General features: G+C 38.7%; 4 protein-coding genes and 1 long non-coding RNA gene across 6 annotated transcripts in view; 1 reads left to right on the forward strand and 4 right to left on the reverse strand.

Annotated features, from left to right (window-relative positions):
- Positions 1–661, forward strand: part of cbx7a (chromobox homolog 7a) — a 17,907-nt gene extending 17,246 nt beyond the window's left edge. Inside the window, exon 6 of the mRNA XM_061885078.1 lies at positions 1–661. This exon is cut by the window's left edge and continues 483 nt beyond it. The gene's annotated coding sequence lies outside the window, so the exon portion shown is untranslated.
- Positions 662–2,738: 2,077 nt separating this feature from the next.
- zgc:55558 (GTPase KRas) lies at positions 2,739–14,789 on the reverse strand. The gene is made up of 5 exons (XM_061885079.1): positions 14,479–14,789; positions 14,131–14,250; positions 7,712–7,890; positions 4,624–4,783; positions 2,739–3,149 (listed from the first exon to the last, which is right to left on the reverse strand). The coding sequence occupies exons 2-5, from the start codon at positions 14,239–14,241 to the stop codon at positions 3,036–3,038; spliced, it is 564 nt and encodes a 187-aa protein (XP_061741063.1). The 5' UTR covers positions 14,242–14,250; positions 14,479–14,789; the 3' UTR covers positions 2,739–3,035.
- Positions 14,790–15,470: 681 nt separating this feature from the next.
- slc17a7a (solute carrier family 17 member 7a) lies at positions 15,471–63,635 on the reverse strand. Its single transcript, XM_061885077.1, has 13 exons — positions 63,488–63,635; positions 39,278–39,530; positions 36,962–37,080; positions 34,447–34,561; positions 34,288–34,375; positions 26,204–26,290; positions 25,958–26,100; positions 25,711–25,860; positions 25,495–25,627; positions 18,764–18,874; positions 18,572–18,699; positions 18,441–18,510; positions 15,471–18,372 (listed from the first exon to the last, which is right to left on the reverse strand). The coding sequence occupies exons 1-13, from the start codon at positions 63,547–63,549 to the stop codon at positions 18,086–18,088; spliced, it is 1,746 nt and encodes a 581-aa protein (XP_061741061.1). The 5' UTR covers positions 63,550–63,635; the 3' UTR covers positions 15,471–18,085.
- LOC133541596 (uncharacterized) lies at positions 26,300–34,247 on the reverse strand. The gene is made up of 5 exons (XR_009803927.1): positions 32,126–34,247; positions 31,030–31,104; positions 30,765–30,829; positions 30,525–30,619; positions 26,300–30,429 (listed from the first exon to the last, which is right to left on the reverse strand). It is a non-coding gene; the product is annotated as an uncharacterized LOC133541596 (long non-coding RNA).
- Positions 63,636–68,593: 4,958 nt separating the features above from the next.
- Positions 68,594–104,953, reverse strand: slc6a16a (solute carrier family 6 member 16a). 2 transcript variants are annotated; one of them, XM_061884143.1, is made up of 12 exons: positions 104,553–104,952; positions 89,139–89,355; positions 85,503–85,660; positions 80,288–80,414; positions 80,007–80,182; positions 78,735–78,845; positions 78,384–78,625; positions 77,538–77,718; positions 76,234–76,435; positions 76,002–76,161; positions 75,759–75,921; positions 68,594–69,804 (listed from the first exon to the last, which is right to left on the reverse strand). In XM_061884143.1, exons 1-12 carry the CDS (start codon positions 104,553–104,555, stop codon positions 69,466–69,468), a joined length of 2,079 nt encoding a protein of 692 aa, XP_061740127.1. In that variant the 5' UTR covers positions 104,556–104,952; the 3' UTR covers positions 68,594–69,465. The 2 variants fall into 2 exon arrangements, with proteins under 2 accessions (XP_061740127.1, XP_061740128.1); XM_061884144.1 differs by lacking the exon at positions 89,139–89,355 and having other exon boundaries at positions 104,553–104,953.
- Between the last annotated feature and the right edge of the window lie 8,385 nt (positions 104,954–113,338).

A 113,338-nucleotide genomic window follows, 5' to 3' on the forward strand; every position in this document is an offset into this window, starting at 1 on the left:
ACATTGCCTTTGACTCCAAAAAAGGTCATTTTATTGTTTGTAAAGCAACTGGAGGGCAAAGGAAAAAGTGTAAAAAGGTAAAAGTTTGTGAGGCAGCAATCAAACAAACACACTACTTCTTCCACGCAGCTACTTTTTACTCACTCGTCCTCAGTGCTTTCCAGCAAGTCACCATCACTCCAATACGGTTATCTTCTCGCGGGCCTCTTTCCAGCGGTCCGCTTTTTACTACAAATACCTTTTTTGTGAAGACAAGTTTATTTCTGTCTCACCAGAAATAAAACAAAGAAGTAATGACTGCTGCTGCTCAGATGACGTGCTTGCATTTAAAGGAAGGAGGATGAGCACAAAAAAGGAGCAATGTTGTGTTTGCTGTCTGTTTTAAGTACTATAAATGCTACTTGGTTCTATTTTTGTACTACCAGTTGATAGTCCACTCTTTACACTGCTAAAAAGAGGAGATCTCATTTTGCACTGCTGCTGTTTATGCTTTGTAGATTAATGTACACCAAGCCAGAGTACATTAGATCATACATAGTGAGCCTTTATTTATTGCATGTTAAATGTATAAGCTGAAATAACTTGTGTGTCTGAATCATGTCTTCTCTTGGAAATGAACCTTTATTTTGACAGCATTTCCAATAAATATGTACTCAAGTAACTGTTTGATAAGTTGTTTTATGTTCAACCTTAAACCTTTGTTAGTGCATTTTTTACTTAAATGAATAACTAAATAAAATGTCTAGTTGAATAAAATGACCTAATTCACATAATTGTAACTTAAAAATGTACAATAGTACAAATATAACTAGTTAATTACTAAAATGCATTTTCATTATGTTAAACTAATGACATTAAATTATCTAAAATTTACCATTTATATACCTTTTGAATAATTTGAATTTAATGAAAAAAAAAGGTAAATCCAAGTAGCTTTATGTAAAAAAACAACACTTTTTTAAAAATATATAAAATTCTAGTTAATTCAAATAATTATGAACTTTATAATAAACGTAAATACTTTTGACAATGATTTTTTCAGTAATATTCATGTATATCTAATCCTCAGGGAAAATTTGATTTTAATTGCCTTCAAAACCAAACTGGACAATTTTTTAACAAGTGAAAAAACGTTCAGGATTTTTTTTGTATTACTTTTTTTGCTCAAATTTCTCAAACTTCAACCCTAAACTATCATCAAACATGTATTTTTTTTTGTAATCAGATATCAAAGGTTTAATCAGTAAAATAGCATGAATTTGCATAACACAAGTTTATTGCTGACTTTAGCATCATTTGATCAAAAGGCCTTCAAAGGGTTAAAATTAATCAATCAATCAATGTTCACTTATATAGCCCTAAATCACTAGTGTCTCAAAGGGCTGCACAAACCACAACACAAACCACTACGACATCCTCGGTAGGCTCACATAAGGGCAAGGAAAACTCACACCCAGTGGGACGTCGGTGACAATAAAGACTATGAGAACCTTGGTATTTTTGTTTAGGGCTGAAGTTGACTGAGAAACTTGAGCCAAAAAAGTAAGACAAATATTATGAAATCTAAAATGTTTTGTCTTTTTTGAAAAGTATAGAGTATTTCTTGTTTGGCTTTGTGGGGCACTGCCTAATAACTGCAAGTGTATTGTACATCTACTGAATTGGACAATAAATTATAAAAATGCAACATGAAAAAAACCCTCCTGGGAAAAATCATGTCTATTGGCAACAACTAAAATTATAGCTAAGATTTCTTTGGGGAGAAAGGACATAAAAGTTAAATTCCAGGAGCATATAAACAATTTTATGTAAAGAGTAGCTATCACATAAACAGTATTCATTTAAAAATTCTATATATTTTGTATGTCAATAATCCAAAATACAGACTATCATAGGGACAAGCAGTAGAAAATGGATGGATGGAATGAAAATGGTTATATAATAAATACAGTAGATGGTTTAATTTATTAATGTCTTTGCATGTCCACAAGAGGGAACTTTGTGTTTAGAAAATATTAGTGCAAATGATTACTACAGTAAATGACATTTGACTTCATGTCCTCTAAAGAGTCAATGATATTAATTTATCAATAAGTGGCAGACAGCAGGAAACAGTGGATTTAGAAGACAGGATTAAGGGATTAACACTTAAAACATGTCAAGTACAAGATTAGTGTTGTATGTTTGCTTTTGGATCGCTTCGGTATTTACAGTCAAAGGTCTTTCTTAACCGCCTTGATTTGCTGTACATATTTTTTTGATGAAAATGAATAGTTTGAGTATGTTTGTGTTAATTCCCACTAAACAGGATGTGAGACATTGTTGACCTAATAATGTACTTTCACTTTCAAGCTGCTCCACTTCAGGAGGAGCTGCAGACTGGATGTATGTCAAGTTTCATAAATTGCCACGCTAAATTTCTGTTACAACGAAACATTTCTATTACTACTATACAAGTTTTAGACTTTATTGTGGTTGGCTGTTGAAAGTGCAGGATAACTTATTTGTAATTAATTAGAACTTTTTTTTTTAAGTTTATGTTCTTTGTTCTCAACTACAAGCAGAAACAAATAAAAACTGTAAAAAAGAAATTATTCCATCAGGCCAAAATCCTTAAGTAATTTTGCAACAGCGCCTCCGTGTGGCTACATTTGGTCCACTTGATGTCACCCGTTCAGTGCAGGGAATTTGGTTAATGTGGAAAGTTAGTTTTAGAGGGAAAAAATGACACCAGCGAATAAAATCAAAATGTTTCTTTTATGGAGTTGTGCCAAAAATCAAGAGCAAAAAACAAAACAATACCCATGAATGTCACCGGCCTGTTGCCTTTTGTCCTGAATGAGTCATCAGTCAAAGTGCAACAACACTATTTACTGGAGCAACAATGTTTTTTACCTAAAATTAAAAAAATGCTGCAAACTGAACGTTTAGTTTGGGCTTCAAAAATTAAAAGTTCACAGCATTAAATGGAAAACTACATTTCAGATGATGGTACCTACCTGGCATAAGGGAGGGGTGTGTGTGTGTGTGTGTTGCTATAGTATCATGCAACGTCTCTGAGTGTTCTTCTTGCTCTTCTTGTTGCTGCGATTGGTCTCCTTGTATTTTCTGATCTCTCGTACTAGCGAGTAGAAGGCTTCCTCCACGCCCTACCAAAAACACAAAAATCCGTGTCACACTGGTGTAAGAGGACATTAGTAGCGCCCTCTATGGGTTGCTTTAAAATTGATTAGGAAGCCATGCTAGCACTCATGTAATACTGCTATATTCAGAGTTTTATAATCAGAGAAATGATCACTGACGAATGGACAATTAGCTGCTAAAAACCTTTTGCTTAATGGCGGCCATGTTTTTTAAACCATCCATCCATTTTCTACCGCTTGTCCCTTTTGGGGTCGCTGGAGCCTCTCAGCTGCATTCGGGCGGTAGGCGGGGTACACCCTGGACAAGTTGCCATCTCATCCCAGATGGACAACATTCACACTCACATTCACACACTAGGGCCATTTAGTGTTACCAATCAACTTATCCCTTGGTGCATGTCTTTGGAGGTGAGAGGAAGCCGGAGTAGCTGGAGGGAACCCACGCAGTCACGGGGAGAACATGCATACTCCACACAGAAAGATCCTGAGCCCGGGACTAAACCCAGGACTGCTCAGGACCTTCGTAGTGTGAGGCAGATGCACTAACCCCTCTTCTACCGTGCTGCCCGTTTTTTAACTAATCTTGCTCAAATTTGGAGGTGATTTGGTTCAACACCCTAAAAGGTACAGCAAGACATTTCGAGTCAATCAGATTCATGGGGTCAAATCTTGGGGATTAATAACAGCTTCACCATGTGGTGTGTTTCAGACACAACACGACCTTTTTGAACTGTAGCGGTTCAGATGTAGAAAAGTTGACTTACACTGTACATACAGTGTTGTAAATGTGTGTCAACATTAGGGCTGGTATATTGCCCAAGTTCCCAAATTGATCTGATTTCCATTCATAAGGTTCTGAACCAATTAATCACAATACAATTTGGTCTACACTTAATATTAAAAATGTCTCAAATCTGTTACAAAACACAAATTTGTCTTCACAATAAACAACCTTAGACAGTTTAGAATTTCTTAGAAGTCTCAAAAAGTGCAATTTAGAAATTAAGGAAGAGTAATTGTATTGCCACATTCCATCACTGCAAAATGCATTAAAATATTATTTCAAGTGCAAATTAACAGTAATTCTGAGACTCTTATTTTGTTAGCGCAGTAGGATAGGATGAAATGCTTTATGTATAGATTTTAGTTTGTTCGGTTTTACTAGTGCACTTCACAGTGCCGCGTGTAGGAAAATGAAGACGCTCACAAAAGTACCTCCCAAATGCCTCCTTTATGTTTTTTAACTTACAAGACTCTAAGCTACAAATATAATCAATACCAATTTCAGTCAGATATTTATGATCATTAGCATAGTTTGTGAGTAACACTGCTGCAGCTACAGGGGTGTGCAGGGTAATCGATATTACACGCCCTGTGAATCAATATTGCAACATGTAAAAGATCATTGATGTATAGTCCATCGAATGGAGTATTTTACCCAGATACATACAACATCTACTCAGCCATCTTTGCCACCTACCTGTCTGGTTTTGGCGGAGGTCTCCACAAAGGGTACGCCGTAGCTTCTGGCCAGCTCCTGTGCCTGTCGTGTCTCCACGGAGCGTGAGCTCAGGTCACTCTTGTTGCCTACCAGCACCATAGGAACACTGTCGCTGTCCTTCACCCTGTTGATCTGCTCTCTGAGAACAGGAAGACCAAGCAACAGGAGATCAAGACAACCTACATACGACTGCTGTATTGTGAGGATGTAGCTGCAATCTTGTTTCTCTTTTGGAGCTCTTTCCAGTTTGCACATAAGACACAACTTTTTACAATACTTGACTCTAAACAACACCGGCAGGAATATTCAGAGTCCTAAAGTAGTACCATAGGCATGACAGTGGCTGTGTGAAAGGAAAAACAGAGGCCTGGACAATAGTGTGACTCTGGACATTCACTTATAGGACTGCAGCTATCGATTATTTTAGTCATCGAGTAATCTATTGAGTCATTTGTCAGAAAAATCGAAAAAAACACTGTCAAACCTCAATGCATCTTTTAGGAAAATAGTTGAAAAAATAATTTTTCTAACGACTTTCATTATTTATTCTTATTAATGCACATTACATTGAAATTGCACTTTTACCACAGGAGCCTCACAATGTTATGTTGGAGAAACAAGTACAATACAAACTGTGTAGCTTAAAACCAGGTAAGAAATAAAAGAATCAAACTAAACAAAAAGACTGATTTATGTAGTGAAAATGTGTTTAACTATTTAACACATACAAATTTAAAAAATGTATTAATTGGAGGAGCGGTGTTTGGTTTCGGACTAAGAACTTGTTAGAATTAGCATGGAAACTGAAGATGTCCTCAAATGTGTTTGAATAAAACCTCTGTTATGCAAGTCAAACATAAAATGACGTTAGCTGCCAAAATTGACTTTTTCTTCTATTTGCTGCTCTTAAATATGCAGGTTGATTTTTGGTAATGTTGTATCGCTGGTGTAGTAATATTGTGAAATGTTAGCTCTGTTCGACAGTGAAAACATTTCAACACAATTTTGGTCTTTTTTGGACCTTTTGCTCTCTTTCCACCTTGTCGCTTTTCTTTGAGCCATTTTGCTCCGCTGGTGCCGCCACACACTCACAAAAGCCACATTACCCGCAGTGTGAGCTGCATCACCAATAGGTGCATCACTCAGTCATAGAACAGTCTTGTGAAAACATATGTCCGCGTATTTTACTCATTAAAAATCATCAAATGAACAAAATACAAAATCAATGCTTTTTTTCCTAATCGAATTGCTACAGCCCTACTCACTGATTCTTTGTAGAAAGATACTGTGTTGCTGTATGAACAGTCTTTGATGGGTTCTGTGTGAAATGCACAGATAAATACCTTTGTCACCTTCTGTAACCACTGACTAGCAGTGTGGGAGAGGCTCCTCAGAGTCGTGTATCGTGAGAGTTGGCCATGTGACTACAGGGTGCCATTACTGCTACTAACTTTGAGCTGATGCTGTGTTTGCGGCGCTTTCTCATTAGTTTTTCGACATGTAAAAATCCCACAAATACAAATAGACGGAGATTAAAGGAGTAAAATAAACCACATTTTGAGTGTAATAATAGATGACAAAATGACCTGGGAATTTCATATACAAAATATAAAACAAGTGGCAAAAAATACATCAATAAAGGATAAAGCACAATATGTTCTGGACCAAAAATTACTCCATATTCAATACTGCTTGCTACTATATCTGAGTTATTGAGCTGAAATATGGTAAAATAAATACAAAAGTACTCTTAATCACATAGCATATTACAAAAAAGAAAGATGAGTTAGAATGATGAATAATGAGTGATACGTACAGTGATTACAAATACATTGGCGGCAGACACCACAGTTAACATACCCATCCATCATTCCCTTTTTTACCGCTTGTCCCGATCGGGGTAGCGGGGGCTGCTTGAGCCTATCTCGGCTGGATTCGGGCGGAAGGCGGCGTACACTCTGGGCAAGTCGCCACCTCATCACAGGGCCAACACAGATAGACAACATTCACACTCACATTCACACACTAGGGCCAATTTAGTGTTGCCAATCAACCTATCCCCAGGTGCATGTTTTTGGCGGGGGGAGGAAGCCCGAAAAGTCATAATTTCTAAGTGATTGTTGGTCCAAAACTAATAAAAGATTTTGGCAAAATGAGGGTAATAAGTTGTTTTTTAGGCTGTTTTGTGTATTTTTTTTACGTTTATTGCACCATCGGGTGCGTATCAGATGGCCTGCTAGTCACAAAACACTGCATTAATGTATAAAGCGCAAAATTATATTTTTACAAAATAAAAGCATGTTTTATTGTAAATTTATGAGCTGGAGTCCGTTTAGAACTATTTTAGACATATTAATATGGTTTAGTTAGGAAAACTAATGTCAGAACTAGTGCAATGCATGCATCCATGCACTGCCCCACACGTCATCGGTAGCAATCATGGCGGCTGTTGTTTAGTTGGCCATACTCTCTTTCTACATGGCGCTGAGGCTCCTGAATCGATAGCACCTCTGCAGGTTGCAGCCGAATAGTGCACTTCATGTTGCCACAATTGATTCCGAATAATTCCTTTCAATCGATTATTGTACCCATTACTATCCTATTTGGTGTCGCCATAGTGAACCACTACTAGTGTGCATAAATCAGTGACTGTAGGTAACATTTAATGGATGTGGTCACATTACATCCACTATTGTATGTACACTTAAAACCCTAAGCTTCTTTTACCCAATTTCCATTTAGTACAAATATAACCCAAAGGAAATCAAATCTAAACCCACGCATGTCAGTTCAGACACATTGTATTATTATCATTTCAGAATCACAGGAATAAAGACAAAATAGGGTTTTGTTCTATTTTTGTATCTTTGGTTTAGACCTACAGTATGTTTCCAAAAACAACACCATCAAACATGTTCAAATAGAGTTCTGAGCAAGAGGAACTTTCAAACAATCATTGTTCTTTTAGTACTTTAGCGTTCATGTCACTGACGTCAAGTGTGCACATGCTGCAAGGCTTTTATTTTGACACTTTCAACTCTCCCTCCTATATAGCCATAGCACGTACCTGTAGAGGTGAACATCCTCAAAAGACTTGGTGTTGTTGATGGCGTACACGCAGAGGAAGCCCTCCCCTGTCCTCATGTATTGGTCCCTCATGGCGCTGTACTCCTCCTGTCCCGCAGTGTCCAGGATGTCCAACAGACAGGTCTCTCCGTCTATCACCACCTGCTTCCTGTAGGAGTCCTGCGAGCGGCACAGGACAGCATGGGAGCAGTTAGCAGTTTAGCAAACAAGCATACTGCAATTCTGTACCTTAGTGAACGATTTGTGGCGCAACCTGTTGAAATGTTTGTCAATGAACTAGTTGGACATCTTAAAGCCATGACAGAGATAACTGTCAGAGAATAAAGCCAATAAAATACAAATTGTTGACACAATACACTGCTAAAAAAGATGACTTGACACTCTTTGTCACCAGTGAGCCTTGCTGGCTGTCATTCAGGAACCATCACATTAATTTGGGTTGGTTTAGGTTTATTTCTAACATGTAAAGTGGTACACCATAAAATTTACGTATCGCTTCGCAACATGCTTGAAAAGGAGTAGGAAGCATTTTCTTCCTTTTATTTTACAGGGCTTGATTGTGTGCATAAAAGTGCTTGATTGATATTTCTCAGTCCTATTATTCTTTTGCATCACCTCCAGAGTCCTTATTATGTTTTTGACATATTATATGTTTAAAATGTATATTCAGTTGCAACTTTAAAAAGGGGAAAAGTGCAGTTTCCCTTTAAAAGCCAACACCCTACAAACTTGATACTATATGTTTTTTAACAAATAGAATGCAGCATAGAACCACCACAAAATCGCAAGAAAGATTTTTTATCTGAGTAGTGAGGATTATTTTGAATTTAGCATCTCCAGAAAGATACAACCATCCCGTCCGTCGGTCGTCATCCCAGTAGGAGACATTGCAAGTCACCGTTTTATGTTCTTGTTGAGAAAGTTTAGTACATACATAGCAATCGACACTTCCTTTGCTACGGGCACTATGAAATCAATGGTGCCAAAAGGAGACGTTTTGGAAATGTCTCAAATTAGCAAAACATAATAAATATTACATGTAATTGTGAAATGCCGGTTACTACAATACATACTTACAGTACAGAACAAAGGTTTGGACAAACCTTCTCATTCAATGTGTTTTCTTTGTTTTCATGACTATTTACATTGTAGATTGTCACTAGAACACATGTGGAGTTATGTACTTAACAAAAATAGGTGAAATAACTGAAAACATAATGTAAGTGTGAATATTGTCTGACCATCTGTGTTGGCCCTGCAATTAGGCGGCGACTTGTCCAGGGTCTACGCCGCCTTCCGCCCCGATGCAGCTTAGATAGGCTCCAGCACCCCCCACGGCCCCAAAAGGGACAAGCGGTAGGAACATGGATGGATGGATGTTTTATGCTCTAGGTTTTTCAAAACAGCCACCCTTTGCTCTGATTACGGCTTTGCACACTCTTGGGCATTCTCTCAACAAGCTTCAAGAGATAGTCACCTGAAATGGTTTTCTCTTCACAGGTGTCAAATCAGTGCACCCAGGAAAGAAATTATAGCAATGCTTAAAATTAGACAAATAGTGTAAACACTACATGTTAGGATGAATGTGCGTATTACTATCTTACATACAGTACAGGCCAAAAATTTGGAGACACCTTCTCATTCACAACACAACTGATGGTTCCAACCCCATTGATAAAGCAAGAAATTCCACTAATCAACCCTGAATGTTGTCTGTGTTGGCCCTGTGATTAGGTGGCAACTTGTCCAGGGTGTACACCACCTTCCGCCCGAATGCAGTTGAGATAGGCTCCAGCACCCCCCGCAACCCCAAAAGGGACAAGCGGTAGAAATGGATGGATGGATGGATGGATGGATGGATTGATGGATGGATGAACCCTGATAAGACACAGCTGTGAAGTGAAAACCATTTCAGGTGACTACCTCTTGAAGCTCATCGAGAGAATGCAAAGAGTGTGCGAAGCAGTAACCAGCGCAAAGGGTGGCTACTTTGAAGAAAATAGAATATAAAATATGTTCAACATTTTTTGTTAGGTACATAACTCCACATGTGTTCATTCAAAGTTTTGATGCCTTCAGTGACAATCCACAATGTAAATAGTCAAGAACATAAAGAAAATGCATTGATTGAGAAGGTGTGTCTAAACTTTTGGCCTGTACTGTACATACAGCATGTGTTTGAAGCTTTTTTTAAATGGTTTTTACAGGGCTTTATAGGTGAAATAAATTGTATTCCCTTTACCTGCATCTATCCATCCAGCCATCCATCTTCTTCCGCTTATCTGAGGTCGGGTCGCGGGGGCAGCAGCCTAAGCAGGGAAGTCCAGACTTCCCTCTCCCCAGCCACTTCGTCTAGCTCTTCCCGGGGGATCCCGAGGCGTTCCCAGGCCAGCCGGGAGACATAGTCTTCCCAACGTGTCCTGGGTATTCCCCGTGGCCTCCTACCGGTTGGACGTGCCCTAAACACCTCCCTAGGGAGGCGTTCGGGTGGCATCCTGACCAGATGCCCGAACCACCTCATCCGGCTCCTCTCGATGTGGAGGAGCAGCGGCTTTACTTTGAGTTCCTCCCGGATGGCAGAGCTTCTCACCCTATCTCTAAGGGAGAGCCCCGCCACACGGCGGAGGAAACTCATTTCGGCCGCTTGTACCCGTGATCTTATCCTTTCGGTCATGACCCAAAGCTCATGACCATAGGTGAGGATGGGAACGTAGATCGACCGGTAAATTGAGAGCTTTGCCTTCCGGCTCAGCTCCTTCTTCACCACAACGGATCGGTACCTGCATCTTTTAACGCTTATTTCTCTTTATAATTTACAAGGCACAGAAAAAGGGAAAGACGTTTGAACATTAAGGATTGAAGCAGATGGGCAAAATTCCATAAAAAGTGGAGTTTACATTACACCAAAAGTAAAACAGACACCATTCAACCCACAAAAAAGAGAAAAGTGTAAGACATGGCATGATAACATTAAAGCATTATTAAGAATTATTCTGAATTTAGCATACCAGAAAGATACAACCATCCCATCAGTCAGTCGGCATCACAATAGGAGACGACATTGCAAGTCACTGTTTTATGTTCCTTGTTGAACACGTTTAGTACATACATAGCAACAAACACTTCCTTTGCTATGGGCACTATGAAATCAATGGTGCCAAAAAGAGAAGTTCTAGTATTGCCTCAAATGAGCAAAATATTGTAAATACTACATTTAATTGTGAATTTCTGGTTACTACAATACAGGCCAAAGGTTTGGACACACCTTCTCATTCAATGTGGGTAACACTTTGGTATGGAGAACATATTCTAAGTAAACTCCACTTTTTATGGAATTTTGCCCATCAGCTTCAATCTTTAATGTTCAAACGTCTTCCCCTTTTCTATGCCTTGTAAATTTTAAAGAGAAGTAAGAGTTAAAGGATACAGGTAATAGTAATATAATCTATTCAAACTATAAAGCCCTCTAAAAACCATTCAACAAAGCTTTAAACACATGCTGTATGTACAATACAGGCCAAAAGTTCGGACACACCTCCTCATTCAATGTTTTCTTTATGTTCATGACTATTTACATTGGAGATTGTCACTGAAAGCATCAAAACTAGGAATGAACACACGTGGAGTTATGTACTTAGCAAGGTGAAATACCTGAAAACATGACTCATATTCTAGATTCTTCAAAATAGCCACCCATTGCTCTGATTACTGCTTTGCACACTCTTGGCATTATTTCGGTGAACTTCAAGAGATAGTTTTCACTTCACAGGTGTGCCTTGTATTGTATTCCCATTACCTGCATCTACATTCCTACTCTCACCTATGGTCATGAAGTGTGGGTCATGACCGAAAGAATGAGATCGCGGCTACAAGCGGCCGAAATGAGTTTCCTCAGAAGGGTGGCTGGCATCTCCCTTAGAGATGGGGTGAGAAGTTCAGTCCCCCGAGAGAGACTCGGAGTAGAGCCGCTGCTCATTCGCTTGGAAAGGAACTAGCTTAGGTGGTTCGGGGATCTCGTGCGAATGCCTCACGAGCGTCTCCCTAGGGAGGTCCTCGTTGCACGTCCCACTGGGAGGAGACACCGCGGCAGGCCAAGGCCCAGATGGGGGGATTGCATTTCCTCTCTGGCCTGGGAAGGCTTCGGGATTCCCCAGGAGGAAGTTGGGGTTCTCTGCTAGAGCTGTTGTCCCCACGACCCGATTCCAGATAAGCGGTTGAAGATGGATGGATGGAAGTGTGCCTTATCAGGGTTCCATCCATCCATTTTCTACCGCTTATTCCCTTTTGGGGTAGCGGGGGGCGCTGGCGCCTAATCTCAGCTACAATCAGGCGGAAGGCGGGGTACACCCTGGACAAGTCACTACCTCATCGCAGGGCCAACACATATAGATCAGGGTTGATTAGTGGAATTTCTTGCTCTATCAATGGGGTGTGTTGTGAATGTGTGTCCAAACTTTTGTCCTTTACTGTACATACAGCATTTGTTCAAAGCTTTGTTGAATAGTTTTTAGAGGGTTTTAGAATAGAATGGAAAGTACTTTGTTGATCTCTGGGGGAAATTCAGCACCACTGTTCGCTCACATTAGACAAAAATAATAAATATATAACATATTATATATATAATATATGAACAGTATAAATATATTCTAAATGTATTCTACATTTAAGTGCAGTCAAGGATCATATGCATTATACAGTCTGATGGCTGTCGGTATGAAGGACCTCCTGTGTCGTTCCGTGTTGCATTTAGGAAATCTGAGCCTTCCACTGAACGTGCTCATTCTCTCCGCAAGGTGTGAGAGTAGTGGGTGGGAAGTGTTGTCCATAATGGCTAGGAGTTTTGCTAGACTTCTCCTCCCTGACACCACCGCCAGAGTCCAGCTCCACTCCCACCACGTTACTGACCTTCTCTACCAACTTGTCCAGTCTGTTTGTGTCCCTCACTCTTAGCCCGCTGTCCCAGCAGGCCACGGCGTACAAGAAGGCGCCCGCCACCACCGACTCGTAGAACATCTTTGTACGGACGTTGAAGGATGCTAGCCTCCTGAGGAAGTATAGGCGGCTCTGTCCCTTCTTGTAAAGGACCTCAGCGTGTTTTGACCCATTCAGCTTGTTGTCCATGTGTACACCGAGGTATTTAGAATCCTCTACCATGTCCACATCCACCCCCCTGATGGAAACAGGGGTCGCTGAAGTACACCTCCTCCTTCCCAGGTCCACAACCAGCTCCTTGGTCTTCGTCACATTAAGCTGGAGCTGGTTCTTTCCACACCATGTGACAAAGATTTTATAGTTAAGGTTTTACTACTTACGTATAAAATACTACACGGTCTAGCTCCAGCCTATATTGCCGATTGTATTGTACCATTTGTCCCAGCAAGAAATCTGCGTTCAAAGGACTCCGGCTTATTAGTGATTCTCAGAGCCCAAAAAAAGTCTGCGGCCTATTGAGCGTTTCCCGTTCGGGCTCCAATACTCTGGAATGCCCTCCCAGTAACAGTTCAAGATGCTACCTCAGTAGAAGCATTTAAGTCTCACCTTAAAACTCATTTGTATACCCTAGCCTTTAAATAGACTCCCTTTTTAGACCAGTTGATCTGCCGTTTCTTTTCTTTTTCTCCTCTGTCCCACTGGAGGGGTCCGGTCTGGTGGCCATGGATGAGGTGCTGGCTGTCCTGAGTCGGGACCCAGGATTGACCACTCGTACAGAGCTGGGGCCCAGGATGGACCGCTCGCCTGTGTATCGGTTGGGGACATCCCTGCGCTGCTGATCCACCTCCGCTTGTAGTAGTTTCCTGCTGGCTCCACTGTGGACGGGACTATCTGCTGTGTTGGAGCCACTTTGGACTGGACTGTCACGGTTGTGTTGGATCCACTATGGATTGAACTTTCACAGTATCATGTTAGACCCGCTTGACATCCATTGCTTCCGGTTCCGCTAGAGATCCTCTCCAAGGTTTCTCATAGTCATCATTGTCACCGACGTCCCACTGGGTGTGAGTTTTCCTTGCCCTTATGTGGGCTCTACTGAGGATGTCGTTGTGGTTTGTGTTGTGGTTTGTACAGCCCTTTGAGACACTAGTGATTTAGGGCTATATAAATAATCATTGATTGATTGATTGATAGGTGGAATAGATTGTATTACCATTACCTGCATCATTAAACTCTTCCATCCATCCATTTTCTACCAATTGTCCCTTTTGAGGTCGCGGTGGATGCTGGAGCCTATCTCAGCTCTTATTTTTCTTTATAATTTACAAGGCGCAGGAAAAGGGGAAGACGTTTGAAGCTGATGGGCAAAAGTCCATAAAAAGTGGAGTTTACACCAAAAGTAAAACAGACAACGTGGAGAGAGAAAAGTGAAAGACATGGCAAGATAACATTAAAGTTCCTTCGCACCTCAATGGTGGGATCATATTCATCCACAAAGTGGTTCTGGATGAGCTGGATGGTGAGCGCACTCTTGCCAACGCCTCCTGCACCGACCACCACAAGCTTGTACTCGGTCATGCCTGCAAACTGCCAGCAAAACAACAAACATGTCAGCAACAAACAAAACAAAAGACGACGTTGACTTGTTGACACGCAGGTGAAGCTGATAGCATCTGATTTTATCCACCGTCGACATGGCATGGCGAACCAGATTTAACTTTTAACAGTTCCATCACTGCTGTAGTTAATGACTTGCACTAAAGTCCATATTATGTCAAAAAACAAAACAAAATAAAAAAACAAAAAAATACCTACCTTATTAAATGACTGATAAGAGGGTGCAAGTTGACAGGTCACTATAGCCAATGTATGAGTTTTGCTAGCTACATAGCTTTAGCTTCAGATTATTTCATTCCTCAAACACATACGAAGAAACACTTTAAAAGAAGCCCCCAAGCCTTTTTTCGGGTTACAGCTGAACGTCAAAACGTCGACGAATATTAAGAGCTCAAGTAGTCGACTACGTAAAAGTTGTGAACAAATAAACACCAGAATTCATAGAGCTCCTCATTAAACCTCCATTGCGGTTCAAGCAGTCCAAATCATTGCGTTAATCCTCCCTAGGCAAACCACCAATCAAACGACGGCTTTGAAACTGACGTCAGAGTGAACTAATCGCTGTTGAGATTGGATTTTTAATCCCGCCTACTTTTGAATAAACTGTCCAATCATACATTTGAATGCCGATAGTTAGGCGTGGTCTAGGGTAACTTCTCGACACTTGAAATACTGAGCGTTTAAAGCACTGGCATACACTGTAGGAGACAAATGACTACGAATTAGAGGTTTTAACAAGAAAATGTATTCCAAATTGAAGTTGTCATTAAAATGTTGGTAGAACGAGTGTCGTCGAACAAAACAGCATTTAAACGTGTACTGTTTTACACATTTTTGTTGGTCGTTTACTACCCTCTAGTGGTCACAGTGCAGAACATGCAGCATCAATACAGATGAATAACGGAAGTTACGGAACACACACACACGCACGCACACACGCACACACACTCACACACGCTCTGACATTGTGACGTTCATGCTGCTGCCACACTCTCCCACTGAGTGCATCTGTTCTCCTATCTAATCTTTGCCTAAAATCACAGAGATAATCCTGGGTCCATCTGTCCTGAGAAAAAGAGACAGAATGACAGGAAACCGATGACAAAAAAATAAAAATAAAGAAAGTGAAAGAAAATAAAGATAAAGTGAAAGAAAATTCACGACTGAAATCAACAGTGACACACTTTAAATCGCTGCCTAAATTTTATTATACACCAGGATATTTCACAATGACATCCTTTGTACACATATTTTTTTTTTGCAATCTTAAAATAGTTTCACTAATTTCCCATTAAGTTTTAACACATCTCATTAGGAGCAAGGAAGACGATAATGGAATAAACTGAGTCGAAAAAGAAAGTTCATTAAAAATACACAAATACAACATTGACAACTGAAAAGTTTTCACAGAATTATCATTCATATTGTTATAACATTTAACTTTCAAAAATAAATAAATCATTAATAAAAAAAAACATTCCTGCAGTGTATTGTGCTCCCCAGAGAATGAGATCAAATCACCTTTAACTTTGACGAGAGGCCTGTGCATTATTGCGACTTGTGAGTGCATGCAGTGTTTTTATATCCTTCCTGTCTTGAGTCTCTTGGCTCTGTGTATGTGCTGGTGCACAGAGCTCCCCTCGACTCCATTACCCAGCTGCCACTGCATCACTGCTTTAAAGGGGGTATACAAAAAAAAAAAAACACCCTTTAAAAAAAAGAGAGAAAAAAGATATGTTTCCTTAAGTGTGCCAAATACAGTGTGCCGCCACTCTCCCTGCACGCATGGTGCATTTGAGTGAGACCACCTTGTGTTAAAGGAGTACAGGGATGGAGGTGGGGGTGCACTGCTGTGCTCATCACAACATGCTCACTGCACAAGGTTTCAGCACCTGTACCCAACCGACAACAGCTCAGTCACTATCACACACACATAGACAACCTCACACACTGAATTCGAATGTCCCCACTCCCTTTGTTTGGGTACTAGAAAGAACTGCTTTGATGGAGGAAAACAAAGCAGTGAGGACAAAAAAAGGAAAACACACACCGTGTTTTGACCATCCTCTACCTGACATCCCGGCCCGAGTGTCGGATGATTTAGTCGGGATACGTGCCTTGTGACCCATGAGCCTAGATGGGTATGACCCAGTTAGGTCAGACTCGGGTGAGCGTCATGTAGACATGTTTGTGCACAAGCTCCAGCATGTGTCAAATATGCACATGAAAGGAGGCCTGTCATAGTGCAACAAATAAGCACCTTTTTTACCCCTTGATGATTGTTTATCGTAACATTTTTGCATTAAAGTCAGGGGTGTCCAAAGTGCAGCAAAAAAATTTAGCAGGCCACCACACATTCTAAAAAGAGTATACAAAAACACATTAAAAGTGGGAGAAAAAAGCAAATAGGTGTAAGTTAGTAAGAAAAAGCTGAAATGTTGACGCTAAAAACTTGCTTCTCAAGACCAACACTGAACTTTTTTTTTTATTTTTTTTTATAGATTTGACTGCACTTTGTTCACACGTCTTTGGGACAGCTTCTTTTTAGCAGCAGGCGTCTTCTTACACAAGCGAACATTTTTCATTGATCGACATTACGTTTGTTTACTATGAGCTCAGGGGAAGTTTACAATAGAAGCTCACCCTAACCCACCTGCACCACAGTATGGGTAATCTGCCCTCATTTTAACATTTACAAATATATTTTTTTAACGTTATTAACGATATTGAATTATCAAACACCCCTAATAAAAACAAAACCCAAATGCAGTTTTTTGTTTTCCTCTTTAATGGAGGTGTTCTTAACCTCGGGGTCCAACTTTTCCACTGCACAGTGGAAAACTCAAAAAATAACATTGAATTAGTAATCTTACTCTTGATTGTAATGGTATTCAATAATTATGTTTAACCTACTTACAGTTTGCAACTTTGTCAAATGATATGAAACCATGTACTAATCACAAAGAGTATTACTTATATAACACATAAAACTTAGGCCGAGGTCAGGCTGATTAGAAAATTAAGTACTAACCCAATATACTGCATAAAAAGGGACTCATAAATAACTGCCGAAAAATACATTTACTTTCAATTATGTTGTGCTAAAATTAACAAACTAAATTATTATGTTTCTTCACTGAACCATCAATAAAATGTAAGCGCAAATGAAAATACATCTTCACCACTTTAGTCATAAATATTGCTTGAGAAGCTTCTCTCACTTTAGCTCCAGACTTCTTCTGTTTGTTTGAGATTATCATTACTACCACAAGCGGTGGAAAAGTGTACAACTGAGCAAAGCTGTGGCCCATACAGACCACACCTGAGAACATTTATTTGTAGCCAATTAAAGGTGGTTATGGTTAAAAAATACTGCTTGAAAAAAATCCCGATATCCTTTTTTGTTTTGCAAATGAAAAATAACAAAATGGCCCTTTGCAGAAAATGTTTGGACACCCGTGATTTAAGTAGATTCCCTAACAATAAAAATATTTTACAATTGGAAATACAACACAATGGGAACGATGTAAGAGAAAGGTGATGTCATGGAAATGGACCGATCACAGCGAGCCAAGCTCCAAAAAGGAGGCGTGGGGGATGAGATGAGCAAATAAATAGTGTACATGTTGATGTATTTTGTTTAGCACTGACGTACACAAATGTAGCCACACACATACACACACACACGCACACCGAAAAATGATACTTTTGTCATTGTGCAAACGCACACAGCAAGTTCTTCCTGTTTTGCAGTGACTTACAACCTCCCTCCTTGATTAATATTAGTTGCATCAGTTTTTTTTCCCTACGTCAGCTTCTTCTCCTCGACGCCCCTGCTCATATATGAGTTGTGCCCAGGCGGCTGCACGTACTCCTCCGACTTATCCCAGTCCGAAACCCATCCAGGGCCGCCTCCTCCGCCTCCGTTTGTACCGACCGCCTGTTGGTTCATGGCGCCGTACTGGCCACCGCCGCCACGGTAGAGGTCCTCCGTCTCGTTGGCCAGCTCGTCTTCGTCGATGATGCCGCACTTCTCCTCGCTGGTGTCCTCGATGTCGGCCCACACCTGCTTTTCCCCTGATGCAAAGAGTCCTAACAAGAAAGAGAGAGAATGTCTTCAAAGACATCTTCCAACAGACGATTTAAATTTCAAGTCTTACCGTAGAAAATGACTCCTCCATAATGAACCAAGGACGCTATAAGGAAGACATACTGCCACTCATCGCGTGTCTGCAGGAATCGCGGAAATTAGAATCTTAACATTTTGACTGACACATGCCTTTTTTCTTACCTTATGTTTAGTCATGGCGCCCACGATGAGAGGACACACCATTCCTGACAATGTCCCCACCCCGTTTGAGATGCCCATCAGTATGCTGGCGTAACGAGGGGCGATGTCCAGGTGGTTGACATTAAAACCTGCGTGAGCACCAAGCAAAGTGTAAAAAACACTCCCGTTGAGGATTTGATGTCCATCTTGTACCTGAGATAGCGAAGCCGCTGAAGCCGACGGCAAGGACCAGGAAGGATATGGCGACGCCTTTAGTGTGCGAATATCCCACCACCAGCAGGAGGGTGGCCTCCATCCCAAACCCTGAAAACACCCCGGATAACAAACATTAAAATTAGGGCTGTCAAAAATAACAAAGTTAACACATGAGATTAATCACCAAAAACATTGCATTAATCATGAACAGTAGGAAAAGGATTCATATTGCCCCATTCCTGGGTGGATCTCGCGTCAGAGGAGGAGGGAGGGTCAATCATTTTGTCGGATTTGGAGTTGCCACAAAACACATTTTAAACTTTACTGCTATCTGGCAGCTAGACTGGATTGCACGACCTAAATTTTTCACGCTTCATGTGTCAGGTACACCGTGAATCCCCTTTCTACTGTATGTAAAGATTATTCTAGCAATTTATTTTAACCGCACAAACTCTTTTATTTTAACTGCGGTAGGATATCTGAAAGGCGGCACTGGTTGTTGTACAGTAGGTGATTAGGTCAATGCATACGTTAGAAGGGTTGCAATGATTAATCGATTATTTGTTTGATGATAAATTATAAAAAAAAATTGGTCCGCATGGAGTGCCCGGAACTTTAAATACACGGACGTAGTTTCCGCACAGCCTTTGCAATAGAGTGCACAAGAGAGCGTTGGTGTGTTGGATCACTCTATGTGGCAAATTAATTTATTCTTAAATTGTTATGAGACAAAAAAAAAAACATAAAATAACAAAATAATTCAGACAAAATCCAGGATAGAAATGCAAAGAATATATATATATATATATATATATATATATATATATATATATATATATATATATATATATATATATATATATAAAAATCCACTAAATTAAATATTTAAATTAATTTATGATGCCAACTGTTTTTATAAAGATTAATCACTGTATTTAAACAAGGGAACTATGGCAAGAAATCCAAATATGAGTAGCGAAACATTTCTTAAAATGTTTTATTTTTTCCACATTCAATAATTATATGTAAACATTACTAATGCACACAAGAGCATTTTCAATATTGATGAAAAAAGAATGAAAGTTATGCCTGCAGAAAAGTCATATTTTTTTTCAGCTATTTTCCCTAAAATACGCCTTGAGGTTATAAATTGTGTTTTGGTAGATTCCTTGATTAGTCTATAGGTGACTCCATCCATCCATCCATTTCCTACCGCTTCTCCCTTTTGGGGTCGCGGGGGTTTGCTGAAGCCTATCTCAGCTGCATTTGGGCGGTAGGTGGGGTACACCCTGGACAAGTCGCCACCTCATCGCAGGGTCAACACATATAGACAGACAACATTCACACTCACATTCACACACTAGGGCCATTTAGTGTTGCCAATCAACCTATCCCCAGGTGTATGTCTTTGTGGGAAGAAGCCAAAGTACCTGGAGGGAACCCATGCAGTCACGGGGAGAACATGCAAACTCCACACAGAAAGATCCCGAGCCCGGGATTGAACCGAGGACTGCTCAGGACCTTCGTATTGTGAGACGGATGCACTAACCCCTCTAACACCGTGCTGCCCTATAGGTGACTCGATTAAAAAAATAATACATATTAGGGTTGTCCCAATCTGATATTTGGATCGAATCGGCTGCCGATATTTGCCAAAAAATTCGTATCGGCAAGGCATGGGAAAAGGCCGATCCAGATCCAGTTTTTTTTTTTAAATTCGGTCCGTATTTTTCAACACACCATTTAAATAATACATCCCACTCTTCTGCTGCTCCCTACACTCCGTTCCGCATTTTCCAGCACACCTTCAACACGTCCAAAGGTCTGTGTTCTAACTGTTAAGACGGCCGTGTGAATTAAAAGCTACGGTAAAAATGTCAGCTGTGTGAGATTATTTTACCCTTCAAAACGAAAAACATGAAGAGGTGGAGTGCAAAACATGCCACAATAAAGTTAAGCGTGGGGGTAAAGTTGTAAGACATTTTAATGACTCTTGCGAGTGAGAGGCTTTTTAGCACTCATAGATGAACACAGGAGCAGGCTGACACCTGAGCATCTTGAAGTGCTCGTCTTTGTTTGAAAGAATTTTCCTAACTATTTTCCTAGGATTTCAAATGTTTGCCCCCCCTGACTGGGGCAAACATTTGAAAGGAGTGTGTTGATAGTTTTTTTTAAGTTTACACTTGTTCAAGAGCAAGTATTGATGCTGAGTTATGGACATTTTATCCCACTCAGGTTGTTTGTGTGTTTTGCTTTTTTAAATAATGTTTACAGCATTATTTGCACTTTATACTGTTCACTTTTTTACTGTTTAATGATGCCATTTCTGTTTGTCATGTAAAATTTTTCCTATTTTATGTTTATCCTTGAATACCAACCATTGTGTATTATTCAAACTCACCTAATTCAGCTGGCTAGTTATCAAGAGTACTAAAACCCTTATCAACATGAATCCGACAACTAATTAGGCTAAATAACTTTAAACTTTAATACATGCTCGGATAGGCCAGTATCGGTATCGGATCGGAAGTGCAAAAACAATATCGGTATCGGATCGGAAGTGCAAAAACCTGGATCGGGACATCCCTAATACATACAGTAGGGGAGGCATTCATATGGCCTCATTCCTGGGTGTATTCGCGTGAATAGAAGAGGGGAGTTAATTATTTACAACCCAGTCTACTGAAAATGATGGAAAGCGCCACTCTACATAGCAACTGACTCTGCGGTCAAAGTTGGAATCATCACAAAACACAAATCTTCAACACTCAACTACCATCTGGCAGCTAAAGTGGAGAGTGCACACCCTAAATTCATCACAGGTACACCGCTACAAATGGGTCCCAATGAATCCCCTTCATTATGTAGCTTAAGCCTAGTATGTCAGTGCAAAGATGAGTGAGGAGACTCAGACTGGTATACTTGCCGGTAAATTTCATTTTAAAATAAAACCAGATGGGACTTTAAATAAAATTGTTAGCAAGTTTTGAGCAAATAAATGACATGCATTCAAGTAAAGCATTTAAAAAAATGTTCCTATATGACATTCTGACAATAAAGTTGCATTTTCGTCAAAAATTTAGGGTCTTTTTTAAAGTTTATTGAAATTATGCAATCATTTTTCATCATAATTTATCCAAATGGAACGGCGTGATTAATGTGATTTTTTTTAAATTAATCATTTGACAGCACAAATTAAAACATGAGCGGGGGGAGAAACTACAAACTATCTCTGATCTATTCTGTCATGATGTGCTGTTGGAAATACTTTAGGCACATTATCAGGGAGTTTTGTAGTCTCAGACATCGCAGCTTGAGAAAATAAAAAAAACTGTGATTTTAATATTGAATTTAAGTAAAATCTAATGTAATCACCGAGAAATTACACAGTCTGGGGTAAGAAGAAACACAATATATTTTTCTGAAAATATACTTTTTCAGATACAGTGGTACTGTACCTCAACTTAACAATGTTTTGAGATAAGAGCTGTCTCTTGGCTGTTATGCTTTTAGTTGCAAGAAAAAATTTGAGTTACAAGCACCCTCGTCATTAGTTGGTGTAGCAAATGTCACAGTGAACCTCGTAATATTTGCCCAAAAACAATTCGTCTTACACACTAGCATTGGCCTATGGCTAGAAATTCACACTTTGTTTATCAAACCATGGCAAGGAAGAAAGTGAGTGTGATTGACAATGCTGAGAATAAGTGGACGATACTTATTGAACTGAAGAAAGAAATAATTAAAAACACGATTGAGTGTATCCTTAACTTAGCCAAGCATTTGGAGCGTATTACTGCTAGTCTTCGCCATTCTGAAGCAGAATGATTATTAACCCCAGTCAAGAATCTTGAAAATATCTAGATATCCTTGTCCCCTCCCAATATGGTTTTCGTAAAAAAAAGCACGACCTGTATGGCTATACTCGACCTCTTGGAAAAGGTCAATAACTGTATTGAAGAAGGAAAATGAGTTATTGGCATTTTTTTGGGTCTGTCCAAGGCCTTTGACACAATAGACTTTGAGATCTTATTGTACAAGCTATATCACTATGGTGTCAGATGGGTACCTCTCTATTGGTTCCGTTCTTACCTATTCGGAAAGCAACAATGTGTATGCGTCAATGATCACAATTCACCCTGTATAACCATAAATTATGGGGTTCCCCAGGAATCCATCTTGGGGCCTCTCCTTTTTATCCTTTACATAAATGATTTTGTAAACTCTGAAACTTTTCATAAAATAATTTTTGCTGACGATACAAATTTGTTTACCTCACGTAGGAGCCTACACAATCTACAAGTAACTGTCAATTCAGAGCTTGTGAAAGTGGATTCCTGGTTCAAATGCAATAAGCTCTCACTTAATGTAAATAAAACACATTTTATTCTATTTCGTTCTAATAAAAAACAGACAAATACTGAGCACTGCCATATCAACATTAATGGGCAGGAAATACAGAGAGTATACTCCACAAAATCTCTGGGGGTCATCATTGACGAATACCTCAATTTCAAATGTCACATTAGCCATCTGTTAAACAAATTATCCAAATATGTTTGCCTGTTCTTTCACCTTCATCATTATCTTCCTCTTAATGCTTTACTTACCCTATATAAAACTCTCTTTGAACCACATCTAAACTACTGTAATATCATCTGGTGTAACACCTTCCCTACCTACCTTCTCAAATTAGAATCCATGCAAAAGAAAATCATACGGGCCCTGTCATGGTCTAAGTTTAATGCCCCCACTCGACATCTATTCCATAATTATCATCTCTTAAGACTGACAGAGTTCAATATTTATCAAAATGTTTGTTTAACCTATCAAGTCATTTACAGGCTGAATCTTAGGCTCTGTAGCTTGGCTCCTATCTACCATCCCCAGCATGCCCACAACACTCGTAACTTAGATCTGATATCAGGTAAACATCGTTTACTGGCTTGTACCGCTCAAAGTGTCGTATGCAGGGCACCAAAGATTTGGAACCAGCTTAATGAGAGCCTCAAGATGCTGTATCCATTCTTCAACTTCAAAAAGAAACTGAAAACTTACCTATTAACCACCTATCTTTAATGCCACATGTGGGGTAGACTACTGTTGGGATTTGCATGGTTGAATAAATGTATGTATGTATGTATGTGTATGCTTGCTTTAGTACTATTATCTTGTGTTTATCCTATAGCGTTGTTGTTGCTTTGTTTTTGTTTTTGTGCTTGCTACCATGTTTCATCTTTCCATGTATATACTGTCCTCTGGACCCTCTGTCAAAGGTTTCTTCTAGCTGATTTGAGGGACCCTTTCATGTACCAACATCTTTAAATGATGACATTCACCATTATTGAAACTGTTATATGGTATTGTGAATAAACTTGAACTAAATCATGCACATTCATCCATGAAAATAAAGAAAAGCTGCTGAAGGTGTGTTTGACGGCGATGGAGCTGGAGGGAGATACTGTATAAGTCCACTCGCCAAAGTAAATACTGTACATTATTATTACATTACTTCATAAAAGGACTGTAGTTGTTAGTTCTACATTTATTGTATTGTTTTTATACAATATGTTTTAATGTAAAAGATAGTTTTCTTCTTAAAAAGTATTTTAAAATGAGCCGATTAAATCGATTTAAATTAGTTTAAATGGAAGACGTTGAATTGAAATGCAATTGTTTTGAGTTAAGAGCTACGTCACAAAACCAATTAAGCTTTTAAGTCGAGGTAATACTGTAGTGGGGGTTGCCCAGTGTGTATTATATTCTCTAGCGGGAGGCTCACTGTGGATTTGTTTGGTAGAGCAGCCATGCCAGCAACTTGAGGGTTCCAGGTTTGATCCCCGATTCGGCCATTCTCGTCACTGTTGTTCTGTCCTTGGGCAAGACACTTTACCGACACTGGTTTAAACATATCTTAAAGTTGCAGGTAACGGTTTTACTATGTAAAGCATTTTGATTCTCTCGAGAAATGTGCAACATATAGAACATTTAATTCACATACAAGGTGCTGAATTTCCCCCAGGGATCAATAAAGTACTTTCTATTCTATTCTATTCTGATAATTACATCAAATATAATAATTACCGTAATGTAGTGATTAGATTCAATATAAGAGCTCTCAAAAAAGCCACCTAAATTTTTCTAGTATGCTAATGCCAAGAAAACTTGTAAGTTTATGTTACAAGCTTCAACTTATGTGTGTGTGTGTATGCTAGAGACTTTGCCTGAACCCACAGTGAATGACTGACAAGAGGGTTCACTCCGTTTCATTCTGCTATTGAAAGCTCCAAAAGTTATGGGCGGATTTTTATCCAACTTTCAAGAAATGTCTGGAATAGGATAACAAATACGTGATTACGTTTTGGAGCCGATCTGGATCACCGTCTGGGTTCAGGACTTTTTTTTTAACTTTTAGAATGAGCGATATCTAATTGCTTTTTAAGTTATAGTTATTTGCACATTGCTTCTACTCCTTTTTCCACTTGTAGTTAAAATGAATTAGGTACTAATGTCACCTGAAACAATGCAGTTCTAAACCCGCAACAATTCCATTGTGTTGGAAACCGTTCTATTCAGATTGCCTAAAAGGTTAAATTAACTACAGAAATGTACATTATTTCAAATCAATACTGACAGCTTGAATAAAGCTTTTTATATTTGCAAAAGTGTAGATTTTCCCAAAGACTGTGCATTTTGTGCAAAGAAACTGCAAAACTCTGCACCCTCACCTCCACAATTCATGAGCTTCCTGACGTTGGTGGTGGTCATTAGGTTGTGTGTCCTGAGGTAGTCGGCCAATTGTCCTCCTAAAGGAACGATGATGGTCATCACTAAATGCGGCAAAGCTGACACCATGCCCACCTGAAAGAGGGGAAGTGAGAGTGAAACATTTTTACTTTGTACAGGACAAAAACAAAAAAAGGTTTGTGTGTGTGTGATTACACCTTGCTGATCTCAAAGCCGAACACTTCTTCAAAGTAAGCCGGCTGGCTGATGAGCAGAAGGTAGAAGGTCCAACTCCTGCAGAAGTTGGCCACAATGATGGCATAGACTGGCATGGAGGTAAAGAAGTGCCTCCATGGGGTCTTGAATTTCTGACAGCAAAAAAGAAATCAAAGGGAGTGACAAAAACGTACGTAGATGCCTTCACATCAGATATCTCTTGTCAATCATGAATATTTAGTGAGGTACCCGCAGAGGGTTGAGAAATGACCCAGACTCCCCGATTGCATCTTCAATGTACTTCCTCTCCTCTGGGGTGATGGTGGGATGGGCAGCTGGACTCTCGTAGGACACCAGGACCCAGAACATGTACCAGAATATCCCAAAGGTGCCTGGGAGAGTTCAAATGGGTAAAGAATTGAGAAGGAAGAAATGACAAGTTTAATGGACATGTGCGCAGAGCTGTTGGAAAATAAGGAGAACACACGTGCTCACCATAGACGTAGAAGACAGAAGGCCACCCAGTGTATTGCACCAGTATCCCAGCTAAAGGCATGGCCACCACTGCCCCTGCGTATGACCCTACAAGTGCAACAAGAAATTTGACATCTGCTTTTAAACGTGTACACGCACCCACCTGGCGCCCTTTGTAAGTGATAATGTTGTGTGGACAGAATGATGCAAAATTCTGCTCTTTAAAAAACATTTTAATGGAGAATATCAGTGATGTAAAATTATTTTACACACCAAACAGGAATAAAAAATGTTTTATTTCTAAACATCAGCTTAGTCGGTGAATTGATCGGGGACCTAAGATGATTTTCTGACTTATATATGTTGTTATAAACAATGTTAAATACTCAGGATAAACTGTTAACGCGTCAAATCATGATTGAAGTACTATTTTCATCTAATCTTGGCGTGGGCATGATAACACAAATGTGTGACATGCAGTGACATAAATGCTGTTAACAGCTGCTTTTTTATGCAGACTTTGAATCGATTGGAGAATGTGCATCCCGACACTAGATTTTTTGTGGACCTTACACGATACTTTTTGTGGACCTTAACAAGATTTTGTTTGTGTCCCCATTTTGGTCTTTATTATAACATATTTATTATCCTTATTAGGTGCCTGACGACACCCCAACCCTACCCTAAACCTAACATCAATACCCCACGTAGACAGTCAGTATGTTTACGTGCACTGAAGTATGAATTATTGAGTTAATTTGGGTAAAACTATGTTTTTTAAGTTATGTGCTATGCGATGGAAAATTGAAACTTAAACATAACTTTTTCTGATGCTACCACAATTAGATTTATTATGTTTTTGACCTTTTAATCACCTCATCCTGGTTCCTAAATGTTGGCGCTGTGTGTGAATGAATAAATGTGAGCTTGAATGTCGTTATTATGATGTCTGTGAGTGAACAGTGAAGTGTTAGGTTTTCTGCTACCAGGAGAAATGAACAAGTTTGCAATTTTGAAAGGGGGTGTAGGCAGTGTTACGCCTCCTAATTGGATTCAAACACCCTTAACATCTTAACTTTTATGACGCCGTATTTTTTAATTGACAAATTTAAAATGAAAGAAAAACAATCAAATAAGTACTGGTTGTGGCCCTAACCAACTGTATGGAGTATTAATGCCACGGCCTGGCCCTGTGTGCAGGTGTACCTAATATTCTGACCGTGTTAATCTATATAATGTTTATGGAGTTTATTCTCAACCATATCTGGGAAAAAATAGCGGTGATGTTCTTTTCCAAGTTAATATTCAAACAGCGTACATTATCGAAAGATTAATTATGATACTTTTGAAGAGGTTGGGGGTTGGTTTCATTTGCAATCTGGGAACTCCTCCACAAACGAACATCTTGCAGACAGATTCAGAAAAAATGGGTTATAGGGAACAAAATTTACACCAAAGTATATGCAATAAATATTATCTACATTGCAAGGAACTGTTTTAAATCTGTATTATAATGATCATATATCCCGTTCATTACTACTACCTTGCACTGTGCATCACCTATAAAATGGCATTTATCGTATTCAACGGTTGTGAAATGGAATGAAATGGATTGTATTTCCATCAAATCAGTTACAAAAATATAAAACATTTATTTGATTAGTGATTGTTTTCTTGTCATTTGATCACATTTAGTCAAAATTTGAAAACTAAATATTAGGTAATTTATTGTATCTAATCAAAAATAATGGTTAACTGCTTGACAAAAAAAAATGAAGTCAACATTCCATTAGCTAAAATATGCATGCATGCATTCTGATGATGAATCATTCTATTTTGTGTGTAAAACATTTGGCCAATAAAGCTGAATCTGATTAAAAATAAATATTTATTAGGTACAACAAGGAGGAGAAAACGTAAAATATCTTAAGGGTATAATTTAATTAATTAAAGTACATTTGATAAAATGATGAGTGGGTTTATCTATTGTGAGTTATTATGGATGTAATTAGGTATACTATTTATATACTAAATATTATTGTACAAGGTCATTATCTATTGTATTGTATTGTTGATATATAATAAAATCATTAGTAATGGGGCAGAACTGTATTAGTTTTTTCTTCTTCCTGTTCTTTTGGTACTTTTTGTATTAGAAATGCTATTTTAGTATTCAAAGTAAATTAATGAACAAAAAAGTGTTTATATTTTAATTACTGCTGTCAAATGATAATTTTTTAAATTTTAATTATTTATGATTAATCATAAGTTATTACTCGCTTGCATTTTTTAAATATAATTATACATTCATGAATTTCTTTTTTTCTCTGTTTGAAGCGCTTATGAATAAATTTTAACATTATATTTGGACACAAAAGCAATTTTATTGTCAGAATGTCATTCAGGAATTTAAAAAAAAGTTTTACATTACATTACATTTATTTGCATTAAACTTGCTAACAGTTTTACCTAAAGTAACATCAGGGTTTATTTTGAAGTAAAATTTCCCACCGAACGCACCAGTTGAAGTCTCCTCACTCATCCTAACAAACTGCTCTGCCTTTCAGGTAACCAGCTGTGGTTCAGGTCAAGTAGCATGTACAGCCAACTAGAGCTGGGCAATATATTGATATACACGATATATCGCGGGTTTGTCTTTGTGCGATATAGAAAATGACTATATCGTGATATTTGAGCATACGTTCTCACGCAGTTGCTTATAGCGGCTGGCATTACATTTCAGGCTCTTCTCGCTCTTTCTTGTCTCTCCTTCTCACAGACAAGCACACTTTCTTACACACGTCACATACTGTCACATCATACGTCACATACGTATACGCCCTCGCGGAGCAGAGAGGTAGTAGCATGGGTAACGTTAGCTGTAATACTAGCGCAGCCGTGCAAGGGGTTATACGAGACAGAGAAGGTGCGAATGAAGGAAGAATTAAAGGGGAACATCATCACAATTTCAAAAGGGTTAAAAACAATAAAAATCAGTTCCCAGTGGCTTGTTGTATTTTTTGAATTTTTTTTTAAATTTTACCGGTCTCGGAATATCCCTAAATAAAGCTTTAAAGTGCCTTATTTTCGGCTCTCTGCGAAGACACTGGCCATTTCCCTGTGACGTCACACAGTGCTGCCAATGTAAACAAACAATGGGAATACCACAGCAAGATATAGTGACATTAGCTCGGATTCAAACTCGGATTTCAGCTACTTGAGCGATTCAACAGATTACGCATGTATTGAAACAGATGGTTGGAGTATGAAAATATTGAAGAAGAAACTGAAGCTATTGAGCGAATAGCTATTGACGCTATTCATAGCCAAAGCATGACCGAATAGCTGCGTTAGCATCGCCGGTAAAATGTGCGGACCAAACGATCAGGACTTTCGCATCTTTTGACACTGGAGCAACTTAAATCCGTCGATTGGTAAGTGTTTTTTTCGCATTAAATGTGGGTGGAAGGAAACGTAATAAGAGTTGCAAATGCATCTACAGGTTATCCATACATCTCTGTTCCATGTCTGCTTTAGCACCGCCGGTAAATAGCATGTTAGCATCGATTAGCGTAGCATGTTAGCATCAATTAGCTGGCAGTCAAAATCAACAAAACTCACCTTTGTGATTTCGTTGACTATCGTTGCAAACCCAGTGGGCAGAGAGACGTTTAATTAACGTTGAAACAACGTTACTTTCCCGTGTTGAAACAACGTTCGATTTGGGTTGAAAATGAAAGTTGGATCAACGTTTAAATACAGACGTGGAATCAACGTCAATGTTTCAACGTTGATTCAACTTTAAGTTTCTACCTAACAGAGACGTTTAATCAACGTTGAAACAATGTTACTTTCCCGTGTTGAAATAACGTTGGATTTGGGTTGAAAATGAAAGTTGGATCAACGTTTGAATACCGACGTAGAATCTACGTCAATGTTTCAACGTTGATTCAACTTTCAGTTTCAACCTAAGATCAACCAACCAATTATCAACGTAATATCAACCAATATATAAATATAATTAAAGACAACAAAACATAGTGCAGATATAGCTCCAGGCTGAATCCTGTTAATGCAAAATTAAAATTAAGTACAAAGAAAATGGAGAATGTCAATCGATATAATTATTTATTTAGCCTGTGATGCACATTCTATTCCTCCCTTCCGTCCAGGGGCATATTTCAGTTTATTTTTTATGGCATCATGGACCATCGTTTCGGTCCCCTTCTGGGTATCCAAGACACTGGCTGTAAACAGGCAAAAAGAATACAAATTAATTAAGGGTGCATGTGATTTACCCCAATCAAGTTAGTGTAATTATTAAACACACACACAAACTCACCTGTGACTAAATCGAGCAGCTTCGTCTCGGCAAAGCTATTTTTCCCCCCTCTCCCCTTCATGTTCAGATTGGACATTAATTCATTTGTCATGAGCCTGAAATTGAACACGCGAGTCATACATGCAGGCCAAAAAGTACGGAATTTTGCATTATTATAATTCCCGATCTAGCACTCATAGATTTGAATTTGGGTCTTACATCGCCTATTTTTAATATATATAAAGAGAAAGAGGAAAATACCTGTCCATGATGGTGCTTAAACAGCTCTTTAAGTCATATCCACCAATCTTTGAGAGCCTGGCTGTCTGCAAATATACAAGAGAATGTGTTTAGCATACACTGGGGGAAGGGGCTGGCAAACACATACATATACATTCAAGTATAGGGCCTGTTTTATTTACACGTGTTTTATCTACACGATTTCATAACCTGAAATTTCTATCTAAATACAATAATATTTCCGATGTAAAAACAGCTACACAATTATAATGTTATAATTACTTACCAGCAAATCTTTCTTGCTTGGTTGAGTTTTTATCAACTCGTCAAGGTCGAGTAGTTCCTCCACTGTCTCCAATTTCTGCACATGGAAGGACAGTTTTATCAAAAAATTATCCTTTTTGGAATCATATGTATCATAGCAAGTGTACTGTGTCGTTCCATATGCATAAACTGAAATCATTGGTACATTGCCTTGCATTAACGTTCTGCTTTTCAATTACCGGTAGTGGTACATGTACATAGACTTAAGGGCGGACCAGATGAAACGTGGGGGAGGATATGTTTTTTTTTGGAAAAAAATAGATTGTTTAGCAAAAACTGAAAAATAGTTTGTTCTCCTGACGTATATATATATATAAAAAAAAGTTTGCTCCGGTAAGCTCTGCAAAAAAAAAAAGTTGGTTGCCTTCTTGTGCCAAGAGAAAAAACTTTGTACCCCCCAAAAATTTCTGCATAAGTGCAGTCTTTTATTGTCAATCATAAAACATCTTTCAACAAAATCTGTCTGGATATTTTAGTATACATGTTGGCCAACAGGTCAACAGTGAAACCATTTGGAAGTTTCAATACTTGACAAAAGCTCTTGTAATAGCAGTACTGGCCTTATCAGTAAAATAAAAAAATAAGTAAAGATCATAGCATTTAATATTACATGGATCCTTTTATGGGCGACCCGTGGACTTGCCTTTTGAGACAAAGCATTGCTAACAAGTCAAACTAATTAAAAAGTACCTGTACTCAAAATAAACTGGCAATTTTTTAAATAAACATTAAAATGAGCCAGAAAAACCTAACTGCCATCCAGACGGGTGTTTTGAAGATCAAAATCAAGAGGAAGTAAATTAATACAGTGACTGGCACGGCTGTAAAAGACAATGGGTACAGAACCCAAAAAAATTGTTTGTTTTGTTTTAGCCTGGATAAACAATTGTTTGCTTTTGGGCAGGTGGGGAAAAAAATTGTTGTCTGCTTGGGGAGAAAAAAAAAAGTTTGCTCAGGTCTAGTTTATACAGTCAAAATAAACGTTTTCCTGCAACCCTCTTGTGAAAGGGCCAAAATTATATCGATATAAATAACCAGTATTATCTCAAGGTACAAACCTGAATCTTTATGGACGTCGATGGTTTTCTTTGCAGTGAAATAGTTCGATTTCCAATTCAAATCTTCGCTCTTAGTCTTGCTTGCTGGACTGAAAAGGAAGTACTTCAGCACGCATGCGCACAAGCTTGGCTTTTAGTTCACGCTGCCATCAAGCAGCGGTTTCGTTGAAAACTGTCGCAAATGGCCGATGCGCGCAGAATGTTTGGCAAGTTGAATTGTACACGTTGAAACGACGTTGAAAAGACGATGTCCCCCAATGATGAAAACAAACCAGATTTGCAACATATGGTGTGGTGGGGTCAGTTGGTTGTGATTTGGTCGGGATATGGTTGAGTGACGTCGCGACGTAATTTCAACCTCACCTCGACGTTGAACTAAGGATGGGTGCCCACTGGGAATGCATCTGCAGGTTATCCATACATCTCTGTGCCATGTCTGCTTTAGCATCGCCGGTAAAATGACACTTTGGCACATTCAATGGGGGTCTGGCGGCAGACACTTTCGCATCTTCGGGCCAATGGTGCAACTTGAATCCCTCCCTGTTAGTGTTGTTACACCCTCCGACAACACACCGTCGAGGCATGATGTCTCCAAGGTTCCAAAAAATAGTCAAAAAAACGGAAAATAACAGAGCTGAGACCCGGTGTTTGTAATGTGTTGAAAATGAAAATGGTGGGTGTGTTACCTCGGCGACGTCACATTCTGATGTCATCGCTTCCAGCGCGATAAACAGAAAGGCGTTTAATTCGCCAAAATTCACCCATTTAGAGTTTGGAAATCGGTTAAAAAAATAGATGGTCTTTTTTCTGCACCATCAAGGTATATATTGACACTTACATAGGTCTGGTGATAATGTTCCCCTTTAATTCCCAAGAAAAACAGCAGGGGGTCCATCGTCTGGCGTTGGTTTGGCTTGAAGTGGGAATATGTCGAACAGACAACCGTATTTTGTCAAGTGTGGGCCAAAATCGTTGCTATAAAAAGTAGCATTACTGCTAATATGTAGCATCATTTGAAAAGTCGCCTGCTGGAGAATGAAGAGTGCTTACTCCGCATGTCAATAAATCAATCAATCAATATTTATTTATATAGCCCTGAATCACAAGTGGCTCAAAGGGCAGCACAAACCAGAATGACGTCCTTGGTAGGGCCCACATAAGGGCAAGGAAAAATTCACCCCAGTGGGACGTCGACCATGATGACTATGAGAAACCTTGGAGAGGACCACATATGTGGGCAACCACCCCCCCTAAGGGACCGAAAGCAATGGATGTCGAGCGGATCTAACATGATATTGTGAAAGTCCAATCCATAGTGGATCTAACGTAACCGTCAGAATCAAGTCCAAAGTGGATCCAATATAGTAACGAGAGTCCCATCCAAAGTGGAGCCAGCAGGGAACCAACATCTCCGTTAGGTGCCACACGCCCACACCATCAAAATGCCGAGGCAAACATTTCCAGATCAACACCGTATGAAAAAAGTCAACAACAGAATTTAATAACGTTTAATAGCGAAGGACGAACACTATTTGATTTCCTATTATGCAGCTCGTTGTTATTCGACACTTAAAATCTCTCTGACAATCTTGCTTTTTCTGTTTTGGAAATGACATGAACATTTATGCCATTGCTTAATAACTGCTAAATAAATACAGTTTTGGTCATTTGACTTAGTTGTGATTTCCTTCTCTGCAATGAAAGTTTAAAATGAGCATATATTGATGCAGTATGAACAAGAATGTTTTACTGTAGACACATAGAATCAGCATACTGCTGTGATTAATGTTTCAAGTGTTAATTCAAAGCCAAGGCAAAATATCGAGATATATATCGTATATCGCTATATGGCCAAAAAATATTGAGATATTTAAAAAAGGCCATATCGCCCAGCCCTACAGCCAACAATAAATTGCGCAATTGATCTGCGTATACATGATTAATGTGATAATTATTTGTGATTATTCAGATGAGTTCATTTGTTATTTGACAGCAATAAATGTAATATTTTTCACTCATTACCATACATTTCTTTTAGGTAAATGTAACCGACTGCAACATCACAGATATATGAAACAGGGGAGGTTTGGAAAAAGTCATTAAACAAAAATGTGCATCAATTAAAATAAGATGCAAGATTGATTTTTGTGTCATCAAATTACCACAAAAGGCCGTTGTGGCTAATCGACTTCTCTCCAGTGGAGGAGCCCATTTGGCCCAAATCCCATGGCAGGCAGGGTATGACACACCCTGCAGGACACAAGCCAGTCATTGGATAGGACTTGTTGTTTCATGCAATATTACCCACACACACACTTTACCTCAACAAGGCCTTGACATATTCTGACCAGTATGACGCAGCTGTAATGGCAGCGGGCAGCAGATGGGATCAACATGTTCAGGGTGGACGTGGCTACGATGGCAAAGCCAAACACTCTTGGACACACAAAAGACCAAACAAGCTGTCTCACAAAATACTGTTGACTCGATAATATTTACATATGTATAATGTATTTACACAGGGGAATATAAATAAATTGGAATTGTTTTTAAGTTAATTTAGTAGTTAATATTATTCAACGTTTTGACAATTTCTAAAATGTTTGTGATATTGAGTCTAGGGATTTTATTAACTGTAAGCCATAATCATGTAGATCATTAATAAATGAGTTAATCTATAGCAGGGGTTGGGAAAATTTTTAGCTGAGAGAGCCATACAAGCCAAATATTTTAAAAAGTATTTCTGTGAGAGCCATATAATATATTTTTTTAATACTGAATACAACTAAATGCGTGCATTTTTAAATAAGACCAACATTTTTAGAGTATAATAAGTCTCTTATTGTTCTTAATAACATTGTTATTCTGAAGCTAACCAACAATAAATAAAATACTTCTTACCATTAATACGACTTCTTGAACAGGTGCGGTAGAAAAACAGATTGATGGATTAAAATGCATGAGAATGTTTTATATTTTGAACGTTATTTTTGACACTGTGATTACCAGCGGAATTATTCATTACTTATCCTGTTAAGCAATGTCAGCTAAGATTTATCTGAGACCCAGGTGTAGTCATCAAAAGAGCCACAGGTTCCCTACCCCTGATCTATAGACTAATGGATTTTAAATTGAAGTACTGTAATACTGTAAATATATTTTTGAAACATTTTAATTATTTGAGCTGGGTCTGTACGTATATTTCATACTGTATATGTTATTCAAAGTTATATTAACATTTGAATATGAATTAACTTGGACTATTTTTTAAATAGTTTTAGATAGATTTTAAAACAGATTACATTTAGATTACACACTATAATTGTACATATATAGTGAATATATGTAAACTATAGAAATATTTTAAATTCTAAAATTGTTACAGAACATAAACATTAAATTAGATTAAAAACAATTTTAGAAAGAAACAGCATAAACATGTAAAGAATATAATGCAAAACATTTAATTAAGTCTACATTCATTTGGCTATTTGAATTATTTTAGTGAATTTATGATACAAACTGTGTTAATGACAATAATTGGTGTATTTTTACGAGGAAAATATGGCAAGAAATCCAAATTACAGTAGTTGGCACATAACATTTTGTATTTTTTTTCACAGTCAATAATACATAAAAATGTTGTTTATTATAATTAATGTAGTTTATTTTGTGGGATGTTTTTTTTAAACATTAAGTTAGATGATTATTTACATAACAGTGGGTTACACCATTGGGATCACATTTTCTTAATCAGCGCAGTTTAGGGGTGAAACGGTACACATAAATTTCGGTTCGGTACGTACCTCGGTTTAGAGGTCACGGCTCGGTTCATTTTCGGTACAGTAAGGAAACAACAAAATATCCATTTTTTGGTTATTTATTTACCAAATTTGTAAACAATGGCTTTATCCTTTTAACATTGGGAACACTATAATAATTCTGCCCACGTTAATAAACATTAAAATGCCTCAAATTGTTGCTCAGATTAAATAAAATGACAAAACTTTTGTTTTACATATAAAAAGTGCAACATTAAAACAGTTTCAAGTCAACTCATCATGTAAAATTTATCACAGAATTTGGGAAGCCTGTAGTTGATTTTTATTATGTAAATTTTATATTTTTATCAACATGTGATAGCAGGGACCCTGCCATTCAAAGCTTTTCGTCCGTAAAACACGCACGCACGCACGCGCACACACACACACACACACACACACACACACACACACACACACACACACACACACACACACACACACACACACACACCGGAAAATGAGCTAATGTTACGCTAAAAGCTAATTAGCCTTCACCTCAAGCCAGAACTGCGAGCGAGCTGAGCTGCAGTTTAAGCTTCTAGAAGGTCAAGGGGCTCATAGTGATGTTAATAGTAATTGACTGGGAGGTGTTTATCATTATTTTGGGAGAGTACGCTGCCTTATGCTCACCTGCTAAACACCTTTGTGCTCGACGCTGAAGCATTTACTACATGCGCTCCGAATACGCACTGCTGATTGGCTGTTACCGCTCTGAATACGTACTGCTGATTGGCTGTTACCGCTATATATGTAAGCAATCAGATGGTTGTGTGGGTGGGACAATGCTGGGTGCTGAGACAGAGGCAGAAGAAGCAAAGCAGCTTGTTAAGACTTTAGCTTAGAAACTCGTTTCGGTACACCCCCGTACCAAACCGAAACCCCCGTACCGAAACGGTTCAATACAAATAAACGTACCGTTAAACCCCTAGCGCAGTTACATAAACAAACTAAGTTACATTACCAAGTTAAAAAAAAAAGTAGTAGTCTGGATGTCTAACAAGAGACTTTATACCTGTTGGCTGCAAATTTTTGACATATAAAACCTCCTGGGATCTGTGTGACAATGTAGCCCCAGAAGAAGGAGCCGTGGATCATGCCCACTGTCTCCGGGTCCCAGGCGAACTGTGCAGCCTAAGAGAGAAAGATTTTGGCATTTGACACTGACACAAACAAGGACACACAACTTGGACGTGTTTTTTTTCTTACTAGTTTTCATACAGTGGTTTATAGACACATTTTTAGATGTTAAACAGAAAATTCTGTGCTAACAAAGCCTCCAAGCGTTTGTGACGGGGCCTAAGAAAGTTGTGAGTTGTATCATTCTGCTGTGAGGATGTGTTGCGCCGTAAAACGTTGTCTAGTGCATAAGTTGACTTAAATAAAGTTGTGTGAGCACACAGTTATTATTTGTATGTTCTTGAATATAAGACACTGTGGTGGGCGTGGCCTGCGCGCCTGCGAGGAAGCGGGGTGTGGCAGGGCCGGCTTCGAGGTTGGCGACAGGTGAGTGGATGACACAGCTGAAAGTGTTCATCTAATCACCTGTCGTTCTGTTAAAGGGCCGCAGTCGGGAGGCGGCGGGAGTTGAGTTTTGACAGACGACAATGCCGAAAGGCAGAGAGTGACATTGCAGAAGGGAGACAACTGCTGTAAAGCAGAAAAAGATTATTGAAAAATAAATCGTGTTGAACTTTGAAAGCTTGTCATGTCAGTCCTTGGTGGTCCCGAGACCCCGGAAGCAGCAGACTTCCACAGACACTTTAATAAACATGGTGAGAAACTATTGAATTCAAGAAAAAAATCACAGCAAAGTATGCAGGTGATGTACGTATAGCTCCCACGTCCTTCCTCTTGCACTGTGCATTTTATCAACAAAATTAAAGTGACAGTAATGTAAACTGTTATTTAGAGCTGTATTAGGGCAGCTATTGATTATTTTTGTAATCAAAACATATATCACTAAATTTGTCTGATTAATTAAATTACAGGATAAACATACTTTCTAGCCTTAATGTATATTTCAGGGTAAATAGTAATATATTAAATATAAAACTATTCTTCTTGCTATTCTTTTTTTCCTGATAAAGGCACAACATAAAAATTTAAATGGCATTTTTGACACATGTGCATTGATATAAGTAAAATAATAAAATAATGCAGGCTCGATTCCAGTGGCCGTGTGGAAACTATGTCAAAGTATTTAAAGTTACGGGCACGTCAAGATCTTATACATTTTTAATAGTTTTACTCAAATGATTAATTGAACCAACCAGATATTAATCAAAGTTTTCTTCTAATCGAATTAATCGATGTAATCAATTAACCAATGGCGCCTTAATGTTCGTTTATAAATTTCATTCATAATTGATATGTATTTCACATTGAATTATGCCTGTAAAACTATAACTATCTTTTATAAAATGTGCTGTTTTTGAGTGTTTGGAACGGTATAATTGGATTTACATTTTTTATGGGAAACATTACTTTGGTTTTTGAACAATTCTGTGTTTTGAGCTTTTGAAACAGATTATTTAAGAATGCAAAATTTTTGTTAATTCCATAGCTTTCACTGTCAGTTTCAATTAATATTGAATATTATTATCAATATTTCGTCTAAAACTTTTAATCATGTGTACCTAATGACGTGTCTGACTCTGAATGTATGCTTATGTTTACAGCTGTGAATCTTTGGGCACCGCACGATTCTCAATTCAAAACAATTCCTAATTCAAAATCCATACTTTTTAATAACATTACGTGACAGTTCTAAGATTAACTACATTCCTCCTTAAAAAAACATAAACAGCTGTTATGCATTTCTATATTACTTAAAAGAAAACTGTTTTTGCTTAATAAAATTCTACCCAAACCTTTTAAAAAAGTAAACTACAAAAAAGGTAAAGAAAGAGGTATCCAAAACTTTGAAAATAAATCTTTACAGCAGATATCGGCATTTTAATATTTCTGAGGGAACTCTCTCAATCAATAAAGTACTATCTATCCATCTATCTATACGAACAATATGATTTCCCTCAGTGGCTGGACAGGACAGATTTAAAAAAATAAATAAATAAAATAAACTAAAATATTTAAAATAAAATAAAAAATAAAAAATAAAAAAATAAATATATACTGTATATATATATATATATATATATATATATATATATATATATATATATATATGTACACACTGTATGTATATATTTTTTTTTTTAATCGAGTAATAATCGTTCTAAAAAAAAAAAATCACGATTCATTCGAAAAAAACATTTTTTGACACCCTTACTTATGTTATAACTAGTTGCATGCATGCATGCTCACTTACCACCAGTACTTCCTTATTTCCTTTGTAGACAGTGTGGTCGTTGACCATGCTCACAATGGCCACGCCCAGATTGCAGCGGATGCCAAAGGAGATGCAGAAGCCTAGGCCAGACAGGATGGCGATGATGTAACGCCTGGGCAAGCCAAAGCATGTACAATCCACCACGGGCAGCTCCTTCTCCTGCACCAGCTCTGGGCGGCCCTCTGCTGACAGCTCGATGGTTTCTCCATTAGGCTGCTGCTTGTCAATCAACCTGGCGGACGGCAAGGGAAAGGTGCAGGGGATTAGCTTGACCTTTGACACATTATTTGTTTTCACACGCATGTGACAGTTGTACCTCAGAGGGTCCACTGTTTCTTCTAAGACCTCTTCCAAAAAATGTTTCCATGTTTTTTTGCTTACTAGTTGCAAGATTACATGGTAAATACTACTGTACTTTATCTGAATAAAAAAAACTAAATCCTGGAAAAAGCAAGTACATTTTAATGTTTTTTTTGTTTCGTTCAGATGTCATTTTGTGTTAAAGTGCTTTGGGTTGCAAAACCCAACAGCATGTGAAAATGTATGTGAGCGTTTAGCGTAAATCCTTGGTCATTGATTAGAAATTATATGATTAAGTTGAATTTGTTCCTAAGAAGACAGCAAAAAGTGTCCCTAGGTTTGAAGCTGACTGCATGTTTTTGCGTATGTGTGCATCCACTTGTGAGCTGATCCACTTAGTCAGTGAGCTGGACGATGATGTATAGAAACAGGGATATGCTCATCTTTCACATACCTGCGTTTTGTTTTTTCTGAATAAAATGGTCAAAATAAAGTGTTTACTTTTGCGAACATTTGGGATAATTCATTGCTGTCAGTACTTTATCACACACTCACTCACACAACATGAAGCAAGCTACATTCTGACATTGGTTCATTATTGATGTGTTTTGTGATGGGATAAATAATTCACTATATCTTTTTTTCCCCCACCGTAATGTGTCACTATGCATCTATACCTCTTATTTCTTGGTTACACATCTGCAGCCCACCCTTATTGCAGGCTAAACATTGTCTCTTTTTATACACACACTAGCAGTTGATCAATTAGCAAATAAAGATATGCTTGTCAAGTAAAATTGAATGAACATAAAACGATACTTAGTCGAAGCAGCATTTTGGAATTTGTCGGAGATTATCTACAATTGCATCCTCCCTCTCTTTCTCCCTCTCTCTCGCTCTCTTAATCCGTCACAACATTCAGATTAGGATTATAAAAATGATTTACTTCCGGAAATGAATATAGAGGGACAAAGCAGCAATAGGCGTGGCTTCCCTATGAAGACATTATGTTTTTAACTTTATATGTTAGTTTTTTAGCGTACCATATTTCTTAAAATGACAGCATATGTCTAGAATTAAACAATTAAAATGTGCATAATTCCGTAAGTATACATATTATTTTTTGGGATAAACACTACCAGTACCAGCGGTTTAATATAACAAAAGGGGTAAAATGTTAGACTATGTAATAACAAAAACAAAAAATAATATAAATTAGTGGTTAGTGGTTAAACCACTGGACTTTAAACCAAGGATTGTGAGTTTGATTCATTATTGCATTGCCAATTTTCCTTTTAATAGTCTATTGATGATGGATGTTTAAATTTAAACAGTATAATATATTGAAAGGAGACCTGAACCAAGAACGAAAATAATCCATTTGGACAAACAATATGCACACATACACCATATAACTAAAATATTCAGTAAATGTGTTATACTTGTATAGCGCTTTTCCAACTTCAATGCACTCAAAGTGCTTCAACACTATTTCCACATTCCCCCATTCACACACTGATGGCAGGAGCTGCCATGCAAGGCCCTAACCACGACCCATCAGGAGCAAGGATGATGTCCTTGCTCAAGGACACAACGAACATGAATAGGATGGCAGAAGCCGGGGCTCGAACCAGGTACCCTCAGGTTGCTGGCACGGGCGCTCTACCAACCGAGCCAACATCAACAATATTTAACAAATATATTTAATACTTTAAGAATAAAATAATTTGAATTATTTATATATATTTTTTGATTTTCGCTTAAATTTATTACATTTTATCATTGTTAGTTTATGCAGTATTTTCAATTTATTTAAAATATTTTTTTTGGAATCTTTGAAAAAGTTTAGTTTCACACTGTATTGTGTTTCATGCATTCCAAATCTTTTTTTTTTTTTTATTTAAAAAAAATAATTTAATCAGTTTTAAAATGTTCAGCTCTTTCTATCCACAATTTTTTTTAAATTGCCAAAATTTTAGGACACATTTCCAAGACTTTTTCAAGTTCCAAATAAAAAACAAAATATATGGATATAATGCATTTGAAACTTGAATGCTAAACATTTAAATGTACAACTAGAAACATGTTCAATATACTACATAAGGTATCCATTATTACAATGCCAAAACATACAAATAAGCACATATTTGACTTATGCAGGAGTTTTATAAGATTCTGATACCATACTCCCTCATGCGCAATCTGACATTAGCACTGCACAGTCAGCGGAAGCGTCCTTATTAGACGCGGAGACAGATTGCAGGCTGACACTGACACATATGCTACCAGCTAACGAGGCTAGCCCACAGCCAATATAACTCTTAATTAAAGCTGCTTCACACCAAAGGATAAACATGCAAAACAGTGCAGATGATGGTAAAGCAGCACTAAATCACAACTGTTTAAGTAGAGGAAATGACAATTCTCAATGTGTGCACATTGTCAAGACACTAGGACTCAATCATTCTAACCCTAAATGTGCAATGAAGGACTCTACTGTACCTTCCAATGTTATTATAAACAAAACCTGATTCTTGCTCTAAATTAATGAGGGTGAGAAGACAGTACGCACCCCCCTTTCTGACCTCAGGCATTTTGGAATATCATAATTACAACACAATGTGCCTGGAGGGACTAACACCTCAAACTCTCCTGACACGCTTGCTTATTAACATGGATTTAACTGCTTCAGATATCTGAAAAGGTACAACATTTATTTTTTAATGATGTTTTAGCAGTGATATGCATCACTATATATATTATAAGTTATTATGACAACATTGGCACTTATGTCATTTTTTTGGACCAAATAATTATGTCTCAGGGTAAAATCCTTTCAAAATAGACACAGTGGTGATTGTAGGCTTGTTTTTCAATTTGCTACGCCCATTTTTAGCCCTAAAATCTGGGCGGGCTTGGGTCACCCTGCTGATGTCACCTATATAGAAAATGGAAGAATTTGTGAATTATATTTGCGAAGTATATATATAGATATATAGTGCTTTTTTCTCATGACTCAAAGCGCTTTACATAGTGAAACCCAATATCTAAGTTTCATTTAAAACCAGTGTGGGGGGCACTGGGAGCAAGTGGGTTAAGTGTCTTGCCCAAGGACACAACAGCAGGGACTAGGATGGCGGAAGCGGGAATTGAACCTGGAACCCTCAAGTTGCTGGCTCTGCCTCTCTACAAACCGAGCTATGCCGCCTCACAAAATGTATGTGTTTTGGTAGCATCTTCATCCCGAATCACAATATTTTCACACGGAACTTGAAGGAATTATCAAAAATGTCTGCATTGTTGCAGGTTTTAACAATACAACGAAAGAAGCGATAGGCCGCCAAATATTTTCAAATGATGGTGAAAGAATAGACCTCTACAGTCAAAATTACTCCCGCAAAATGGGAGAGACTAAGCAAGAGGAGTGTAATTTGCAGCAATCATTTTAATAATTCTGATTTCAAACGAGAAATTGGAGTTTAGATGGGAAAAAAATAAAAGACGCAAGCCAAATGTGATCCCAAAAATCAGGAACACCCTCGAGGTGACAAAAACTGAGTCAGAACCTGCGGAAAAACGAGAAAGAAGAGTAGACCCAGCCCACAAAAGCAAGACAAAAAAAATTAAGCCTCTAGTAAGTCCTCTTCTACTGATGTTTTCCGCAAGATGCTTGAGGAAATGCTGAAAGCGCATTAGGAGAAACAGGTTATGGTGTCTATGCAAGAGGAGATACGAAGCGCAGGGAACTCAGAAAATGGCAATTTATTTCGTTAGCCATATCAGTTTTGAAGTAATCATGGACCAGGGCAGCAAAACCATGCAATTAAGTAATCAAAATAACAGTTTTACATGCCTTTATCTACACTTTTTATGCGGGGAAATGGGCTCCATTTCTGCAGATCAGTGGACCCCAACCACCGGTCCGGGGACAGGTACCAGTCTGTGACACATTTACTACCGGGGCCGCAGAGAAGCATTAAATAAGTCGTAAACGACTGAATTTTTTCCCACTTAACTTTTGCCTGTCCCACTAGACACACCAATAAGCTTGTTTATAGATGTGCAATAAAATTCCTCTGAGGAAGTTGCCATTTGTTACATTTGTTATAACTTTGTGACATAATACAATGTACTTTATTGAACATCCATCCATTTTCTACCGCTTATTCCCTTTGGGGTCACAGGGGGCGCTGGTGCCTATCTCAGCTAAAATCAAATAAAATATAAATCTGACAGATTGTAGGTTTATGGTAACTCACTAATTCAGCGTTATTGTGAGTTTTCATGCACTTATTTTTGCTGTATTTATTTGGCACAAGTGGAAAGCCGGTCCCTGCAAATAATGCCTACATTAAACCGGTCTGTAGTGCAAAAAGGTTTGGAACCACTGCTGGAGATGACATCACACTAGGATCGGGCAACATAACGAGTCAGGCAATAGAAAGCGGGCGTTCCACGAACAGTTTGTTATCTACCCATTCCTTAAAACGAATTGATATTAAATATGGGAAATGTTGATATAAGTATTTTCAGAAGCAAAAAATGGGACCCATCAGATTCCTACTGATAACAATCCGTCCCCCCACTTTTTCTACATATAATGACAAAGATCACAGGAAAACAGAGAAATAATGTCCAGTAAATTAGATTAAATTACATTGCAGTGCACATAGAGTCTGGCGGACTCTATGTCGGACTCGGAACTTTAATCGATGTCCTACAGAGGACTGTCACAATGTACAAACCCTGTTTCCATATGAGTTGGGAAATTGTGTTAGATGTAAATATAAACAGAATACAATGATTTGCAAATCTTATTCAAAGCATATTCAGTTGAATATGATACAAAGACAACATATTTGATGTTCAAACTGATAAACATTTTCTTTTTGCAAATAATCCTTAATTTTAGAATTTGATGTCAGCAACACGTGACAAAGAAGTTGGGAAAGGGGTCAATAAATACTGATAAAGTTGAGGAATGCTCATCAAACACTTATTTGGAACATCCCACAGGTGTGCAAGCTGATTGGGAACAGGTGGGTGCCATGATTGGGTATAAAAATAGCTTCCCAAAAAATACTCAGTCTTTCACAAGAAAGGTTGGGGCGAGATACACTCCTTTGTCCACAACTGCGTGAGCAAAGAGTCAAACAGTTTAAGAACAACGTTTCTCAAAGTGCAATTGCAAGAAATTTATGGATTTTAACATCTATGGTCCATAATATCATCAAAATGTTCAGAGAATCTGGAGAAATCACTCCACGTAAGCGTCATGGCCGGAAACTAACATGGAATGACCGTGACCTTCAATCCTTCAGACGGCACTGTATCAAAAACCGACATCAATCTCTAAAGGATATCACCACATGGGCTCAGGAACACTTCAGAAAACCACTGTCACTAAATACAGTTTGTCGCTACATTTGTCGTGCAAGTTAAAGCTCTACTATGCAAAGCAAAAGCTATTTATCAACAACATCCGGAAACGCCCCCGGCATCTCTGGGCCCAGTGGAAAAGTGTTCTGTGGTCTGACGAGTCCACATATCAAATTGTTTTTGGAAATATTCGACATCGTGCCATCCGGACCAAAGGGGAAGCGAACCATCCAGACTGTTATCGACACAAAGTTCAAAAGCCAACATCTGTGATGGTATGGGGGCGCATTAGTGCCCAAGGCATGAGTAACTTACACATCTGTGAAGGCCCAATTAATGCTGAAAGGTACATACAGGTTTTGGAACAACATATGATGCCATCTAAGTGCCGTCTTTTTCATGGACGCCCCTGCTTATTTCAGCAAGACAATGCCAAGCCACGTCCAGCACGTATTACAACAGCGTGGCGTCATAAAAAAAGAGTGTGGGTACTTTCCTGGCCCGCCTGCAGTCCACACCTGTCTCCCTTCGAAAATGTGTGGTGCATTATGAACCGTAAAATACGACAGCGGAGACCCCGGAGTGTTGAACGATGGAAGCTCTACATAAAACAAGAATGGGAAAAAAAATTCCACTTTCAAAGCTTCAACAATTAGTTTCCTCATTTCCCAAACGTTTATTGAGTGTTGTTAAAAGAAAAGGTGATGTAACACAGTGGTGAACATGCCCTTTCCCAATTACTTTGGCACGTGTTGCAGCCATGAAATTCAAAGTAAATTATTTGTAAATATAAAAAAATAAAAAAGTTTATGAATTTGAACATCAAATATCTTGTCTTTGTAGTGCATTCAATTGAATATGGGTTGAAAAGGATTTGCAAATCATTGTGTTTTGTTTATATTTACGTCTAACACACTTTCCCAACTCATATGGAAACAGGGTTTGTACAACTACTACTGTACTACAGAAGAACAAAAAGCAGCATTTCAATTTCTGAACAAGGAAAGGTATAGCCACCGAAGCACGTTGAATTGCTATATTAGCTAGCGCTAACAACATACATTCAAAGGACCAGCCATCAGCAACAGGTGCCGCTCCCTAAAGGCATACACACACACGCTCTGATTTCATTAAAACACACGCTCTGATTTCATTAAAACACACGCTCTGATTTCATTAAAACATCTCTCAACAGTATACACAGCTCAAACTTATTAGTTCTGTATTATAATTCATATGAATTATTCCTGCTTGCTTGGCCATTTGTTGTACATAAGCTATAAAAGTTTAAATAAATCACATCTGGAATTGAGTTGAAAATAAATCAGATCATATGGTTTTTATTTGTGGTACTAATCAGTTTGGAGCCTAAAATGTGTGACTAGGGATGCAACAATTAACCGTTTTTATTATTAACATTGATTAAAAAAGTCACAGTTTTTTAATTGCAAAAGCTCCACTACTCTGTGTATTTCAGTCCTCCTCACGCGCTATAAATAGATTCTATACTGGTAGGTTATTTTCGGCGCAACCTGCACAGAATGAAAACAAACTTGTGCATATGCTTTACGCACCTATGGAATGACACCTTAGTATGCTACATGAGTCTAAAAATGGCAATGGTATTGTGATTTTTCTTTTCAAAATTGCAATTCAATCTGCGATTTTTATATTTTATACATAAAAATGCATAAACTGCGAAAACAAAGAGTGAACGAAGACATGTTATTTTTATGCTGTCAATCAACATATTTTTGTCTCAAGGTGCCACACAATATATAATTTAAAATGTAATAAAATATTAGGCTTTATGCAGACAGACTCAAGAGTTTTTGTCTAAATCATTCTCTTAAACTGAAGAAATAACTGATAAAAACTATACAGTCATTATAATGTAATGTAATCCATCCATCCATTTTCTACTGCTTGTCCTTAATCATAATATAAAATAATAAAGTAACCATTTAACAGGATATCAACTTTTATTGTCATTACTATAAAATTGTGTACCGTATTGCACTGTAATTGGAAGGTAAATAACCTAGTTATTCTAAATAAAAAAACAAACATCCCAAAAAATGTACCCTAATTTCTGCAAGCAAAAATTTAACTGAGATAAAAATTACACATATTAAAGTGCATTTTTTCCCAGTTGGAAAAACTAGTTAGGACATTGTATTTTTGTTTATTGCCATCACTACTTATTTATTTATTTATTCCCATGATTATGGCATTCTTCCTCGTCTGTGTTGATGGGTTTATTTTGCCCATCCAATTTGAAGCTGAAATATTAACACAACGGGACTAGCTTTATAATCATAGTTTTTTTTTTCCAAATTTTTGTTAATTTTTTAATTTGCAGCACTTCTCACTGGAGTCACGTGTAGGCAGGCTGTCTGTCTGTGCTTCCTGTGTGTGTGTAAAGTTGAGCTGCGCGCTCCGCCCGCAGAGACAAATATTGTCAATGCCTGAAAATAGGACTCACTATGTTCAATTAATTCAACTGTTAAATAAACATGCTCAGGTGCTGAGAGGCATTCTATAAAGAGAGTATGGCCAACTAAACAACAGGCGCCATGATTGCTACCAACGAAGTGTACGGCTGTGCCCGGATACATGCAATTTGACGTTACTTTTTCTGACTAAAGAACCCCAAAAAATAGGTCTATATATAGTTCTAAACGTACTACAGCTCATAAACTTACAATAAAACATGCTTTCATTTTGTGAAAGTATAATTTTGCGGTCATAGTTGATGCACTCTGCAGCTACGTTCCTGCAGTGTTTCGTGACCAGCAGGCTAAGCTACATAGCTTTTGACTACAGCCATATTTAAACAAAATTTATATGTTTAGAGAAAACAATGCCCAAAACCTTAGTTTTTAGTTGTTTACTCTATAAACCAAAATCATAACATATCAACCGACAAGTCATGTTTTTTTTTGTCGAGCTATAGATATATATATGTAGATATAGACAAGCAAATTAGGAATAAAGTCTTTTGAAATAGTTCTGTTACCATTGATATACCAAATAATATATCGCAGTGATGGACAGTAACCAGCTACATGTTGTTAAGATAAGTAATTTAACAAGCTACCTTCTCACTGAGTAGCTTTTCCTGTAGCTAAGCTACTTTTAGACCCATCTAGGTATCTTACATTAAAGCTACAAGCTACAAAGAGAAGAAATGGACAACAAATCCAGGGGAACATTCATACATACAGAGAAAATCCATGATGATTGGTTAGTATTCATATAATGAGTCACAATTGGCTACGGCCATGTCTACACTAAGTCGTTTAACCTCTTAAACCAGGGGTCGGCAACCCGCGGCTCCGGAGCCGCATACGGCCCTTTGATCACGCTGATGTGGCTCAGCTGCATACTTTCAGCCCACCCTGTTTTTTCCGAAAGGTTTCAAGATTTTAGTGCCTCTTTCATAAATTTCCCGGGGTAAATATCCTCCGATTATCACCCGGAGCCCAATATTGAAAGCATGCCGTGCTGGCAATGCCTTTAATGTATTCTGAAACATGACGTTAAATCCGTTTTTTCACCATTCTATTTGCGTAACGGCCGGTCACATGTAGTGTGCAGCTTTTGTTATCACACGTAAATGACTGCAAGGCATACTTGTTCAACAGCCATACAGGTTACACTGAGTATTGTGATATAAACAACTTTAACACGCTTAGTAATATGCGCCACACTGTGAACCCACACCAAACAAGAATGACAAACACATTTCGGGAGAACATCCGCACTGTAACACAACATAAACACAACAGAAGAAATACCCAGAATCCCATGCATCCCTAACTCTTCCGGGCTACATTATACACCCCCCCCCCCAACTGCGCCCATCTCAACCGACGTACTGAGGGGGTGCTGGGGTGTATAATGTAGTCCTGAAGAGTTAGGGATGCATGGGATTCTGGGTATGTGTTCTGTTGTGTTTAAGTTGTGTTACAGTGCAGATGTTCTGTCGAAATGTTTTTGTCATTCTTATTTGGTGTGGGTTCACAGTGTGGCGCATATTAGTAAGAGTGTTAAAGTTGTTTGTACGGGCACCCCTAGTGTGACCTGTATGGCTGTTGAACAAGTATGCCTTGCAGTCCCTTACGTGTGTCTGCAGAAGCCACATACAACACGTGATTGGTTCGGTAAGCTGTTTGCCGAAGATGTAGAGGGTACTAAATGCATTGCCATCATAGCAAGCCCTTATTATGAGGTTTGGGTAAAATTGATCAGACATTCGAGAAAATAGTTCGTCTGAAATTCTGGAGTCCCTAGGAAATCAAAATCAGAATTAAAGGGGTTCATGTAAATGTCGCGGCCCGCACTTACATTAAATCTGTATATTAAGGTGCGGGCCGCGTGTCTGAGACCCCTGATTTATACAAAGCACAAAGCAAAAAAAACCAAAAAACTATTTTGGCAGTGTCATTTCATTTTAAATTTAAAAAGAGTTTTGTGGCTCCCATTGTTTTCTTAATTTTGTGAAAAGGGTTAAAATGGCTCTTTGAGCGGTAAAAGTTGCCGACCCCTGCCTTAAACGAATAATTATTTAGCCTAAGCCCCATTTCAGCCACAATAAACCAGTGTTCAAGGTCCCCCTACTCGGACAAATTTTTACACGGGTAAGTCAGTCGTGTAATTCTTGGAATTTCCAGCACTTAGCTTTGTATGGACTCATTGATCGTTTACAAAGTGAGTTTGGAAAGGAAGTGACGCCAGAAAGGCCTCGCCCACACAGGAAGTGACGTCAGAAAGAACACGCTACAGCCAGCTTCATAATAAAGTGTTTTTTGTAGCTCGGCACTAACCACCGGAGATATGGAGGCGCGTCATCCATACATGCCCGTGGTTCTCCTTCATCTGCATGTACAGTCGCTTGTGGAAATCACACATGAATACCTTAAGGTTGCAGCTTTTTGGGATACAACACTTCTCAGACAGCAAGAGAACTTTCCAATGTTCGGCCGGGTCAGCTGTGATGCTACCTAGTGAAAAACTTTGTCCATTTGTCGAAGGAGCGACAACAAGAATGCGAGCTCCCATGGATGTGATACAAAAGATAGCGTGTGCTTTGTGTTACCTGGCCGTTGAGGAAAACGGCAAATGCATTTGGACTGGCAAAGCAGACTATCAGTTATTGTCCACCATGTATGTCAGAGACTCAATGTCATGGTCCAGTGTATATGAAGTCACCAAAAACGAATGAACAATGAAGGTGAAGGCAAAAGAGTGAGGAGTATACTGACCAGATATCTAGATCCCTAGATTGATTAATGTTAAATGTTCTTTATCACATTGTATACGTGTCTAATAAAGATTTGATTAGTTTATCATGTCTCAGATGTGATTAACGACAATAGGGCCCCACAGCACAATGGATTCCAGTTATATGAAATACCACAACACTGGATATTGTTCAGATAAGTTAAATTTAAGAACTTGCACACAAAGCAACACTGGAGATGACTATGACGTGCGCATTTTCCGCGCATGCGTACTAGGTTGTGTTGTGCCGGCGGACAGAGGGGGTGGGCGTCTTAAACGGTGGCATTGTTGTGTGTGGACACGGATAAAGTTAGGTGTGATTTAACCTGGATAGTGTAAACGGAGCCTAAAGTTTTGGGTGAAACATTACGGACTGGCCTATCAGAGGCAAGATAAGGCAAGTCATCGAAACTAGTAAGCGACGAGAGACTCAGAAAAAAAAAAAACATACTTGAAAATGGCAGAGGAATTCTCTCCCGCAGATTAGATTTTTCCTTTAGTGAAGATGGTGTCCTGGAAACCCACAATAATGCAAGTCCTTGGCCATATTTGTACAAATGTATGTGTTTAGAGAAAACAATGCCCAAAACCTTAGCTTTCAGTCGTTTACTCTGTAAACTTAAATCATAACTGCTCTCTTCATCAAATACATAGAACACAAATTTAGGAACACACATTAAGGTGAGTTGAGTTCATGAATAGTTTTACTGCACATAATCATTACCAAATGTTCCCAAGCAACACACAAGTCATTGATTATTTGTCAATATATAGATAGATGCTGTTTCTTTTACTATATGTACAGAAAATGTATAATATTATAGGGGTGGGCCAAAGAAAAGGCAAACTAAATAAATATATACAGTGGGGTAAGGGGACCCCTAGAGGTAGTTGTAGGGTCAATTTGTACACTCTCAGTTACAATAACAGTGATATTATACTGTACATGTGGGCCCATAGATATACATGTTGGCAAATGTTGCTTTGATGTAGCAAGCTACTGTTGTTGTGTAGTTTGTAGTGTAGCTTGCTACACTTATCCGGGGATAGTTTCCACTGTAGCTTAGCTACATTTAATTGAGGGTAACTTATAGCTTAGCTAACTACAGTTTCTAAACAGCTTGTATATCGGTATCTCCAAAACCAGTGAAGTTGGCACGTTGTGTAAATGGTAAATAAAAACGGAATACAATGATTTGCAAATTATTTTCAACCTATATTCAATTGAATATACTACAAAGACAAGATATTTAACATTAGAACCGGTAAAAAAAATATTTTTTGCAAATAATAGCTCATTTGCCATTTGATGCCTGCAACGTGATTAAAAAAAGATGGCACAAGTGGCAAACAAACTGAGAAAGTAGAGGAATGCTCATCAAACACTTATTTGGCACATCCCACTTATTTGGGTATAAAAGTAGCTTCCATGAAATGCTCAGTCATTCACAAACAAGAATGGGGCGAGTGTCACCACTTTGTGAACAAGGGCATGAGCAATTTGTTGAACAGTTTAAGAACATTTCTCAACGAGCTATTGCAAGGAATTTGGGATTTCACCATCTAAGGTCTGTAATATTATTAAAAGATTCAGAGAATCTGGAGAAATCACTTCAAAGGCCTGAAACCAACATTGAATGCCCGTGACGTTAGATCCTTCAGGCGGTACTGCATCAAAAACCGACATCAGTGTGTAAAGGATATCACCACATGGGCTCAGGAACATTTCAAAAAAACACTGTCAGTAACTACTGTTTGTTGCTACATCTGGAAGTGCAAGTTAAAACTCTACTATGCAAAGCGAAAGCCATTTATAAACAACACCCAGAAACGCTGCCGGCTTCGTTGGGTCTGAGCTCATCTAAGATGGACTGATGCAAAGTGGAAAAGTGTTCTGTGGTCTGACGAGTCCACATTTCAAATTGTTTTTGAAAACTGTGGATGTCGTGTCCTCCGGACCAAAGAGAAAAAGGAACCATACGGACTGTTATAGGCGCAAAGATCAAAAGCTAGAATCTGTGATGGTATGGGGGTGTATTAGTGCCCAAGGCATTAGTAACTTACACGCGCTTTGGGCTCCCTAAAAAGGGGTAGAAAAGAGCTATACAAGTACAACCATTTACCATTTTTTACATATCTGTGAAGGAACCATTAATGCTGAAAGGTACATACGGGTTTTGGAGCAACATATGTTGCCATCCTAGCAACGTCTTTTTAATGGACACCCCTGCTTATTTCAGCAAGACAATGCCAAGCCACATTCTGCACGTGTTACAACAGCGTGACTCCGTAGTAAAAGAGTGTGGGTACTAGACTGGCCTGCCTGTAGTCCAGACCTGTCTCCCATTTAAAATGTGTGGCACATTATGAAGCGTACATCAAGCAAGAATGGGAAAGAATTCCACTTGAAAAGCTTCAAAAACTGGTCTCCTCAGTTCCCAAACGTTTACTGAGTGTTGTTCAAAGGAAAAGCCATGTAACACAGTGGTAAAAATGTCCCACTGCCAACTTTTTTGCAATGTGCTACTGCCATTAAATTCTCAGTAAATGATTATTTGCAAAAAAAATTAAGTTTCTCATTTCGAACATTAAATAGAGTATCTTGTCTTTGCAGTCTATTCAATTGAATATAGGTTGAAAAGGATTTACAAATCATTGTATTCTGTTTTTATTTACGATTTACACAATCTGCTAACTTCCCTGGTTTTGTATAGCGTTATGTCAAAAGGCTACAACAGATAATGCAATATAGATTTTAGTAACCATCCTTAGTTGCAACATCTGCAGGCTTTATTTTAATATGTGATGTACCAGTAAGTGATGGAACTGGAAAGTGATGGAAAAGATATAGTTTTTTTTTTTTTTAGGTACTTCCGCCCGATTGTAGCTGAGATAGGCGCCAGCGCCCCCCGCAACGCCAAAGGGAATAAGCGGTACAAAATGGATGGATGGATAGGTACACATATTACTGTGATAACATATAACTGTTATATAAAATCCTTAATTAACATCACATTATCAACTGTATCCACTCGGCACCCATTGTACCAGTCACCCAGCGGGGATCCCCACATCTGCGGTCCTTTCCAAGGTTTCTCGTTGTTCCCATTGGGTTGAATTTTTTCTTGACATGATGTGGGATCTGAGCGAAGGATGTCGTAGTGGCTTATGCAGCAGCCCCTTGATATATTTGTGATTAAGGGCTATATCAGTAAAGTCTGGTTAATTGATTGATTAATAAAGTATATTTTGCAAAATAGCACAGTTTTCAGGTGTCTTGCATGTTGGAAGCTGACCTGCGACCTTTGTTACTCTGTATATGAAATGATGAATTGACTGAGTGTTCTCTGTAATCCTCTCATAAGAGGATGACGGATGCAGAGGGACAGACAGGCAGGGAGGCTAACCGCAAATATTATATAAGAGCAGCCGCCTGATGTGTTCAATTGATCCTGTATAGTATTCAATTTGGACGTTCCAGTGAAATTACTGTCTTTACAGTATTTTTCGGTTTCTCTTCTTCCGTGCGCCAGTTTCTTTCCCTGAAGTGAACAGATTGGGTCTCGATGGGATGGTGTCACCCAGGGAGGCACCCTCCCATCCTTCTCATCCGGTCACACCACTTTCCCCTCTCTCTCTATGCCATCACCACACTTACACAATGCAACACACAGTGACCTATCACACTCAATCTAATAAAAAACATGCTAAATATTACATTCAATTAGGAAAATATTCATATACCACAAATCTATTAAAAACACCACTCCATTAAATTGTGCAGGTGTACCTAATGTTATGGCCTGGCTTGATAATTCTTTTGTGTGCGTTTGCACCCTGGTTCAATGGCGTGTCACTGTGTTTTTAATCTCCACATACATGACCGCCATCACGGATAGTAACCTCTCAACCTCCAACAACGGCTTATGGCAGAACGAATGCACAGTATGTAGTAGCTAAATATGATACAAAAATATATATATTGCACGGCAATGCACTTCCACAACAGTGCAAACTACAAGCACCAATTACACTCCAAACATATTGTTTTGTTAACCCTAATAAACACTTTGTTTAAAAAAAAAATGTAAGCCATTTTGGCTGTATTGAATGAATATAGGATGTTAATTTTTTTTTATTGTTCATTAAAAGACTTGGCCAGGAAACAATCAGTCAAGCAGCACTCAGAGCGGACTCAGCCGGACTGTCTTTAGGTAATGTTGCAATTTTCCATGCCAAAAAAGCAAGAAGAAATCACTAAAAATACAATAAGGTTCCACTGTTTAAAATGCGATAGCTCAATACTAATTTACACTGGAATTGCTACAGATATGCAAAAGATTACCATAAGTAATTTTACATTTTAACACCTCTAAGTTCGGCAACGAAAACTACAACTAAGATGCACGTTACAATCAAACAGCTGATGTGTAACAAATACAATACTTACAGTATAAACACTTTGTATGGGTCAAAATAAGAAAAGATTGGAACATTCAACTTAATACCTTAATAACCTTGCTCTAATGTGGATCTGAGCCGAGGATGTCGTTGTGGCTTGTGCAGCCCTTTGAGACACTCGTGATTTAGGGCTATATAAGTAAACATTGATCAATTGTTTGATAATAGCGAAAACTACCTCCTGGCTAAAGCCACACAACGTAGTCGATACGCTACTGTCAACTAACGGCTTGGAATTGCAACTGCATGCAAAGTCTACGATAGAATACTTGCAAATGAGACTCAGAAGTATAAGCAAAACAGGACATCAACTACTCGACACCACAGCTCAATGTTAAATAAACTTTTTTTTTTCAAACAAACATTTCTTAACCCCTTTGAACATACAAAATTATTGAAAATTGGTACCTGTATCGATTCCTATGTACCGGGAATAGGTACCGCAACAATTCTAATGTGAAAAATACCCCGTCCTTAGGTGTGTATTCAATAAAAGTGTATTTTTTTTTTATTTCATAAAAAAAAGAAAAATTAAACACACTCGTCATTAAAGGCCTACTGAAACCCACTACTACCGACCACACAGTCTGATAGTTTATATATCAATGATGAAATATCAACATTGCAACACATGCCAATACGGCCTTTTTAGTTTACTAAATTGCAATTTTAAATTTCCCGCGAAGTGTCGTGTTGAAAACGTCGCGGTATGATGACGCGTGCGTTTGACGTCTCGGGTTGTAGCAGACATTATTTTCCAGCCTGATCCAAGCTATAAGTAGTCTGCTTTAATCGCATAATTACATGGTATTCTGGACATCTGTGTTGCTGAATCTTTTGCAATTTGTTCAATTAATGATGGAAAAGTCAAAGTAGAAAGATGGAGGTGGGAAGCTTTTAGCCTTTAGCCACACAAACAGCCGGTGTTTCCTTGTTTAAAATTACCGAAGTTGAAGCTTTACTATGGAACAGAGCGGTCAAGCGAACATGTATCCCGACCACTCAACCGGCAGTTTTTGGTGAGAAAATTGTGGTAATAAGTCTGCTCTTACCGGAGACATCAGCAGAGCCAGCGTCTTCCTACAGCTACGTGACTTCCCTCAGAGACTCTGGCGTCAACACACCCGTGGCCACACCCCTCCGACTTTCAGGTACTTTTTAATCTCACTAAAACACTAGCAACACAATAGAAAGATAAGGGATTTTCCAGAATTATCCCTAGTAAATGTGTCTAATAACATCTGAATCGCTCCCACTGCAATCGCCTTTTTTTTTTTTTTTACTTTTTTTTCTTTCTACTCCTTCACTCTAAATTTCCTCATCCATAAATCTTTCATCCTCGCTAAAATTAAAGGGGAAATTGTCTCTTTCTCTTGCTGCTGGAGGCTCTGATTGTAAACAATGTGAAGATGTGAGGAGCCCTACAACCCGTGACGTCACGCGCACATCGTCTGCTACTTCCGGTAAAGGCAAAGCATTTTATTAGCGACCAAAAGTTGCGAACTTTATCGTCGATGTTCTCTACTAAATCCTGTCAGCAAAAATATGGCTATAATCGCAAAATGATCAAGTATGACACATAAAATGGACCTGCTATCCCCGTTTAAATAAGAAAATCTAATTTCAGTAGGCCTTTAAAGTATGTGTATTTGATAGGATGAAGTAGTTTCCTGATATTTTTATAGGATTCAGTTTTCACCGAATATTTTTGCCAGAAGTTAGCCTTTTTTTTTTTTTTTAAATTGTCTCGGTTATCAAATACTACACCTAAAAAAACAATCCGTTTGCCTGCATGTGCCCTAACAATGAGTCACCAACGCTAGTTTGTTGTGCTAATAATACACTTAGTGAGTCCAGCTGTTTCATAACGTGTTTTTTTTACAAAACACACCTGGGTTAGCCTGCTCTTAACTTACCACCAGAAGTAATTCTACCCTCAGCTCCGTCACACCTCTATGACATCATTAATAGTTGACTGTTACTTGCTGACTAACACAGTTATTTAACCAAGTCACTGTGCTTTTTTTAATATGACTAAAAACAAGCTACCATAGGGCCAAAGAAAGCACAAGCACAAGCACTTTGACAAAGAAGGTGAGAAACACTATTGAAGTGAAGAAATTACTCGTAGCAAAGTATGAAGGTGACTTTCTTTCCTCATCATCGTCTTTGCCGACAACAATCTTTAAAAAATGTAAGAATAATTCAATCACATTTTCATTTCTAAATTTATTTTGTCATTTATATGTACTTTGTATTGTTTACAGCATGTAAAAAATGGGTTTTGTGTCAATATTTTTGGGCGTCTGGAACACTGGATTCAATGGATAACCATTGCTAAAGTTTACATACAATTTGGTCTTTGTGTGACCCTTTTGGGAATGGATTACTAACAGAAACCGAGATACCACAGTGTATTTTACACCAGTTTTTAGGAAGGGTGAATTATTAGGTTAACAAGAATCAGAACTGAGCGTTAAAGGCCTACTGAAATGAGATTTTCTTATTCAAACGAGGATAGCAGGTCCATTGTATGTGTCATTCTTGATCATTTTGCGATATTGGCATATTTTTGCTGAAAGGATTTAGTAGAGAACATCGACGATAAAGTTCGCAACTTTTGGTCGCTAATAAAAAAGCCTTGCCTGTACCGGAAGTAGCAGACAATGTGCGCGTGACATCACGGGTTGTGGAGCTCCTCACATCCTCACATTGTTTACAATCATGGCCACCAGCAGCTAGAGCGATTCGGATCGAGAAAGCAACGATTTCTCCATTAATTTGAGCGAGGATGAAAGATTTGTGGATGAGGACAGTGAGAGTGAAGGACTGGGGAAAAAAAAAAAGGCGAGGGCAGTGGGAGCGATTCAGATGTTATTAGACACATTTACTAGGATCATTCTGGAAAATCCCTTATCTGCTTATTGTGTTACTAATGTTTTAGTGAGAATATATGGTACCTGAAAGTCGGAGGGGTGTGGCCACGGGTGGGGTGACCGCCAGTTTCTCTGGTGGGAAGAGACAAGAAAGTCCGCAGCTGAAGGAGGACGCAAGCTCTGCTAATGTTGTTACCACAATTTTCTCACCGAAACCTGCCGGTTCACATGTGGTCGGGAACCCTGTTCGCTTGACCGCTCTGTTCCATAGTAAAGCTTCACCTTCAGGAATGTAAACAAGGAACACCGGCTGTGTTTGTGTTGCTATTGACTGGCTCATTCACATGAACGAGCAGATTGGGATGTTGCAGTGAATTATTTTATCTTGACATGACAGTGAAGAAACATTTACTTCTTGCAAAAACTGTGGCAGTTTTACACGTGCGCATTTCATTCTCCGTCCTGACTTTTTTCGCACTGCTCGAGCAGAACACTGACTACCTGTGAGTGCTTTGGCACAGTGGGAGGAGCTTACAGAAGCACCCACCACTGCTCGTGAGGACAGTAACTGCTGTGTACGCAAGCACTTGCTGGCACCTCAGTGTCTCCAAGACAAAAAAAAAAAGTCTCCAAGAAACAGAAAAAGTCACTACATTTGTCACGAGTAGCTTTTTACAAAAAAAAAGTCGCCAAGAGGCTTTGGAAAGTCACGAGATTTAGCAACAAAGTCGCCAAGTTGGCAGCACTGTATGCTTGGCTTTTTTTTATGCATTTAAAATCGTAAACAAATAGCAACCAACTGAGTCAAGAGATGGAGGGTCCTCTATTGAGCCCAAAAAACCTTCAAAAAACATTCAGAAACCGCCAACAATTATCCGTGTCATAACCTAAAAATTAACCAAATATGAGCAATAATGTTATTATAAGCCCTAACGCAGACGGCTTAATTCAGCAGCGCATTGATAGCAGTGAGCTAATATTAGCTTTTGCTGCTATTGTTGACACATTGAGCCAGCATCTGGGTCTGCTTCGTCTCAAACTTGCTAAAATTAAATATCTAGATTATAATTCATGCAATTCTAACCTCTCAATGGATCGAGAGGCTGTTCGACTTGGACAACCCCCAACACGGGGAAAAAGACACAAAAAGATGGTAGTTGCGGAAAATTTTCTTAACCCTTCGTGAGTATTGTGATTGATTCTTCATCTAAACGGGAGTATGAGAATGTCCCGTCAGTCGGCATCCCAGTGAAAATGGAAATAGTACAGAGTTTGTTTTATTATAGTTTGTTATATTTAGTTTGTATGTTTAGCACCTAGCAATGCTGCTGATGCTACAGTGTTTCAATAAAGCACCACCTGTTTTGCTTGGCTTCTAACACTTATTGCTCATTCTCTTTGTGTCAGAGGTCATACATTTAAGGTTTTGGTTCATAATTTTTCCCAAAGTAGTTGTTGGCTTACACAACGTCTGCTTGATTAACATTGTTTTTGATAGGGAAGGGATATGCGATTCCCAACGCTATTTCTTCATTAACGCTCAAAATAGCTCGGGAATCTCTGTGAGATTGTTACTATTTTGATCATATCTTTTTACTTGCAAACTTTGGAAGTCCTTTGGTGTCATAAATCAGATATGTATGGCGTGGCGCAGTGGGAGAGTGGCCGTGCGCAACCCGAGGATCCCTGGTTCAAATCCCACCTAGTACCAACCTCGTCACGTCCGTTGTGTCCTGAGCAAGACACTTCACCTTTGCTCCTGATGGGTGCTGGTTAGCGCCTTGCATGGCAGCTCCTTCCATCAGTGTGTGAATGTGTGTGTGAATGGGTAAATGTGGAAGTAGTGTCAAAAGCGCTTTGAGTACCTTGAAGGTAGAAAAGCGCTATACAAATACAACCCATTTATCATTTATCATTTAATAGCTGCAATAAAGACACAACTTGTTTTTCCATTATATTAGTAGTTTAAAATATGCACAAAAGTATTTTTTTTTACGATTAATGGTGATTTATTAAAATGCAAAAGTGTGCATTCAATTGTGCATTCAAGTACAAAATTATCCTGTATGATATTCTGACAATACAATTGCACACGTGTCAAAATGTTGTGTTTTTTTAAGTTAATTCAAACAATGCAGGGAAGTAACTTACTGCGATTAATCGTAATTTATCAAAATGCAAAAGTGTGATTAATCTGATTAAAACGTTGTGCATTCAAGGAAAAACATTTTTACGGTATGACATTCTGACAATAAAATTGTATCCATCCATTTCCTACGGCTTGTCCCTTTTAGGGTCGCGAGCGGTGTTGGAGCCAATGTCAGCTGCATTCGGGCGTAAGGCGGGGTACACCCTGGACAAGTGTATTTATGTCCAAATATTGGGGTCTTTTCAAAGGCCTACTGAAACCCACTACTACCCACCACGCAGTCTGATAGTTTATATATCAATGATGAAATATTAACACTGCAACACATGCCAATACGGCCTTTTTAGTTTACTAAATTGCAATTTTAAATTTCCCGGGACTTTTTTCTTGAAAACATCGCGTAATGATGACGTGTACGCGTGTCGTCACGGGCTGTTATGAATATGAGCGCTGCGCACACACGCAGCTAAAAGTCGTCTGCTTTAACGGCATAATTACACAGTATTTGGGACATCTGTGTTGCTGAATCTTTTGCAATTTGTTCAATTAATATTGGAGAAGTGAAAGTAGAAAGACGGCGTTGGGAAGCTTTAGCCTTTAGCCACACAAACACACGGTGATTCCTTGTTTAAAATTCACGGAGATGAAACTTTAGTATGGATCACAGTGGACATGGATCCCGACCGAATGTCAACCAGCAGGTTTCGGTGAGAAAATTGTGGTTAAAAAGTCGCCTCTTACCGGATATCAGCTGAGCGTGTGCCTCCCGTACAGCTGCCGTCGACTTCCCCGAGACACTGCGCGTCAACACCCGGCCGCGGACGTGCACTTCCGACTATCAGGTACTGTTAAACTCACTAAAACACTAGCAACACAATAGAAAGATAAGGGATTTCCCAGAATGTCTCTAAAAACATCAGAATCCGTCTCAATGCAACGCGATTGCAATCGTGTTATTTATATATTTATTTTTACTTCTTTTTTTGTAGTCCGTCAATATCAATATCCTCAAACACGAATCTTTCCTCCTCGCTCAAATTAATGGGGAAATTGTCGTTTTCTTGGTCTGAATAGCTGTTTTTGTTGCAGGCTCCCATTAAAATCAATGTGAATATATGAGGAGCCATCAACATGTGACGTCATCGTCTGCGACTTCCGGTAGAGACAGGGCTTTTCTCCAGATTCGAACTTTATCGTGGATGTTCTCTCCTAAATCCTTTCAGCAAAAATATGGCAATATCGCAAAATGATCAAGTATGACACATAGAATGGACCTGCTATCCGTGTTTAAATAAAGAAATCTCAATTCAGTAGGCTTTTAAAGTTAATTTAAACCATGCAACTTACTACGAATAATCACAATTATTAAAAATGCAATAGTGTGATTAATCTGATTTAAAAAATTAACAGTCGCCCCTCGCCACATTGCACTCCTAATGTTGGGGCTTCAACATATGCAGATTAAACAATTTTTTTTCAAGATAATATTCTACAACATATCTGGTCTAAAATACAAAGCTTACTAAAAATATTAACATTACAGTCGTATAGGCCAGTAGAGGAGACCAAACTAATCAGATCAGTATTGTGGCCACTGATTGGCTCGGCCTCAGGCAGCGTTACCATATTGGATTAAAAGAGTGTAAAGGTGACAAAATTGTCATTGCATGTCTAGAGGGCTCTCATATTGTTGAAAAATTTATTTAGACAGTTTTTTTATGCTTAAGTTATGAAAATATTAATTCATGATTAATGATTCGTACTTTGTGGCAATTAATTTATTGTGGTCATGTCCGTAACCAATTCACAACAATAAACGGGGAACTACTGTAATTGTTTGACAGGCCAAGTTTAGATTTGTATTTCTCTTTAGAAAGCGCAGTTGTATATATCACCATGCTGCATGTCCTCTCATTTAATATTTCACGTTTCAATGCGTCATTTTTCCAGATATGAGTATATTGTGAAAGAGAAGCTATCAAAACGTTATCAACTAGTCGAAGCCTTAAGGAGCGGCAAACATGATCAAAAAGTAATTAGCACATCCCACCATAATTTTTAATATTTTATCAAAGCCACTGTTCATCATAAATGAAAACGTAGCACTCTAGCGGATGCGAAATGGATTAAAAATGGATTACCTGCGACATTCTGCATCGCCTAACCTCTGCTCGGGGTGCCGCTTTTGTCATAGTACATCTATTTTCCCGGCGCCTATGAATGTGATAAGATCTGTTTATATTTTGTGTAAAAGGATTCCTATACCAGGCGATGATGTCATCTATGTAGAATGCATTTAACCTTACAGTGCTGCAGCTTGTGCTTACCTAGTGGAGTTTTAATATAGAAACAGGAGATGCATTCTGATGGAGAAAATCTTTAAATAATAAATGAACTTCTGCCTGCTTTCATCAGGAGGGATCACGCTTTTTGTCTGCGAGCTGGTGGAGATTGCTCTGACTAGTCGTGCAGCACCGGGGAGGCCCTCTTCCCAAGACACACCCAGATGCCAACATTTGGACCAACGCATGACGCCTTGCATGTGCATGTTTGCTAATCTGGAAGAGCGTGACGGGATGAAAGTTGTCTCAATGGATGGAGGGATGGAGGGATGAATGGACGGATGAGGAGGGAGTGGCCGGAGGACGTGACACGGGGCCGGATGGATGGATGGATGGAGCGAGTGGGAGGGAAGAGTTTAGGGATTTGCGTGGCTCGACAGCTGGACTGAAAAACAGGCTATTTCAGGACGGGATTTATACGTTTGCTTGCTACCTCAAATCCTAAGAGAACGCGAGCTTAAAGGAAAGGTTATCGCACCAGCCCGTATCACCGACTTTTATCTCAATTTTTTTTTAACTATGTTTGCATCTCATAATTCATATAGAAAAATATCATAGAAATGATTTATGAATATGGGGTTTGGATGGGGATCATACATTATTAACTCCTTTGTACTCCAATATTGTGCATACAAGCATTAATGCAGCATATTTTAATAATAATACCTCCGAAAACATGCACCTGGGGATAGGTTGATTGGCAACACTATATTGGCCCTAGTGTGTGACTGTGAGTGCGAATGTTGTCTATCTGTGTTGGCCCTGCGATGAGGTGGCGACTTGTCCAGGGTGTACCCCGCCTTCCGCCCGATTGTAGCTGAGATAGGCGCCAGCGCCCCCAAAGGGAATAAGCGGTAGGGAATGGATGGATGGATATGTTTGTTAGTGACTTTGTTTACAGTCATATCAATATGCTGCAGTTTAAAGAATAAATAATATACATTACTGAACGATCATAATAAAAAGAAGCGATTTTTGACTAACGAAAAATGAAATGTCTGTGATGAGGTGGCAAATTGTCCAGGGTTTATCCCGCCTTCCGCCGGAATGCAGCTGAGATAGGCTCCAGCGATCCCCCGCAACCCCAAAAGGGGCAAGCGGTAGAAATGGATGGATGGATGGAAAAATGAAATGCAAAGTGTCAAGTAAAGATATTTAATTTAAATATATTTTATCAACACTTTGAATGTTTTTTTCGACATATTAAACCATTTTTTTAATTTGGTGTCTTCTGTTAGCTTAGTATTTTCATGCTCTTTCGCCGCCATTTTAATTGACAAGGTACCAACTTTTACTGTTTGCGCGCCTCCCTCCGACAAAGTCGCGAGACAAAACGAGCGCGCAGGAAGTCCGTCTCGAAGTGATAATGAGAAGAAAAAAGGGGGGGAAACCATACCTGTTAATTCTGCCCAAAGTTTTGGCCGTGACCGCCTTGAACCTGTCGGGTCGGACCTCCATCCTTTTCGCTGCTGCTCGTCACCGGCCCGCGTGCTCTTCTCCCGCGTGAATGCGCACGCCGCGCCGTGCACGCGCGCCCGCGGGCTCCCGTGCGCCCCTGAGAGGTGAAGATCTTCACAGGCATGCTCTGGTGATTAATATACAGATATATATTTTTTTTAAATGTACAAATTAGCAGTGGATCATTTGGCACTAGACTGTTACTGCTTGATCCTGACCCGGATGACCACAATGTATCCCACTGGGCATCCTCCAGTTGTTACTGTATAAGCCAGTGTTTTTCAACCTTTCTTGAGCCAAGGCGCATTTTTTTTCATTGAAAATATCCAGAGGCACACCGAAATCATTAAAAAAACAAAACTCAGTTGACAGTAAAACGTTGTTGCAATTGTTGGATATGACTTTAAACCAGGGGTCTCAAACTCAATTTACCTGGGGGCCACTGGATGCAGAAACTGGGTGAGGCTGGGCCGCGATAAAAGATTTCTTAAAAAAAATCTAATATGCACTCTTTAATGAATTCACCTTCTTTGAATGGTTTTCCCGCCGTTGCAACATACTTCCCAAATCCCGCGATCTTTCCGTAAAACACCCGAATATCAATGCTACTCCCGACAATCTCCTGGGGCAATCATTCTACCGGTTTTCACCCGGACAACAATATTAAGGTCATGCCGTGATGGCACTGCCTCTAGCGTCCTCTACAACCTGCCGTCTCGTCCGCTTTTCCACCCGGGCTACAAAAGGGGGCGGGGTTGGGGGAGGGGAGGTATATTGTAGCCCGGAAGGGTTGGGACTGCATGGGATTCTGGGTATTTGTTCTGTTGTGTTTATGTTGTGTTACGGTGCAGATGTTCTACCAAAATGTGTTTGTCATTCTTGTTTGGTGTGGGTTCACAGTGTGGCGCATATTTGCAACAGTGCTAAAGTTGTTTATACGGCGACTCTCAGTGTGACCTGTATGGTTGTTGATCAACTATGTCTTGCAGTCACTTACTGCGTCTACAGAAGCCAAATACAATATGTTGCTGGGCTGGCACGCTGTTAGAACAGGTTGTAGAGGACGCTATAGGCAGTGCCCCCACGGTGCTCCCTTAATATTGTTTTTTGGGTGAAACTCGGGAGAATGATTACCCCTGGAGGGGCACTGGAAATTGTACGTCTCCCGGAAAGATCGAGGGTATACAAGTATGACGCTGTAACAAGCCATTCATATAAAACTTGCGGGCTGCACCAACATTAAATTTTCACATCAAGGTGCGGGCGGCAAAATAACGTCTCACGGGCCGCAATTGGCCTGCGGGCCGCGTGTTTGAGACCCCTGCCTTAAACCATAACCAAGCATGCATCAATATTGAGCTCTTGTCTCAAAGGTGTACTAGCATGAACTTTCACATCAGGCCATAACTTATTTTGAGTTTTTTGCTGTTTTCCTGTGTGTAGTATTTGAGTTCTTGTCTTGCGCTCCTATTCTGGTGGCTTTTTCCTCTTCTTTTTGGTATTTTCCCGTCGCAGTTTCATATCTTCCTTTGAGCAATACCTACCGCATCTCCTTTTTTTTAAGCAATCAAGAATATTTCAGTTGTTTTTGTCCTCCTTTGTCATGTCATGTTCGCCTGTACATTTGCTCCAAAGTAAGTCTTTGCTGTCGTCCAGCATTTTGTTTTTGTTTACTTTGCAGCCAGTTCAGTTTTAGTTTTGTTCTTAGCCTTCCCTATAAGCTTCAATGTCTTTTCTTAGCGGCACTCACCTTTTGTTTATGTTTGGTTTAAGCGTTAGACACCGTTTTACCTGTACGGTGCCTCCCGCTGTTTCTGACATCTTCAAAGCAATTAGCTACTAGCTGCCACCTACTGATTAAAAAATAGTTAAAGTACCAATGATTGACACACACACTAGGTGTGGTGAAATTATTCTCTGCATTTGACTCATCCCCCTTGATCAACCCCTGGGAGCAGTGGGCAGCAGCGGTGATTTAACCCCCAATTCCAACCTTTAATACTGAGTGCCAAGCAGGGAGGTAATGGGTCCCATTTTTTTATAGTCTTTGGTATGACTGATTTGAACTCCCAACCTACCGATCCCAGGGCGGACACTCTAACCACTAGGCAATGGTTATTGTCCCGAGCTCTACACTGTAAAAACTGTTGCCTAGATCTAACTCAATAAAAATAAGGCAACATTTTCCAACCACTTTTTGTAAGTTTAGTCAACTGATTGGTATTTTGAGTAAGGAGAACTTAATAATATGCATTTCGATTTATGCAAAAAATTAAGTTGCGTTTACAGAAAAAGCCAAGAAATTGAGTAACATCAATATATAAAAACATCAGCATATTTAATATAAATAATATCAATATACAAATATTTTTAACCCAAATAGGTGAAACTAGATCATCTCCCACGGTACACCAGACTGTATCTCACGGTACACTAGTGTGCTGCGGCACAGTGGTTGAAAAAGACTTGTATAAGCAACATAAGGGTTAACTAAATGTGAGCACAAATTAAATAAATAAAAAAGACATTATCTATGAGAATCATTTTATTATTAAATTTAACCCTGAGGGGAGAAAGTCTGACTTTTTTCCCCCCCCCTCCGTAATTTTTGTTTCCATGTTTTGGTCACTAAGATTTCTCCAAAAGGTTTTTATGTAAGATTTTAAAATGTCAATGTCCAATTATTCCACAGGTGTACACAATTAGTATTCAACAATACCCCGAAGTCTTTCATTTTCAAAGTCTTTTTAAAAACGTTTTTTGCTTACATTAATTAAACATCTTTAGCCCTAAACAAAAATACCAAACACTGTTTTTAATGTTAACACCATTAGTTTTTTTCTATTTTATACATGTCAAATTTACTGATCAAAATGCCTTCAAAAATGAACTGAAGGTTTATATAGAAATTGGAGGCAAAAATCTTGAGGATTTTTTATGTCCTGTTTGGCTTTGAAGATATTTAAAAAAATAATAATTGGCAGCATATTGCTGGCTAATAGTTGCATTACTTTTACAGCGATTTACTGGGAAATAAATTTGCAGCAACGTGCTGTTACTGCAAAGCTGTGATAGTTAATTACAATTAAATTACAACTAAAATTGTTATTAAAAAGGTTTATCAGCCTTCAATGGAAGTCGTTGCAATCAGACTACTGTGTGGCCGCAGGGGATGCCAAAATAAACAATTAAGACACAAAAAGAATGATCCACTCCAGGGGTGTCAAACTCATTTTAGATCATTGGCAACATGGAGAAAAATCTACTCCCAAGTTAGCTATACTGGTTAAATCATGGCACGAGAACTTAAAAATAGAGACAACTTAAGAATTTTTCTTTGTTTAAAAAAAGAACAAGCACATTTTGTGTTGTACAAATTATAATGTTTTATGTTTTTTTTTACACTTACATGTTGCAGTTAACAGTATTGTCGTTATTTATATTTTCTGAATACATTATGTGATAATGTTCATCAGTCAACTCTTTGGTGTTAATTTTCAATCTATCAAGATAAAAAAATTATTTCAAAATCAAATTACAGGATGTTTTTGATGTAGTTTGATCATTTTCCTCGACTGATGTACTGACATCATGTGGTTTATTTTGTATATCCATCCATTTTCTACCGCTTATTCCCTTTTGGGGTCGCGGGGGGCGCTGGCGCCTATCTCAGCTACAATCGGGCGGAAGGCGGGGTACACCCTGGACAAGTCGCCACCTCATCGCAGGGCCAACACAGATAAACAGACAATATTCACACTCACATTCACACACTAGGGCCAATTTAGTGTTGCCAATCAACCTATCCCCAGGTGCATGTCTTTGGAAGTGGGAGGAAGCCGGAGTACCCGGAGGGAACCCACGCATTCACGGGGAGAACATGCAAACTCCACGCAGAAAGATCCCGAGCCTGGATTTGAACCCAGGATTGCAAGACCTTCGTATTGTGAGGCAGACGCACTAACCCCTCTGCCACCGTGAAGAGCATAATCTACAAAAATACAAAGAACCGCTATTGCGACAGCCAGTGGCCATATAAAGAACAGCTGTTTCTTTCATTCAAAAATTTCATGTTCATTTTTATATTTAGCAAACTCATCCCATGGGCTGGATAAAACCTGTTCGCGGGCCTGAACCGGCCCTTGGGCCGTACATTTGACACCCCTGATCTACTCTGTCATTTCTCTCATGCGTGGGAACCAAATGTTCCCCAAATTCTCCGCTTACCCCCACTCTTTCCCAGCCTCCGAGCCAATCAACACGCAGAACACATGTAAACAAAGACGAACATTGGCAGAGAAAGCTGCACGCAACAATGATGCCTTCAAGGCCATGGAAAACCCCATCTGTTAAACAGATCAAAGTGGAACACAACATAACATGGGACCCAGTCCGTTACGATATAAATAATGTACAAAAAAATAAACAGAAAAATACTACCCAAAGTATACTATCAACTGATGACAAGAAAATGAAAGGAGATACAAACAAGTTAAAAATCACAAAAAAGATTACAAGTGCTACTTTTATTTGATTCTATATTTAAGTACAGTGTTTTATTTTCCTATATTCAAATATACAATTATGCTACAGTGGGCAAAAATAATAATTATACTTGTTAATGAATACTTGGGCCTACTACGCTACTATCGTGTTTTCTGAGGTGGCCACTTGGTGAAAAAAGTTTGAGAAGCACTGTTTTGAGTTTGAATTTACACTAACTTGCTGTGATGTTATGACTATTACAGTTAATTAATGTAAAATCTAAGAATATTGTCATTTGTTGTAGTATAGTATTTTATTGTGAAAAAATACAGTTTAATGATGTGAAAACCTAGTAATTTTTTACATTGTAGTGTTGCATGACAGATTACAAAAACAAAAAACCCCAAAAAACTTCCATTCCATTTTCTTTACTCGCTTATCCTTAGACCATGGACTGGTCACCAAACAATCATTCAGACTCACATTCAGGATGTGCACTTTTCTAACTAGAAAATAACCTTAAAATCTCAGGGCAGAAGAATTACCAGTCGAACGTAAATTCAATTTAAAGGCTGCCAGCAAGAACATTTAATAAAATCCTCAACAGCATCACTATCAACATGAGGTAAAATATAAGGAATACACATGTGAGTATATCTAAAAGGATGTCACGCACGCATTCTTTGTGATATAAAACTGCCACATAAGCAGGTGAGGGTCCATCAAAACTTTCCTGAAATCGAAAGTTAATTTAAAATAGGAGACAGTTCATGCATATTTTTTTCCCCCGGCAAATTCAAAAATCAGTTTCCAGGTGTTTTAACATGTGCTAAGGAGTCTCAAATACACCAAGGATTGAGAATCACAGCACATTTAACTGCCCTCTAAAACAAACTTGTTCAGGGCAGCCAGTTTTGGGTATAGTTACTGCTCACCCTGCAGGAGCAGTTAGATGCGACATGCAGGCGTTTCTACATTTCACCCTGAAAACTACAACCTGAGTTTGAGTTGTAGAATGGATTTCAATCTTTAAGCTTAGGAGCAGCAGACTGGGCTCCTCTTCACTCCCAACTAGGGTGTGGCACCTCAAGAGGAAGAGCTAAAATGTCCATGAAAAAGAGTGCGTCCAACTGCACTACAGCTCTGCTCAGCTCTTAAGCCTTGAGGGCGGTCTTAGTGTTACATCACGGCAGAGACACAAACATGTGTACAAAATGTGGACCTCACAAGCACAAAGACATTCAAATGAGGAGGACATTTTTCTACAAGCCATGTTTGTTTTTTTTAGAATGTAACAGCACACTTGCTAGTATTGCTACATGATTGCTGGTGTTATTCAATAAAACAGACTAAATGTGTCCTTCTTTGACCGTCCCATCCCTCGTTTAGGACCCACATTCAAAATGCTTTCAATCCTCTGAAAAGGCTCCCTCACACCCCGGTGTCCTGCTCCTCCTCTTCCTCCTGTTGGGACAAGAGGTGATAATGTTCGCTGCCCACCGGCAGGAAGGTCGTCCTGGAACGAATGCCATCTTCCTCGGGGGTAACTTGGTGGGAGTTGGATTCCAGCTGCTCGGCAGAGCTGCACTTGGTGTACAAGTCGCGGCGCACATCCTGACCGCCCGCCTCCTCGGCGTGGGTGTTGGGCAGCCAGCGGTGCTGCAGGGTGGCATGGATGTAGCCTATTGGCACCGGCAGGCTGGCAAAGAGTATAAGCAGCACGATCATTGCCAGCGCCCAGCTGGGATACTCCAACGTCATCTCAGAGCCCTGTGCAGATGAAGACAGACAAATAACAGGGAAATTAACTAAATACTTCCACTACCAGTACTAAATTAAAAATGTTGATACTCATTATGGACCTTTTTTATTTGAAATGCCCGGAAATTATACACCAAGACTTTTAAAAAAGTTAGCCTTTTTTATTAATGAAATACTGTTTTTTAAAACCCACTATATATTATTTTATATATAACCATATTATTTATCTATTAATTCGCTATTCAATTTTCCAATGGCACAATTTATTATTAATAATTAAATGTTTGATATTATTGTTCACAATAATAAAGAATTAACTAAAGTGGGCTTCACGGTGGCAGAGGGGTTAGTGCGTCTGCCTCACAATACAGAGGTCCTGCAGTCCTGGGTTCAAATCCAGGCTCGGGATCTTTCTGTGTGGAGTTTGCATGTTCTCCCCGTGAATGCGTGGGTTCCCTCCGGGTACTCCGGCTTCCTCCCACCTCCAAAGACATGCACCTGGGGATAGGTTGATTGGCAACACTAAATTGGCCCTAGTGTGTGAATGTGAGTGTGAATGTTGTCTGTCTATCTGTGTTGGCCCTGCGATGAGGTGGCGACTTGTCCAGGGTGTACCCCGCCTTCCGCCCGATTGTAGCTGAGATAGGCGCCAGCGCCCCCCGCGACCCCGAAAGGGAATAAGCGGTAGGAAATGGATGGATGGATGGATTAATGTATTTACATTTATTAAAATTTAACAAAACTTTGATTTATTCAATTCTAACATTATCAAGGATTAAAATTGATTTTTTGTCATTTCAGCATAACAGAAGGCAGAAAATGTATTTTTTAAGGTCCCAGATTTTTCCCAATGAGTACCAAAAGAACACTGTAATGTACATAATGATGTAAATACAATAGGATATAAATAGAGAAGGTCAGTGGTTCTCAAACTTTTTTCCACAAAGTACCACCTCAGAAAACACTTGGCTCTCCAAGTACCACCATTAAAATACAGTAGCTTAGTAGGCCTAAGTATTCAGCAAAAACAAGGCAGATGTTTTATTTAACAAGTAAAGTTTATATTTTTGGCAACTGAAACATTAAACACAGTTTGAACAGTAACACTGTATTTGGATATTTAATAAAGTGATACCACTAGATGGAGCCCTACCACAGTTTGAGAACCATTACAGTTTTTTATAAAAAGCATAGGTTAACAGAAATAGATTACCAATAGAGTAAATATAATAGCTTGTAGTGCTAATATTGTATTTTAGAGACTATAAGACCACTACTTTTTTCTCAAATTTTGAACACTGCAGCTTATACAAAGGTGCAGCTAATCTATGGATTGTTTTCCGCTAACTGCTAAATTGTGGAATGGAGTAAACAATGAAATTATATAATGTACTTAAATGATCGAATTAACTAAAGTGGGCTTCACGGTGGCAGAGGGGTTAGTGCGTCTGCCTCACAATACAGAGGTCCTGCAGTCCTGGGTTCAAATCCAGGCTCGGGATCTTTCTGTGTGGAGTTTGCATGTTCTCCCCGTGAATGCGTGGGTTCCCTCCGGGTACTCCGGCTTCCTCCCACCTCCAAAGACATGCACCTGGGGATAGGTTGATTGGCAACACTAAATTGGCCCTAGTGTGTGAATGTGAGTGTGAATGTTCTCTGTCTATCTGTGTTGGCCCTGCGATGAGGTGGCGACTTGTCCAGGGTGTACCCCGCCTTCCGCCCGATTGTAGCTGAGATAGGCGCCAGCGCCCCCCGCGACCCCGAAAGGGAATAAGCGGTAGGAAATGGATGGATGGATGGATTAATGTATTTACATTTATTAAAATTTAACAAAACTTTGATTTATTCAATTCTAACATTATCAAGGATTAAAATTGATTTTTTGTCATTTCAGCATAACAGAAGGCAGAAAATGTATTTTTTAAGGTCCCAGATTTTTCCCAATGAGTACCAAAAGAACACTGTAATGTACATAATGATGTAAATACAATAGGATATAAATAGAGAAGGTCAGTGGTTCTCAAACTTTTTTCCACAAAGTACCACCTCAGAAAACACTTGGCTCTCCAAGTACCACCATTAAAATACAGTAGCTTAGTAGGCCTAAGTATTCAGCAAAAACAAGGCAGATGTTTTATTTAACAAGTAAAGTTTATATTTTTGGCAACTGAAACATTAAACAGTTTGAACAGTAACACTGTATTTGGATATTTAATAAAGTGATACCACTAGATGGAGCCCTACCACAGTTTGAGAACCATTACAGTTTTTTATAAAAAGCATAGGTTAACAGAAATAGATTACCAATAGAGTAAATATAATAGCTTGTAGTGCTAATATTGTATTTTAGAGACTATAAGACCACTACTTTTTTCTCAAATTTTGAACACTGCAGCTTATACAAAGGTGCAGCTAATCTATGGATTGTTTTCCGCTAACTGCTAAATTGTGGAATGGAGTAAACAAAGAAATTATATAATGTACTTAAATGATCGACTTTAGGAAACTGAGCATACTCAAAATGTTTACAAAGTACAAATAAGAAGAATCCTGATAAACATTATCAATCTTATAAAACCTTATTCATCTAAAAGATGACTTTTCTGTTTTGTTTGATCAGCCGTTTGGAAACTATTAAAGGCCTACTGAAATGAGATGTTCTTATTTAAACGGGGATAGCAGGTCCATTCTATGAGTCATACTTGATCATTTCGCGATATTGCCATATTTTTGCTGAAAGAATTTAGTATAAATAAATAAATGGGTTGTACTTGTATAGCGCTTTTCTACCTTCAAGGTACTCAAAGCGCTTTGACACTACTTCCACATTTACCCATTCACACACACATTCACACACTGATGGAGGGAGCTGCCATGCAAGGCGCCAACCAGCACCAATTAGGAGCAAGGGTGAAGTGTCTTGCTCAGGACACAACGGACGTGACGAGGTTGGTACTAGGTGGGAATTGAACCAGGGACCCTCGGGTTGCGCACGGCCACTCTCCCACTGCGCCTGTTGTCTTTGTAGTATATTCAACTGAATATGGGTTGAAAATTATCCGCAAATCCAAGAGCTAGACGAAGTGGCTGGGGAGAGGGAAGTCTGGGTTTCCCTGCTTAGGCTGTTGCCCCCGCGACCCGACCTCGGATAAGCGGAAGAAGATGGATGGATGGATGGATGAGTATTCCATTTATATTTACATCCAACACAATTTCCCAACTCACATGGAAATGGGGCCTGTATTTATTTAAGACTTACCTGCCATTAAAATCTGCAGTGTTTGTTTTTTAAATCAATACAAGCTGTTTAAACAAAAAGTTATTTGACCGGTTATTTTTAAACATTTATTTCATACAAAAACTGTACAAAAAATAAACTGAACTGCGACCCTATTACAATAGTGCGCACCAAACCGTGAAGAAGCAGTACCCTTACACCCCTACAATACAGTATGTATTTTACATTACTATAGCTATGAAATATATAGTAGAGAACAGCAACGATAAAGTTCGCAACTTTTGGTCGCTAATAAAAAAGCCTTGCCTATACCGGAAGTAGCAGACGATGTGCGCATGACGTCACTGGTTGTAGAGCTCCTCACATCCGCACATTGTTTACAATCATGGCCACCAGCAGCTAGAGCGATTTGGACCGAGAAAGCGACAATTTCCCCATTAATTTGAGCGAGGATGAAAGATTTGTGGATGAGGACAGTGAGAGTGAAGGACTAGAAGAAGAAGAAAAAAAAAAGGACGAGGGCAGTGGGAGCGATTCAGATGTTATTAGACACATTTACTAGGATAATTCTGGAAAATCCCTTATATGATTATTGTGTTACTAGTGTTTTAGTGAGATTATATAGTCTTACCTGAAAGTCAGAGGGGTGTGGTGACCGCCAGTGTCTCTGAGGGAAGCCACAGAGGAGCCAAGAAAGTCGCAGCTGCCTCTTTGACAGCTGCAGGAGGACGCAAGCTCCGCTCATGTTTACGGTAAGAGCCGACTTATTACCACGATTTCCTCACCAAAACCTGCCGGTTGACGTGGTAAAGAACCATGTTCGCTTGACCGCTCTGTTCCATAATAAAACTTCGAAACAAAAAAGGAAACACCGGTTGTGTTTGTGTTGCTACAGCCGGCTGCAATACACTGCTTTCCACCAACATCTTTCTTCTTTGTAGTCTCCATTATTAATTGAACAAATTGCAAAAGATTCAGCAACACAGATTTCCAGAATACTGTGTAATTATGCGAGAAAAACAGACTACTTTTAGCCATGAGCGGTGCTGGAAGAACATGTCCGCTACCACCGGTGACGTCACGCGCACGCGTCATCATTCCGCGACGTTTTCAACAGGATACTTCGCGGCAAATTTAAAATTGTAATTTAGTAAACTAAACCGGCCGTATTGGCATGTGTTGCAATGTTAAGATTTCATCATCGCATATAAACTATCAGACTACGTGGTCGGTAGTAGTGGGTTTCAGTAGGCCTTTAAGGTATGTAAATAAACGTTTACAAAATCATTCTATGTAAATATCTCATTTCACAACATACCTGTATATATCTGTAGCTTGTAGCCCGGTGCAGTTAATATATGAAAAAAAAAATGTTTCTTCTAAGATTTAGAAGGTGTGGCTTATATATCGGAAAATACAGTAGATAATAAAAAAAATACGGCAAACCAAACCACGTAGACGCTCTATTTTAATTTTTTTGCTGCTTGGCTGAGAGAAAACACATAGTTCTACATTTTGTGTGGACCGGCGTTAACATTACAACGTTTACGTTTTAAAAAGGGTTTCACAGTATACTACAGATGTACAATGAATGCACTCATGTTTGTATCAATTTTAAGATTGAGACGATTATTCTTATTTACTAAAAGTTGATTTTCTATTGTGTCCTACAAAAAAAATGAACAGAAACACTCAAATTAAATCCAAAACAAACATCCATCCATTATTTTCTACCGATTATCCCATTCGGGTTTGCGGGGAGGCTGGAGCCTATCTCAGCTACAATGGACAAGTCGCCACCTCATCGCAGAGTTTAACTTTAATGTCACCCTATAAGATGTATAAAGAATTAGGGGTGTCCCGATACAACAACTGGTATTTCACTTCCGATAAAACACTGATAATTGAACTTTGATTATTGGCCGATAGCGATAATAGACGGATACGATATCAGCAAGAATCCCACCATATATTTATTTTGTAGTGTGGAATGTTAGAAAATGCTTTATCAAGTGAAATTAATCAGACACCAATACTAGGCTTTAAAACACTAACTTTATGTTATGACAAAATAATACTTTTAAAAGAGAGTGTAATTTGTTTTTTGGTGACACCTAGTGGTCAGAATAATTAATTAAGTTAAGGGCATGACGCAAAAAGTTGAATGATGCAGACACGTTCGTTGCTGGATACTTTACAATACGCTTTTGCATTGTAGACTTTGTATCTGTACGTAATAAGCAAATATAATAATTTTATACTTGTTTGTATGCAAATTGTTGGGGTTTAAGACTGCAATATTGTTCAATTAAGAAAACTTGTATGTTTGTCTAGCTTGTAAGCTTAGTGGTTGTGTATTTGTAAAGCCCCTAGAAGCCTTTAGCGTACCATGTTTTGTTGTTTACCTTTTGGAAATTACTTCACAAAACTCCAAGTAAAGACCAACCTTGTGTCCTTATTGGAGGGCATTTAGGAGGGCTGTTTAGCTTTGCACAAGTAAACAAGCCGCAGGACAGCTTGTATCTGAGATTTTAGAAGCAAGCCAATATCCTCCGATACTTGTTTTTTACTGATATCAAACAGATATCAATATTCCCCTATAGAGAATGCCTACAAGGGTGTTTGGATGTTAGTTTGGTAATATTTTGCTCTGCAGTGGAGTCTTCTGACATCTAAGACCTCTACAGGTTGGGGCGTGACAGTAAAAATTAAATTACCATCTTACCGTGCTTTGATTCCAGGCTGTGTATGTGGGCCTTTTAAAGACCATTCTTAACAAACTGGCAGTCAAAAGTCCGATCATGGCCAGCAAGCACACATACTTCCAAAGATATTTGTATACCACTGGAGGGCGCCATTTAAGCATGTCTTCAATATCATCCAGAAAACTGCAAGCAAAAAAGACACAAAAAATATGTTGAATCCAGGTTTAATAACTGTCATGGACAATAGTATGTGAAGGTCTTACCGATCTGTACCATAGACCCAGGATACACTGATGGTTTCGAAAATGACAACGATGATCAGCGGCAGCGTGGCGGAGTAATCGTCAAACATGGCCACAAAATAGTTGCCTGAGCGCTGAGTGAATAGAAGTCCTATCAGGAAGCCCAGAGCGCAGCTGCACACTGATAAACAAACATGGAAGAGAAATGTACAAATAATGTGGAGATTGCTATGAAACCTGGTTGGCGTTTTACCTGTGAGCAAAGTGCGGTGGCGTCCCAGCAGCTTGAAATTGTCCATGAGAGGTGTAAGGATTCCCTGCATGGTCCCAAACATGGTGCTGAGGCCCAGGTTGAGCAGCATTAGGAAAAACAAGGTAGACCAAAAAGGGCTGGCTGGGAAGAGAGCCATCACCTCAGTGAACGCTATGAAGGCCAGTCCTGTCCCCTCCACTCCCTGAGCACCGACATAAACAAGACACGGAACATGACGACTTTGTTTATATCTTGACTGACTGACAAGAACTGGAAACTAAAATATGATACATTTTGAATAACTTTGGCATCTACACTACATGGCATGTTTTATATTGCAGTGAGTAGAATTGGGAGTTGTTTATCATATTTTTCCATAGCAAAATGAGCGCACAGTAAAACTAAACTCAGAACTGAAAGAACATTGAAATAATTAAATCTAAGAACTTACTAAGTACTTATTTACTAACATTAATAAGTACTTATTTTGTGTTGTTCCAATCTATCTTAGCGCTTAGCATGCCTTGCTGTCTCCTCCTCTTTGTTCTTCCTCCAGGTGTAACATGTTTATCCTTGTCTTCCAGTGATACCAATGCGGCAAATAAATTCAGTTTATTATTTGATTGATGCAATGATTGAAAGACATTATTTGGCGCTGGCCAATCACATACTTTTTCACGATCGATTGTCACAACCCTGCCTTAAAGAATGATTAACTGTACCTACAAAAACATTGAAAATAAACAAACTTTAAGTAAACCAAACTTAAAAACTAAAGTGAATCTACAAATACACACAACTATGCTAGGCTACTGAATGAATATTCCAGCATGTTTTTCAATACTTTACGTTCTCAGAAAAAATACATGTTTTTTTCCAAGTGGATATCAGCTTCCATTTGAGGTCGCAGGGCAAATGTCTATACAAAGTGTACATTTCTAAATAAATGATAAAGGTAGTATCTATCTAGACCTCTGTTTATTTAGTTTGCCTTCCTACTTGTACAACACACCTTGCTTCCATCTCCACTGGAAACTTTATCCATCCTAAACATCCCATAGTTTTCAGCCTTGCACATAATATTTCACAGAACCTTTTGGGTCTCTAAAAACAGTTATGTACTTCCATCCTCTTGTTAGGCAATAACACAGCACCTTGTGACACACCTAATGGGATTTTTTGTAAACCCATTCCACAGAATCTTCACGCCAAATTGAAAGGCTTCAATCTGGCTGCACGGTCTGTAGATTTGCCTGTAGTTTACCTTTTATTTGCAGGCTTACACAAACACTACCATTTCCTACCTTGTTCATCTCGTCCTCCAAACTACAGTCGGTGATGTTCTGACTCAGCATTGCGCCATAGTGGCTGTACCACTCTCTGTAGTCTTCTACAAGCACAGAGCTTGGATCTGTCATGTTGAACCAAGGCCACCAGTGTTGGTCCTGTCCCTGGGTCGCCATGGCGCTGAGTAGGCCGAGATTTCTGCAAATAAATCAGATGAACGATGAGAAAAAGGAAGAGTTTTAGAGCTGACATTGTGGCGCATTTCACACTTTTAGTGCTAACACATGCCTTGTTTCTACTGCCAAATAATGTTTTATCATTGATCGTTACTATAACGCGGAAGCTACTTCCTGTTTAACACAAGTTGGTAAAAAAAACGCCACAATTTATCGTTTATATTTTTCTTCTTATGTCTTTTGCATTTTTATGTTAACTCTTAAAGGCAAATTCAGGAGGAAGTGACTACAGTGGATACAGAAAAAAACGGACACAATTAATATAACCTATAATGTACTATGACTTAAGAAAATAGAACATATATGCGTACAGTAAGTGCGACCACGCCAAAACACACAATTTATACATTTTAAATCACTTGCCAGTATTTTTTGAAAATAGTGGCAAGCTTGGCACATCACCATATTTATACTATTGTTTGCAGAAGCGCTCCAAAGCTGTCATATTGCGAGGGCATCTCTTGTTCATGGCCCCCCTTCCGGTCACCCCATAGATTGTAAAATTGGATTTTGGTCTGGGCTCTGGTTGGCCCTTTCTAAAACATGAAATGTTATTTTATTGTAAAAAGTGTCATTATTTGAAACAAATGCTTTAGTCAGATCACTCTTTCGGAGTCTGATGATTACCCAGCCACGCAGTCCTTTGCGATGTTCTTGGCTCGAAAACCCAAGATGACGAAAACCACAAGTGAGGCCAACACGGACGTCATGAAGTTGATGCCCGAGACCATCAAAGCATCCCTGTGGCAGTTGTTTTGGACCGGATTGTAAGAAGAATACGCGATGACCGAGCCGTAACCCAGTCCAAGGGCAAAAAACACTTGAGTGGCAGCTTGTCGCCACACTTGCATGTTCCCCCAAATCTCCAACTGAGAAAAGACAATCACAGTTCTGTAAGAATCTAGTCGTTTATGATTATTAAAATAAGACTTCTAGCAGCATTGACATGATCAAACACACTTTGGAATGTGTACTTACTCTGGGATAGAACATATATGTGATTCCCTCTACTGCTCCATCTAACATCAACCCTCTGATGAGGAAAATGAAGAGCACCACGTAGGGAAACACTGAGGAGAAGTACATCACCTGAAAAAGGAACACAGAATAGAGAGGTCGTTACGGGGACATGGATCAGATGGAAGAGCAGCCGTCCAGAAACTTGAGTGTTGCTGATTTGAATCCAGCTTCCGCCATCCTAGTCACTGCTGTTGTTTCTTTTGGCAAGGCAGTTCACCCACCTTGCCCCCAGTGCCACCCACACTGGTATAAATGTAGCTGAATTGTAGATAATGGGTTTCTCAATGTAAAGCGTTCACTCGAGACAATGTGTTACATAAATATAATTCACTTAGTAATTGTTGTTTCGGATTTCCACTCTCAGTGTCTGATGAGATTACAGTACTGTATAAAAGTTTTTGAGTTAAAGAAGGGCTGTCTTCGACTCAGGATTTATAATAGTCGAATGTGATACAATAGATTTTGCCCATAGTTGACCGTCGAATCTACGACTTTTTTTTAGAGCGCAAAACATATTGTGATGATATGTAATCTGTAAACTGACTGGTCACCAAGTGTCAGTCGCGTTACTTGCATAGTAGGGCTGTGAATATTTGGGCTCTACACAATTCAATTCGACTCAGAATCGATTCTGGCTTTAAAACGATTCTCGATTCAAAATCAATACTTTAATAACATGGGGTGCCAGTTTTATGATAAACTACAGTACTCCATAAAATAGATAACAGCTCTGATAAATGTATATTTTACTTAAAAGAAAACTGGTTTTGTTTCATAAAATTCTAATCAAACATTTAATAAAGTCCATCCATCCATCCATTTTCTACCGCTTATTCCCTTTTGGGGTCGCGGGGGGCGCTGGTGCCTATCAAGTACAATAAGACAACAAGAGAATAATCCAATTGCTAAAGTAAATCTATAAAGCAGATATGGGCGTCTACATCAACAATTTGCCTGAGTGGCTAGAGAGAAAAAACTAAAAAATACATTGAGTTTTAAATTTTTTTGAGTCGACTAAGAATCGTTACAAGTAAGAATCGCAATTGATTCGAAAACATTTTTTTTTGACAACCCTATTAAATAGATGTACTGTAGACCTAGCCGCCATTAAGACATTTTTCCTATGTTAATCAATCCTTTGTTATACTATTGTTTTGCAACATATCCAAATACGCAAAGTTAGTGAGCCCCCCACCAAAATTCAATAAGAATTAAATAGGGATTGTTCACCTTTGCAGACGACTTGATCCCCTTAATCATGGCTAGGGAAACGATGGTCCATGCAGCCAATAAACATCCCGTCATAATGGAATTGAACTCTCCCGATTCTTCGATGGAATTAGAGATGTTCAGAGCTTTCCGAAACCAGAAAAAGGATGTTGGCGAACTTTGTGCACATTCTTCCACTGTTAAGACAGAAGAAAGATTTGGTGGTTAAGACACCTGCACATGCGCACACACACACACACACACACACACACACACACATGCGCACACACACACACATGTACCTGTGTTATTGGTGGCCACGTCAATGGGACAGTGATGCCAAGGCAAAGGATATTGGAAGGAGTTTCCCATGTAGAAAAGGCTCCATGCAATAATCACATTGTAGTAAAGAGCCACATAAAAGCACACCTGAGGATGAAGACACATCATATAAACAAGAAATAGGCATTGTAACCCATCACCCCACAGTTGTCAAATGCAAGGCCCGGTGCCAAATCTGGCCCGCTACATAATTTTATGTGGCTTTGGAAAGCCTGGGAACAATCTGCGCCAATAAAGCACATCATCTTCCTTACTAAATGTATTCGTTCTTTAAATTTAGAAAAATTGCATGTACTGCATGCAGTTTCATATCTTCTAAACTTTTTTATATGATCGTGCAACAATTATTATACTATCATATATTCTTAACATATTTTTCTGTTAAAGTAAACATTAATACTTAAATATCTCCCTGTCAAAGTTGTCCTACGATTTCAAAGTAAATAATTCATAAATTTGTACATAAATAAAAAAAATAATCAAATGCATAGGCTCTTGTGTAAGGTGATTTTACATTTATATTTGTAAATATTTACTGTTACAGTGGTCCCCTGAGGGCAGCCATAACTGCGATGCGGCCAAAAAAAACCCCCTGACTTTCACACCCCTGCATTACCTGACCGTTAAAAATTATTTCAGTGCTGTATGTTAGTGGAGTGCAATACTTGCTTGAACCATTGGGGCGAGGGTGGGAATTTTTGGACACCACACGATTTGATTCAATTCGATTCTTGGGGGAATGATTCAATTTAGAATCGATTCTTGATTTAAAAAGATTTTCTAATTCAAAATCAATACAGGTGCGAGGTCTATGATTACTATGGTTGCAGTTCTATATTATTTAGAAGAAAACTGGTTTTGTATAATAAAATTCTACCCAAACATTTACTAAAGTGGCTGAACAGGAAAGATTTTGGATAAAAAATATATAAAAATAAGATTTTAAATGTTTTTAATATATTAATATAACATAAGAATCGCAATTCATTCAAAAATCAATTTTCTTTTGACACCACTAGTTGGGGGTCTGTTGATTTAATCTCAACTAACACGAATATTTAAAAAAAAAAAACACAAAAGAAACCCCCACAGTATTACCTCAATGAATCTGATTGGTTCTGTGACAGAGCTAGTAACAAAAAAAAACATATCTTAAATAAACATCACACAGTGAAATACATTTTAAATTAAAAAAACTTTTTTTTTTTTTTTTTAAACGTAGCATACCTTTTAAAAAGAAAAACTAACCTTTCGAGCAGTGGTTCTCAAATGGGGGTACGCGTACCCCTGGGGGTACTTGAAGGTATGCCAAGGGGTACGTGAGATTTTTTTTAAAAGATTCTAAAAATGGAACAATTCAAAAATCCTTTATAAATATATTTATTGAATAACACTTCAAGAAAATATGAATGTAAGTTCATAAACTGTGAAAAGAAATGCAACAATGCAATTTTCAGTGTTGACAGACAGATTTTTTGTGGACATGTTCCATAAATATTGATGTTAACGATTGCTGTTTTTTGTAAAGAAATTTTTAGAATTAAGTTCATGAATCCAGATGGATCTCTATTACAATCCCCAAAGAGGTCACTTTATGTTGATGATTACTTTTATGTGTAGAAATCTTTATTTATAATTGAATCACTTCTTCATTTTTCAACAAGTTTTTAGTTATGTTTATATCTTTTTTTCCAAATAGTTCAAGAAAGACCACTAAAAATGAGCAATATTTTGCACTGCTATACAATTTAATAAATCAGTAACTGATGACATAGTGCTGTATTTTACTTCTTTATCTCTTTTTTCAACCAAAAATGCTTTGCTCCTATTAGGGGGTACTTGAATTAAAAAAATGTTCACAGGGGGTACATCACTGAAAAAAGGTTGAAAACCACTGCTTTAGAGAACTGAGCTGCTTCTGTCAAACAACATCAGCAGCTTCTCCATATTTTCATGGATACATGTCTGCCGATCTGATATTATTTTAACCCCTTTTCTGGCCTTAATGGCTGATTTTGCTCAAGTATGGTGGAAACTAGTAGCGATATGCTCCAGTTGTCTCTCCGCGGTCAGTCATTCTTTTTATGATTTATTTCTTTAATTTAATGAATGTCAACCGCTCATTCTTCAAAACACTGTCCTTCACCCTCACTTTCTCTATTCCATTGGTTGGAAAACAAAGTAATGTCGATCTGTAGCAATAAGCTAGCGAGTAAGACCAGATGTCTTGGGCCTACCTTACGGGGTAATTCTGACAATCGCCATGCCAACCAGCAATGGTAAAGCTCGAAACTCAAATTTTTAAAATGGGACCTGAACTTTTTTTCCATTTTTCATTTACAATCCATATTTTAAACAAGAACACATGTCTTTCTTTTTTTTGTGCAGTCTAAATAGTAAAAACCAGCTAGTATGAGACTGGTAACAATGCAGCATTTGAAATGGGATTACAATTAACTCATCTAAATGAGCAAGACAAGTCTTGTGCTGAAAGATATGATCATCCCGTCAGTCAGCGTCCCAGTGAGAGCTGACATTGTAAATGACTGTGTTGTTATCTTCTTGTTTTGTGTTTCTTGTTTAGCACTACTGCTAAATGATGCTTCGTGTTTCACAAGAGCTGGATCTGCTTCGCACCCAGCTTTTAAAACTTGTAACTCATATTCTGTCTGTCGTGATAAGTACCGAATTTTCCGCGCTATAAGGCGCACCTAAAAACCCTCAAATTTTCTCAAAAAATTACAGTGTGCCTTATAATCCGGTGCGCCTTAAATATGGACCAATATTGAGCCACAAAAGGTCTCGCAACTATGGTAAGCAGCCACCGACTTCATTTTCCGCCGTAGAAGAAGAAGTGCGATAAGCAGACGTCGACTTAATTTTCCGACGTAGAAGAAGAAGTGCGCTTCTTCTTCTACAGTAAGCAGCCGCCAACTTCCTTTTCCCTCGTAGAAGAAGAAGAGTGCGGTGCGTGCTGGGATATATGACTGCGGGAGGCGTGCCGTTTCTGTGTGTTTATGTAAAGACCCCAAAATGGCTCCTATTAAGAGACATGCTTACGACGCAGAGTTTAAACTCAAGGCGATCACTCACACAGTAGAACACGGGAACAGAGCAGCAGTGAGATGATTTAACATTAGCAGCAGCGAGAGACTTTATCATTAACAGCAGCGACACTGACTCGTTTAATGACGACTTTGACGAGACGTAGGATGCCGTATTCGCCAACTGTTTGATTCGAACACTGCAGAAGAAGAATTTGAGGGATTCCAGTGTTAATATTTTGTGATTAAACTAACGTTTGATTTACGGTAACAGTATCAGACTGTTTTTTACATGTTTATTGAATCGGGTAAAATAATAAAACAGCTGTTTATTCATTTTGGGAGTGAACGGAGTTGTCAGAACGCTGGTTTGTAATCTATTTATAAAGTTTGACTGACCTATCTCAGTGTTTTGTTGACATTCCTTTTAGCGCAGCTCCATCTAAAGGATGCATAACGTAACCCCAGCCTCTACTGTATCATCTATTCTAGGCACCTTATAATGCGGTGCGCCTTATATATGAACAAAGTTTTAAAATAGGCCCTTCATTGAAGGTGCGCCTTATAATCCAGTGCGCCTTATAGTGCGGAAAATAAGGTAGTCGATGTTGTTGAAGGAAATAGCGAACGTTGCTATGCGCTCTGTGAAATCAATGCGCGCAAAAAATGTTTTGCTTCAAATGACCAAAATAACAAAAAACGGTAAATATTACATACGGTCATGAATGTGCTTGTTACTACATTATATACATACTTACAGCATGTATATAAAACAGTGTTGGAGTTCTTTTACAGGGCTTTATAAGGGCGAATAGATTGAATCTCCAATACTTGCATTGTTAGCTGCCTGATGCTCGCCGTTTTTTGACGATTTAGCCTTCACAAAAAAGAGAGAGATGTGTTTTTATCTCACATAGGGATTGCTAATGATGGAACAATTACCAAAAAAAGTGTGGATCCCCTTTAAAGCATAACAATTAGCCAAGAGATAGCTCATATCACAAAACACTTGTAAATTGCGGGACCACTGTATCTTTCAGTGCTATTTGGCCTCCTGTCAAAATACAAACATAAGTTTTTGTCTTTAAAATCATTCTAGCCAGCGTGAATATTTTCTAAAATTCAGGGTTCAGTGTTGGTGTTGGATGGGTAAAACTAAACTTTTGTGGTTGTGCCATAAGATATGTGCACCATGGTCTTATGTGTTTAAACATTACTTAACAACAGGACACAAGTACAGTAGTGAAGTTATTTGCTTACAGGTGCTGGTTTAATTTCTTGCACTTGAAGAGGGATGTGCATATGCGACGTATAACGCGCACATAAAATAAAAATAATGTTTTTTGGGCTCCATGTACACGAGAGCTATTTTTAAATATAATGTACACCAAATATCTCACTACGTTGCTGAATAGAGGCATTGCAATGCCCGACCAAGTCAGCTGTTATTGCTTCTTCTGGCTTCTAATTGTTCAGTTGTTTTTTTTTAACTATTGTGTACAGAGATTTTGTTTGTCGTTTTTGGAAATTGGGTGACAGCTACACTCACGCAGACCTCCAGTATGACACAACTCCTAGTACTATTATAATTCATTTATTTGTATTTATTATGCTCAATACAACACAAGTTTAGAGTATGAAGAAAGGAATCCTCCCCATCCCATTTAAAATATTTAAAAAAAAAAGGTTTGCTAATAATTAATCTTCCTTTGTCCGATGCCCATCCCAGTTCAAATGCCCATCCCAGTTCTTACAAAGTCAAACAGTACACTCAAATATTGATATTTAACTGGATTGCAGGTCTACATATGTGAAAAATTTGGCTCACTGAAAAACAAACATGTGGTATTCATGTTTGATGAACACTGAGATTCTTGTTCAAGCTCAAGGTTTGTGACAAAAAATGTTACGCAATACTTCTCAGATTACAGCTCCTTACCAGGTTTACAAACAACTACGCAGACTTAATTACATACACATGATGAATTGGGTCATGGGGAGGTTTTTAAATAAGAAATGTCAAGAAATAAGTCACATTGTTTGCTCTCAAACATAATTTAAGTTAGTCATCCTATAGAAAAAGAGGCCCAAGTATTTGGGAACACAATCAACAAGTGCAATAAATCCTCACCAAGCAGCTGGAGTAGCCGATGCCAGCCAGTTTGGGGGAGATATGCTTCCAGACGCCGATGCTTCCCTGCCGAATGCTCTGGCCGGCTGCCAACTCCATGAAGAAGAGCGGAACGCCAACCACCAGAAGAAGAAAAACATACAACAGCATGAAGGCCCCTGCAGGAAAGGAAAAAAAAAAAAAAACGTACTATCATATTGTGTAAAGTCAGTTTTATGATAGGAAAACATTGTGTAATACATATAAAGCGCCAAAACAGTGCGTTAAGGCTGCACTATTTAATATATTACAGACTGTCGTTTATATTAATGGAACATTGGCTTATTATAATAAGGAGAATTGTGTTGCTGTCATTGTTTGATTTTATTCACTAACTTCAGCCCCTAACTTGTTCAGGGTCACTGATAAGATGGAAGTTATCCCACCTCACTTCTGGAAAAAGAGTGTACACCCTACGTTTTTAACAAAATTGTTTCAGGGTCCACATTTTCAGAAAGTGAAAGGCCTACTGAAACCCACTACTACCCACCAAGCTGTCTGATAGTTTATATATCAATGATGAAATATTAACATTGCAACACATGCCAATACGGCCTTTTTAGTTTACTAAATTACAATTTTAAATTTCCCGGGAGTTTCGTCCTGGAAACGTCGTGTAATGATGATGTGTACGCAAGACGTCACAGGTTTTTAGAAAGTATGAGCGCTGCACACACACAAAGCTAAATGTCGTCTGCTTTAACGTCATAATTACACAGTATTTTGGACATCTGTGTTGCTGAATCTTTTGCAATTTGTTCAATTAATATTGGAGAAGTCACAGTAGAAAGATGGAGTTGGGAAGCTTTAGCCTTTAGCCACACAAACACACCATGATTCCTTGTTTAAATTACTATGGATCCGAGCGTGGTCAAGTGAGCATGAATGAAGACAAAATGTCAAACAGCAGGTTTCGGTGAGAAAATTGTGGTTAAAAAGTCGCTTCTTACCGGAGAAAAACTGAGCTTGTGTCGTCCATAGCTGCCGTCGACTCCCCTGAGACACTGCACGTCAAGACACCCGTGGCGACACCCTTACGACTATCAGGTACTATTTAACTCACTAAAACACTAGCAACACAATAGAAAGATAAGGGATTTCCAAGAATTATCCTAGTAAATGTGTCTAAAAACATCGGAATCCGTCCCAATCGCATTTTTTTTTCTAGTCCGTCGCTGTCAATATCCTCAAACACGAAACTTTCATCCTTGCTCAAATTAATGGGGAAATTGTTGTTTTCTTGGTCCGAATAGCACTTTTTGTTGGAGGCTCCCATTATAAACAATGTGAATATGTGAGGAGCCCCCACACTTGCGACGTCATCGGTAGAGGCAGAGCTTTTGTCTTAGCACCGAAAGTTGCAAACTTTATCGTGGATGTTCTCTACTAAATCCTTTCAGCAAAAATATGGCAATATCGCGAAATGATCAAGTATGACACATAGAAAGGACCTGCTATCCCCGTTTAAATAAGAAAATCTCATTTCAGTAGGCCTTTAAGGCCCAGGCCCCTTCACTATTAGCCTTTTTTTCTATATTCCGGAGAACTAACATCCTCTACAGTAGTCATTTAATTTAGTCAGTTACAGGAGCGCTCTGCTGTTTTTAAAGACCTACTGCAAAAATGTGAGTCTCTAAAGTTTTTTTTAACTGAAGTTGAAGGGGCCACCAGTTGAATAGCTCAAATGATAAAAAAAGTGAAGTGAATTATATTTATATAGCGCTTTTTCTCTGGTGACTCAAAGCGCTTTACATAGTGAAACCCAATATCTAAGTACATTCAAACCAGTGTGGGTGGCACTAGGAGCAGGTGGGTAAAGTGTCTTGCCCAAGGACACAGCGGCAGTGACTAGGTTGGCAGAAGTGGGAATCGAATCTGCAACACTCAAGTTGCTGGCATGGCCACTCTACCAACCGAGCTAAAAGAGGACCGAAGGTGGAACCTTGAGGAACACTACTATTATAACTAAAGAAGTTGCACAAATAACTACTGACTGCATCTGAAGTAAACAATTTACAGCAACACCTTAGTTACAGAAACCATATTTTGAAAAAAATGTGTAACTGACAAAAAGGCTTCATGGAGGTAGAGGGGTTAGTGCGTCTGCCTCACAATACGAAGGTCCTGAGTAGTCAGGGTTCAATCCCGTGAATGCGTGGGTTCCCTCCGGGTACTCCGGCTTCCTCCCACTTCCAAAGACATGCACCTGGGGATAGGTTGATTGGCAACACTAAATTGGCCCTAGTGTGTGAATGTGAGTGTGAATGTTGTCTGTCTATCTGTGTTGGCCCTGCGATGAGGTGGCGACTTGTCCAGGGTGTACCCCACCTTCCGCCCGATTGTAGCTGAGATAGGCACCAGCGCCCCCCGCTCCCCCAAAGGGAATAAGCTGTTAAAAAAAAAAAAAAAAAAAAAAGACAAAAAGGGGAGGACTTAAAAGGGGTGCTTTGAGGAACGCCTCCGTTATGTAAATCACAAGATTTGACCTCAGTGTTCTATTTGTTAGTGAAGTTAAATGGCAATGCAAGGATCTGCTAATGTGTCCAAGTTCCTCTATACAACAGGAGCACTCTAGTGTTTTTAGGAAATTGCCTAAAAATGTTTGTCTCCCAAGTTTTGAACTAAACTCAGGGACTGTCATTCACAGGACGGATATGGCTCCCGGGCAGCCAGTTGAATAGCTTGTCATAGACTGTTTGCCAGTCAATCATAGAGCACATACAGTATAGAGCAGGGGTGGGAAAACTTTTTGGCTGAGGGGCCACATTGGCTTTTGAAATTTGACAGAAGGGGCCAGGCGAGCAATGATGCATTTCAAATATATCCGATCTGTTGGAACTAAGAGTAAGCTTCTCAAACATGCAGTATGTTAATCATAATAAATACATGTTTAACAATGTCATATCAGAACATTAAAGAAACAATTAAAATGGTCTTAAAGGGTTAACACTTAGATTATTTTTTAGTGGGAACAATGTTGTTGATCACCCTTTTTTGCCAGTGCGTCAAAGCCTTGTATCAGTTTTGTTGTGGCATTTCTCAAAACAGATCTTTGCTCGATTCTGTTTTAATAGTTTGGCGGGCCAAATGTACCCTGCGGGCCGTAGTTTTCCCACACCTGGTATAGACAAACACACTCACATGGTTAATGGTAAATGAGTTATACTTGTATAGCGTTTTTCTACCTTCAAGGTACTCAAAGCGCTTTGATACTATTTCCACATTCACACACACATTCACACACTGATGGCGGGAGCTGCCATGCAAGGCGCTCACCAGGACCCATCAGGAGCAAGGGTGAAGTGTCTTGCCCAAGGACACAACGGACTAGACTAGGATGGTAGAAGGTGGGGATTGAACCAGTAACCCTCATATTGCTGGCACAGCCACTCTACATTCAACTAACATGGATGTTTTGGACTGTGGGAGGAAGCCAGAGTACATGGTATAAACATGCAAAGTCTACTTATTCCAATTACCCCCCCATCACGCCTTTTATTGATACCATTATTGTACAATTACACAGTATTCTATGCTGTCCTACTATTAGATCTTAGAGTGGAACTAAACCTGGATTATTTGTACAGTGACACTCACCTCCTCCATTCTTGTGACAAAGGTAGGGGAATCTCCACACGTTCCCCAAGCCCACACTGAAGCCCACCTGGGCCAACACATACTGGATCTTGGAGTCCCAAGCCGGCCGGCCATTGTCGGCATTATTCTCGTCAGAACTGAGTGCGATTTCTGACTCGGACTGACCGTCGCCCAGCCACTGCCTGTCCTCGCCGCCATTCAATGAGGGTTTCTCTGTCTTTGCATAAAGAACAGTAAATACATTAAGAAAGTATTGTATTTAACAAAAGGGAGTTCACCCCTCGAATTTCAGAAACTATTTATATTACAGTATAGTTTTCGAAAAACAATGTCATAGGAATTAAATTTAAGGCAATACAGTGGTACCACAATTTAAGAGTGCTCTAACTTAAGAGTGTTTTGAGATAAGAGCTATCTCTCGGCTAATTGTTATGGTTTAAGTTGCAAAAATTTGGGTTACAAGCATCTCTGCCATTAGTTAGCGTAACGGATGTCACATCAACCCCCTTAAAATCCAACCAAAACATCTAGTTTTACATGCTAGCATTATCTTACAGCTAGAAATTGACATAACTTTATTTTTCAACCATGGTAAGAAAGTAAGGGTGCAAAGGCCGATGCAGAGATAAAACAGTGGAGGATATTCACTTAGCTAAATAAATAAATAATTTAAAAAAAAACAGTATTGGTCATCTTCCCTTTAAAAATAATTAGTTACAGTTAAAAATTACTTCTCCTAAAAACAAATATAATTTGTAACTAAGTTATCTCATTGTAAGAGTAATTAGTTATTCAGCAAAGTAACTGCGACGTTATTTTTCATTTTGTTATTCTATACGCTACGACGTTCTAGAACATCTTTAACGTCAAAGATGTTTATATTATCGGTAACTGATCAAAGAATAAAAACACTATACATGGTATTTTCAAACATTTGGCATTTATCTGTACTCAACAGATTGCAGTGTGCCATTTAATATGCACAGAAATTAAAATCTAATAAAAAAAGAAATATTCCGTAAAGTAACAACATAAAATATTGAAAGTTCAATATGCAGTACAAAAATGTAAACTTAAGTTAAAAGACACAAATAAACTTTTGGCCTTCAAGTAGTGCAATTATGTGCGACTGTTTACGAAAATACTGCCTGAAAGAACTTTAGATAAAACTGTAAGCAAGTTCTAGGCAAATAAAAGATATGCATTCAAATAAAACTTTTAAAAAGGTTCCAGGATGACATTCTAACAATTCATTGCATTTTAGTACAAATATTTGGGTCTTTTCTTTAGCTAATTTTAAGTAAGCAAACGAGGAATCACCTGTGATTAATAATGATTAATCCAACATCCAACATTTGATTAGTCTGATCTTTTTTAAAAATGGCTACAATTGAGCTCAGGGTTGGGTTAGCGGCAGCAACAAGTGTTATGTTGGCATGTTTTGAGGTGAGGTGCGATTTGAGTTGCTTGAGGCAGATGTGGATAAATTTTTTTTTTTCTGGACATAGTGTGCATGTTACATAAACATTCTTGCTTTGAATTTCAATCAATGAAACATAGTGCCGGTACTAGTAGCTTGAGAACACTACCTTTTAATTTCCCTGGCTCCGGTAGCTGGAGCGGTCTTGTTGTGTGTCAGTCAGAGTGTGCACTGAGACAGTGTGAGCCCACCCAACCAATCATCATCATCGTATTTATAATGGTGTCATCATTCCCACCCCTTCTCTCTGCATGCAGCTGACGTGTGGCTAGAACCTGACACTCTGCGCTTCATTAAACCACTTCTCAGTAATGGCAACGGCGTTGCAACCACAAGCGCCAATCTACATTTCTGCCAGTGGGTACTCAGCAAAGTTAAAATCCCATATGAATTGTGGATTTATTATTTTGTAAAACGGACCAAACTCACCACAAAATTAACTACAACAGGATTGATTTTTCAAAAATTATTTTAAAGATTGAAAGTTGTCATCAATCCCACGTGGGTGCTCGCCACGGTATCGGCGCCTATGGTTGCAACGATTGGAACAGTGATTAATTTGATTATTTGTTACTGAAAAAAATAACGCTGTTAGTAACGTCGTTTTGCTCTAAAGCTGTGATTACCAACACTAAACTTGACAGAGCGTGTAGCTAGCTAACTTGGCGAATCAGTTTGGGCATAGCACTGCCAGTCTGTACCATACTGAAGCACAAAGAGTCGATAACGCAAGCCAAGGATGTTTAAATAATATCAAAACAGCAGTCAAATATGGAAATATGGAGAAGCTCAAGGAAAATACTTTAAAAGTCCCTTCTCCAAGGTAAATTCTGTACATTGTTATTACATTACATACAAACCCCGTTTCCATATGAGTTGGGAAATTGTGTTAGATGTAAATATAAACGGAATACTATGATTTGCAAATCATTTTCAACCCATATTCAGTTGAATATGCTACAAAGACAACATATTTGATGTTCAAACTGATAAACATTTTTTGTGTGCAAATAATCATTAACTTTAGAATTTCATGCCAGCAACATGTGACAAAGAAGTTGGGAAATGTGGCAATAAATACTGATAAAGTTGAGAAATACTCATAAAACACGAATTTGGAACATCCCAAAGGTGTGCAGGCTAATTGGGAACAGTTGGGTCCCATGATTGGGTATAAAAGCAGCTTCCATGAAATGCTAAGTCATTCACAAACAAGGATGGGGCGAGGGTCACCAATTTGTAAGCAAATTGTCGAACAGTTTTAGAACAACATTTCTCAACGAGCTATTGCAAGGAATTTAGGGATTTTACCATTTACGGTCCGTAAAATCATCAAAAGGTTCAGAGAATCTGGAGAAATCACTGCACGTAAGCGATGATATTATGGACTTGTGACCCCTCAGGCGGTACTGCATCAAAAACTAACATCAGTGTGTAAAGGATATTACCACATGTGCTCAGGGACACTTTAGAAAACCATTGTCAGTAACTACAGTTGGTCGCTACAGCTGTAAGTGCAAGTTAAAACTCTGCTATGCAAAGCAAAACCCATCTATCAACAACACCAAGGAACGCCACTGGCTTCGCTGGGCCCGATCTCATCTAATATGGACTGATGCAAAGTGGAAAGTGTTCTGTGGTCTGACGAGTCCACATTTCAAATTATATTTGGAAACTGTGGACGTGGTGTCCTCCGGAACAAAGAGGAAAATAACCAGCCGGATTGTTATAGGCGCAAAGTTCAAAAGCCAGCGTCCGTGATGATGTGGGGGTGCATTAGTCCCCAAGGCATGGGTAACTTACACATCTGTAAAGACACCATTAATGCTGAATGGTCCATACAGGTTTTGGAGCAACATATGTTGTCATCCAAGAAACATTTTCATGGATGTCCCTGCTTATGTCAGCAAGACAATGCCAAGCCACGAGTTACAACAGCGTGGTTTCGTAGTAAAAGAGTGCGGGTAATTTCCTGGCCCGCCTGCAGTCCAGACCTGTCTCCCACCAAAAATGTGTGGTGCATTATGAAGCGTAAAATAAGACCGCGGAGATCCCGGACTGTTGAACGATTAAAGCTCGACATAAAACAAGAATGACAAAGAATTCAACTTTCAAAGCTTCAACAATTAGTTTCCTCAGTTGCCAAAACGTTTGAGTATTTTTAAAAGAAAAGGTGATGTAACACAGTGGTGAACATGACCTGTCTTTGTAGTGCATTTAATTGATTATGGGTTGAAAAGGATTTGCAAATCATTGTATTCCGTTTATATTTACATCCAACACAATTTCCCAACTCATATGGAAACGGGGTTTGTATAACCAATAGAATTGTTCGTAGTACATTTTCCTTTTAAAAACATTTTGTTACATATTAAAAGGGGTCTGTTTTTTGGGGGGAGGCAAGCATCGATTTAATTGATTTAAATTGATTCAAATTCATTTCAATTGTCGACAATAATTTGAGATTCAAGTGTTTCTGGTTAAGCGCTGCACCACAGAACCAATTAGGCTTCTCAGTCAGAGGTATCAGTGTAAAGATTTACTATCCACTACAAAAGGGTTCAACAAACATTTATTATTGTCTAGATAGCTGGCAACACAAGTCAGTACCAAGGTAAATGGGTCTTGCCTCCAGTCAAGCATTGTGGTGTGTGGACCGCCATCATCTGGGGCTGCATGAGTGTTGCTGGCACTGGGGAGCTGGAGTTCATTGAATTCTAACACGTACTGTGACATACTGAAGCAGAGCATGATCTGCTCCCTTGGTAAGCCACACTTTGGACACAATTTGAACTTGTGATATCGCTTGTTGCAGTATTATCTACTTAAAAAATAATGGCTGTGTATTGACTTATTTTCAGTGCATGGTACGTATACTACTGTACAAGGTGCACGCAGACTACTCTAAAGTTGTATCGAAGTTTAGTTTCTATAATATTGTCTGTTGATAAGATAAATAGTGAAACACTAAAAAATTCTTACCATGGCAGTAAGTAATGGGATAAGATCAGAATATGTCTGTGTAAGATACTGTTATTTTGGGGGGAAGAAGAGAATTTAGCAGACGGCTTGTAGGTGGGTTATTATCACATGTGTTGACTTCTGCCCTCCCACCCATGTGAAAAAAAACTCATGAAGACATGTGTGCTGCAACTCAAACCTAACTCGATTTAGTACACAAACAGGTCCAGGGGGTGGGTTTGGTGTAGGGGCTCATCTCTTATATCGGACCAGCGACATGTGGGAATGTATTCAAGTGAAGTACAGGAAGAGATAAGAGCGTGGCTTCACCACTCAAAAAGACCAAACAATAAACACAAGGTCATGTGACCAGGTACAATCTGGCTTAGATGAGTGAGCTGGCATCCTCAGTGGCTTTCTGGCTCAGCCAAACTTGCTGTGTGACATGACCTCGTAGGCAAGCCGGCGAGGCTGGAAAAGTACATGGGGTCAATTGACCACCGGGATTATTTAGCTATCCGTTTTATTTTATAATACATATTCCAACACACGAGTCTTGGGGAATGTGCGTTCATACATTCCAGCAGGAGTCATACTTGGCACTATGGAGCGCTTAGAAGGGACGGTGGGTGGTCTTTGGTCACGTGTGGGAGGTGTGAGCGGACTACATTGGCTGACTTTGTGGGTGTTGCTGTGGTGTACATGGAAGACATGTGCCCATATTTGGCACCTAGGCAGTAAATACACTTAATCTCTTAAATGATATCAACCTCAAAAACACACATGTATTGTAAGATGAAAGGACCTATTTTCGGTGATGCCGCTGCACGTCCTTTACAACCTATCACAGTATTGAGAAGACGTTGTGGGCTGTGCTAGAACATTGTTGTCATGTCGCACCCTTTGTGAGCTTTAATTGCAAGGGTCTAGCCTTCAAATATCAAGGGCACGAAAGGACAAAATGACTAGGAAAAATGCTAATGTTGCTATTTTAATGTTGTCACAGGCCCGACAAAAGTAATGGGTAGCCTCTCAGACAAATACAGTAGTAGCTCAATTTAAGAGTGTTTCAGATAAGAGCTGCCCCTCTTCTAATTGTTATGCTTCAAATTGTAAGCAACAATTTGAATTACAAACACCATCAGTTGGCATAGTACATTTCACAGTGAACCCCGTAAGATCCAGCCTTATCATCTGGTCTTACATTTCTAACCATGGGAAGGAAGAAAGTGAGTTTTAAGAACAGTGCTGAAAAGAAAAAGTGGATGTTATTTGGATTAAAGAAATAATAAATCAAAAACATGACAAAGCTAACCTGGCAAAGCAGTTCAAGAGTATCACTGCTAGTCTGCAATATACTGAAGCAAAATGAGTCCAACATCAGCGAAGGACGTTGAAATAATATTTAAACGGCAGACATGTATCCATGAAAATATGGAGAAGCTGATGATGCTGTTTGACGAAGAAGCACCTAAAACATACCATAGAAGTTTACTTTTAATGGTTAAGTTGTTATTACTACATTCTATTTTGTTTTTCAAACAATGTTTCTTATCTAAAAGTTAGGTTATCTTTTTATAATGAAAACTATAAACCCAGCACTTTGGTTTTTGCCCCCATTTTTCATGAGTTGAACTCAAAATCTAACACTTTTAATATATACACAAAATACCTAGTACTCTCAAATATTGTTCACAAATCTGTGTTAGTGAGCATTTCTTCTTTGCCAAGATAATCCATCCCAGCTCACAGGTGATTATTGCACAGGTGTACCTAAGGCTGCCCACAATAAAAGGTCACTCAGAAATGTGCAGTTTTCTTTATTTGGGTCTGGGGGGTCATAGAAGCAGTCATTATCTTGTGTGACCACCATTTGGCTCAAGCAGAGAAACACATCTCCTTCGCATACAACTGATCAGGTTGTTGATTTTGGCCTGTGGAATGTTGGTCCACTCTTGTTCAATGGCTGTGCCAAGTTACTGCATATTGGCAGGAACCGAAACACGTTGTTGTATACGCCCATCCAAGGGATCCCAACCATGCTTAATGGGTGATATGTCGGGTGATTATCCTGGCCATGCAAGAAATGGAATGTTTGCAGCTTCCAGGAATGGTGTACAGATCCTCGCAACATGGGGTTGTGCATTGTCATGCTGCAACATGAGGGGATGGTCTCAGGTGAATGGCACAACAATGAGCCTCAGGATCTCATCACGGTATCACTGTGCATTCAAAATGCCATCAATAATATGCACTTGCCTTCGTTCTCCATAACATACGCCTGCCCATACCATAACCACACCCCCACCATGGGCCACTCCATTCACAACGTTAACATCAACAAACCGCCAACGTGCCAGACGCCATCAAATGTAAAAGCATTTGCCCACTCAAGTTGGTTACGATGATGAACTGCTGTCAGGTCGAGACACAGATGAAGACGACGAGCATGCAGATGAGTTTGCCTTAGACGGTTTCTCTCAGTTTGTGCAGAAATTCTTTGGTTGTTCAAACCAATTGTTGCAGCAGCTGTCCTGTTGGCTGGTCTGACGATCATGGAGGTGCACCTGCTGAATGTAGAGGTCGTGGGCTGTTGTGGTTACATGTGGTCTGCAGTTAGGAGGCCGGTTGGATATACTGCCAAATTCTCTGAAACGCCCTTGGAAACAGCTTATGGTAGAGAAATCAACATTTAATTCACAGGAAACAGCTCTGGTGGACATTCCTGCAGTCAGTATGCCAACTGCATGCTATCTCAAAACTTACGACATCTGTGGCATTGTGCTGTGTGATAAAACTGCACATTTCAGAGTTGCATTTTAATGTGGGCAGCCTAAGGCACACTCGTGCAAAAATCATGTTGTTTAATCAGCATTTTGATTTCACACCTTTGGAGTGGGATGGATTATCTTGGCGAAGACCAAATGCTCACTAACACAGATTCAGACAGATGTGTGAACAATGTTTAAGTCTTTTGCGTATGTAGTAAAAATGTTAGATCTCTAAATTCAACTCATGAAAAATGGAAGCAGAAAAAAAAAGTGTTGCATTCATATTTTTGTTCAGTGTAAAAGACATGCTACATGTTTTAATTGTGCCGTATTGGAAGGACCAAGCATCTATTAAATTAATTAAGAGTGGTGTTGATTTGAGACACAAGTGTTTTGAGTTAAGAGCTCTGTCACAGAACCATTTAAACTTAAAAGTTGAGGTACTACAGTAAAAACAATACTGAATTTGAACTAAAATTGCGTTTTAAATGAGAAAAACATTGCGGTGCAAATGTATTTTTTTTAATGCAATGAACAACTATGTGGAGGGGGGGAGTGGTCTGCGGGCCTGCCTCCGAACGGGGTGTGGAAAGACCGGCCTCGAAGCACAGCTGGCAGCTGATTGGATTACCCAGCCATGCTTATTAGCAGCAGCCGAGATAAGACAACTCAGTTGGAGTTGGAGTTTGAGCTAGAGGAGCCACACATGCGCACGAGACCACGCAGTAAGAAGAAGAGCAGCCGAAAAACGGAAAAGTCGACGAAAAAGAGTTTGGACCTGGCGCGTGTGCACACAATAAAACATTGTTGCACCAGACTACCGGGCTCACGAAAGGATCTTTGTGGTCAGAAGAACCCACAGAAGGGCAACCTCCACAAACTAATAACTTAAATCAGGATCAACATCACATGTCTAATGTGATGTTGTGCCATTTTTAGCTGGCAGGTAATTTTTTTAATGGACCTCAACAAGTTCTTCAAATTAAATAAATTCCTTATTAACTATGAACAGTTGCACAGTGCAGACCTTCACCTGGTCTTATGTTCCTAAAGTAAATAATCATTTTTAAAAATCCTGAGGTATAAAAAAAATATAACACTAAAAACTATTTGCTTTGTCACCAACTGTATAACACAAAACTAACATAATTGATTTTCCCAAATAGCTTAGTATGGACAAAACAAATTGAATTTAAAGTGGCCGCCTACATTCTTTCATTTTTCAGTATGTAGCCCTAGGTGGGAAAACCATGTGAATTCTAACAGCCACTTTATAAAGAGAGGTGATCACAATCACACACAAAAAATAAAATTACATGTATATTATTATTTTTCTTAAAAGATAAAAATGTTGATGTAAACAAGGTCTTATAATGTCAATAATTTAAAAAAATGTTTGAGGTTAAAATATTTAAATGAGGGTAAATGTTTCTTTAAAGAATATTATATATTAGTTATGGGTAAATGAATTCTCATATACTGAATATATACAGTCGCAATCAAAAGTTTACATTTACATATAATGTCACGGCTGTCTTGAGTTTCCAATCATTTCTACAACTCTTATTTTTTTTGATAGAGTGATTGGAGCACATACTTAACACAAAAAACATTCATGAAGTTTGGTTCTTTTATGAATTTATTATGGGTCTACTGAAAATGTGACCAAATCTCCTGGGTCAACAGTATACATACAGCAATGTTAATATTTTGTTACATGTCCCTTGGCAAGTTTCACTGCAAAAATGCGCTTTTAGTAGCCATCCACAAGCTTCTGGTTGAATTTTTCACCACTCCTCTCAACAAAATTGGTGCAGTTCAGCTAAATTTGTTGGTTTTCTGACATGGACTTTTTTCTTTAGCATTGTGCACACGTTTAAGTCAGGACTTTGGGAAAGCCATCCTAAAACCTTAATTCTAGCCTGATTAAGCCATTCATTTCCCAGTTTTGCAAGTGTTTGGGGTCATTGTCTTATTAAAACACCCAACTGCTACCAAGACCCCACCTCCAGGCTGATGATTTTAGGTTGTCCTGAAGAATTTGGAGGTAATCCTCCGTTTTTATTTTCCCATTTAGAGCACCAGTTCCAGTTCCTTTGGCAGCAAAACACAGGCCAAGAGCAGAATACCACCACCACCATGCTTGACGGTATAAATGGTGTTCCTGGGTTCAAAGGCCTCACCTTTTCTCCTCCAACATATTGCTGGGTATGTATGTGTGTGTGTGTGTGTGTGTATATATATATATATATATATATATATATATATATATATATATATATATATATATGCATTAATATTTTTCCGCTCTTGTGGGTCTAAATAAGTAACGTAAGTTCTCAGTGTGATGCACTGATATGAGAGCAAACAACAGTACACCCATATTGACAACATTATCTTTATAAGCATATTTTTGGATGGCTTTTTCTCGATTGGGCACTCAATGAAAGCAATTCATGTAATGTAGATATACAGTGGAAGAAGTATTCTCAAACACTGGTTCAAGTACCACTGGTGGTACACTGGTTCTACTGTATCTAATGGTACTGAAAAAAAAACTCCCAAGACTTCAGTTATTTTTATAGTGAGACAGAAAACAGAATTAGAGGTGAGCAAAAAAAATGCCATAAAACATAAATATTTATATTGTATCCATGGCACGAGCTGTGGTCGCCCTTGTCACTTGCCATTACGACCTAAAAAAAATGACCAGCATTTACAGCAAGAACATGCCTTGACCGCCCTTGACTTTTTACTTGTTAATGGACCAGGGATGTAACGGTATACAATATAATGATAAACTGCGGTAAAATTCCGGACGGTTAGTAATACCGTTTAATTCTTTAATTATTGAAAAACATTTATTCATCCATCCATCCATCCATTTTCTACCGCTTATTCCCTTTCGGGGTCGCGGGGGGCGCTGGCGCCTATCTCAGCTACAATCGGGCGGAAGGCGGGGTACACCCTGGACAAGTCGCCAGCTCATCGCAGGGCCAACACAGATAGACAGACAACATTCACACTCACATTCACACACTAGGGCCAATTTAGTGTTGCCAATCAACCTATCCCCAGGTGCATGTCTTTGGAAGTGGGAGGAAGCCGGAGTACCCGGAGGGAACCCACGCATTCACGGGGAGAACATGCAAACTCCACACAGAAAGATCCCGAGCCTGGATTTGAACCCAGGACTGCAGGACCTTTGTATTGTGAGGCAGACGCACTAACCCCTCTTCCACCGTGAAGCCAACATTTATTCAGTCATTTATTAATGCATTCCAAGCGACATTGCTCACTTTCTGAAAAACTCACCAACAGCCGCGCCTCCGAAGATGACGCAAGTGCATTAGCATTTGCATGTATTTCATTTGTTTCTGTCAAAATTGAATTACATTAATAAAGAAAGACAAAAAGCATTATTGATGCACATTATCTGTTTACCATTTACTGTGGAGCACTGTAAAATACCCTACATTAGAGCACATTAACTGCTAAGAAATAGCCAATATTCATCACTTTTGTCTTATTCTTGAATCCAACGGCCATGCGTCCTTGCAGGCAAGAGTAAATATTTAGTTTTTTGCTGTTTGTACCCACAGAAAATGTTGCAGTTTATCTACAACAACCCACCAAAAGTGGAATGTAAATACAGTACTTATGGTTTTATTTTTCAAGTTATCTCCACATTTAGCCTTACAAAAGGTATCCTGATCTAAAAGTAGTAGAAAGATAAGTTCCTCCACCTTCTCTGAGTCGATTACTGATATTTTATCCTCACCATGTGTCGAACATGTCGACACTTCCAAAAACTCATGTTGTACATTTAGTCATTAAAAACGTGTCCACTTACTGTGTTAAGGTGTCAGTTTACTATGAGGGAGCGAAAGGAATAGATGATTTGTAGCATTAGCTGTATAACTTATTCAAATATGATGGAAAAGGAGAAAAGCCTACAGAGATTAGGTCAGTGATTCTCAAACTGTGGTATGTGTATCATTAGCCAGTCGTATATAAAGAGCGTATGGCTTTTGGAGTGTGTTTAGAACTATATATAGACGTGAAATTTTGGTCTGATTCGTCAGAAAAACTAACATCAAAACGACAGCAATTGCATGTGTCCTGGCACAGCTGCACACGTCCTTGGTAGCAATCATGGCGCCTGTTTTTTAGTTGGCCATACTCTACACAAGACTCTGCATCTAGTAGTATGTTAGCTCCATCGAGTGGTATGCCGAAAAATCACTTGATTAAAAGTACAGTGTTTTATTTTCCAATACTGAAACACAGTGTTACTGTTCAAACTATGTGTAATGTTACAGTCACCAAGTTTCCAAGCTAAATTAGTCTGATTTCTCAAATTGTTTCATTTTTTGTATTTTCACACATAAGTGGGAAGTCCAAGCGTCCATGCACTTTCTCTAATGCGAATATTGGTCATAGGCCATGTGCCTCCCGTACACCGGTCTCAAATGTTTTTTTTTGTATTTTCACACTTATGTGTAAAGTCCAAGTGTCTATGCACTTTCTGCAATGCGAATATTGGTTATACGCCATGAGCCTCCTGTACACCGCTTATTTCATTTCAGCGCGGGTAACTGAATTACTTTTCCGGTTGGCCTATGACGTCACACTAGGACTTGCAGATCCTTACAACTTGTTTTAACTGATGTCCGCTGTAATATTGGCACATATTACAAATATTACGTCTCTAATGGCTATCCTGATGTTAAATAGCAAACATCATTAAGAAAAGATTTTGGATTGTGCTACAAACATGACCCTACTATCAAGAATGTATCGGGGCGGATACAGGTTAGATGCAAAGAAACACCAGCGCAGGAGTTTTTTCGAAATAATTTTCGACGAAAATCATGGAAACAAACCTTTTGAATGTCTCAAAGTTCATCCAAAAGGCTCTGTGGATTGATGGAAAGAGTTTTAAATTCCAAGGAAAAGACCATTCGTGTCCCGACTGATACTTCCAGAGGAAGTTTGCTATTGTTCTGGACTATATTGCCTGTTGTGCAAGAAAGTTAATCATTTTGCAGTGTACAAATGCAGCGTGAAAAAGTTTGTGTACGCTTTATTATTCACCTTTAATATACCTGCATCACTAGCTTTCATCTCATCCGTATTTTGCTCGGGAATCCAAATTAAGTCTTTCCTTAACTACCGTCTGAAATAAATTGCCTATTCTTTTTTTTTTTTTTTTTTTAAACCATTGATCCACTTCCAAATGTTCTGTTATTTTAATTTGTGAAGCAAATAAGCAGTCTCCTTTTCATTACAATTATTGCTCTGTTTTTAATTGAATGTTATCTGCTTCCGGGTTGTATCCGGCATGTTTAAAATGGCGCATGCGCGATACTAAAGGTCCTCTCCTGCCGCACACACCCCCACGAGAGATCTGGTTTCCAATCGCATAATCCAGGTGTGTTAGTCCGACTTTTTAAAAAGTGAATACAATCGGATTAAGGTGTTTTCATTGATTTTAGGAGGCTTATTCAGAAATCGGACTAAATTAGTGCACGTATTGAGTCACCAAAACAAATAAACGTACTTGTTAAATAAAACCTCTGCCTTGTTTTATATGAATACTTAGGTCTACTACACTACTGTATTTAAATGTTGGTCATTATGGTGGTATTTGGAGAGCCAAGTTTTTTCTGAGGTGGTACTTGGTAAAAAAAAGTTTGAGAACCACTATATTTGTTGAATAAATTAATAGAATATATTATTAATTTTAAAATGGAATACATATTAAAGTTAAGTTAACCTACCACTGACAGTCACACACAAACTAGATGTGGTGAAATTACTCTCTGCATTTGACACATCCCCTTGTTCCACCCCCTGGGAGGTGAGGGGAGTAGCGAGCAGCAGCGGTGGCCGCGCTCGTGAATCATTTTGGTGATTGAACCCCCAATTCCAACCCTTGATGCTGAGTGCCAAGGAGGGAGGTAATGGGTCCCATTTTCATAGTCTTTGGTATTACTCGACCGGGGTTTGAACTCAAAACCTACCGATCTCAGAGCGGACTCTCTAACCACAAGATATGAAATATTAATAAATACAGGAGTAAAGACCTGACAAAAACATTGTATATTGTATAAGTACATGCACGATATTAATTAATGTCGATTGATTTTGTTGTAAATGGCATGCTGACTACCTTTATAAGTAATGGGTCCTTGTCGTCCAATTAAAGTTTCTGCTGTATTGTTCCTAAGAGTGTTGTTGAATTTCCAGATATAGTTACCCCAAAAGGGAATAAGCGGTAGAAAATGAATGGATGGAGTTATTATTTTGGGTAATTGTTTATGTTGAGAACATTTTAGGTTATTTAATGATATTTTACCAATGCTCGTCCAACAGAACTGTAAGTAGACATGATTATGTACAAGTTATGTCGGCTGTATTGAGCACGTACGTAAGTAAAATTTATTTATAAAGCGCTTTTCACAGATAAAATCACAAAGTGCTGTACAAAACATAGGTGAAGTAATACAATTCAATTAAAACAAAAGGGGCAACATCATAAAAAGGATACAAAGTGGAATAAAAATGATAGTTAATAGGTGCATTAAAGGCCTACTGAAACCCACTACTACCGACCACACAGTCTGATAGTTTATATATCGATGATGAAATCTTAACATTGCAACACATGCTAATACGGCCTTTTTAGTTTACTAAATTGCAATTTTAAATTTCGTGCAAAGTATCCTGTTGAAAACGTCGGTATGATGACGCGTGCGCGTGACGTCTTGGATTGTAGCGGACATTTTTTTCCAGCCTGATCCCAGCTATAAGTACTCTGCTTTAATTGCATAATTACACAGTATTCTGGACATCTGTGTTGCTGAATCTTTTGCAATTTGTTCAATTAATAATGAAGGCAGCCGGCCCGACCGGCTGCCTTCGCTTCGCCTCGTCGAGAAATGTGGCTTCCCTCAGAGACACTGGCGGTCACCACACCCGTGGCCACACCCCTCCGACTTTCAGGTATGACTATATAATCTCACTACAACACAATAAGCAGATAAGGTATTTTCCAAAATTATCCTAGTAAATGTGTCTAATAACATCTGAATCGCTCCCACTGCCCTGATTTTTTTATTCCTAGTCCTTCACTCTCACTATCTTCATCCACGAATCTTTCATCCTCGCTCAAATTAATGGGGAAATCGTCGCTTTCTCGGTCCGAATCGCTCTCGCTGCTGGTGGCCATGATTGTAAACAATGTGAGGATGTGAGGAGCTCCACAACCCGTGACGTCACGCACACATCGTCTGCTACTTCCGGTACATGCAAGGCTTTTTTTTATTACCGACCAAAAGTTGCGAACTTGATCGTCGAGGTTCTCTACTAAATCCTTTCAGCAAAAATATGGCAATATCGCGAAATGATGAAGTATGACCCAAAGAATGGACCTGCTATCCCCGTTTGAATAAGAAAATCTCATTTCAGTAGGCCTTTAACTAAAACCGTACTAATAAGAGAAGTTTTCAGATCACAGAGGGACAGGTGCAAATTGTTCCAGAGTCTGGGAGCTGTAGCCTGGAATGCCAGGTCTCCACAGGTTTTAAAACATCCATCCATCCATCCATCCATCCATTTTTTCCCGCTTATTCCCTTTGGGGTCGCTGGTGCCAATCTCAGCTACAATCGGGCGGAAGGCGGTGTACACCCTGGACAAGTCGCCACCTAATTGCAGGGTTTTAAAACAAGTTTTGAGAATCTTTAGAAGACCCTGGCCTGAAGACGAGAGGCTGGGCCCTGAAGACTAGGGGCATAGCAAGTCAGTGATGTACTGAGGGGCCCCATACCATGCAACCCACGGGATGTCAGAACTAAAATCTTAAACTCAATGCGGAATTTAACTGGAAGCAAATGAAGACTGAATAAAATGGGGGTGATATGGGCAGTTCAGGAGCCGTTGACTTGTTAAAGACGGTGAAAAGACAATTGCAATAGTCAATGCGAGACGAAATGAACGCGTGAATGATACATTTCTAGATCCAATTTTGACAACTAATTTCTCAGTTTAGAAAACATTTCTGACATGATAAAAACTGTTTTTTGGTCAGTCAAAGATACCTGAACTCTCTTTGCTGGTAAAACAACCAAAAAAGTATACATCTGAAGGGAAGAATATGACAAAATGATATTAAGTGGGTGAGAAAGGGAGAAAATTACCATGATTGACAGCTTGGTCCAAATGCTGATGTCGTCGTCGTCGTCTTCACTTTTCCGTTCTTTTCTAAACTCTTGTTAGGATACAAGACGCTGAGTTTCGGACCACATGTAGACTCGTGTGTTTTGGACCAAATGTTCGTCGTCGGCCACCGAATAGGACAAACTTGTACAGCAGCCAATGAGGAAAGTGTGGGGGACGAACTGTTGAGTCCCAAAATGGAGACGCGGGGCTTGTCCACACTAAAATACACACTGCAGTGTACGCCACGTGTCTGACTACAAATAATAACGCAAACATCATTATCCTTATCAATACCATTGTCATCATTTGATAGGTAGTCTCCCCACAAATTTATAAAATAAGCATAACAACTTTAGCGGATACCTCAGACTGTCCAAAAGGAGAACTACACACACCCGGACAGCAGAGGGCGCTGTGGCGACGATAGAGAAATACAAGCTATCCAATACAATCCAATCCACTTTATGTAGTCAACACATTTAAACAACAAAAATGTTTCCTAAGTGCTGGAAAAAAATACAAAACCGATATAAAAAAATATAAAAATAGATATGATTAAAGACGATTTTAAAGGGTAAAACCAATTAGACTAGAGCAGTGGTTCTCAAATGGGGGTACGCGTACCCCTGGGGGTACTTGAAGGTATGCCAAGGGGTACGTGAGATTTTTTTTTAATATTCTAAAAATAGCAACAATTCAAAAATCCGTTGTAAAATGTATTCATTGAATAATACTTCAACAAATTATGAATACAATATGAAAAGAAATGCAACAATGCAATATTCAGTGATTTAAATATTGACGATTTTTGTGAAAAAATGTTTAGAATTAAGTTCATAAATCCAGATGGATCTCTATTACAATCCCCAAAGAGGGCACTTTAAGTTGATGATTACTTCTGTGTAGAAATCTTTATTTATAAGTAAACACTTGTTTATATTTCAACAAGTTTTTGTTTATTTTTATATATTTTTTTCCAAATAGTTCAAGAAATACCACTACAAATTAGCAATATTTTGCCCTATTATACAATTCAATAAATCAGAAACTGATGACAAAGTGCTGTATTTTACTTCTTTATCTCTTTTTTTCAACCAAAAATGCTTTGCTCTGATTAGGGGGTACTTGAATTAAAAAAAATGTTCACAGGGCGTACATCACTGAAAAAAGGTTGAGAACCACAGGACTAGAGCAGTGGTTTTTAACCTTGTTGGAGGTACCGAACCCCACAAGTTTCATATATGCCTTCACTGAAACCTTCTTTAGTGAAAAATAAAATGTCTTTTTTTCGAATTCAACACAAAGTTATGTTTTTTTTTTACGGGTGCACAAAATTAACTGTGCATGAACATAACCTTGTTTAAAAAACAACATAAACAGTGCATAAACTCACAACAAACTACACACCTGCGAATCAGATGAAAAATTTGAGGGAAAATTGTTTGGGGGTATCCATAATACGCTGATAGGGAGAAGTTTTTATTTACACGATGAGTTGGGTGTGCCTTGACCTCAGCGGAACCCCTAAGGTTTGACCGAACCCAGGTTAAGAACCACTGGACTAGAGACTCAACAAGACTTCCTTTTTATTGTCAATCAAATTTGAACTTTACAGTACAGAGAACATAATTTTGTTGCATTAGCTTGTTGTAGTGCAGGATAAAAGAGCAAATCTGTGCAGGTATAAATAAATAGATTACTGTACAGATAAATATATTGCACTTTTTCATATGCATCCACGTTTATGGATGTATGTTATATTGTTTTTATATTCCGGTGAGTTAATCCGTTTTGGGTGGGGGAATTGAGGAGATTATTATGATGCGTTCAAGAGTTTTATGGCCTGAGGTAAAAAGCTCTTACAGAACATGGAGGTTCTTCTGCGGAGGCTGCGGAACCTCTTTCTAGAGTCCAGTAGTGAAAACAGTCCTTGGTGGGGATGGGAGGAGTCTCTGCAGATTTTCTTAGCCCCGGTCAGGCAGCGGCTTTCTGCGATTTCCTGGATAGGCGGAAGAGGAGTCCTGATGATCTTTTCCGCCGTCCTCACCACTCTGTGCAGAGACTTCCAGTCTGAGGCACTGCAAGTTCCAGTCGAGACAGAGATACAGTTAGTCAGTAGGCTCTCTATAGTGCCTCTGTATAATGTGGTGAGAATGGGGGCAGGCAGCTATGTTCTTTTCATCCAATGCAAAAAGTGCATGCGCTGCTGAGCTCTTTTACAAGAGGTCCGGTGTGTATGGACCAGTCCTATGTAGTTATCTGCACCCCCACTATTGACTAATTGATGTAATGAAAATTTGGCCGACGAAAAAATACTTTGCTCAACAAAACCGGATGTTGTAATGACGTATCCACTTCCACGTCTTTCCCTGCACACACAAATGACATACCTCGCCCAAAAATGACAAAAATGTTGCATTTAGATTGCGTTTCCATTTAGACTAAAAGTCACATTTGAAGAGATCATATTACAATCGGATTCGGACTACCTTCTTATTTGGCCTAAATCTGATTCCAAAAGATCCGATTTTAAGCACTTTGGAGTTTTTAGACTGGCAAAAAATATACGATTTGTGTCACTTGTGGGCAAAACAATATATTTGGTGTGCAAAGTAAACGGGGCCATTGCTATAGTGCTTAACTTTATCATCTACTCTAATTATACAGGAACATGTTGCCTGCAGCGAGACATTAATGAAAAATTCCATGCAATTTGTAAATAGTTAGCCATCATTGTTCTGTCTGTGCAGCTAATTAAGTATATTACACAACAGCCACAAAACATAAAAGACAAGTACACACTGAAGTAGTACGACAGGCAATAGCAGCATTTTTTGCACGTTTTTAAAATACTGTATCACATATCCATCCCTACCGCTCTAAATCAACTTAAATTGGTATTGGAGCTCTAAATACCTCAAGGACATGCTTGCTGAAAGGTCTGTTAAGCGAACAGGTCATGAATGCTTGGCGTGTTATAAATGTAGACATCATGTTGTCAAAGTCACCTTCACACAGGGGGAATCATGTGCTTTGTCCTTATGTAAGCGACAGGCATCTAAAGAAAGTTCAAAGCCTAAAACACCATCATAAAGAAGTATTCTCCGACAGAGGTGTTTTTTAAAGCTATGCCTTATGTTTACTGTGCATGAGAGATATCAATAAACATTGGGGTAGGCTTGAAGGATAAAAGGCCCCTGTAATGCTGACATAGACAATCACTTCATAGTTCGGGACCGAGCCATTATGTCGATAGATGAAATTCCCCCCAAAATAGACACAGTAGTGATTTTTTTGTTTTAGGTTTGTTTTCACCCACCCCACTTTTACCTGCAAAATGTGGGCTGTAATTAGCAAATACATCTGTCTGGATAGTTGCAGGTTGTAGCCATACAACTGAAAAACGGGTCATCCTGCATATATTCACAAATGGTGGGAATATGAGGAATCTATGTCAAACGGACTTGCGCAAAATGGGACAGATCAAATGAGAGGAGTGTAATTTGCAACGATCATTTTATCGATTCTGATTTCGAATGGTTTTATATGGGGAATTTTTTTTTTAAATCTCAAGCCGATCCCAAAAATCAGGAGCCCCCTCGAGGGGAGAAAGACTGAGTCAGAAGCTGTGGGAAAACTGAGAGAAAAAGAGCAGACTCGGAGCTCAAAAACAAGAAAAAAAGAAGGTAAGCTTCTGGTATTCTACAAACCCCAAAACTAGTGAAGTTGGAACATTGTGTAAATGGTAAATGAAAACAGAATAAAATCTATATTCTTTTGAATAAACTGCAAAGACAAAATACTGAACGTTCAAACTGGAAAATATTGTAATGTTTTTTCAAATATTAGCTCATTTGGAATTTGATGCATGCAACATGTTTCAAAAAAGCTAGCACGAGTGGCAAAAAAGACTAAGAAAGTTGCGGAATGCTCAGCAAACACTTATTTGGAAAATCCCACAGGTGAACACGCTAATTGGGAACAGGTGGGTGCCATGATTGGGTATAAAAGCAGCTTCCAGGAAATGCTCAGTCAGTCACAAACAAGGATGGGGAGAGGGTCACCACTTGGTGAACAAATGTGTGAGCAAATTGTGTGAAGGCACCATTAATGCTGAAAGGTACATACAGGTTTTGGAGAAACATTTATTGCCATCCAAGCAACGTTATCACGGACGCACCCTACTTATTTTAGTAAGACAATGCCAAACAGCGTGTTACAACAGGGTGGCTTCATAGTAAAAGAGCGTGGGTACTAGACTGGCCCGCCTGTAGTCCAGACAGGTTTCCCATTGAAAATGTTAAAGGAATGTTAATTAATGTTAAAAGGAAAGGCCATGAAAGAGACTGGTAAAATAATGCTCTGCCAACTTTTTTGACATTAAATTCTAAGTTAATGATTATTTGCCCCCCAAAAATTTAAGTTTCTCAGTGCAAATATTAAATTTCTTGTCTTTGCAGTCTATTCAATTGAATATAATTTGAAAATCATTGTGTTCTGTTTTTTTTATTTAGGAATTACACAATGTGCCAACTTTGCTGGTTTTGGGGTTTGTATTTTTTATCCTCTTCTACTGATGTTTTTCCTCAAGATATTTGATGAAATGCTGAAAGAGCACGAGGAAACGCAGGATATGTTGTCTATGGAAGTGCAATGAAGTCCCGAAATGGCAATTCTTAAATATTCAATTTTTGTTCACAATGTTTTTACTGTGTTAGTTTTGAAGTAATCATGACCAGGGCGACAAAAACGTGCGATGAAGTGATTAAAATATCTGCTCTACATACCTTTATCCACACTGTCTATGTGGGGAAATGGGTTCCAGTTCTGTAGATCAGTGTTTTTTAAAGGAGAACTGCACTTTTTTTTAAATTTCTTTCTGTCATTCCCAATCTTTGAGAGACAGGAAAAAAAAAATAGTTTTTTATGGATTGCTCCCTTTAGCTGCATTACTAGCAACCTAGAACGAGCCAATGATTACGAATTGGAATGCAAAAACCCCCCCCGCCCAAAAACATATATGTCCTCATAGGGATTGTAAACAATATGCAAAATAAAATAAAAGTCATGAGTCATGTATAAAGAGAATATGACCAACTCGGTTTCAGGCGATCTACTCAATGATTGGTGAAAAGGCCCTCACGCGATTATAGGGCGTAATGACTGCTATATCTTTGAGCTGATGCCATGCCTGTGTGCCACTTCGTCATTAGTTTTTTGACGTGTAAAAATGCCCTGTTGTGCAGCATGGGGCTTCTCCACCCACGAAAATTGTGGAAAGCTTTTACATCGCTTTCTCCACAACCCAGAAAGTATGGGAAGTGAAGGTTCGACATAAACACTGGAGAGCCACAGATTACAGCGTCTTGTGCGACGTAAACACACGACACAATATCTGCGTTTTGTTCACGAGAGTACACACAGAAGCTAAAACAAGCAATACAGACTATCTTTAAATCTCAGTAAAACTAAAATAATGCAATTTGGTAACAGCAGAAGAGAAAGTCACACACAAATACCAGACGGACATTGAAATAGTAAAAGAAACCAAATTTTGGGTGTAATAATACATGATAAAATAAACAGGGAATCTCAAATATATATATATATATACACATATATATGTGTGTATATATATATATACACATATATATATGTATATATATATATATGCATATATATATATACATATATATATATATATATATATATATATATATATATACATATATATATATATATATATATAAGGGCTGCGAATCTTTGGGTGTTCCACGATTCGATTCGATATCCATTCTTGGGGTCACGATTCGATAATATATCGACTTTTCCGATTCAATGCGATTCTCGATTCAAAAACGATATTTTTCCGATTCAAAACGATTCCGTATTCATTCAATACATAGGATTTCAGCAGGATCTACCCGAGTCTGCTGACATGCTATCAGAGTAGTAGATTTTTTTTTAAAAAGCTTTTATAATTGTAAAGGACAATGTTTTATCAACTGATTGCAATAATGTAAATTTGTTTTAACTATTAAATGAACCAAAAATATGACTTATTTTATCTTTCTGAAAACATTGGACAGATTGTGTTGTCAAGCTTATGAGATGCGATGCAAGTGTAAGCCACTGTGACACTATCATTGTTTTTTTTCTTTTTTTTTTTAATAAATGTCCAATGATAATGTCAATGAGGGATTTTAAATCAATGCTATGCTGAAATTATAACTAATACTAAGCGGGTGTGTAATATAGCCAAGTGTCATGGATGCATTGGAATTCTGGGTAATTATGTTGCTTTTATAACGTGTTACAGAGCCAATGTTCTCCAGAAATGTGTTTGTTATTCTTGTTTGGTTAGGGTTCACAGAGTGTGGTGCATATTAGTAAGAGTGTTAAAGTTGTTTTATATCACAACCATCAGTGTGTTCTGTATGGCTGTGGAACAAGACCCCTGGTTTATACATAGTAAAAGCAAAAAAAACCTCCTCCGCCATTTTGAAATGATGGCAGGGGAAGCGTCATTCGTGACATCATGAATTTAACCCGGCGGTAAAAATAAGCATGCGTTTATAAATTTGGGGAGCGAGTATTACACAGCAGTAATTTAAGGCAGGCGCATAATACATGCCCGGCAGCTAATCAAGGAAATACGGTACATATATATATATATATATATATATATATATATATATATATATGTATATATATATATATATATCCATCCCATCCATTTTCCACTGCTTATTCCCTTTCGGGGTGGCGGGGGGCGCTGGCGCCTATCTCAGCTACAATCGGGCGGAAGGCGGGGTACACCCTGGACAAGTCGCCACCTCATCGCAGGGCCAACACAGATAGACAGACAACATTCACACACTAGGGCCAATTTAGTGTTGCCAATCAACCTATCCCCAGGTGCATGTCCTTGGAAGTGGGAGGAAGCCGGAGTACCCGGAGGGAACCCACGCATTCACGGAGAGAACATGCAAACTCCACACAGGAAGATCCCGAGCCTGGATTTGAACCCAGGACTGCAGGAACTTCGTATTGTGAGGCAGACGCACTAACCCCTCTTCCACCGTGAAGCCAACATTTATTCAGTCATTTATTAATGCATTCCAAGCGACATTGCTCACTTTCTGAAAAACTCACCAACAGCCGCGCCTCCGATATAGACACACACATATATATATATATATATATAGATAAATATACACACACACACATATATACATAGACACAATTTATATATATCCATCCATCCATTTTCTACCGCTTATTCCCTTTCGGGGTCGCGGGGGGCGCTGGCGCCTATCTCAGCTACAATCGGGCAGAAGGCGGGGTACACCCTGGACAAGTCGCCACCTCATCGCAGGGCCAACACATATATATATATATATATATATATATATATATATATATATATATATATATATATAAAGTACAAGCCAAAAGCTTGGACACACCTTCTCATTTCAATGTATTTTCTTTATTTTCATGACTATTAACATTGTAGATTGTCACTGAAGGCATCAAAACTAGGACACCTGTGAAGTGAGAACCCTTTAAGGGTGACTACATCTTTAAGCTCATCGAGAGAATGCAAAGCAGTAATCAGAGCAAAGGGTGGCTATTTTGAAGGAACTAGAAGACAAGTACAAAACATGTTTTCACCTTTTTTTGTTAATTACATAACTCCACATGTGTTCATTCATAGTTTGATGCCTTCAGTGACAATCTACAATGTAAATAGTCATGAAAATAAAGAAAACACATTGAATGAGAACGTGTGTCCTAACTTTTGGCCACTACTGTGTATGTTCTTGACCAAAGTCAGTCTATTTTGCTTGCCAGTGTTACATATGTACGTTATTGTGCAGAAATACGGGGTAATAAGTGCAAAAGTACACTTATTCCCATTGCATGTTACAAAAAAGAAAGATGAGTTAGAATAATACATAATGAGTGACACAGACAGTGATTGAAAATACATAGAAGGCAGACACTACAGTTGACATGCTTCACACAAAAGTAAAAGATGTTCTGTGATTGCCGGTCCAAAGCTCAAGGGCAATAATTATTTGTTGTTGTTCTGTGTATTTTGTTCAACGTTTATCACACTGTACGGTGCATGTTCGAGTGCCTGGTGGTCACTAAACTCTGCAAGAATGTAGCAAGAGTGTGTCAAATAAGGCTGCAAAATTATACTTTGACAAAATAAAAGCATGTTTTATTATAAGTTGTTGTAAGAACTATACAGGTGCTAGTCATATTATCAGAATATCATGAAAAAAATTATTTATTTCATTAATTCCATTTAGAAAGTCAAACTTGTAGAATGTATACATTCATTCCAAACAGACTGATACATTTCAAGTGTTTTTTGCTAAAAAGGAGATGATTATAGCTCACAACCAATGAAAACCCTAAATTCAACATCTCAGAAAATTAGAATATGGTGAAAAGGTCAGATATTGAAGACACCTGGTGCCACACTCTAATTAGCTAACTAACTCAAAACACCTGAAAAAGCCTTTAAATGGTCTCTCGTTTTATTCTGTATGACACAATCATAGGGAAGACTGCTGACTTGACAACTGTCCAAAAGATGACCATTGATACTTTAAAGAAGGAGGGCAAGACACAAAAGCTCATCCAACCAAAGAGGTTGGATGTTCCCAGAGCTCTGTGTCCAAGCACATTAATAGAGAGGCGAAGGGAAGACAAAGATGTGGTAGAAAAAAGTGTACAAGCAAGAGGG

Source organism: Nerophis ophidion, linkage group LG23 (genome assembly GCF_033978795.1).
Source record: "Nerophis ophidion isolate RoL-2023_Sa linkage group LG23, RoL_Noph_v1.0, whole genome shotgun sequence".
Classification (NCBI taxonomy): Eukaryota; Metazoa; Chordata; class Actinopteri; order Syngnathiformes; family Syngnathidae; genus Nerophis; species Nerophis ophidion.

Coding starts and splice junctions, on each gene's coding strand:
- zgc:55558 (XM_061885079.1), bottom strand. CDS start 14,241: ATGACCGAGTACAAGCTTGTGGTGGTCGGTGCAGGAGGCGTTGGCAAG. Junction 4,784..7,711: donor GAGGATGTTCACCTCTACAG/GTACGTGCTATG, acceptor TCCTGTTCTCAG/AGAGCAGATCAACAGGGTGA. Junction 3,150..4,623: donor CCTCCGCCAAAACCAGACAG/GTAGGTGGCAAA, acceptor TGTTTTTGGTAG/GGCGTGGAGGAAGCCTTCTA.
- slc17a7a (XM_061885077.1), bottom strand. CDS start 63,549: ATGGAGGTCCGACCCGACAGGTTCAAGGCGGTCACGGCCAAAACTTTG. Junction 37,081..39,277: donor GAAATAAGGAAGTACTGGTG/GTAAGTGAGCAT, acceptor TTTCTCTCTTAG/GCTGCACAGTTCGCCTGGGA. Junction 18,875..25,494: donor GAAGCTCATGAATTGTGGAG/GTGAGGGTGCAG, acceptor GGGTGTTTTCAG/GGTTTGGGATGGAGGCCACC.
- slc6a16a (XM_061884143.1), bottom strand. Junction 75,922..76,001: donor TGGGTCTATGGTACAGATCG/GTAAGACCTTCA, acceptor TTTTGCTTGCAG/TTTTCTGGATGATATTGAAG. Junction 69,805..75,758: donor CAGCCTGGAATCAAAGCACG/GTAAGATGGTAA, acceptor TCATCTGCACAG/GGCTCTGAGATGACGTTGGA.